The sequence below is a fragment of the Lygodium microphyllum genome, chromosome 2 (assembly GCF_053477565.2).
Source record: "Lygodium microphyllum isolate KBCC chromosome 2, Lygodium_microphyllum_v1.1.10, whole genome shotgun sequence".
Lineage (NCBI taxonomy): Eukaryota > Viridiplantae > Streptophyta > Polypodiopsida > Schizaeales > Lygodiaceae > Lygodium > Lygodium microphyllum.
This window is the reverse complement of record NC_141136.1, coordinates 120602514-120746692: the sequence shown is the minus strand read 5'-3', so window position 1 is coordinate 120746692 and position 144179 is coordinate 120602514. Positions and strand designations below refer to the sequence as shown.

Below are 144179 nucleotides of genomic sequence, written 5' to 3'. Positions count from 1 at the left end.
GCTTTTCCGTTGATACCATGAACTATGCATAGTGCATAACGTGAACGGTTTAGTGCACAAATAGAAGAAAATCAGCATTGTGTACCGTGCGAAACCATTCTTTTCATGATTTCCATGCTAGCATTTATGTGCTGCAAAGAGAAAAGACACCGAGCCTTACGCTTATGCTGCCTTTTCCTTTATTTTAAAACAACGTCCTCAACACATAAACCAAATTTTAGTTTATGTTTTGACGCTCAACCTCCCCTCTCACCCTGTCGTTTAATGTTTTGCATTCGTTGATAGGTGAAAGGGTCGTTTCATGTGTGTTTCCTTACAAAGAAAGTGATAAACATGAACGGAAATATAGAAACGAGGGTAAACTGAGGCCAACCTCATGCTTTACCTTCAGTATACGCTACACAAACACACATGTAATTTTCTGGAATTTTCCTTTTATCCTTTCCTAATTTTCTCCCATTTAAAACCCATTTTTTACCTTTTTTTGGTATTTTTTTCTCTATTTTCCTTAAAAAAAGACTAAAAATTAAGATTGATTGTGGGCTATGGCCCTTAGGTTCCTTGACAGCAAAATTTTAGGTTTTGTAGGCGTTATGTCTCATATTTTCCATTTATTTTGCAAAAATCCCATTTTTACCCCTTAAACGCGTGTTTTTTCGGGTTTTATAACATTAATTTTAGCCATATCGCTTATGATTTTCTGATTTTTAGATTATAAATTGTTGAAACTCATAGAAAACAACATCCTAATGAATATTTAGCCCATGAGAACAAGGTTTCATCAATCAAATGGCATAAAAACTCATTTTTCTTCATAAAAATTGAATTACCGCTTAGGTTTCGTGTTTCGGGATTTCGGTTTTGCTGCGGGACTGTGGGTCAGCCCACATTCAATGTCCAGCATCTTCACAATCAGCACTCTTCATGTCTACATCGACCCGGAAGCAATCCGGTCCCAACCGGACAATCTTTCCTTCACCGTTCTTCATTTCCTCTTGCACGTAGGAACAACCCTTTAGAGGAGAGAGAGGGAGGAGAGAGAAAGACTAGATCTAGTTCTCTTCATTCAGTCCATCATTCCATGAGCGAAGGGCAGCAATAAGACCAGTCAAGAAGGAGAGGATCAGCCCCAAGATCGGTTACATGGGTTACATTCAACTTGCATACTCCCTTCATCAAGATCTTGGTGCAAATTTCGGCGCCATCAGATGTCTTCATCTGCTCCATGATTCCTCGTTTTTGTTTCATGCCTCTTCATAATTTTTTTTTGGGGGGGGTGGTCCAAGGCTCCCAAAAGGCACACCCAATTTTGGCAAACACCTTTTCATATCTTGATCGTTTGTTGGCTCCTTCTGCCGGCATCCGATTCGAGCTCTGAAAAATCCTGGGCGTCCGGCTTGACATCCCACATTGACTGACAACTCTTGACATCCCACAGGGCAGTTGAAAAAATTATCAAAAATCCACAAGTGTCGCTCGGGCACCTTTTAAAAGCCATCTTTCACTTAGTGCTTAAAATCGTCCTAGCTAGAGCCGCCGCCTTCGATATTGAATATTTTTTCCCTAAATTTTGGATTTTTTGGCAAATTTTAGGCACATCTTGGGCTCAAAACTCCGCTCTCATTTAGAGTCGTTATTAATTCTTTAAAACCCACAAAATGTCATTTTTTATGGAAATTAGTGGTTTTTTTGTACTTTGAGTTGGGGGAAAGGAATGGAAATGGGATAAAATCAGAGAAAATGTTAAGTTTCAGTCAAAATAATAAGTCAATACAAATAAATCAGAAAATATCTATTTTTCATAAATAATAAATAGCAAAAATAGTAAAAAATAGAGAAACTTGGGATTTTCGCGCTTTAAAAAAAGTGAAAAAATAAGATTTATGTGTGTGAATATTTGGCAAGGTTAAAGCATGAGGTGAAGCCTCGGTTTGGCCTCGTCATTTGTGTTATAGTATGTGTTTATTGGCTTTTTACATGCAAAAATGACACAAAACAACCATTTACACCTATGCAACGCAGCAATACCTAAACGGTAAGGGGGGGGATACAATTAGTGCAACAATCTAATTGCTGAAAAGATACAAATTCTGATTTTATTTTTTTTGCATAGCATTTATGAATCGTTTGATAATTAAATAAAGGTGACTAGTAGCAGGGAAGTTCCGGTGCTAGTCCCTAAAGCAGCGCAGCATGTAACACTTAGTTAAAATTCATGAAAGGGTTGTTTTTCGCACCTCACCTGGCTGTTTTTTAAAATCATAAAATGGTTGTGCACAATCGTCATACACCTTGCATCAAGCATGCCATGTGGTATCTCCTGGAATGCATTGCACTTGTTTGATAAATTTTGACCAACACTGAGAGGATAGGAAACCCAAGCTGTAGGTTTAGACAGGTGCTTCCATTGGGGAAAGTTTTGTGAGGCAAATCAAAATCTCTTGGAACGCTGAATTATGAAAGAGTGGAGTTTGTGTGAATGTTATATGTGTTAGCGACGCATCTTGGGGCCAATCCTCGAGGTGTAGGAGAGTTGCAGTGGAGCCACAGCCGAGAGGTATTTCCCTATGTGTGTATTACGAGGCATTATGCCTATATGTTATGGGATCTCCCTTTGAGGAGATGGGAAGATGAACGTTGGACTACATATTGGATACAAACGCAAAATTGTCATATGTATTTAGTGCAAAGTGAGTTATAGATGCTCTTGGCCCGCAAGGCCGTGTGGTGGGGTTGTCTATCGTATGCATGAGGTCCGGCTAGTACCATAGCCAGTGCCAACCCATTTTAGGTCCCATCAAGATTGAAGAAAGCATTATATGGGCTGAAGCAAGCACCTAGAGCTTGGAATGCTAAGATAAGTGCATGCTTACAGAAACTTGGTTTCACTATGGGCAAGGCTAATCATAGCCTATTTACAAAGAAGACAAGGGCTGGTTATGTGATATTAGTCATCTATGTGGATGACTTGATCATTATAGGTGATGATATCATAGGAATTGGAGAGATCAAGGAAATGTTACATGTTGAATTTCAAGTTAAAGATTTGGGAGAACTTAAGTATTTCCTTGGGATTGAGGTTGTCTCTACACCTCATGGTACTTGGTTGTTGCAGAAGCAGTATGCACAGGACATGTTAACCAAGTATCGTATGTTGGATTGCAAGGCTTTGAGCACTCCATTGGAGCAAAATGTCAAGCTACTTGGAGATGTTGGACATGAGATTGAGAATGTCACTATGTATAGACAAATGGTGGATAGCTTGATTTACCTTACCATTACTAGACTAGATCTTAGCTATTCAGATGGGCTAATTAGCCAATTCATGCAAAATCCTATGAAGCCACACTTGGATGTAGTAAGGAGGATGTTGAGATATGTGAAGGCTACATCAGATTATGGTCTATTCTATGAGCATGGTAAGTCTTTGGAGCTTATAGGATATACAGATGCTGACTGGGTAGGAAGTGCCTATGACAAGAGATCTACTAGTGGGTATGCATTTTCCCTTGGTAGTAGTATGGTCAGCTGGAGCAGTAAGAAGCAACCTACAGTTGCATTCTCTAATACTGAGGCAGAGTATAGAGGTGCTGCATTAGCTGCATGTGAGGCAGCATGGCTCATGAAGCTTCTTGATGATTTGGGCATGTAGGAGGTCAAGCCTGTCACAGTCTATTGTGACAACATGAGTAATGTGCTCCTAGTAAATAATCCTGTCTATCATGCTAGGACTAAGCACATTGATGTACACTATCACTTTATCAGAGAAAAAGTGATTGCAGGTGACATTGATTTGGTCCATGTGAGGAGGTTAGGCCTGTCACAGTCTATTGTGACAACATGAGTAGTGTGCTCCTAGTGAGTAATCCTGTCTATCATGCTAGGACTAAGCACATTGATGTACACTATCACTTTATCATAGAAAAAGTGATTGCAGGTGACATTGATTTGGTCCATGTGAGGATAGAAGACCAAGTTTTAGATATCTTTACCAAGTGATTGGGTAAAGATAAGTTTGTGCATTTCAGAGAGCTACTTGGAGTGAAGTACCCCGCTTGAGCTTGAGGGGGAGTGTTGAGATTCAGGCTCATTAGTCTTCTATCAGTTGCTTACCTTAGTTGAATAAGGTTAAGTAACATTGACTTAACCATGATTAGATCTAGGTCTGTTGATCTTTTGTATGTGTGGAGTACACAGTTGACTTTGGATAGTGTTAAAGAAATGGAATGATAGGGAGCATGTCTGCTACCCTTAGTGCTTGAGCCTTGTTCATCTCTCTCTCCCATTTCTAATATTAGCCACGGTCATCCCAAAATGAGAGGATATGCCCCAAGTTTTGTAGGCATAACATGGAAATCCAAACATGCTCTTTGGCCTCCAATGTCGATATCCAAGTTCTCAATGATTCCCAAACATTTCACGTTTGAGCTGTTTGCCATTTTAACCTTAAACAATGACTTCCTTGTCATTTTAAGATGCATTTGCAGCATTGCTTTTTCAGTGATTACACAAACTTGCGATCACCATCAACATAACCTTGATCAATTTTCCTTTCGTGTATCCATGCGTCCAAGACAGGTATAATGTCTTTCACACTTGATAGGTATACCACTCCAACATGCTCAGTTCGGTTTCTTCTTTCCTGATGCTAACCAAACCATGCCATTTCCTCCTCAGAGATGAGTTCATCTAAAGCAGCTAACCACATGTAACATCAGCCTTCTTACCTTTTAAATCCTCAAGCAAATTGTAAGGAACTTGATTGAATCCCAAAGCGAAGTCCTCCATTTGAATCCTCCTTCGTTGTCTAGCTTTCTTAATGGTTTTTGGATTGTCTGCAACCTGTTTTCCCTTTTTAATACTTGCTGCCCTTTGAGTTTCACTTTCAGTATCCCTCTCTCTGACTCTCTTGTTAGTGAAAAAAGATCTCAATTTTTCCCATCATCAAACATGCTGGTTTTGATCAAATTCATACCCGATGTGCCTTCATTAGGTCTTCTTTCCAAATGTTGCCTAGTTGGTTCAAGTGGCCTTTGTTCCTGTTGAGGTCTAGCATCTTGCCTAGCATTTCGTTGTGGCATGTGATACATCTCCCCTCCCGTTCTTCTTGGATAAGGGCAATCAGAAGCAATATGACCTCTCTCCTTGCAATTAAAGCATTCAAAAATTTCCCATATATTTCTTGGAGGTCCTTTAAATCTAGGTTGCATTTGAGGCTACCTGGCCTGCAATAGGCTCATATTCAAAATCAGATTTGCACAATGTTCCTACAGTTTATTAATCACATTATCATCAGGTTTCCTATGGCCTTGTTGAGTTCCATTCTACGCTCTTTCAAATGCCCCATGAAGATTCATAGCTTGTTGTCCTGCATTTCCTGCAACAGTGTCAGCCTGATTAGGTCGTAAAATTGCATGCACATCAATACCTCATGATTCATCCGACCTCAACTGTATTTTCCTTTGCTTTTCTTTGGCTTTTTTAACTCCATCTTCATATGTATCAGGGTCTTTGATCGGAATCTTTTCTCTAATTTCAGGCCTGAGCAATGAAACAAACTTGTCCTTTTTCAAGAACATCATCAGAGGTTGCTCCATACTCTGTGGAATTTCTATCCATTTTGCTTCAAATCTTGCAATAAATTTAGACACTTCCTCATTTTTCCCTTGAAACATCCTTTCCAAAGATTTCCATAAACTCTCAGGAGTTTGCTTAGCTGCAAACCTTGTAAGGAACTCATTTTTGGCTTCATTCCAATTTGCCCTTGTCTCTTCATTCAGTGAGTTCGACCATAATCTTGCAAAACCTTTAAGTAGCATGCTGATCATTTGAAGCTTATATGCATCATTGTCCCTTCTATCTTGGTAAGCCATCCACTCCAAACTGATTAGCATCCTCATTTTCAGTACCAAAGAAGGGTTCATATCCAAAGGCTGCCATGCTTGATTTTGTGTATAGGTTGGTTTCCAAACCTTACACTTTCCAACTGATAATATCAACAAAGAGATCTTCAACACGAGAGTTCCTCAACGGGGGCACCAATGTATGGTAGGTGAATTGGGTAGTCGACCTCTAACAACCCCCAAGACAACACCAAGGATAAAGATCGAGGATCTCCCCTCAACAAAACCTAGGAAACAACACCACTGAACACATGATCAAATATTGCTAATCACTCATTCCTCATTGAGACTTAAACTCAATACTTAAGTAGTTCAAACCTTCAAGCTCAGAATTTACGATTTTTAGAGAGAATCTGATGCAGATACAACCATGGCTGAGACTCTAACAACACAAGCTTTCAGATTCACACAACTCCTATTTTTTAGGGATGGTAACCTCATGCAATAAGTGCCCCACAAAGTGTGGTTGCCTCAAGCAGCGCACAACCAATTGTGGATCCTCTCTATTCTTTTTTTCTCAGAGCAAACATAAATACAAACCAAAAACATAGGTTACAAAGCTTTATAAGGCAAATTTTCATGCCAACTCAGCTGTTACAAGCATTTCACTATTGTAGACATCCCATTACTGCAACAAAACAGATTTTACACTGATATAGCAATGGATAATCATGATAACTTTCATAGGAAACCAAGTTGGTAATGCAGATGCTTCTGAAATCACCTGTTTCCTCATAGAGCATAGAAATTGCCTCATAGAGCATTACACAGAACATTCACAAATTTCTAACCAATCTCGGATTGCCAAGCTTTAAAAAGAAAATTTTAGCTCTCTTTCCAATCTAGAACTTTCTAGAACAACTCAGAGCCAAATTCTTTGATCTGCTATCCTGAAATAACTCTGCATAGCCTGTAGTCCTAAATATACTACTACTCTATACAACAAACACATAACTTCTCTGTTCCAAGAAGCCCAAACTTGCAAATGGGAAGACACTTTATTTGATTTCAGATGATCATTTCAGCATACCAGCAGATACATTTCAGCATATCTTGCATTTATGAAGAGTTACGGGAGCTTCGAAATTTATAAGCTTTAATTCATCATTTTCCTAGTTGCAAATTCTTCCAAATATCCACTAACTTAAGTCTGTGCATTCAACATCTGCCCATAATACATATTCTTTGCCACATACCTAGTTTCAAATGTAGAGATCCTTTACTTCCATTCTTCTCTACTAAAGGGAAGCCTCACGCAAACAACTAACATACATCACTCTCAATACGATGAAGAACATCCCTCTGCTGTCTTTCACTAATATCCATACATTAGAACAGATCTGCATACTCTTTGACCTACGCAACGGTAGAAGAAAACAAGACAAAAGGAAGACTCTTATTAGCATCATATGAAAACTGAGAACTCACATCAGCCCATTGGCTTCAACAGCCCTGCCATCATGCTCCATGGCTCCGATAACTTCAGCTTCACGGCCTCTTTCTTCTAAAAACTTATTCTTCTTCTTCTTTTGAGTCTTAGATTTCTCCCTTCTCTTCAAACTGCAAGATTCTTCTCTCTCTCTCTATCTCTCTCACGCTGATTGTCTTGTGTCGAATCCTTCTCCCCTTTTTTATAAAAAAAAATCCTCATGTTTTTTCTTTTTCCCTTACTTTAGCAAGCTGTCCCTTACTTCCCCTTAATTGCTAGATGACAAACATACCCCTTACCACGTAAAATTCCACTCGGGGACTCAAAATTAGAAGCGAGAACACACTTCCTATATGAGGACATCTCTTCCTGCATGAGGCGCATGTCTGAAAATTGAAATATCATAACCACGTGTGAAACATGCATGGTACCACTTGGGATTTCCATCTATAAACTTGACGCCTACTATGGATAAGTGTTAGAAAGACAAAAAAGTGATATTTACATGTGTTACCCCACTTGATTCCACGTATCATCATGTCCTTGATTGCTCATTTTCACCCACCATTGTGTGTTTGATTGAATGGATTTTTAGGGTATCCGAGTCCAAAAATTGGACTGTCTGATTTTGGGAATCAGACCATCCAAGTCCGATTTTTGGAATCAGACTCTAGTAATAGTGTTTGATTCTTGCCTAGGGATGACAAAAATCAACTTGATTCTAATGATTTTGGTTATGAGGGGTCGCACTTCCAAAATTTAAGAATAGACCCTAATGAAGGATTGTATATACATGGAATAGCAAATAAACTCCAAAATACAAATCGGCAAACAAATCAAACCCTCTTGCCCTATTATGACAAAAGAAACCTTAATGAATGTTTTTTTTTTTCTTTGTTTTTTCCTACCCTAATGCATCCAAATCACAAAGTAAACAGTACACTACTCCAACCTACTTTTCCAAATCCAAAAAACCAGAAACTTATTTGCTAAGGAGATCGAATACCTCTTCAAACTCACTCACTTCCTACCTATCTACCTCAAGCATCGGTTTGGGGAAAACCCTATGTCAATGCTCGATTCGGAGTGCACAAGCACTCAAGGCTTGAATCCGTTGGTCCCGGCAATGGAACCAAAATGTAGAGGCGAGCTCAATCAACAGTTGAGACCCGCGGACCACTTATTATTTCAAGTGTTTCAAGCCGACGAGCACTAATGGCTACCTCTCACATAGCTGATGTGCGATCTCTCTCTACGAGTGTAGTGAGCTTACCTCCATGATCGATTGAGTTGCCTCCTCTCTCGAGCACTCCTGTAGCTCCATGATCTAAGTGCAAGCTTCAAGCGAACTTGATCCTCAAGCCCCATGCTCCAAGCTCCATTGTCGCGAATAAGAGTAGAGAAGAGAAGAGGAGAGGAGAAGATGGAGAGCTTCTCCCCCAGGGCCCCCAACTCTCACACACTCACTCCCTCACACTCTCACACTCCCTCTCTCAAGCACACAAGCTCAAGAAAGCAAGAACAAGAAAAAGAAGAAGAAGAGGAGAGCTACCTTTGGCCATACACAAGAATGAGCTCCTCATTCACTTTTCAACTTTATATACAAAATCGTAACCCTAATTCCCTTTGGACGATTGTCCCCTTTTTGTTCTGTGCTTGGCTCATTCCTCCAACCCTTCTCCTCCTCTTCCCTATTGGCATGGTCTCAACCCGTGCCTCTAACCATTTACAATTTGCACGAGTGAGAGCTTGATACTCTTTTACAAAATAAATCATGGTGTGCCTTGCACTCTTTTACAAAAGTATTGACTTCCACTTTTTCTTGTGTGCCTCTCTTCTTGATTTAGGACTTTTTTGCACTTCTTGTGTTTCTAGTTTTTTCTTGACGCACCTTCATCTTCTGTTTCACTTTTGCCTTGGCCTTGTCTTCTGCTTTAGATTTTTCAAATTTTCCACCTTGTTTGTCTGAGGGTTAACAACCTCAAAACCTCGCGGCCAGGAGCATCTGGAGGCTAACCATACTGATCTAACTTAAACATGCATTTGTACTATTTATAGTCCAACAAATCTCTTCCCAACTCTTCACAATGAGCACCTCTCGACTAACTGCTACACCTCAAGGATTGGCCCTAAGATGCATCGTTCAAATATATAATGCATATAACACATAGTCCTCTCTTTATAAAAATCATTCCAAGAGATGAAGTATAATCCTAATTGAATCAATTCCCAAAGAGACGAATCTACTAAACCTATAGCTTGGGACTTCTCACACTCTCAACGTGGGTCAACATTTATCAAAGTACCAAGTGCTATGCAATCCAAGTGAGCTGATACTAATTGATACCATGTATATGGAATGCAAATGCAAAGATGAATGCCCACGAGTGCACAAATAATTTATTAGATCAAATCATCAATGTGGGTGTGCACAACTAGTTCTTTCCATGATTTCAAACTACTAGCATATTTGTAACATTGCATAGGGACATCACTGAGTATATTTGTGCTATTGAACCCTTTAACTTTTAAAATAAACATGTCCTGTATGTAAAATGCATTATAAAAATCAAATTTTAGTCTATATTTAGCACTCATGATCTTTCCCCTCTCTACTGTTTAATGTTATGTTTGTGATGGTAGGTGTAGAGAGTGTTTTCATGTAATTTTCTTATCCGAAAAGTAATAAACCATGCACTTTAACATGAAAATGGGACTAATATGAGGCTAAATCTCATTTCTCAATCTCATTATACATCCACAAACCCATTTATAAATTTTTGTAATTTTTTGCTACATAAAATTTATTTTCTCTATTTGTTTATTAATAATTACTATGATTTTTTTATTTTTTGATTCAAAGTAATTAGGATTACTGAGATTCACTACTATCTTTCTTTTCATTCCATAAGAACATGATTTTCCCACAACTAAAACAAAAAACCCCTTATGTTTCCACTTAAATACAACATTTCGAGTGTAACGTGTCCGCTTGTCCACTTGTGGGACACGTCTTAGCAGCCCATCGGGAGGGGAGTCTAGAAAGCACCACCTGGCACTCACAAGGAATGTCATAGGGTTTGCGATCTAGGTCTTCTCGAGTCTGCCCTGAAGCAGAAGTATCCGACCATTCCCACTTAGGACCGACCTGAAGTCAGGGTTTCTTTCCTATCAGCCAAGTCTCTAGGAAGTAGCTAGCGTCGAGCTCCAAATGAACCACTTTCCGTAGGAACAACAGAGTCGAAGTGGATTTATGCTGCACTTGGTCCATGGAGAATGGGAAACGAGAGGGGTGCGAAGCTCAACCTCTCTGCCCATAAGGCATAGTCCCATTCCGCTCCCCTAAAACAGCATAAATCGAGATTCTAACTCTATTGACTCTAGGTCTTCACAGTTTCGTTATTACATATTTTGAGAAAAGTTCCGAGCTAACCAGGACCACCCTTCCGTAGGACAAACCCAAGTCACGTCCACCACACTTTCCTCGATAGCTTTAGTTGTCTAATTAGGTTCTACCACATTTATGTGCGACATTTAAAATCAGCTTCATTAATTAAGCCTTTTAGGGCACAGAGTTCGTTCACGTAATTTACAACACATACACAAAAACAAAACAAGCAATTCGTTTATCAAATAAGTTCCTTAACTTATCTTTAAGTTAATCTTTGTCTCCTGCCCATATAGGAGAATTATGTATCCCTTCTGTCCAACAGAAGTACCCAGTCCAAATCTCATGGCATCGAAATTTCCATCCTTTATCTAGAATAGGATCTTCCAACGTCCCAGACGTTGGACTCACGGGGATCTTCAACTCCATTCTGGATAGGCAAGGGGTGTCCAGAGCTCCACCTAACCCACAAGTGGTCTAGGAGTGAGATGCTATTTCCGTGGTTGGCCTTTTCACCACTCGACCATCGGCCTGTGAATCGAGCAGTGCCCTCTCGGGATAATCCGCGATGTGATCTTGGAGATGATCCACGCGTGAAAAATATCCTTCCTTGATTAATCCAATTAAAATTCAAGCATAATCAAAGCAATCAGTCCTAATATCATATTCTAGAAAAACATTCCTTTATTCCCATGGCAACTTGTCATTACGGACCCCTGCCATGCATTTGCCATCAACACAAGCCTTGGAATATTTATCCAAATCACAATGCATCAATTCCTTGATTGAAAGAAAAACATTTAGGGTGTTGTTCAATCAACCAACAAAACTAATTGTATTTTTCCCAAACAATACAATAATAGACACGACAATTATTCCATCGCATATTCACTCTCCCCCTTGGGGCCAAAGAGTAGAATTTACTTAATATTCCCTCCTTTAGCCTAAGGCATATGCTAAAGGTTCTAATACTATACATGATGTAAGTCCTATCATTCCAATGCAAATTAATCAATCTAGCAAGAGCATTTATGCCTCTTCTCTAAGTGACAATTATCTTTTAGCATTTTCCTACTATGCAACATTTTTTTTCTTGGCTTTATCTTCCTTTCTCCTAAGGCAAGGAGTCGCATGTCATCGATGTAAAGTTTACATAATCTCTCCTATGTATGTACATTGTATATGCATTTGCGAACTTTAAACAATATTATCCTCGGTAAAGATTAATCAAAGACTCATCGATGCTCAATACTTTAGTGACCCATATGTTGCTTATGCTATGCATGGATTCATCACATAGCAACTAGATGCAATTTAACTCCCTTTGATACAAGCATTTCACAAACTTCATCTTTGAATATTTGAGATGCAATTTATCCTTTTCAATGACCTATTCTAGCACCACAAGGTACGAAGCCTAATGTATCTCTTGTGAGCCTTAAATTGTGTCTTTGTTGGCACTTGTCTGGTATTTAAATTGGTTACTATTTTGCCTTATCAACTCCCTTAAGGATTTTGTTTGATGCTTGGTCTTCAATCCCAATTTCTTGTCATGATGTCATCATAAATGCTCCACTATATAGCCTCAATTTTTCTACATGAACTTCCTTGATCTTAGGCTCCACTAGTCCTACTCTTGGCCACCCATTATGGTACTTTGTAGATATTGTAGCTAACTTTGGTGATAGAGAATAGCTCCTGATGTGATCCTTTGCAACATCTTTAGCCTTTCAGCACATGAAGTCAAAAAGCTATGTTACACCTCGTAATCAAGGATAGTTTAGCAAAGTGGTTGGGAATGGCCCAAATATTATACTTAGAATTATCACTCAAGTTGATCCAAGTGCACTAACCGTCATGTGTGACCTAATGATCGGGGGTTGTATAGGTTGTTTGTTACGATACAATCATCCTATGATGATGATATGCAATGATGTCTACAGCCTTGTGAATGACTAGTTAAGTCTTAAAGAAAGCATTGTTGATACCCAATATAGTATTTGTGGATATGTGCTCATGGAGTAAATGGTTGCTCCACCTTATAGAAGATGTAAGATACCATGTGAGTTAAAAAGCAAGGGTATTATACTTAATAAAATTTGCATGATTGTATTTACAAAAAGGGCTTTTCAATTACAATTTGAAAAAAAACTGTAAGTTTAGTATAGTGAAAGGGGTCATTTTAAGGCCTTATAGCATGTATAGAAAGGGTATTTCTTAATATCCTTTGAACATATGTTATATAGATGATTTCTTATAAGTGAACCCTTTGGGGGGCAAGTGAATGTATCAACTATGTTTGTAATGATGTGAAGTGGGCCATGTGTGTGTGTATGGTATGTGTAATGAAGTGGGATGTGGCATACATGTGAGTGTTACATGTGTGAATGTTGTGGTTCTCAATGCATTATGCCTATATGCACATACTATTGGTGTGTGACACATCTTATAGCAAGAGTACCTTGGGTGGTGTTAGTATCATGCAATTAGGATAGTGCAATGTTGTGTGTGACAAGAATGTGGATATATTTTGTGCATGAGATGTTAGTGCAACACCTATTATAGCTAAAGTTACATGTTCTAACATGCTAAGCATGTTTATAGGCCCATGTGCATATAAGAAATGGTTGCATGCATGTTGTGTTTTGCATGTATGTATGTATTTTTGTGTGTATGTATAAGCATGGTGTATTTGAGATGTAACATGGAGTGTATGCAATGTGGATCTTACAAAAATGTGAGGTCTACAAGTAAATGATGGAAGGGTTGAAAGTGTGCATAGATCCCTAGCTTAGGTGCCTTTGGATTGCCTAGGAAATGTAGCCTAGGATTGGGTTTTTTGAATGTGCATGGGTCTAACAAGACTATGATCAATCTTAGGCGTGTGAAAATGCTTTCAAATAGGCCATGTTAGGGGTTTTAAAGGGTGATCCAAGGGGAATTTTCCAAGACCAAGGATCAAAAGGGTGTGACAAGTTCAAAAGCCTATATGAATACTCGTGATGACCTTGATGAAATAGGATTGATTGACAAGGAAATGCCATGATTGGGCCAAATGATGAGAGATAGGCTAATCAGCTGATTGACAAACACAAAGGCCCTAAATAGCTAGTGTGAGGAGACACAAGACCTACGATAGGAAAAGTGACAAGATGAAGGTCCAAACAAACCAAAAATTCAAGATTAGGCCAATTATGGCTAATTGGAGAAGTCAAGGGCCCAAAATACGGTTGCTCATCAAAACAAAAGTAAAATACCCTGAATTGATGATGATGCTAAGGTGCAAGACATGGCCGATTGACTAGGAAATGGGGAAATATAAGATGATTTTAAAAAAAGTAGAAATAATAATAAACAATGGTAAAAATATGGGCACTTGTTGGCGATGATTTGGCTACTTGAAAATGGTGATTTAGTTGCTTGTTGAAAATTTGGCTGCTACTATGGCCGCTTGCTCAGTGAATTGTGTGCCACTTGTTGAGAATTCAGCTAGCTTATGAATGCTATGATGACTGCATGTTGGTGATTCAACCATTAGTAGCAATTGTGGGCTAGTAGGTGATCGAATCTAATAGTTATGGAGGACTGGTAGGTGATCAAAGCTGGCAGCAGTCCAAGAGTGGGTGTGTAGCTTAACGTAAGCTTCTTATAATATTCAGGATGTGCTCATTGTGTTGATAGTCACTACTAGTTGCATAACCAAGGGACTACACATGGTGTTATTAGTATATTTGATGCATAAGCATTGAAATATGCCAAACCTTCCAAATGTATTCCTTTTAAGACAAATAGAGAATCTCTTTGTCTCAATCTGACATAATATGCATACAAAGAATGTAATCAGCATTCCCCAAGTCCTTCATGTCAAATGTTTCATACAACCTTTTCTATAAAGCATCTAAAACCATAATGGACCTCCAACAACTACCATGTCTTCCAAAGAATCAAGATCATAAAGCTACCATCCCTAGCCTTCCTAATATATAACTATAAGAGATCTCAATTCTAGTGTACTCCTGAGACCATATAAAGGCATCAACCCTAGGAGCCTGTTTCAAACCATAGAAGCTCTTATGCACCTTACACACAAACTGATCCTTTTCTTCCACAACAAACCCCTCAGACTACTATATGTGAATATCCTCATGCAAGAAAGCACTCTTTATATCCATTTGGAACTAGCTCCATATCCTCTTTAACAACCAAAAAAAGGACCATACAAAGGGTGGTCATCTTGAGATTGGTGAGAATATCCTATCAAAGTCAATCCCATTTTCATTCTTGAATTCTTTGGCCACCAATCTTGACTTATACTTAGGCAATGCATCAAATAGAGATACCTTCAACTTGTGGACCCATTTGCATGGTAGTGCATGTTTTCCCTTAAGAAAAGGAACTAACTCCCTAGTAGAATTATTCTCTAAAGGATCAATCTATGACTACATAGCCCTCTTATGACTATCATCCCTAGTCATAGCACCTATATAACAATAAGGATCACCACAACCTGTGACCATGGCATAGTCTAGAGAGGGGACTATATCTATTTGGCCATCTAGAAACCTTGAGAGGGCTATGTAAAACCAGTGCAAAAAGAGACTCTAGATCTCTCACCTATCTATCTTATAAAACATGAGGCTATCCATCATCTTAAGGCACTCACACTTAGCATTAGCAGGTTATCCAAGACCTACATAATCTAGAATAGGTCGTATAATCTGTGCATATGTACTCACTACCCATCTTTTCCATCCTCTTGAAATACTATTCTACGGACCTCAACCATTTTGATAGGCTACTTATGCATATTATTCTTATTAAAGATGACATCATGGTTGTGTACTATCCTTCTTGATTTAGGATCCCACAAGTCATAGCCCATTTTACTTAATTCTCCATATCCATGAAAAATGTATTTCTTGGACTTAGGATCAAGCTTACTATGCTTATCCCTAGGCATATACATAAATATTCCACATCCAATGACATGCAAGTGATCATAACTAGGTCTCCTACCAAATTGTAATTCCTATGGTATCTTGCCATCGAGATTGTTGGTCAAATGCATAGCTGTTTTATAGCTTCAATCCAAAATTGAGACCATCATTAGAGAGCATACTATAGACTCTTTCTTCAATGGTCGTGTATGTTCATCTTCTTATAATTAGGTTCAATCCAAAATTCATTAATGAGACCATCATTAGAGAGTATATAATGAACCCATTCCTAAATGGTCATATTTGTCTTCTCTGTAATCAAGTTCAAATACACTTAACATATATGGAAAGCCACAATACACGAACCTGACAAGAGAGACTCATATTGAAGATACATCACTTCATTGCATGAAAAGAATAGAAATAACTTTGAGAAAAATTAGATTTCAGAACAATATGCTCACGAAATATTACACTTCATTACTATTCTTAGAATACATCATTATCATCATTGTCACACTAGAATACATCAAGATACACGAATAGATTTTTCTCAATTGGTAGATAACAATAGACAACTCCAAAAATGACTTTAGACTCTTCCAGATATGTCTCTTGACTCCTTGGCATTTGGTCCATCCATTGTCCTCCTTGGCATTTGATCCTAGTGCCCAATACATGCCACACATTGATGGAGTCAAACCCACTGGTGATCCTCATAGACACAATTATGTGGGCCAATGATTGTTCCAATCCATGACTTCAAGTTCTTGCCACAATAGCCAATAGTCACCATCCAAATTCAGTCATCATTGATGTCACCTTGATCATTTGGAAATAGGCTCATCCTAATCTACTACTAAGGGAGTCGAAACAAGAACATGTGGACAAGGAGGACAAATTGTTGTAGGACCTAGACTTGGAATTGGAATTGGAGTCATCCGAGGAGGAGGCTAGTGATGGACCCTTGGCTGATCAATAGGTTGATAAGGAGTTGCAATGGATTGTAATTCAGCTAATGTTGTTGCAACCATTGATCAAAATAGTGCCAAAGCAAAGGTTGGGGAACATTGAAGAAAAATAGTTCACCTACTAGAACTTTGAGGTATTGAGCACCTTGCCCAACCTACCACTATAGGCCATTCCATTGAACACAATCCATCACCAAACTCTCATCAAGATAATCCACTCTTTAGAGTTTGTGGATCCACTCATCCTTTAAAGCATAAATATGTAGTATCCTCTTTGATGACAATGCCTCTATCGAAGTAAATTGACCTTGCAACTATACTAGTTGAGGGTTCTTCCTAATAGTTGAAGGAGGGTCCGAGTTAGCACCACAAAAATAGTTCACCTACTAGAATTTTGAGGTATTGAGCACCTTGCCCAACCTACCGTAGTAGGTCATTCCATTGAACACAAGCCATCACCAAACTCTCATCAAGATAATCCACTCTTTAGAGTTTGCAGATCTACTCATCCTCTAAAACATAAATTTGTAGTAGCCTCTTTGATGACAATTCCTTTGCCAAAGTAAACCAACCTTGCAACTGTACTAGTTGAGAGTTCTTCCTAACAGCTAAAGGAGACTTTGACTTAGCACCACTTGATGGTGGCTCTTGTAGTTTGGGCTCATAGACTCTTTGTTTCTTTTCCTAGTTGATCTTGCTGAGAGAGTTGCTACTTTACACTTGACTGATTTGGTTGGGCCGAACCAAAAGCCTTACCAAACTTTTTCCCTACCAATTATTTGGACCCTTCAACATTAGGATTGTGTCAGAAGAAGTTGTAGTAGGAAAAGGCACAATTATATGTTGCATATGGGTCACAGGGACTTCTGCTTCTTAGCTAAAATGCACTTGAGTAGATACTTCTCTTCAAATTCTGCATTGGCCAAGAATTAGATTGCATTAGCTTCAAATACCTACACACGTTCTTGTAGCTCTTACATTTTGCTACTCGAAAACTATGCAATGTTCCATTAACATCTTTGGTTTTCAGGTCAATCAAGATACCATCTATAGGGTGATCAAAGATATTTTGCAAGGAACCCTCCTCATCATCGGTGATGGCAGTGATAGGTTTCTCCAAGATGGGATTTTTGCCTTACCCATAATAGCTATTGAAGTAGCTTGAGCAAGGATCAAATCCATCATATTAGTCCAAACATGGAGAGCCTTGAAACAAATTCTAGAACATGAAGTGGTCTAAACTTGAGCTATAGATCCCATAGATGGAGTGGTACCTAGTGCCAAGGCCGGAGGTGTGATGCTTGTAGAAGCAAGAACTGGTGGAGAAGGACTAGGAAGACCAAGTTGCTGGTTGATGGTGGGATTGCACATTGATATCTAGGTCATCATCATCAACAGGAAGGGGAGGGAATGCCAAACATGGAGTGTGAACATCAGCCCAAAATTGATGCAATGCCTCATCACAGTCCTCCTAAAGCTGCTCCTAGTAAAATTGTTGGAGGCTTCCAAAAATTAGGCTCGATGGGGGCACTGAGTCATCCTTTGCTTTGACACTAGCCACCTACGCATGCAAGATAATGTCCATTTTTACATGTGCAAGCTACTCTCACAAATAGAATTTTCAAAATCAAGTTGAGTAGCTTGAGGGCATTGTCACTACTCTAAGTGTTGTCTTGTTGGTGATGGACTTGCTCCCATAGGGTAGCATTCTCTTCCTGCACTATTGCAAAGTTTGCTTAAAGCACATCCAAACCGTGACATGGGGACCAAGCTCAATGGCAAGGTATGCTAAATAGTGTTGGGGGCCATATTTAAGTCATATTTCATTTAAGGTCACAAAAGGACTAGCACCAGGAGGGGGCCAAGTTATGTCGATGTTTGGATTGTAGCAGTCGTAGCACTAGATGCAATGCCAATAGTATGGGAAATCAATTCCTCTTGAGTCACTTCACTCCACATGTGATATCCAAGGCCAAAGGCTTCCTCAACCCCACTAATAGGAATCACATTTGCGTACCCATTTTTGCCATCACCATGCATCACAAGCCACCATAGTTTGGAATGCTGAATTTTCCAAATGGTTACCTCTATGAAAAAATGGCCACTAGAGTCTCCTTGGTGGGCTTCATCCATGATAGCTTCCTATTCCATTAGTAGAGCCACCCTCTGTAGTACTCCAAATAGAGTCTAATGGTGAAGTCGATCCAAGACGCATTCAAAGCATAGATCGCAAAGTGCCAAACACTTTTGCTAATCCATTGCCAAGTGATTTGGGACTTCACCCACCTTCAGAAAATTAAATATCTCCTCATACCAAGACCAAGGAGGATTCATAGGCCCATTGACCAGATTTTTAGCTCTACCATAGTGGCAAAGTTGAGCAGCACCAAGATAATAAAGCTACCATCACGAGCCTTCTTCGTGTATAAACACGGATACATATTGCTACAAGAATATCCGTGTGAATGCATGAAAGTATCAAACTTATAATGCCATTCTCTAGGTTCTTGCTTAAGCCCATCATTAGGTGTTCCTTGACTTTTTCCAAAAATGCCTTAGGTTGCTACATATAAATATCCTCATGCAAGGCCCCATGTAAAAAATTTGTCTTAACATCCATTTAATAAAGATCCAAATCCAATTGAGTAACCAAGGCCAAGACCAATTATAGGATAGTCATCTTGACCATAGGAGAGAAGATCTCATCAAAGTCAACTCCCTTTTTCCACTTCAAGTTAAGGGCCACACCTAGTGGTCTCATTATAATGCCGATCTTTAGTGACCAACCAAGTGGAGCCATAATCAACTTCTTATATCATACATCATAGAAGGTGATGTACCACTGCAGGTGAGAACTGAACCCATGACCTTAGGTTTATTACACAATTTCACAATCACTTAAGATGGCAGTTCTTGAAGCTGTGTTTATTTTTCTCATTGGTTGGCATCTTCTTAATGGGATCCAATGATTGATTGGGCACATTGGGCTACATACTAGCTCTTCACATAAAATGTATAAAATGGCTAGAATAGAATAGGATACACGTATCTTTAGGTTTTAAATAAAGGGATGCAAGAGAGAGAGAGAGAGGTAGTAAGAGTGTTAATGAGAGAGAGGGGGGAGATAAAGAGAGAGAGAGAGAGAGAGGAGAAAGGCAAGGAAAAGATAAAGAGTGAGAGAGAAGGAGAGAGAGAAGCTCCAAAATGGTCTACAGTAGCACATACCATTTGGGATGTGAAGAATCAAGCTCATCAACTTTTGATAGCTATAGATGAGCTATCAGTCATGTGTGCTTCAATAAGTGAGTCGAGACCTAGGCATGTGGTTAGAAGTTAGAAATCATGGGGTGTAAACGCAATTTTGTGAAAGAAAAGAAAGAACACTTTTATCTCCTTCAATTATTTCCTCTCTGCAAGTGAAGTGAAAATTAAATACACTACTTATGCAAGGGAAGATGAACTTAACTCTTTGCACATGCAATGGAGCAAGACTTTAGTGCTTTTCATGGATGCATTTACTTCTTGCAAAAATGCATGCAAATACTTCTTTATTAACCAAAAAGCTTAGGATCTTGCTTTGCGATCTTAAGACACAATTTCCTAGATGTGAGTCTTCTTCATGATATTTTTGATGTAAAACGTCAATTCCTGACAGTCCGTATCATTTTTCTACACACTCGAGTGCAAACATCTATAAATTCCTTTTATCTCTCATGCCAATGCTAGTGCATAAATTTAATGCTCCCTGAACAAAAGAACCAATACAAAATCCCTAATTTCTATGTGAACCAATGTGAAGTTTATTATGCAAATTTTTACATTCTATAACATGCCTTTAGTGCAATAAAATCCATAATTTTTTGCTAAGGTGAATATAAATACAATCTCCAACATGATTTTCAATGCAACATAATTGGTGACTTGCTATCATGAATTTTAGCATTATGATTTTTCTACTTAATGTAATCTATCTGTGTTTATTATTTCTTTAGGATGATTTCTACTAGAGTAAAATTAATTGAATTCATCGGATTACTAAGTGTTGCAATTCCTTGACCTACAGCTCCATCATTTGATGCATGATTAGCGTTCGCTTGAACCTTCCCTCGGTTTGGAGCCATTGTTTAGTTCGGGTCTTCTTCAACCAAATGCGCGCACAGATTATTATGGAAGCTTGCTCCTTATGAGAGACAGGGCATGGGAATCCCTCTCAAGGGGGGAAATTTGGAAACTTCTAGAAGTTCCCTCCCTCCCCCCCTCTCTCTCTCTCTCTCTCTCTCTCTCTCTCTCTCTCTCTCTCTCTCTCTCTCTCTCTCTCTCTCTCTCTCTCTCTCTCTCTCTCTCTCTCTCTCTCTCTCTCTCTCTCTCTCTTTGCCCAGTCAGGGGGAAGAAAGTATTGATTCATTCCACATGGGGAGGGGTCTTTATAGGGAGGAGGAGGAGTGGTATGGGGCGTGACAGAATCCCTCTCCTCACCCTCCACTTGGGCAGACCAAAACTGCTACTGCCATGCTAGTCCGTCGTTGAGTTAGGGGAGGGATAGTGGGGGGAGGGAGGTGGCACACGTGTGCCCCTCCTCCCCATCATCATCATCTTCTGCTTCCCCTCCCTCCTGCTAGCTAGTGGTGTCGATGGGAGGAAAGTAAAAAAAATTCAAACACGAAAGCGAGGGGTTATTAAGGATTTCCCTAAACTTCTTAGCATACAATGATTGATTCTGTGATTTTGAATCACCGTCAAAATAAGGTATTTGCTTGTGTGCAAAACACTAACCAACTAAGGGTGGATCTCTTAGCCCACCTTTCCAAACAACCTCCATTTGATTCATCTTTTTTTTATGTCTATCATCACAGATCTGTGATGGGACCATCAATGCTTTGTCTGTCTTATTATTAGCAGATGGTGCATAGATATGTAGCCTACCTTTTTGTGTATCAATCTACTCCATATAGATTATTCTACCCCTTCTTTTTCAACCCCAAGATGCTCATCAGATCCCTATTTTCACCCACGGTTCTTTTATTGAGCATCGTGTCTTTTCCCCTCCTTCTTGTCCTTCTCCATCCACAATTGTTCTTTCCACTTTTCTAGCATACTTGTTAACAACCTTTTTACGTGATTCCCCTAAATTAACAGATTATCCTTCTTCAACCCAATCCTCCTTTTATGATTTTTCTTATCCATTCCTTCACCCTTTCTTGCTTGTTTCTCTTTCATTTCCTACCCCTTTTATCTCTCAACCCCCTCAATTGGTTAGTGGTTACACAAGCTTTGATCTCAATATTCTTAGACCTCAAGGATGGAATCAGTAGATTCCCTAATAGGACCTCAAATAAATTGGCCACTGATTCCAAGGAAATGGATAACTACCAACCAAGGTTTTTTAAATTATATGTACTTTGCTCAAAAGTATTCTTGATCTTCATATCCTTCAGTGAGGCTAACTGCTCACTTTGCTTAGTATCTTGCCTACATGCATCGGCATTCACATAATCCCAAAGTTGTGTTTGATTGTGAATGTAGATATTGATCCCCAACAATTGGATATTTTGTACTTTCATACCCTTTGCTTACCTAGCTGGTATCTTGTATTAGTGGAGAGGATGTGTTGCTTGCAAATTTTCTAAAATACTCCCGAGACTTTTTTAGATGAATCTCTATCCATGGATCATTTCCAAAACCACCAAGCTTTTAAGAGGGATCACCTTTATTGATATCCTTGGATATATTTTGATGATTTACAATGTGATATCTCTCTTTTGGAGGTGCCATCTAGATGATTGTTTTGTGTTTAGTGTCTGTATGGTGTGTATTATTTGTATGGTGGGATCATGATTGGATATTCAAATTATTCAAGAAGATACATTTTTGAAGATTCATAGTGATGATAGAAGGATGGATACATATCAAATAAACTCTCATATCCTTTAAGAGTTTGTTTAAATTTTTTTGGTTTGATTAAGTATTGTCTCTTGTTTTGGGAACTTTCCTTGAATAATGGATTAGATACATGTTTTTTTTTCTGGAGATGAAGCTCGAGCCCTTCTTGAATGTTCTGATTGGATATTTAAAGATAAAGTGATGAGCTATTATTTTGAACTTCTATTCTCTTTTTCTAAGGTCACAAGGACACTCCTTGATTAAGTGTGGGGATATGTTGAAGGTTAATATGACTATTTTTTTGCTATTTTTTGTTGGATTTTTGGGTGATTTTTGTATGATTTGAATGATGATTAATTGTTTTGGAAGTGTTTTAGGGAGTTTTGAATAAGGTTGAATAGGTTTGAGAAGCTCACGATGTTTTTCAATGGAGATATAGTGTGTTGAAAGGTTTTTTTTTTAGTGTTTGATAGGTTCTGATTAGTTATATTTAGCTTTTGTTTTGTTCTGATTTATTTATATATGAGAGATTGGAATGATGATTGATGAAGTTTAAGAGTTTTTGGAAGCTTATTGAATGATTCTTGATGATTTTGAATGGTTTTAGTTGAGCTAAATGCTTTCTGATGACCTTTTGTATGGTACTGTAGACCCTCTTTAGTAGAGCTTCTATAGAGCCAATGTCTCTGTTCTATTTTTGTTCTATATACATGTATAAGTGTTTTATGGGATGAATGTGTAGCTTGGGAAAGTTTTCTAATCTTTGGAATAGATTAATACAAGTTCAAAATAGCTCAAAGAAATGAAAGAAGTAGCTGTTAAAGACTCACGTATTGGAGGATTTTGTAGAGGCCTTCATAGGTAGAGCTATTTACTCTCTAGGTGATCTTTATGTAGGATATAACCACTTCTAGTTGGATTTTGAGAGCAAAGATTTGACTATTATGAAGACGCAATTGGGCTTGATCATCAGGATGTGTACTCTACCATAGGAAGCTACAAATTCCATGGTTCACATTATAAATGTGATGAATAAGGTCGATAAAGATTATATTTCTTAGTTAGCGATGCCATTTCTAGATGATGTGCCAATTAAAGGCTATGTAGAGGAAGAGAAGAATGAGACATTGAATAGCTAGGGCTATAGGTTTTTTATTACAGAGTATATAGTAGATTGTGAGAAAATTCTATCTAGATTGGAGGATGTGAACTTGACACTATCATGACAAAAATTAATGTTTGGAGTGAATGAGGTACTCATAGTTGGACATATGTGTGGTCCATCTAGCAAGAGACCTTCCCCTACTAAAGTTGATGCTATAGAGAAATTTGTGGAGAGTTATTCAAAAATATCAAAGGTCACAAGATACCTTGACCTTGGTGCATGTCTCTTGTAAATTATTTGAATTCCACACTTTGCTAATCTTGCAAATGAGTTGTATCAATTTCTTAGGAAAGGGAATAAATTCTTTTGGGATAGAAGACATACGGAGGCTATGAGAAAGCTTAAGAAATTATTACAAGCTACATTGGCACTCAAGAAAGCAAGCTATGCATGTGATAGAAACCACATATTCAAAAATTTAAAATTTTTCATAAATATTGGAAATTCCTAATGTGATTAATATTTGGACACATGGTTAAATCTTATCCCCTTACTTGAAGATGAAATTTTTTCTAGATACTATACAAGCAATCCCCACAAGTCCCGCTCTCAAATATGGGGTTAAGATTTAGCCACTTGGTCAAATCCTTACTCCTTATTTGAAAGTGGAACTTGGGAGATTTCCAAATTCTCTAATATGGTATTTAGACCGATAATAATTATAGTGGACATAAGTCCCATTGGGATTGAATGGGCCATAAGGAAAGATAATGCAAATGGGGACAAGTATCTAGTGAGATTTGGAGCCAAAGTCTTAAATGATAGGCAAAGGTGGTATTTTTAGATTGAGAGAGAGCTATGGGATGTAGTTTTTGTCCTAAAGTGTGATAAAGAGTACCTTATTGGAACTCCTATTGTTGTAGAAATACATTGTTTACCTTTTCTTGGAATGATCACTAGTTGTTCTATTCCCAACATTTCTATGCTTAAATGGATAGCCTACATAAAATCTATGAACCTTGAGTTTAATCATAATGCAGGAAAAGAAAACCCAGTTATAGATATGTTGTCAAGAGAAAGATATGAGGATGAGGAGAGCTTACTTGCAAATGACATGCCATTAGTGAATTTGATAATTTCCCACAAGTTTAGGACTCATGGTTAAAACTTTCTCTTTGCTATAACTCTCACATCATGGATCTAAATTTTGTTTGTAAATGATTAAAACTAGACAAAAGTATGTTGAGAAGACATTGTTTATGATTCATTTTGCCACTAATAGTTAATGCATTTGTATTAGAATGATGAATCTTGGAAGTGTTCCCTTGTATTCTCTATGCTATGTTTACATTGCCCATGCACTCCCTAGATTTTAGTGGAGGGATTGGTTTATGCATACCTTAAATCGTCTTCCCTATATTTGAGCCAATCTTAAACAAATACAATGGATGGAAAACCTAAACATTGTTAATATATTTATTTTTGAGGAATTTAGGCTTGATTCAATTCTTTTCCTACGAGGACAATAGATTTGTCTAAATCGTTACGTTTATGATGAAGTAACTAAAGTGATTATGGATGATAGAGTTGCTATTCTAGGCAACTCTCACCACCAAAATTGTTGTAAAGAAGGTTACCCAAACCTTCATTCCAAATACAAACTCCTAGAAGTTTTTTTCAAACCTTCATACTATCATACTATTGATGTATCTAATTTCCATGGATAAATCTTTATAATAGGATTCTTATCTTGATGTCTCTTGGCTTTTGGAAAATTTTAAATAAAACATGTTCATTTCTCTTCTACGTGTGTAAGGTCAATAACTTTTAAAGATCCTATGTTAAAACATGACAAAGTTTAAATCTCAATAATGCATATTAAACTAGTTCTTTACACATTGTGAGCAAGGACACTCTAAAATCCTATTGAGTTGTAAGAGAAGAAATCCCTTCTCAGACAAATTAAACTTCTCAAGTTTGATGGGAAGGATAGGAATGTAGAGATGGACACTAAAGTCTTGATTGAATCCATGGAGGACTATTTTCAAGCTATAGAGATAAGCACCCCTAATCAAGCCATGTTAGCTAAGTTGAAATTAATAGGAAAAGTGTGTCTCTAGTGGGAGTAGTGGTGTAGAGAGTGTGGAGTCTTGGAGGTTGCTACTACTTGGGAACTCCTAAAGGAAGCCATGCATTGAAAGTATGTTCCGCATTCTTATTGTTCTTTGAAGATTAGTTTTTGTTCGAACTTCGCCAGTTAGAGTTTGCTACAAAATGTAGTTTGAGCAAGAATATGTGAATGAACTATGGTGAAAATAAGAAGAACAAATAGACAATCATGATAAAATGAAAGAGACTTGCTTAATTGATAGTTGTGCAAAGTAAATCATATAGCTTTTACAACTAGGATACACTCTTTCCTCTTTGCTTGTGGGATAAAGTACCTTACATGTGCTTGTAGCACTACCTCTAGCACCATATATTTTAACACCCCCTTGGTGCTAGCTTACCCTCAAATAAATGTACCTAGAAATGTAAGTTCCCCCCTTAATGCATGCAAGGTCTTTTAGCTCATGCAATGTCAAAAGGGCGTTACAACTTTTTAGAAAATTGTTTCATTTTATTGTTTAGATGATGTTGATAATTGTACATAGTTGGCTCTTTAATTCCAACAATCCTTCTCAATGTGTTTGAATTTGTTGCAATTATTACACTTGGGTTTCCCTTTGTTCAAGTGGACTTGTTCCATGTGTTGAACTTTCCCACATGTCCTACAAACAATCTTTGAAGATCCTTTACTATAAATTCCAAATATTATGGGGTTTAGTGAAGTTTGAGTTTTCTTTCTTGCTCATATAGAGTAGCTTCTACTAAGTTGAGTTTTCTATTTGGCACAATTCTTAAGGTTGCTACCACTTGTTCATATCCTTTGTTAGGTTTGTCCACACTATTAAGTAGCACAATAATTTCTTCATCTTCTTCGAAGATAGTTGCACCTTCAAGCTTTTAAATTTGTTTAGAAATGAGGTCAAGGAGTCATAATTGTTTAGATCTAGCCCAAAATTTTTCATTAAAAGATTTATCTTTGGGTTCTTTGCTTGGGAGCTGACTTATCCTAGGCTTCTTTTGCTTTTGTAAATTGTCAGTGTGATGAAGAACATCATCTACATGCTATTATCCCGAGTGCTTTGTTATTTTTTTTCTTTCAAGTTGGATCCTCAAGAGCCTCCAATTCTTTAAAAAATTCCCAAATATGTTTTCTCATTAGATATGGTGCATGCTTTTCATTTTCCAAGTATGAAGACCATTTCCATTGAATTTTAGAGATTTTGACAATGGAGAGGTCTTACCAGTGACTCACCTAGTAGCGTCTAACTCTTTTTATGTTTTTTAAAAAAATACAAAAGGATTTGGCTTTAGAGGACTTTGAGCAATCCGTTGTGTATTTTAAAATAGCCAGGTTGTTTTTTATGAAGGTGTGAATGCAACCCTTTTTGCAAATGATTTTTGAGCCGATTGACTCAAGCATAAGGAGTATAAACAACAACTTACAAAAACCAATTTTAGCAATGTGAATAGAGGCTTATGCCAAACTAGCTTGCTCAAGGGTAGTGTGAACAAGACATAAAGTATTAAGGTTTAAACCTTTAGCAGGGGAAATAAGGGGGGTTGACAAGTTAAAGAAAGAAAGCTCATCGTTTACAACCATCGGCCATTTTGAAATGGTGCTTGTGAGGCCTTCACGATGTCATCATAGTAGTCGATAGGCTCCAAGACGTCTCAAATTAGCAAGGTGACTGATTTTTTAAGCTCCAAATCTCTTAAGCAACAAAATCAAATGAGCTTTAAACTTCTTCTTCTTTCTTCTGTCTAATAGATAAGCACCCCCTAGCTTATATTGAAAGAATAACATGAAAATGACTTACTTAATTGATACTTGTGCTAAGTACATTCTTTTATAGCTTTTGTAGCTAGGACACGCTTTTCCCTCTTTGCTTATGGGATATATTACCTTACATGTGCTTGTAGCATACATTTTAAAAAGGTTGAGCTTGAAAGCATACTACTCTCAGTTTGTGACTTTCAAGAAGTACACCTTGCCTATGGATATTTCTCAACAAGTGGTCAAGCATTAATGAGGCTTAAATCCTCCCTATTGGAAGCTAAGCATCCCACAAATTTTCAGATGCTTTGATAAAAGCTAAACCACTTAGTCTCTAAGAAAAATCAAGGAATGGAAGATATTGGGGTCAAGGATCACCCAACAAAGGACCCCTTGCCTTCATAAAAGGAGCCCAAGGGAAATAAAAATTTGATGCAACGAAGAGGGAGAATGTTGATGCAATCAACACCTTTGTTCCATCAAACCAAAGTAATGGCACTTAAAGGTGTTTCTATTGTAATAAAGCCATCCACTATAAAAGACAGTGTCCCAAGCTAAACCAATCTCCTCGGCAAGGACAATTTTGTAACCAAAATAAAGATGCAACAAGAAGAGGAAGAGGAAGGGCTATTGTGGTGACTCTCATAGGAGAAGAAAAAGAGAGAGAGCCCCCACAATGGAAGCCAAAATGGAAAGAGAAATGGTTCATGCCACTCTTGACAAGAATGGACCAATCCACTAGTTCTTGGTTATTCAAACCATTGCAAACCATCAAGGTAAACCCTTCTAGCTATTGATAGATTATGGAAGTACTCATTCCTTTATTTCTCCAAAGTGTGCACAAAAACTCAACAAAGAGGTTTGCACCGGCATCTAAACTTTTGGTAGAGTTAGCAAATGGAAAGGAAGTTGTAGCATCACATCAAACTAGGAACATGAAGTTTGATCTAGGCAATGAGCCTAGGAGTGTAAGATTTCGTATCATGAACTTGAGCACTTATGAATGCTTGTTAGGAATGGACTAGCCATTATGGAAGAAGCCCAGTCTCATTCCAAAACCTAAAATGAAATCAAATGACTACTCAAGATAAAGCTAGTAAGCCAAAAATCATGATATAAATAGTATAAGGAGTAATAAAACAATTACTTGTGTACTTAATCAAACTCAATAAGATTACTCAAGATAACAAATCTAAAGAAGAACCTTCGTGGATAAAGGAGTATGTGCATGTTTTCTCAAAAGAGTTAACTAAACTTCCACCTCAAAGCTAGTATCAAGAGGCACTTTACTTGCAAAAAGGCCATACCAAATGTTTATCCATGAAGCTATTGAGTTGAAAGAACAACTCAAGCAATTACTAGACTAGGGATACGTTTGAGCCAACAATTCACCATGGGGAGCCCTTATCCTATTTTTAAAAAAAAAAGAAAAATGGAACCCTTTGTCTTTGCATTGACTACCATGTTCTAAACCAATTCATAATTAAGAATAAGTATCCAATCCCTAGGATTGATGATTTACTTGACCAACATTAAGGAGAAAATATATTTTCAAAGATCATCTTGAGATTCGAATACTATCAAATAAGGACAAAAGAAGAAGTTATTTCCAAATTTATATTTAGTACAAGGTATGACCAATATGAGTTCATTGTTGTAACTTTTGAAAAAACTAATGCTTCTACAACCTTCAATAGATTGATGCATGACATCTTATTTTGATTATTTTGTTTGCATCTTCTTTGATTATAGTTTGACCTATTTTAAGAAAGACGAGGAACGTAAGCCACAACTCTGCATTTTTCTTAAAATAATGAGAACGCACAAGCTTTATGCTAAAAAGAAGATGTGTGTTCTTCAAAACATGGATTGAGTACCTAGCGTTTATAGTGTCAAAAGAAAGAATTGAGGTAGGTCCTACCAAGGTCAATGGTGTGCTAGAATGGCCGCCCCCAACAACAATCCAAGAAGTGTCCAATTTCTTAGGATAGATTGGATGGTAGTGAGTATGAGGGACTATGCCTTCATTGCCGCACCCCTCACCAACTTGCTAAAAAAGTAGGCTTACATTGTATGGACTCCAATCGAGCAATCTAGCTTTGAGAAACTCAAGAAAAGTTTAGTGACTGCTCCATTTTGAAGCTTCCTAACATAAACCAAGGATTTGAGGCTATGACATATATAAGCTATTTCGCATAGGGTTGTGTGCTTATATAAGAGGGACATCCAATTACTTATTCCTCAAGGAAGCTAAAGACTCATAAAAGAAACTATGCTACTCACGACTTAAGAGTTATTGGTTGTGATCCATGATCTCAAGTTGTGGAGACATTTCCTACTTGGCAAGAAATTCACATTAGTAATAATAGATCACAAAAGTCTCAAATATATATTTATCCAATTAAATCTAAACACGAAGATGGGTTGAAGTCTTACAAGAGAACAACTTTGACATTAAGTATAGACCACTCAAGGAAAATGTAGCTATAGATGCATTAAGCCATAAGGCATTCCTCAATGCGCATAATAATCCTCAGGGATAGAATCACTAGCTACTATAGTATCAATACCAAGTAACCCCATCATCTAAAATGATGAAAGAAAAAGCTGCAAAGGACCCGAAGTATCAATAGTTAAGAAGGGATGTTTAACTTAAGAAACAAGATATTAACTCACAACTTAAGTATTGAGACTTTTCCATTGAGGAAGAGTTTGTGTACTTCAGGAAAAGATTACACATTCCTTCTAGTCATGAACTGAGAAAGAAGATACTTTGGAAAGTGCACAATTCTCCATTTTTATGGCATCCTTGCTATGCTGAGATGCTCAATGTAGTTAGGAGGAAAATCTATCATTGGGAAAAGCTGAGAGATGATGTACTTAAGTATGTCACTGAATACCTAAGCTACCAAAGGGTGAAAGCCAAGTGTATCACCGAATACCTAAGCTATCAATGGGCGAAAAAGTGTATTTAAATGGTAGGAAAACTTCAACACCTTGATATTCCTCAGATGAAGTGGGAATTCATTAGTATGGATCTTGTGGTAGGGTTGTCTTCAATCCAAGGAAGATACAACTCTATCACGGTGATTGTGGATATGCTAACAAAGGTTGCTAATCTTATTCTTGTCAAGACAAACTACAAGGATTTAGACATTGTAAGGTTATTTGTTAATGAAAATTTTAAGCTTCATGAGTTGCTAAAAAGGTTTCCCTCTGTACTTCTTGATTTTGGAGGAGCTTATTTGAAGCTATTGGTAAATGCTTTAGTACAACATACCACCCACAAATTGATGGCAAAATAGAGCGAGTTAATTGAGCTTATTTGAAGCTATTGGTAAACATCTATGCTTTAGTATAGCATATCACTCACAAATTGACGGAAAAATAGAGGAATTTAATTAAGTCATAGAAGATGTCCTAAGGGCATATGGTGGATAGAGAGCCTATGTGGTGGATGCAACATCTATCCTTAATGGTATTTTCTTATAATGCATGTTACCACCAAAGCACCAAGATGAATCCATTCCAAGCATTGTTTGGACAAGATTATCTCACCCCATTCAATTTCCATAATCAAGAACATGCTAGAGGAAATGGATAAACAAGTTAAGGCCATGAGATAGGATATTCAAGTGGCTAAGAATCGCAAAAAAGCCTATGCCAATCTTGGAAGACAAGAATGGATTTTCAAAGAAAGGGACATGGTGTTTCTTCATGTCCATCCAAAGAAGAAATCACTATCATTGAGTGAATTCAAGAAACTAAGCCCAAGTTATTGTGGACCTTACAAGATCCCCAAGTGCCCAAGGATCAATGCATGCAAGTTGCAACTTTCCAAACACTTAAATATCCCCAATGTTTTTTAGGTTAGTTTATTAAAGGCCTCCTAAAGGCTTATGTACCCAATCTCAATCAAGTATTAGATGATCAATAGATTGTAATGCTGAGCCAAGGAGTCCTTGAGCTCCAACGTGAGAGAATACTTAATGTAAAGGAAAGAGTCCTTAGAAGTAGAACTTACCTTATCAAGTGGAAGGACTATTAGAAGAGGATGCCAATTGGATTAATGAGAAAGCTTTGTATAAACAATATCCGCGATTTCTCTTGAGATGAGGATACCTTGATTTCTGTAAGGGGAAAATAATGTAATAACCTTAACATTCAAAAGCTTAACAAAAGCTTACAAAATTTTGAACAACTACCTATTTAGCAAACTTCCCCTAACCATCAACATCAAATTAAGCAACCTCATCCTTGTCATATGAGCATAATCACCTCTCCCTTGTGCTCATCCACAAAGAAATCACAATCTCACAAAGCTGCTTATGATCATAGAAAGGGAGGGGAGTCAAATTGTAGAGAAGTTTGACTAGCAAAGTGACTTGTGTCCTCAAAGCTTGGGAAAAGGGGGGAGGCAAAGGCTATACAAGCCTTAGCCACCAAGGCTTAACACTACATACACATTAATTTTCTAATTTCTTAGTGGCACTCACAAAGAGAGAGAGAGAGAGAGAGAGAGAGAGAGAGAGAGAGAGAGAGAGAGAGAGAGAGAGAGAGAGAGAGAGAGAGAGAGAGAGAGAGAGAGAGAGAGAGAGAGAGAGAGAGAGAGAGAGAGAGAGAGAGAGAGAGGGGGGGGGTAAGCGAGAGAAGGGTGATACACTACATACACATTAATTTTCTAATTTCTTAGTGGCACTCACAAAGAGAGAGAGAGAGAGAGAGAGAGAGAGAGAGAGAGAGAGAGAGAGAGAGAGAGAGAGAGAGAGAGAGAGAGAGAGAGAGAGAGAGAGAGAGAGAGGGGGGGGGGGGGAGTAAGCGAGAGAAGGGTGATAGAGAGGGAGAGTAAAAAAGAGAGAGTGAGAGATTGAAGGAGAAGAGGATATTGATTCAAAAATTTGAGCATCAAGAAGTTTCATCCTATTTTTCTCCTTCCGAATCACTTTACCCACTAATTACTCCTCACTCTATCCACCTACTCTAAAAGTGGCCCCAACTTCCTATACTAATTGCTCTCCATTCCTTATCATCACTACCTTTACTCTTGTTGCATCTCTTATTCTCTATCTAGAAAATACATCAAAACCCTCCAAGAATCCATTATCTCATCTTGCTACCAAAGCTTACTCCTCATAAACTGACACCTTCTTACTCAACCAAACCCTTGGAACTTATCCTTCTACCTTCAATGATCCATGATTTGAGAAAGCACAAGCCCTACAAAGAATAAAGGAGAAGAAAGGCAAGGAACATGCTAGCAAGATGACCCCAAAGTAAAGGAACATTGGAGCTCAACAAGCAGTAGCATGTACGAGTGATATTCTTGTCATGCCAACTCAAGTCCAAGCATTTCCTTATATTTTGAAAAGTGATCTTAATGAAATAATAATAGAAAAATTAGATAAATAATGTTACAATATAGATCACAACTCCTTGATATCCCAGGATCCTTATAGATACTTGAGAGTCAAGTAGATGGACAAGAAATATAGGTGCTTAGGAGGAAATTTCAATAGGAATGCCCCTTCTATGATGGTACCTAGTCCACACTTAGAACTTCTTAATCAATTGGATGTCTTATATTGTGACGGTAAAATGATTGATTTCGAAACTTCATTGTAAATCAAAGTTAACTTTCACCTTTGAAAGGAAATATTTATGCAATAAAGAGAAAAACTCAATGAAATTAAGATAAATTGAGACGATGGTTAAGTATTATCCTAGTTAAGAGAGACAGATCCCTCTCAAACTAGTAAGGTTCAGGAAAACATTAGCCCTTTTTGCTAGGGAATTGTCTAGCAAGGTGTCTCAATGGAATCAAAATGAAAAGATAATTTACTTATACTCAAACCTTTGACCCTTTTAAAAAGGAAGTTCTCGATGCTCAAAACAAAAGCATCATCTTGTTACCTAGATTGGGAATGGGATAGCTCAATGAAAGGTATCTCATCAGTAAATCCAAGACCCAAGAATAAGAACCATGACTTAAATCAAGTGGAACCTATGCTTGAAATCTTAGGACTTAGATGAGCACTCATGCACAAGTACATTTTCTCATACTACTTGTCACATTGAAAGAAAGGTTCGCAATGTTTTTGGATTCTAAGATATAGTTTACCCAACATAGGTTAATTCTTGGATGTGTGCACTATACCTCCCCTACGGTTAGTTACATTAGCTCTTCACCAAGGAATTAGCATTACACGCAAGAGGTTTCTTTATAGGGATTTGTTGTATGCTAGGAGGCACCAAGAAGCTAAGGAAACTTTGGTTGTAATTCGTTGGGCGTGCTAGGATTAGCTTACCCCCTATGAGCCCAGGTGGATCTCCCGGAAGGCCTCGACACTAGGTGAGGGTGGACTTGGTGGGTTTATTTTGGCCTTTGTGCGGAGTCTTGATATGGATAGGAATTGTTATTGGAATAAGAATAAAGGCAAAAAAATTGAATAAGTATCTTATTTTTCAAAAGGATTATTTTCCCTTGTGTTCATATCTATGCTTAACTTATGTGAAGGAATATTGTTTAATGTGTTAATTAACAAATCTAGTTTTTGCATGTCAAAGTAATTTGTGTTAAGAGAATTAGAAAACTAAAAATACTCATTGAGAGAAGCAGGCGGTTAGATTCCTAACCGATCTTTCCTAAGGCAGGTTGGTCTTTGTTAGCCGAGAACTTCCATCGAAGAATTGAAACGCTAGATTAGGACAAGTTAAGAAGAGTAGAATACTAACTGTCATAATATGTCATCTTAGATCCCAACAAATGTTGTTTTAGGGGCTGAAGTCAAGACTATATCTTATGGGTAGAGGGGTCTACACATATCACTTCCCTAAGTTTCTCACTCTCTTTGAACTAAGTACACCAATGGTTCACTTCAGTTTGAGGGGTGACAGCAAAGGAATCACCTCAAAAGTGATTCTAGATAATGCTAATAGGAGACCATAGTATTTTAGGTCAATCCTTGTGGGGTTTGAGGTGGAGCTTCCCCAATGAGGTAGGCTCGAGCATTTCAAGGTTATAGATATTTGGTCATTGCAAGGGAGTTTTGAGCAATAGTTACCGTAACTTATTAACAAACGGTATAACTTTCATTATTAACAAATAATTGATAATTTTGATTAACTAATGACTATTAATGAAACATAAGGTTGAATTGAAATCATAACTTTAAGAATGAATAATGAAGCATTAAAAAATTATTATGTATTTGATACTAAGAACTTATTGTTTAACCTTTTGTAGCACGGCGGTGGCATAGAGGGGGGGCTTGTTTTGGTAGCAACAAAGTATACCAAGGTAGCAATGTCACACTTAAAACGTTGACTAGTGGGAGTGCAAGCTTGGGGGGACCTAGCTAGAGGTGAGGTAGCACATACACCAAGTTGGAGGAGCAACTGCGGTAGGGAAGAGAAGAAGCCGAGCAAGCAAGCAAAGTTGTGAAATGCTAGCAATGGGTGGGGATGAGCAGGATAAAAATACGCATGTATAGGCAACATGAAGGTGAGTTTGGCAAGTACAGTCCATGTTCATTGAGGGTTGTAGGTGAGATTTTGGGTGCAAATATCTAGCCAAACACATAGGAAGGTGATTTTACAGTCCATGTTCACTGAGGGTTGTAGGTAAGATTTTGGGTGCAGATATCTGGCCAGACACATAGGAAGGTGATTTCACAGAAAAACCATTATTCGTTTATCGAAAGTTGAATTAAAAGAAATTTGTGGGCACTAGTTAAATACTTGCAAAGCCCCTCTCAGGCCCCTTATAGACATGGTGGGCAGGAAGCCGTGAATGAGAAAAAAACATCAAGATGATTACACATATAGAAGATGCATTTATTAATTTTATTTCTATAAATAACAAGAATCACAAATAGACGAGCACATCTAGATAGATTCTCGCCAGTCAAAGAAGATAGATTGGTTCAATACTCGCATGGAGTGGAAGGGTGCACATGTTTTGCTTTGGGTGACCTATTCTCCCTGGATGGCTTGGCACATAATCCTTTTCTATTGGGTGACCTCCACTTCTTAACATGTGTCTTTCGAACATCCTCTTTTGCGGATGTCCGCCAAGTCTGTAAGGGCCCTTAGGTGACATGTTTTAGAATAATCCCGTGGCTTATGTAGGCCTAGTGCTACCACAATACCACACAAGGGCTTAGGCCGATTACACACTGCCTCGGACGGTTGGGGTAGTGTGCAATCCATCCGTCAATTAGATTACACACTAGTTGGTGGCCAAGAATACAACAAGACAAAGGATGGCTCAGTGGTATGAATGCTTGAGGGCACGATGATTGGTGAAGGCTCGATACTTCCCAGCTGCTATTTTTTAAAAAAATGTGAAATTGTTGTTGCTTAGCCCAGTGGCCACGGACGGATTCCAAGACAGGGAAGGTCCCCCGTCTAGGAATGTCTGGTGCCAGTGAATATCACGACCAATGAAAGTGCGACACGTACCTAGTGAACACCTCCCTTTTTGAGAAATGGCCATCCGATGTTCGGTGTGTAACGTGCCTTAGTGTTAGGGGCGTTACATAAACTAGATGCAGCCTGTCCAAAAGCTTCCCGGACACGTAGCTCTCAAACAATGCTACCACGTGGCGCCATGCAACACAAAATAATGAATGTGGCATTTCTCACAGGCTCTGACCATGAAGCCACCCCGCATCAATAACAACAGCAACGACACCAATCCAATTAGGCCTGCCCGCGGAAAGAAAGAAGACAAGACTGGAAATGCTTGCCACTGTTGTCTCCCCTGTTAGAAGAGAAGAAAAACGATCACTTGCTTGACTATCGAGCTCACACTCGGGACGTTCATCAAGCTCATAATCAGTACCGAATTGCCGATGAAAGGAAATGGTAGGTGCTCTTATTGTGCGTGCCACAGAGAGAGAGAGAGAGAGAGAGAGAGAGAGAGAGAGAGAGAGAGATTTACGAAAAAAAGAGAGAGAGAGAGAGAGAGAGAGAGAGAGAGTGTGTGTGTGTGTGTGTGTGTGTTTTCCTTGGATCTTGAGAGAGAGAGAGAGAGAGAGAGAGAGAGAGAGAGAGAGAGTGTGTGTGTGTGTGTGCGTGTGTGTGTTTTCCTTGGATCTTAAGAGAGAGAGAGAGAGAGAGAGAGAGAGAGAGAGAGAGTCCCTGGATCTGTAAATCAGCTTGAACCGTTTTCATGTTAATTTTAGGTCTAATGAAACAGGAGCCTCACTCAAAGGAAAGAAACAAAATGAAAAGAGAGTTTTTGCTCAGCTCTACTTGTGTTCTGTCAATGCATCTGATATTCTTTGTGGTATCGGCCTTCTGGCTGTCATCACTCATCATACCCTAACATAATCAAGAACATTGCCTGGCAGGTGTATCCCCATGGGCCCTCCTGGAGCTGCCCCATACCCGGTTCTCTGGCAGTTTTTCACTTTCTATGTCCCTTAAATTTTCCCTCCTTCCCATTGCCAAGGTTCTCATCATGTGTGGGCTTGGATTTCTCATGTCAACACGACACATTGGTGTACTCTCTAATAGCGGGACTAAGCTCCTCAGTAAGGTAGCCCTTCCTCTGCCATTTCTGCATGTAACGTATTCTAGGGAAACAACATTTGAATGTGTGATACGTTGGACATGTCTCAGCCATTTTCTGCTAATGTTAGGGAAAAGCTTAAATTGATGTTCCTTTTGTAATCTCCGAAACATTTCACCCAGAGAACTGTGTATTTGAGAGATACACGACTGCTGCTAAAATATGAAGTGACTACATGCCTACACTGTGAATCTTATTAGCTCAAGCAGTTCACCCTAAAATTCAGTCGTAGACATGGAAGTAACTGATATTGAATTGTGCTGATTAGTGTGCTTTGTGTTTGTTGCTCTTTTCATAATATCTTTGCATTTCAGCTGATGTTCCTTGTGGCTTTGGTAATTTTGATGCTCTTTGTTTCTAATGTCCTTTTATTCCGTTTCAGCTGGTATTTGCATTGTTCTTACCGTGCCTCATATTCACTGGATTGGGCACTGCAATAACTTTTGAGAAGATGCTCAAATGGTTTCATCCTCACTTCACCGATGAATCTAGCTTTCCTGGTCAAATTTGCAGTCCAATATATGACTTATTATGTGTCTCACAGGTGGTTCATCCCTGTGAATATTGTCCTGGCATATATGATCGACTGTCTGATTGGCCTGTTGGTGGTGCTTATTGTGAGGCCTCCTCATCAATACACTAAGTTTACAATTGCCATGATTGGTGTAGGTAACTTTCAAACAGTTCTGAAAGTGCCAATCTTCAAATGAGCACTATCATGAATTAAACATTCGTTTCGAATGAAGTGCTCGTCATATAATACGGAAGTTTCCCTTTCTAGGAAACATTGGGAACATACCACTTGTAGTAATTGGTGCTGTTTGCGATGCTGATAACAATCCATTTGGTGATTCTGACACTTGCAATGAGCTTGGAGTGGCATACATTGCCTTTGGACAATGGGTAATAACACGGTCCTGTGCATATCATGCTTCTCTGTTGCTTTATATTTCTATATTCATACATCTCATCCTTTTTCAGGTTGGAGCAGTTCTCGTTTACACATTTGTGTATAGTATGCTTGCTCCTGTTAGGGACCTAGATATTGATCATGGTGGAAAGCCCAATGTGGAGTGCCAGACTTCTCTTACGATCCCTTTATGCACAAATGGACAGAGTCATGAGTATGATAGAAGTCCCTTTGCAGGAGATATCTCAACTTGCAAATCAAAGGTCAGTGGTTTGAGGATCACGTTAGTTCCCAATGATGATCAATGGATCGTCAAGTCATATGAGTAAGTCAAGCTTCATGTGAATATGCATAGGGGACCTGCCAATAAGCATACTTTAATGAGAAATTCAGTGTAATAAGCACCTAATTTTTTGTGCATATGCACTTCTGTAGTTGCCCTTTATACAGCCTCCAAATTTACACTTCTTAAATCATTACTTTACTGTTGTAGAGACTGCTGCATGGCACCAGTATTCCTTTTTCTTAGGAAGTACCCTGATCTTAGGATTGACACGGTCCTTTCAAAAATAGCGCTTAGGTTGGCAATACAGGTTAGGAGGATTGGTGGGCAGGAGATGCTGAACCTGGTGATGGGATGGATGGGAGTGTGCATGGATGATGTGAAGGAAGGCCTCTGGTGATTAATGACAGTCATCAGGTACTGTATGGGCTTGAGATGTAGGCCCAGTGCAGCTGCAGCAAGTTATCATTGCCTTTATTTCTTGCAACAGCGATTTAAATTGCTTGTAGTTAGACCTGCAATTTTGCACCTTAGCATCATGCAGACTGAGTCTAAGGTTAAAGTGCATAAGGCGAGGCCAAAGCAAATCCTTGTATTTTCAGGCTTGTGATTGGAAATAATAGAATTGAAACATATCTGCTGAAGCATGCATTTTAAAACCAGATTACAAAGAATTGTGGTTGGAGGCTCTAGTGTGAGATCATGGGCAGGTTGAAAGGAGGAGCAACCCTGGTTTTTTGTTCCTACTATGTTCATGGGCACCTCCCAAAGAATAGGGGTGTGGAATAGTTTGTGTGACTTGTGAAGAGGATATGACTTTTAATAGGGTGGTATTGGTCCAATTTGTTGATAGGTGTGAGATGATGGTTAGACCAACAAGATCAAGTTCTCAGGAATTGATGATGCAAGAATGTTTCGATTCTTCTAGTGGGGAACTTTGAGCCTTTTCTGTGTACCCAAACAAAACGAGATTTCTAGGGAGCATCTTTGGAGGAACTTCAGTCATTTAATTTTGCCTTGACTATTAGTATGCTATCAACTGGTGTGTGCATGCTTTAGAGAATGGGCGTTGCATACATATTTAAATGAGTTTTTGTTCTAGCCAAAATGCCAATGGGATAGAGTCAATCATGACTCGAGTAGAGATCTTTAATGGTGATCGCTTCATAGTTGGCCAATGTTCCATGTTGTTAAATTGGGATTAAGAATGGTGGTTAGCTTGTAGAGATCTTTAAGTATGAAGGATGGTGGTTGGCTTGTAGCAAATGTAGTTTTGAGTATGTTTGAGTACACATTGGATTAAGGAAAGGCATTCCAACATAGGCGGCTAGGGGAGACATTGCTCGTGGAAGTTATAGCATTGGTTGCTAGGGGTGGGGTTGCTTGTGTGGAAGTGCTACAGAAGATGTTACTTCTGCAGATGTAATGGTTTCTTAAGAACTATCATGAGATTTGATTATAATTTTGATATCGTGATTCATATGGGTGAGGAAGTGGCGATTGCAAGGAAAACACTTATGGGGATCATCACTTATTGGTCGTGATATTGAATTATGCATGAACTTTGGGATTGGTTATATTACACGCAATAATGTAGAGTGAGAATTGTACTTCTAACAATGCACATTTGACATGAAGTAGGCCAATTTGCTTTTGCCCTTGGCTTTTGACTTTTTTCAATCCATGGTCTTGGAAGAATTTCGCCATGAGCTATGCCAGGTTTTTCTTGTGCATTCATTTATGACGCCAATTGGAGTGTTGCACGTGCATTGGAAGCATTCATTTTATTAAGTCATAAGGTTATTTAAGATTCATTCAAGTGCTTTGCTTAGGGTATGTATGGATGTGTCCATGCAGGATTGACACTCTAGGTAGATTGTATCTCATAAACATTATCTTGCAATGTTGTATATTTACAAAATGTAAACTAGAAGTTTATGAATTGCATAGTTGTGCATTGGTTGAATCATGTGACCATTCGATGGTGTGACATTGTGCTTTCGTAGAATTAGGTACCACTTTTCATTGTTATATATTGCTACTCAGAAGTCTGGAGTAGTACTTTGACACATGAGTTCGCTCTTTAGATAAATCCTACTGCGTTTTGAACAACCAAGTCCTTCCTCAGTTGTGTTTACTTGGTATCCACTTCCCTCAAGATTTTTCCATGTAGGAGATGTATCAAAAATTGTTTTCATGGCTAGCCAGTCTGAGAGAAAATGTTCAGCTACCAGAACTTGCCTCTAGATTTGGGCATTTTTCAGCTCATTAAGAAGGCCCAAAAGGACACTCTGAAAAGTCTTATGGCATTCTGGATAGTCTTTTGACTCCAAGATGTTCTATAAAAGGGATACAGTATGCACATCACTCCGCATTTGCTGCCGTTAGCGGATTTGGTATGCACAACACACTTTATCCCTCGTGGCCACGTTTGCTGCCATCATCATCTTCCACTTTTGGAGGTGCTACCCTTGCTGCCAGCCTTCACCGTCAGTCTCAGAGGCTGCTGCCTGGCCTGATCAGTTTAGCTGCTCATGGATCTTTTGTGCTTCTATGCTTGTCTCCAGCTACTCTTACCAGCCAAGACCAAAAGCACTAGATCTGAACCAAACTGGCTGAGTTTCCATGGAGGCATGTGAAGACCAACTTGGTTGATAGCAGGTCGTGTCAAAAAAGTCCAATCTGATAAAATGTCAGGATAGATCTCTCCAAAAAGCCTTGAATTTTCACAAAACTGTTAACAACAGTCCCGGATCTTCTTAGAAAGCTGTAGAATAGCTTTGACCGGCTGTAGTTAGCTCCTCCCTTAGGAAAGACAGCCTTTGCCAAGTAGCCAGATGCATTTGACCAGCTGAGAGCAACTCTACCTAGTCCTTCATAGCTCCACCTAGGTTTGGAACAGCTTTGCCTAGCTACATCCTGCTAGAAACAGCTCTGCCCAGGTTAGATTTGACTTCCCCAAGCCCCAATGCTAGGATGATCAGCAGTAGAGTGCCCTTGTGTAGCTTCTAGAGGCCATCATCACTCTAGACAGCCATGCCTTGTCTTTCTGGCCTACCTTGGTAGGAGATAAGCTGTGTTCTTGCCTTTTGCATTTTCCAGCTTTTCCCTATGTTAACAGGAGATTTTGAAAGAATATTATAATTCAAGTATTCAGCCTTTAATTCATTGAATTTAGGTGTCCCAACCGAAGGCCTTGGCTCATGCCTGAACTCCTAACATTATAATTATTTAAGTATTCAGCTTTTAATTGCTTGAATTTAGGTGTTCCAACCCAAAACCCTAGCTCATGTTGAAGTTCTAAATTAGCCGGAGCTTTTACATTAAGGCTCATTTAACTAGAATTAAGTCAACATGCACAAGCACATACACATTAAATTAATTCATACCTCCTTAGAACCTCAAACATTGATGGACTTGCCCATGCCCAACACAACTCATGCAATGGACTTGCTTGAAGAGACAGAGATAAATCGAATCCTCGTGACATACCCCCCTCTTGAAAGCAACTAGCATCCTCGATTGCATCGGAGTGTTTGACCTATGGCAACCCTACTTGGACATGCTTGTGACCCAAACATTCCCACTAGTCATTGCCATTGGAGGCCAGGTTCATGTATTCCAAAAGCTTATTTAGTGGTTTCCTCTAATCCACAAGGCCACTTGAACTTGGGGTCCTTGGCTCGTCATTGTGACTTAACTGACTTGTACAACATGTGCATCTCACATTTGTAGATTTGATTAGTAACTAAATCAAATGCTAACCAAAGCATTAAAATTCATGTCCCTATGATAAACCTTCCGCTTGAAATCCTAGCAATTGGTCAAAAGCATCCATGGCCACTACTTGAAATATGTGCTAGCAACATGGTCAAACAATATGTGCACTAATCGCTTAACCATGCTCATGCCCTCTGCATGTTTAAAATTACAGTCACTTGAATTGATTACAATCCACAGATGAATCATAACCACTATAAAAAACATAAGGGATACCTCCACATGACAAATCCCAACATTGCTCCGACCATAAGGGCAAAGTTGTTGAGATTTAGGCAATCACACCTAGTATAGCCTCTTTGAGGAGCAGTCTGGGTAAAGGATATGCAGGCTATCTAGAATCTCATATGCACAAAGCAAGAAAATACCACCTATCCTCAAGCTATAAAGCATTGTACTTGCCTCTCGTTTTCAAGCAATATGATTGTACTTTTGTCCTTTCAATCAAGTGTCCGAGTCATTATCCAACCACACAAGAGTGTGTTTATGAGTCCAAGTCTCAATCTTGGAACCTAATTCACTTGTGTGATATTTTATCTTCAACTCTATGTCTTCATGAGTTCACTCTGTCTTGAAGCCACCATAGCCATGCTCAGATCCATGCATTCCAACATGGTATTAGAGCCATGGTGAGCATGGCTTAGCTCCTCTCCATCTCTGCTCGGCTCAGTTTGAGTGTTGGACCCCATCTCCAACTTCATTTGCATCTCTACCTTCAATGAAGCTTCCATGGCAGCCATAGTCAACAACACCTTGTTAGCTTGAAGTTTTCATATCTCTCTCCACAGGCCAAACCCCTCTGAACTTCCTTCTAGAGAAGTGTTTCTCTGCTTCCAGAGCTCCTCCCTCTCACCTCAATCATTGACATTGGGCAACTATAGCTTCAGCATTGCCTCTCTTCAAAGTCGTTGCTATAACTGTGTCTGTGGACAGCAGCATCTACCTGACTTGGAGGAGTTGGATCTCCACATATAGGCCATCTCTCTCCAAGCTCTCTTCCAGGGAAACATTCTTGAACTCCTTGTGCTCTTGCCTGGCACATTACAGTGGGACATTGGCCTCCCTGTTGCTCAACATTGTGCGAATTTGAAGATGCTGCTTGATCTGCGCCTGATTCCGTCCATACAATCATTCTCTCTCCACGCAGCGTGATTCCCTTTGAGACCAGAGGGCTTTGGAAGGTCTACACCTAAGCTCTCTCCCACTCAGAGGGTTTTCAAAATGGCTACCTCTGTGAGCTGCAATGAGTGAAAAATCAGGCCCCTGTCCTGAAACCCTAAAGGGCAGCCATAGCCAAGTTTCTTCAAGCTCATAAAACACTTAAATTTCACCTATTGGAGTTCGTGCCACTCTAACCTCAGTTTCTAGCAAACATTTAGGCATCAAACCAGCAAGGAGGGGACTCTAATTACGAGACAAGCATCTAAGAATCATCATCAAGCTTGACATCTAGTTCTTCACAGCTAGTATCTCTTGATACTAACCTAGTGCTTTTTGGCACTTGTGCTTGTTAGCACACTCAAGGTCAACTCTTCTGCTGCTTAAATCTAAGAATTTTGGTGTTGATTTGTTGCTCCAACATGGGAAAAGATTCACCGACATGTCGATTCAAAGGAGTTGGGTTTCACACCTGGCAAACTCGCATCAAACTCATCCTGATGAAGAAGGGCCTATGGGCCATTACCAATGGAGAAGAAAAGAAGCCTTGTGATGCAACTCTTTCAGTTACTTGGCTGAAGAATGATGACAAAGCACAGGCCATCATCAAATTAGAGTTGGATGACAACTACATTCATCACGTAGATGCTTGTGACACGTCTCATGACACTTGGGATAGATTAGATACATTGTTTGGTGCACAGTCCAAGTCCTCAAAGTATGGTTTACTGATTGAATTCTTTTGACTTGATATGAAGCCTAATACATCCTTGGCATCTCATTTGAACTACATGGAAAGTTTCCCAACCCAGCTTGTAGGGATAAATCTCAAAATGGATGAAGATATTTGTATTGGTGTTTTGCTAAAAAGTTTGCCTTCTGATTATGATAATGTTTCATCACCTTAATTAACATGCCAAATCCTAAACTGGTTGACCTTAAGGCCTCTCTATTGGAAGAAGAAAAGAAGGTCAAGAATAAAGAAGAATCAAGTACTTCTAAAGAAGAACAAATGTTGTATGTCAGTAACAAGAAGAAAGGAAGAAAGGACCAACTATCTTGTGACTTTTGCAAAAGGACCGGACACACTGAGAAGTTTTGTCATGCTAGAAAAAGGTCTCAAAAGGCCTATCTTGCAGCTATAAAAAAAGAAGAAGATCATGGAGCAAAGAAAGAAGAAGAAGAAGTAGAAGACAACCAGGAGCAGAAGGATAAGTCTCACCAGTCCTTCTATTCCCAATTTTCTGATAGAATTTTTTGAAGCCTTGTATAACCTTGCCCTAATGCTTCTATCATAATCTTTGTAAACTCCTCATGTAATCAGGCATTACAGCTTCTCTACACTTTGTGAGGCCCCTGTTACAGCCTCTGGATGTCCACCATGTGTTTGGTACCCACACTTAAGTCTTTTTTTGCGTTAGCCTTTGGAGTTTACCATGTTTGTGGTGTGCCTATACTTTACAGGTGGTGACTCACTAAAAGCCTCTGCATACTTTGTGCCTTTCAGGGTGGAGGGGTGTTGAGATTTAGGCAATCACACCCAGTATAGCCTCTTTGAGGAGGGAGTAGTATGGGTAAAGGATATGCAGGCTATCCAGAATCCCATATGCACAAAGCAGGAAAATACCACCTATTCTCAAGCTATAAAGCATTGTACTTGCCTCATTTTCAAGCAATATGATTGTACTTTTGGCCTTTCAATCAAGTGTTCGAGTCATTATCCAACCACACAAGATTGTGTTTATGAGTCCAAGTCTCAATCTTGGAACCTAATTCACTTGTGTGACATTTTATCTTCAACTCTATGTCTTCAAGCCACCATAGCCATGCTCAGATCCATGCATTCCAACAAAAGTAAATGCATAAATCAAGCATGAATGGTACTTCATAGCAATGGTTTACCCCATGATTGTCATGAAAGCATCCATAAAGCTAGAAACCACATGTGATTCATGCAAATGTACTTCTCTTGTATCACTTGCAAATACACATTGCATACCATCCACGTGTCTCATATGTGCCTTGCCAATGTACATCACATCCAAATGTACATCTCATGTACTCCATGTACTCTATACATGTTAGTAGTTTTGTAAATGTATAGTTTGAAAGCCTAGGTGCAAACCATATACACTTGCATCTAACTCACAATGTGACTAGTACACTGAATAGTGATCCCAATGGTAGAAATATTGGTAGCATACAATACCTTGGATGCAAACCAAGTACATTTGAGATCCACAACATAATTGAGCCACCCGTGACCCATCACTAGGGGAATGGAGGTGCAACATTCTTCTTGAGCTCTAGGTAATACTCTACGCCCTCTTGCTTTGTTGAACTTGAAGGAGCCTAATCCAAAGTCGGCTTTAAGCACACATATCAAGGTAAGTGCAGCATTGGGGATGATTTGCGAGGTCACTCTTGCTTTGATATCCTCCTCTTCAAAGGAAAAATTGGGAGGGGGCACCCCTTCCTCAAATGGACCCAAAAACACGAAGCCTATTCAATAATAACTCTCTTAAAAGAGCAGGTTTTGCATACACTGCTAGCATTTGGGCCATGTAGATGAGGAGTGCCATTCTAAGGCCCATGATCTCCACTAAGGATTCACAACAGACCTTGATTGTATGCACAAGCGGTACTCTTCTTGGATTATTAGGGGTCCTCCAACTATTGCACTAATTTCTCTTGCTCCTGGCAAACCACCACCTCAGGGGCGCACTACTAGACATGTAGCATATGGACAGCCCCCTTTATCCTAGCCTTAAAGGGTTCTTGAAGGTTTCAGTGAATGGTCTACTAAGCCCATTGAATTAGGTTTCTCATTATAGGTGTTTCTAGCCACCATTCTAGGGTCTCTTGATGGACCCCCACCTTGGATCACTTCCTCACCTCACCAAGAGTTCCATTGGCAGAGACCTATTGATTGATGTGCACAATGGTGGCCACACACTTAGGCTAGCATTTGCTAGGACCCTTAGTGTACTCTAGGCTAGTCTAGCATTACTTAGTACTCTTAGTTCCTTAGAATGATGAGCTAGGCCCATAGGCTAATTTGTCCTTAGTCTACTTTGTTGTAGGCTCTTTTTTTAAATTTTCTTGCGTTGTATTCACCTTTTATTACTTTATTACTTTCTCATTTTTTTTTCATTACTTTTTTCTTGTAAAGCATTGAAGCATCTTGCCATGAAATATTGGTATGTAGGTACTTGTCTCTTGTGGTGCTTATATGTTGGGTTTTATATTTTAGTCTAGGGTTAACATGCAGGTTTGTACCGGTTCTTCTTGGGTTGGAGACATGGGTTGCTCATTGTTCCTTTGTGATTCCATCTTACTTGGAGACTTATTTTTCTACTCGTATGGAGGCTTCTGGCCCTAGCAGATCTTCAGACATCTCTTGATACTACCACCACAGTTGCTTCCCCTAGCTCTTTGAGTTATGGTGTTTCATCTTCATCCTTTTTCATGGTTCTTAGCACCACATGAAGACTAACATCGGGTTTCTTTTTCTCCTTTGGCGTCAACATCATGGCAGAGAGGGGGTGCTTTCCCTTCACTTAGTACCTACAGGTTTTGGCATTTTTCTTCAACATTGGTCTCCATTCCCTATATACTCACCATTTGCACTATATGATTGTCATTGTCTTTGTTAAAGGGTGCTTGGGCAAGTGAACTATGTCCCCCATGAGGGACATTGTGCAAGTGGTACCTTGTTGCATGCATATTCTCATCACATAGCATTCATCTATGCATCTCATTGTGTAGAGCACCCGCACCCTTGAGCAGATCCTAAGTTGTCTCCATTGGCGGTATATACCTCTTTACCTCTTTCTTTCATCGTTGACACCTTTGTGGGTGGCTAAGTACATATTTCTTGTTTTGTGATTTGTGAGCCAACCATCCCTTTATTTCCCCCCATGGGTACAATTATTTAAAGAGGGGGAAAAAGAAGTTCAAAGTGGTTTTGCATCATTTTTGTAGGTCTTGGTAGGCCATTGCCTTTGTAGTCATGGTAGGTCCTTGGGCAGCTGACATGCACCCATTGTAACTGATGCCTTGGTTGCTTTGGGTTGAGATATTTGGAGTTAGGCACAATTAAAAAACCAATTCATTCAATACATTTCCCCCCCCCCATTCTTATTTTGGTTTCCATTTATAGTCCCAAAAGACTTTATTTGGATAATAAGTTAGCGTCCAGGCACCATCTGAGAGAGTTGGGGTGCCACTCAAGAGACTTCAGTGGGCGGCACTTGAGAATTATCTCTGCCTCCTATAAATATGGCATCGACTTCCTTCATTTGTCACACTTGAACATTCATTCCTTCTAAGACTCTGTCACTCTCTTCTATATTCTTCTCTATCCACCCGTGTTCGTACCCCGCATGGAGGACATTATGATTTGTGATTTCTGCATCCATCTCCACTTCGTGTTTTTTAGCCTACATCATCTGGCGTTAGCCCTCCTCAGTTGGCATCGTCACCAAGCTTACCTTTGCAATAGTTTCAAGCCGTCCACAGGAGATTATGCCCTCTTTATCAGCCCTTCATTAGATACTTGCGTTTGTGTGTTTCCTTTACTCTTGAAGGGCTCCCCAATAGTCGCCTATCTGCAGCCACTTACATGGAGAGACCTTCATTAGATATTCATGCGTTTTCCTTTTCGCTGGCTGCCCAATAGTTGCCTTGATAGCAACCATCATCTTGGGGAGAATTCAGCATATCCTTCATCTCTGACAGCACTTGAGGATTGCATTTTACTCCCTCTACAGATTGGCTTCCTTTTCTTTCATCTTCAACATTTACTTTGGATATCCTACTATTGGTGGATAGCGTTTCGCTCCCTCTAGAGTGCCCTTCAGGTGTTGCCGCTATCAGACAGGATAGTGTAGTCATATTCAAAGCTTCGGCTCCATTGTATTAGCTTGATTCACTTGCATAATTCAATCCAGTTGAAGGATGCTTGCCCGGCATGAACCAGATTGCTCCAAGATCAAGAAGAGGTTGAGAAGAGATATTTAGCACTGAAGATTTGCTACTGGTCGGTTCATTGGCAACCCGGAAAAATAATTCAAAAAACCCGCAACACGCAAGTAAGCAGTATGCGCCATTTTTACAAATGAAATTTGCTTCTTGTTGATATTTGATGGTTGAAATGGAATTCATATGGAACAAAAAATCATTTGGAGCTTTTTTGCATTATAATTGAGGGCTCTTCATAAAGGAAATGTAGATCCATAATAATAAATAGTCGTAATAATTAAATTATAGCCCGAAAAGCATATTTTTAGTGTAAAAATAAAGGTTTTATTGGTTTTGGGTGGGAAAAAGAGATACGCGTGGGTAAATTATGAGACAATGATATTTTTTTGTGTTTTCTTTGAATTTCTTTTTCTCTTTGTGTTTGTTGTACACATTGTGTTTCTCCTCACAAACCCTATTGTCTTTCTAATATGGTATATGTGCATATTGTTCTGTTACACTATTTGATATGGTATCAGAGCTAAGGAGCTTGGAGAGTTAAAGATTTTCTTCATTGGAGAAGGTAAAGACAAGTTGCCGGTTCAGCATTACCTCCACCTTTTCCCCCTATATTCTTTTGTAACATTGGGAGATACCCTTATCTTCTTCTCCCTCCCTCCCTCCCTTACAGGTTTTCCACATTGGTGCTATGGCCTCCCTGCAGATAGAAGGCCCAACCATTGGGTGTTGCTTCTGCAGCGATAACGGTCATATCGAGATTGTTGACATTGACCTTTGCCCCCTACCCCACTAGAGTGTTTGCATCTTCCTCCATGCACTCCTTGTGCCACCTCACCATTCTAGGCCACACAGATCTTTCTTCATTGGCTATCAAATTTTTATGCTCAAGGCAATAAGACACATCCTATAATATATCGAATATTGGAAATTCATGGGAAATTCTTTTTTATTCTTCTCCCGTCAGATGATGGTCGTGCTGGAAGGGGAGAGGGATTTAGAAAGGACAGCAAGCTCCTCGTTGGATCTTGCTTATCCTCAATGCCATGCGCACTGACACGATGGAGAGGGAGGATTCCCCTCCCCTCCCCTCCCCTATTTAAATCAAGGGGGGCTGTTGTCGTCTGAGGATGAGAGAGGGAGAGCTGTCGGGGCTGCTTGTCATCGCCAGAGCCTGGGGAGGAGTACGAGGTGGAGCCTGACGTTGGGAGAAGTCGGGGAGAGGCGCTGTACAAGCTGGTCGCCGCCAGTCCGCCTTGGTGGAGTCATGAGCAGCCACGCTAGCAGCCTCCACCATTCTGCCTCCAATCCGCCTGATTCCGCCGCCTCTGATCCTGCGCCAGCTGGCCACGAGGCCTAGCCACGAGGCTGTCGTCTATGCCTGTTTTATCTCCCCCCATGTGGCTTCCCAGTAAACCTTGGAAACTTCCAAGGGTGTGCTACCTTAGGCCCCCTTCCTGTGGGCTTGGGATTACTATTCCCCCCCGAATGTCCCTTTTGAAGCTCATAAGCCCCCTTCCTATGCATCTTGTAACCCCTTCCCCTCCCCCGTGTTTTACACTTTTTAAGTCCTTATTTTCCCCAAAAGATCTAAGGCGCTCAAAGGTCTTATTACCCCCCGGTGCTAACATCAATAATCTTTTGTCTTGGGCCGAAAAAAAAACACTTGTGTTTCCTTTCAAACCCTTGTGTTGCCTTTCATTCCTTCCCCCCCCCCCCCCCCCCCCAAAACGGTTTTTTTTAAAACTCCTATAAGCTCTTTCCATGGTATTTTGAAAACCCCCCTCCTAGTGTTCTTAATTTTCCTTTAGCCCTTACGTTTGGTTTCGGAATCATTTTCCCTCCCCTGCTTTAACCACCTATAACCTTTTTTTTGGGTCTTTACAAGACCCTTTTCCCCCAAAAGTACTAGGCTTTGAAAAGGTCTTACTACCCCCTCCTCGTGGTTAAACCCCTTAGCCGTTCCTTGCCCTTTCCAAAATACCCTTGGGACTTGGGTTTTTCCCCTACTCGAAAAAGAGAAGAAGAGTATTGAAGTGCAAGGGAGCGACGGTGGAATTCCGAAAAGGAAGTGTAAAGCTGTTTCCACGTTCGAAGGACTACAATTGCGATGCCTTCTAAGAAAGTCCAAGGCGCAGTCGCGGAAGGGTCATCTCCCGGTATCCATGTGGATATCTCACCCCAAACCCAGGTTTTTCCTTCTTAATTTTTATTTTATAACATTGTAATTTAAATCATGCAAGGTTAGTTGTTAGAAATAGGATATATCTTGTCCTAGTCATTCACGACGAAATACATCTAATGGAACATGCAAAATAAATAAAGTATAAACGTATTTTTTTTCAAATAGCTTTATGCATTGAAATGAATTATGAGTAAGATTATTTACCCATTAAAATAGTATACTTCGGTTAAGCCCAAAGGTATAAAATTGCATCTCGCACTATTAACCCCTATTCTTTTTACAACGAATCATCATGGAAAGTGCAAATCATGAAAGGATTCTTACGATGCATAAACACTAGGAAATTATCGTTGCTAACTGTATAACTTAGCAAGAAAAAGGTTGCTTATTTAGCATGAGTTTTGTTCACAAAGAAAAGGGAAGATTAGTTGGAATTAACCTAATCTCAAATCGATAAAGTATAGAAATGAAAAGTCAATTGACATGTAGATAACAAATCATGCGGAAGTAATCTCGAAATTACCTTCTAGAGTTAATCAAATTAATATAAACTTAAAAATACCTATGCTGCGAAATATTCATTGGGAATGAGTTAAATTCCAAGAAACGTCTATACCTTAAATACTTGTCCACATTCCCTAAATATAGGGTCAGTAAATTGTAATCGAAAAAGAAACTAGGGTTTGTCCTTGAGATTCTTACAAAAAATGAAGCTAGGAAACCCTAGGTCTAACAACGTCAGCTTAAAGAACCTGAAACAGATTGATTCGTGATTCCATTATTACATAGTATGATGTGGCACTTGCACAGCAAGTACGGAGTCATATGGTCTTGTGATTGGATCACAAGAAGGAAGGCCAAATTCTCGTAACGAGGATGGCGGATCCTTATGCAAGTTATTTTGCAAGAGGATGTGTACTTTGATATCCTTCTTGGGTAAGGAAGATTAATTGGAGATTAAAAACCAGAAACTGAAGTACCCAATGAACTTTAAGGTTTGACCAAGTTGGGCTAATAGGGTACGCCCTAACCCAGAATATAAGGGATCTTGCCAAGTTGCAAGACACTCCGGTTCGAGTGCTGGATGCATTCAAAAGGAAGGATTCATTTCCTTAGCAGTTTGCCAACAACAAAAACGATCAATGGAAATGTTTGTGCTTGCTAGAGATTTTAGAGCACTGTTTGACTTGTTTGACCAATGAATTACAAAATAAATGAATATCTATACTTCAGGTTGAAGGCCTGAAGGGAGAGGCAGCTTCAGTTACCCCCGATTGCCTGCCTGACCCTAACCAAGGGGGTTGTTGACCGCGCCGGGAACGTGGACCGAACCCGCCGCGAGAGGTCTCTCCGTTGAGCGCTACTTGGAGCAGGAGGACGCTTGGGTGCCAGGGGGGGCTCTGGCCGTAAATCCCTCGCCTTTTGGGTCCTGCACAAGAGGCTAACGTGACTCGAGATTGGATCTCGAGGCCCGCTTACTAGTCTACGGGCGGAAACTTGGAATAGTGATCCCTGTGGATTGCTGGATAGCCTTCGGGTGGATTGTGGATAAGCCTACGAGCAGAACTCTTTGTATTTCAAAGATAAATATGATGACCTGTTAATAAAGAACTTGTCTGATATTGTTTTTCTATGTCAAGTGATAAGATTACGTGAAGGAACCTGTGCTTAACGGGTTAATTAAAGAAGCTGGTTGTTACATGTCCAACTAATGTGTTAGATAATTACATAACTAAAACAACCCGAGGAAAGTACGGAGGATGGGCCATGGGTCTGTCCTACGGATGGGTGGTCCCGGTTGGCCAGGAACTTTTCTCAAATCACGAGGAACAGCGGGATGATCGTCAAAGGACACGAACAACAAAAGTGTTGACCTAGAGTTATGTCTTAACCCGATTTACGCTATTTTAGCGGAACGGAATGGGACTATGCCTATGGCAGAGAGGTTGAGCTTTGCATCCCTCTCGTTTCCCATTCTCCTTGAGGCAAGTGCAGCGTGAATCCGCTTCGGTCCTGGCGTTTCTGTGTAAAGTAGTTCGCTTGGGTTCGACGCTAGTTGTTGTTAGGAAATGACTAATCAGGAAAACCCTAATTTAGGTCGATCCTAAGTGGAAACGGCCGGAATACTTCCTCTACGTGGCAGACGCGGAAAGCCCTAGATCGCAAATCCCGTAAAACTTGGGAGTGCCGTGCGGAGCTTTCTGGACATCCTTTCCGATGGACTGTTAAGACGTGTCCTGGATGATACTAGTGGACACGTTACAGTTGGTATCAGAGCCGATCAACAACGGAATTGTTTTTATGAAATCATAATAAGATAAAGTAAAGCAAATATTGCTGTCCAAACATTTCCTTACCTTCAATGCTGTCTTGCAGAATTACGAAGCGTGGAACAAGTTCTTGGCATTTCGAGTCATGTTTATGATTGCAATGCATTCTCCGCTTTATAGACAAAGGATTGGGATGATGAACATCCTGGAGCAGATCTATAATCCATCACCTTTGTACATGGAACGAAGATGGACGGGTGCTTCAGGAATCTACTATATAGCCGCCCACCGGTTTGCTTATCTACAGACCAACTTAAAGAGGATCAAGTGGTTGGAAGACCTGAAAGTCGTGAAGCTGTTCATTTTTGTGGAAGCTCACGTAAACTCAACTTTACATATTCAAGGTCGGAGGGTTGAGATGAACTCATATGTATATGAGAAAGTAACCCGTGTAATCCCCGCCGACAGGATTAAAGTGTTGGGCCGCCATGAGAAGTATGGATTCCAACGGAAAGGATATCCTGAACTTCCAATGACTTACCGATTCTTGAAGACCCATGACCCGAAACCTTACTATTATACAGTCCCTGTAGATAAATGTAATACAATGTTGTTCTCCCCAAACTAAATGTAACAGTTGGCTTATCATCGCATGAAACGTTGTATTTGAAAGGGCTATGCCCATATAAATACAAATAAAGACTTTTTTTAATGTTTGATTGTGCATAAGAATTGATAAAAAGTTAAGTAGCTACATTGGTTACATGATAGCGGAATTGAAGATGTAATATAAATTAACGACAATTATCGTATAATAACGTTAAGAAAACCTTTATTTAGGCACACCCCCAGGTACAGGTTCCTAATTCGCCTCCTACATCAAGTACTGCTGTGATCCAGGAGAAGAAGTTCCTTCTCAAGCAGATTAAGCCACCCGAGTTTGACAGGAGAGGCAGATTCGTCCAAGCTAATTTGTATTGAATCCATGGAGGATTACTTCGAAGCAGCCGGTACTGCACCCGCCAATCAGGCTATGCTCGCCAAGTTAAAGCTCACCGGCGAAGCCAGACTTTGGTGGAAGCAATGGTGCAGGGATCAAGGGATCGCAGAGGGATCCGTTACCTGGGAGAAGCTGAAGAAAGCCGTGCAGGGAAGATACTTGCCACCTGCATATCGCATGCAGAAAATGAATGAGTTCTACGAGCTAAAATAGCTGGGACTCACTCTTGACGCATACTACTCTAAATTCGTCTCACTTTTAAAGTATGCGCCACAGATGGACATGACACAGCAGGTGTCCAAATTTTGTGCGGGTTTAAATCCATCAGTAAATACCCGTCTCGAATCTATGTGTCCATCAGATCTTCAGGATGCACTCATTCGAGTGGCGCCTATAATTCAGAGGTGCAAGCTAGACCAAGGGGTAACAAAACTTGGTCTTATAATGACCCGAACAGAGGAGCATTCAGACCTCAAGTGAAGAGAGTTCAAGGTCATAATCAGGGACAAAGAAAGAAAGCAAGGACGAATAATGTCAACAACTTTGTTCCTACTCAAAGTAATGGCAGAAACCTCCGTCGTTTCCATTGCAACGAACTCGGTCACTTCAAGAGGCAATGTCCCAAGCTTGGTAGAGGACATCCCCAAGCGCCTTTCCAAGGAACAGGCCGTGGTCAAGGAGCTGCTACCCGAGGAAGAGGAAGAACCGCCTGCATTGCCAATAGGCAAATGTGCGAAGAAGAAGAAGAGGAAGATCCGACCATGGCAGCAGAATTCGAAAGGGCGACAGTCCATGCCGCTATACACAAGAAAGAGCCAAATCGCCAGTTCTCGGTGATTCAGACACCGTCGGACTATCAAGGTAAAGGTTTCAAGATCTTGATTGATTGTGGCAGTACACATTCCTGTATCTCACGAGCATGTGCAAAAAGATTAGGAATAACCACAGTAGAAGCACCTACCCTGCTTTGGAATTGGCAAATGGTCGTGAGGTTACTTGTACCAGGCAAACTGCTAAGGTGGAATTCTTTCTGGGAGGAAAGAAGACTTCGGTCAAATTCAGGCTCATGAATTTAGGTATCCATGAGTGTCTACTCGGAATGGATTGGCTTAAGCCTAACGACGCCCACATTCACTGTGGAAAGGGTCAAGTTTCCTTTCGAAACCCTGAAAGGGAATTAGTCACAACTCAAGGTGAGGTTGGAGTGGCGAGAATCCAATTGGCCAAAGTATCTCGGATCATAAAAGGAGTCAGAAAAGGATTACCTGTTTACTTGATCAAACTCAATAAATTGGATGAGAAGCAAGAGTCTCATGAGGGACCTTCTTGGCTAAAGGAATATGCGGACGTATTCCCTGAAGAGTTGACTGAACTTCCGCCTCAAAGAGAAGTGGATCATGAGATTAGGTTAGTACCAGGAGCTGCGCCAATTGCAAAGAGACCTTATAGAATGTCCATACCAGAAGCAATTGAGCTGAAGGAACAACTCAAGCAACTGTTAGATCAGGGCTACATCCGGCCTAGCAGTTCACCATGGGGAGCTCCAGTACTATTCCAGAAAAAGAAAGATGGGACACTTCGACTATGTATTGATTACGGTGGGTTGAATCAATCAACAGTCAAGAACAAGTATCCTATTCCTAGAATAGATGAGCTTCTTGATCATCTTCAGGGTGCAAAGATCTTCTCCAAGATTGATCTCAGGTCAGGTTACTATCAAATAAGGATCAAGGAAGAAGATATCCCAAAGACGGCCTTCAATACAAGATATGGGCACTTTGAGTTCCTAGTTATGTCATTTGGGCTTACGAATGCATCTGCCACCTTCAATAGGTTAATACAGGATATCTTTAGGCCATATCTTGATGATTTCGTGCTTGTCTTCTTTGATGACACTTTAGTCTATTCTAAACAGGAAGAAGATCATGAACCCCAACTTCGGATTGTCCTTGAGACAATGAGGTCACATAAGCTGTATGCTAAAATGAAGAAGTGTGCATTCTTCAAGCGTCAGATTGAATATCTGGGATTCATAGTATCAGCAGAAGGAATATCAGTGGACCCAGCCAAGGTCAGAGATGTGCTTGAGTGGCCAATACCAGTATCCGTCAAAGAGATACGTAGCTTTCTTGGATTGACAGGATGGTATAGGGTTTTCATAAAAAACTATGCTTTGATTGCAGCACCTCTGACGGACTTACTGAAGAAGCAAACTTCCATTGCGTGGTCAACTCCCGAACAAAATAGCTTCGACAGATTGAAGCAAAGTTTGGTATCAGCACCTATTCTAAAACTTCCAGACCTCAATAAGGAGTTCGAGGTAGTAACTGATGCTAGCATTCTTGCCTTGGGGTGTGTACTTATGCAGGAAGGTCATCCAGTAGCATACTCTTCAAGGAAATTGAAGAGTCATGAAAAAAATTATGCTACGCATGATCTGGAATTACTAGCTGTCATCCATGCTCTAAAGCTTTGGAGACACTACCTGTTGGATAACAAGTTTACTCTAGTAACCATAAGAGTCTCAAATGGATCTTTATCCAGAACGAGCTCAACATGAGGCAACGTTGGTGGATTGAAGTATTGGAGGAATATGACTTTGAAATCAAGTACCGACCAGGGAAAGAGAATGTAGTTGCCGATGCACTTAGTCGCAAGGCATTCCTAAATTCCCTAATCTTGCAGAATCCATCAACAGCCAGATCTCTAGCTACAAAAGTATCTATGCCAAACAACCCTATACTTGAGTTGGCTAGAGAGGAAGCATGCCATGATTTGGCCTACCAAACAATGCTAAAGGAGATCTCTATCAAGGATCAGAACCAAAAGTTGCAGGCTAAGTATCAGGAATTTTCTATTAATAGTGGACTTGTCTACTACAGAACAAGGCTGTGTATACCAGCAAGCCAGTCACTTAAGCAGAAGATATTGTGGGAAGCTCATGATTCTCCTATCGCAGGACATCCTGGCTATGCTAAGACTCTTAATGCAGTTAGGAAGAGCTACCATTGGGAGAGACTCAAAGGTGTCACTGAGTGTTTGTCTTGCCAATGTATCAAAGCCGAACATGCCATGATGCCAGGGAAATTGCAACCGCTTGACATTCCCCAAATGAAATGGGAATTCATCAGTATGGATTTTGTTGTAGGCCTACCCCAAGTCCAGGGAGGATACAACTCTATCATGGTTGTGGTTGACATGCTTACTAAGGTTGCATACCTTATTCCAGTAAAGACAAACTATAAAGCCTCAGACATTGCAAGATTGTTTATCAAGGAGATATTCAAGCTACATGGTTTACCCAGAAGAATAATTAGTGATCGCGATTCTCTTTTCACATCACACTTCTGGAGAGCTATCTTTGAAGCTATTGGGACTCAACTCTATTTTAGCACCGCCTACCATCCCCAAACGGATGGCCAAACAGAGCGAGTAAATCAAGTCATCGAGGATATGCTTAGGGCATACTGCTGTCAAGAGCCGAAGAGGTGGATTCAATACTTGCCTTTGGTAGAATTTGCATACAATGCTTCTTACCAGCAAAGCATTCAGATGATCCCTTTCCAAGCATCGTATGGTCATGACTGTCGAAGTCCCCTAAACTTTTCTGATCCAACCCTAAGGGTTGAAGCTTCAAGACAGATGTTGAAAGAGATGGATGACCAAATAAAGTCAATAAGACAGGACATACAAGTGGCCAAGGATAGACAGAAGGCATACGCAGATTTGAAGCGTCAAGAAAGGGTCTTCGAAGAAGGAGACATGGTCTTCATTCGCGTACGCCCTAAAAATAGTTCTCTATCCTTAGGAAATTGCAAGAAGCTAAGTCCAAGGTATTGTGGGCCATACAAGATCCTCAAAAGCCTAGGACCTAATGCTTATAGATTACAACTCCCTGAGAACCTAAAGGTTCACAATGGATTCCATATCAGCCTATTGAAGAAATATGTACCTAATCCTGACCATGTACTTGATGACCAACAAGTTGTAATGCCTAGTCAAGGAGTCCTTGAACTAAGGCCTGATAAGATCTTAGATGTTAGGGAGAGACAATTAAGATCCAGAACCCTGAGAGAATGCCTCGTCCAGTGGAAAGGTTATCCCGAACAGGATGCCACTTGGATAGATGAAGGCACACTCAACTATCAATATCCCCAGTTTATCTCGAGATGAGGACATCTCGATTCCTCTAAGGGGGAGAGAATGTAATATATCGAATGTTGGAAATTCATGGGAAATTCTTTTTTATTCTTCTCCTGTCAGGTGATGGTCGTGCTGGAAGGGGAGAGGGATTTAGAAAGGATAGCAAGCTCCTTGTTGGAGCTTGCTTATCCTCAATGCCATTCGCACTAACACGATGGAGAGGGAGGATTCCCCTCCCCTCCCCTATTTAAATCAAGGGGGGCCGCTGCCGTCTGAGGATGAGAGAGGGAGAGCTGTCGGGGCTGCTTGTCATTGCCAGAGCCTGGGGAGGAGTACGATGTGGAGCCTGACGTTGGGAGAAGTCGGGGAGAGGCGCTGTACAAGCTGGTCGCCGCCAGTCCGCCCTGGTGGAGTCACGAGCTGCCACGCCAGCAGCTGCCACCATTCCGCCTCCAATCCGCCTGATTCCGCCACCTGATCCTGCGCCAACTGGCCACGAGGCCTAGCTACGAGGCTATCGTCTATGCCTGTTTTATCTCCCCCCACCTGGCTTCCCAGCAAACCTTGGAAACTTCCAAGGGTGTGCTACCTTAGGCCCCCTTCCTGTGGGCTTGGGATTACTATTCCCCCTCGAATGTCCCTTTTGAAGCTCATAAGCCCCCTTCCTATGCATCTTGTAACCCCTTCCCCTCCCCCGTGTTTTACACTTTTTAAGTCCTTATTTTCCCCAAAAGATCTAAGGTCCTCAAAGGTCTTATTACCCCTCGGTGTTAACATCAATAATCTTTTGTCTTGGGCCGAAAAAAAAACCCTTGTGTTTCCTTTCAAATCCTTGTGTTGCCTTTCATTCCTCCCCCCCCTTTCCATGGTATTTTGAAACCCCCCCTCCTAGTGTTCTTAATTTTCCCTTAGCCCTTACGCTTGGTTTCGGAATCATTTTCCCTCCCCTGCTTTAACCACCTATAACCTTTTTTTTGGGCTTTACAAGACCCTTTTCCCCCCAAAAGTACTAGGCTTTGAAAAGGTCTTACTACCCCCCTCCTCGTGGTTAAACCCCTTAGCCGTTCCTTGCCCTTTCCAAAATACCCTTGGGACTTGGGTTTTTTCCCTAGTCGAAAAAGAGAAGAAGAGTATTGAAGTGCAAGGGAGCGACAGTGGAATTCCGAAAAGGAAGTGCAAAGCTGTTTCCACGTCCGAAGGACTACAATTGCGATGCCTTCTAAGAAAGTCCAAGGCGCAGTCGCGGAAGGGTCATCTCCCGGTATCCATGTGGATATCTCACCCCAAACCCAGGTTTTTCCTTCTTAATTTTTATTTTGTAACATTGTAATTTAAATCATGCAAGGTTAGTTGTTAGAAATAGGATATATCTTGTCCTAGTCATTCACGATGAAATACATCTAATGGAACATGCAAAATAAATAAAGTATAAACGTATTTTTTTTCAAATAGCTTTATGCATTGAAATGAATTATGAGTAAGATTATTTACCCATTAAAATAGTATACTTCGGTTAAGTCTAAAGGTATAAAATTGCATCTCGCACTATGAACCCCTATTCTTTTTACAACGAATCATCATGGAAAGTGCAAATCATGAAAGGATTCTTATGATGCATAAACTCTAGGAAATTATCGTTGCTAATTGCATAACTTAGCAAGAAAAAGGTTGCTTATTTAGCATGAGTTTTGTTCACAAAGAAAAGGGAAGATTAGTTGGAATTAACCTAACCTCAAATCGATAAAGTATAGGAATGAAAAGTCAATTGACACGTAGATAACAAATCATGCGGAAGTAATCTTGAAATTACCTTCTAGAGTTAACCAAATTAATATAAACTTAAAAATACCTATGCTGTGAAATATTCATTGGGAATGAGTTAAATTCCAAGAAACGTCTATACCTTAAATACTTGTCCACATTTCCTAAATGTAGGGTCAGTAAATTGTAATCGAAAAAGGAACTAGGGTTTGTCCCTGAGATTCTTACAAAAAATGAAGCTAGGAAACCCTAGGTCTAACAACGTCAGCTTAAAGAACCTGAAACAGATTGATTCGTGATTCCATTATTGCGTAGTACGATGCGACACTTGCACAGCAAGCGGAGTCATATGGTCTTGTGATTGGATCACAAGAAGGAAGGCCGAATTCTCGTAACGAGGATGGCGGATCCTTATGCAAGTTATCTCGCAAGAGGATGTGTACTTTGATATCCTTCTTGGGTAAGGAAGATTAATTGGAGATTAAAAACCAGAAACTGAAGTACCCAATGAACTTTAAGGTTTGACCAAGTTGGGCTAATAGGGTACGCCCTAACCCAGAATATAAGGGATCTTGCCAAGTTGCAAGACACCCTGGTTCGAGTGCTGGATGCATTCGAAAGGAAGGATTCATTTCCTTAGCAGTTTGCCAACAACAAAAACGATCAATGGAAATGTTTGTGCTTGGTAGAGATTTTAGAGCACTATTTGACTTGTTTGACCAATGAATTACAAAATAAATGAATATCTATACTTCAGGTTGAAGGGTTGAAGGGAGAGGCAGCTTCAGTTACCCCCGACTGCCTGCCTGACCCTAACCAAGGGGGTTGTTGACCGCGCCGGGAACGTGGACCAAACTCGCCGCGAGAGGTCTCTCTGTTGAGCGCTACTTGGAGCAGGAGGACGCTTGGGTGCCAGGGGGGGGCTCTGGCCGTAAATCCCTCGCCTTTTGGGTCCTGCACAAGAGGCTAACGTGGCTCGGGATTGGATCTCGAGGCCCGCATACTAGTCTACGGGCGGAAACTTGGAATAGTGATCCCTGTGGATTGCTGGATAGCCTTCGGGCGGATTGTGGATAAGCCTACGGGCAGAACTTATGATGACCTGTTAATAAAGAACTTGTCTGATATTGTTTTTCTATGTCAAGTGATAAGATTACGTGAAGGAACCAGTGCGTAACGGGTTAATTAAAGAAGCTGGTTGTTACATGTCCAACTAATGTGTTAGATAATTACATAACTAAAACAACCCGAGGAAAGTACGGAGGATGGGCCATGGGTCCGTCCTACGGATGGGTGGTCCCGGTTGGCCGGGAACTTTTCTCAAATCACGAGGAACAGCGGGATGATCGTCAAAGGACACGAACAACAAAAGCGTTGACCTAGAGTTATGTCTTAACCCGATTTACACTGTTTTAGCGGAACGGAATGGGACTATGCCTATGGCAGAGAGGTTGAGCTTTGCATCCCTCTCGTTTCCCATTCTCCTTGAGGCAAGTGCAGCGTGAATCGGCTTCGGTCCTGGCGTTTCTGCGTAAAGTAGTTCGCTTGGGTCCGACGCTAGTTGCTGTTAGGAAATGACCAATCAGGAAAACCCTAATTCAGGTCGATCCTAAGTGGGAACGGCCGGACTACTTCCGCTACGTGGCAGACGCGGAAAGCCCTAGATCGGAAATCCCGTAACATTCCATGGGAGTGTCGGGCGGAGCTTTCTAGACATCCTTTCCGATGGACTGCTAAGATGTGTCCTGGATGATACTAGTGGACACGTTACACATCCGATGTGCACTAAGTCCTTACGAGCAAAAGGAGGATCTGAGATCTCATTCGGCACTATGACCTCTTGGAGACCACCGCAATCCACTACGAAGGTCTGTGCCACCCATTTTCAAGTTCAATAGCTTTCCTGGCCATCGGTTTTGTAGCTCACTCCACCAAGAGACAATGGCTGTTGGGTATTGTCTTGTTAGTCCACTTCGTGGATAGAAAGTGGTTGTTCAACTTCTTCTTCTCCTTCGGCTCGGTAGCATGCTTCATTGAGAGAGAGTTGTTGTTGCCCAACCATGGCTCCTCAAGAGCTATCTATTTCCTCACCTCCTTTGTATTACGCCACGGACACTAACTTTGATGTGGGCATTGATGCGATTCTGTGTGACACCCCTCTCTCCACTCCCTTCTCTACTCAAGATCAAGAGGCCACCTTTGGGTGTTGCCTAGCTTTCGTTCCATTAGAGCCCCATATACGTTCTTCGGTACCGTTGATGGCACTTCCTTCGTCATCGGACTCTCCAAAGGCCATGATCCACGAGTTTTTTGATTCTTTATCTCATATCGAGGGGGTCAGAGGGGGATCCCATTTCTTAAGCTTTAGAGAGGGTCCCTACTCATCATGCGGTTCTTCACACACCTTTAACCTTTGTGGGGTGATTGACATCTCCATGCCATACCACCCATTGATTCCCATTCCCATTGATTCCTAGGGTCCAGAGGTTCTTCTTAGTTTGGGGCTTTGGATGCTTCAACCATGACGGTTGCTAGGCCTTTGCCATACTTGCAAGCATGGAGTAACAGAGCTTGTGGCTTCTCTCTTGAGGATGAGCTTTGAGTACTATTAGCTCATCATGTCTACTATTCTTCACTACAGGTCACGTTACATGTGGAATATTGGGATTTCAGCGTTGATCTTCTCTCTCTCACTTCTTTTCCACTCCTGTTTGGGTTTGAGAGGGGGTGTTGAGAAACCAAGTCATTTAATATATTTCCCCTCTTTCATTCCTATTTTGGTTTCCATTTATAGCCCTAAAAAGGCTTTATTTGGATCATTAGTTAGTGTTTGGGTGCCATCCAAGAGACTGCAGTGGGTGCCACTCGAGAGATTGCAATGGGTGCCACTCAAGAGAGTTGGGGTGCTACTTGAGATAGTATGTGCCTATATATACGGCAATGACTTCCTTCATTCATCACTTGAACATTCATTCTTTGTAACACTTTATCACTCTCTTCCATATTCTTCTCTCCTTTCTCCATCCTCCACTGTTGTTCACATTCCACAAGGAGGACGTTACAGTTCGTGGCTTCTACATCCATCTCCACTTGGTGTTTTGCAGCCTACATCATCTAATGTCAACCCTCCTCCCCTAGCGTTGTCACAAGCTTGGGTTTGCAATAGTTTCAGGCTGTCTACAGCTGGTTACACCCTCTTTATCAGCCCTACATCCAATACTTGTGTTTTTGTGTTTTCTTCACTCTTGAAGGGCTCCTGAAAATGCCTTGATAGCAGCCATCAACTCAGAGAGATTTCAACATATCTTTCATCTTTGACAGCTTCTGAGGATTGTGTTTCATTCCCTCTACAATTGGCTGTCCTTTCTTTCGTCTTCAGCATTTACTTTGGATATCTTTCTATCGGTGGACTGTGTTTCACTCCCTCGATAGTGCAGATCCCCTTTAGGTGCTGCTGCTTGATCAGATAGGCTAGTGTAGTCATCTTTAGAGCTTCAACTCCGCTATATCAAATTGATTTGCTTAGTATGATTCAGTGATTCATCATTCATCATCATCTTCTTCTTTTGTGTTTTTTCTAAGTTTCTTTTTCTCTGTGTTTGCTGTACACTGTGTGTGTCTTCCTGCAAACCCTACTATTTTGTGATATGGTATGAGTGCATACCGTTCCCTCACACTATCTTGACAAACACGTGGTGAACTATGCTTGCAGTCCCTTTTTGGTTCGAATTTTGGCCTTGAGAGGGGGTGTTAAGCCAAGGAAGGAGCATCTCTCAGTAAACCTTAATTGGCTCATTACACAGCCTCAAAACTCAAAACTGTCATGCTAAAAGGAGTTTCTGTGACCCATAATCAAAGTTTCCCACTTCGGTTGGTTCCTCATCTGTAAAAAGATTGTGTGCTCCGCCACTTAGCATCCTGGCCATTCCAGCCATCAGCCCACCTCATTGTGCAGCTGCCACCACCACTCCGACTGCTGCCCTGTCTCCTCCAGCCCCTGGCAACCTGCTGTCAGCTGTCATCCAGCCATTTGGAGGCCTGCATACTGCTGCGCTTTCAGCTGCCTGCTGACATCAGCATCTGCCACCTGTTTTGCTTGTGCTTTTCAACCCCCTGCTGCTAGGTGACAGGCTGCTGTACCTTTTCCTCCACTTGGACAGGCTCCATGACAGTCTGCAGCATCAGATCTGCCCTTCCCTGCTGCCACCCTCATCAGATTGGTGCTGGTACACCTGCATTTTTGTCGCATGTCTGTTTATACTGCTGCTGCCCTGCTCTTGGAGGTCTCCATCAGCCCGTCACACACTCTGCCCTCCAGAACTGTCTCTGCTGGACATTATTCTCCAACTTCTCCCTCAGCCTGCTCCCATGAGAGCCATTGGTTGTTGGACAACTCTCCCTTTGAACATCTTGTACAACATTCATTCATTTGCTTTAGAGTTATCTTTCTTCTTTGTTTGCATTTTTTTGATCATTCATTTACAAGATTCTTTCATTTACTTTAGAGTTATCTTTCTTCTTAGTTGTGTCTTTGGTTTTTTTAAAATTCCTTGAGTTAGTGTTTTAGTCGTGCTCATACATTCTGCGTTTTCTCTATGCAAACCCTAGCATATCTTCACATGGAGAGAGGGGTAACAAGAAGAAGGGGAACTTGGAAGTCATGATGGGAGTGTTTGGCAACAAGACAGCTTACTCCTAGTTGGTTTCCATGTGGGGGTCCCCAAATGAGTTATAGCTCCTCTATCTGGAAGTGTTTCTACTTGAATAATTGTGCTCATCATTACATTTTTCTCATGGCAAGTTTCTATCTGATATCCATCCTGAAGCTACGTCTCTTATGAACAGTTCCTGTCTTCTTACAATGTAGCAAACATGAAGTTTTACTTCAAATCTTTGGGGATGAAATGAAGTTCAGTGTACAAGGGAAGATGATTCAGTTGGAAATAAATATTTAAAATGTTAACAATCCAGTAGGATGTAAATAGTATTTGAGATTTATTAGCACTGCATTTTTCTGAGCAATAAAGTCTTCTTGCAAATGCAGGCATCTAAACTTATGCGAGCATTAGAAATGAAGAGGCTGAAGCACATCTTTCAGCCACCAGTGATTGCATCAGTAAGTTTGGAGTTACTGTATTTCTGGTTTTGATATGTGTCTTCAGATCTCCTGCTGTGTCAGATGGATTGCAATGTGCTTAGTACTTCTCCACTTTCTGAGCCCTGGTATGTTTGATGGGGCTGTAGCTTTTGATATGCACTCCACTAGTTTCTCTATGAAAATGGCAGGGTTTTATGAAGATCAGTTAAAGACACTTCTTAGTTTACACAGATTGATGGACCTCATATTTAGCTAAATCTTGTAAATTTTCACAGCATGTTACTCAGGACTGCCTTCAGCGCATTACATATTAGTTTGTATACTTTCATCTTGGTTGGGACTAGTATTGTCTCTAGGAAAAAGCCCATTTTTCAGCAGGTTGTAACCAAACAGCCATAAATATTCCAGTTACCCAGGCAACGAGCCTGGGGTGTATTAGGCTTTTACTTCTATCATTCACTGTACTGTCTTCTGTAACTGATAAATGGGACTTTGTTGGGAAAAAAACACAAGTAAATATGCAGTGCATGCTTTACCTGGAAGGAGTACCAGTTTAGACCAGTCAAATCATCACAATTGTTGTTGACAATGCTCTATACTGAATCGTGTGTATTAAAAACTCAGGCCAACCAGTACTGCTCCAACTATATTACAACCATTAACATTGGACAGCTCTTAGCACAATGCACCGTGCACCCCCAGTGTGATACCATGTTGTTGTAGTTTATTCTTCCAAGTTTTCTCTAGCCAAATGTTTCAAGGATTTGTGCTATCCAGTTTTCCTTTCGCCCTGTAATAATGGGTCCTGGTCCTATATTTGGATGTCTTTCTAATACTTAAAGAAAAATGTTTTGAATTTTTGTGGTATCCATTTTTCCTTCCGTGCTCTAATAAATGGCCTTGGTCCTACATTTGGATGTCTTTATAATATTTTCTTAATCTTTCGAGAAGCTAGAAGTTTCTAATACGGGGCTTAATACTTTACTGAGAAACAATTGCCATCAGAATGGTAGTTCAGAACTTTCTCGTTTCTGTTTCTATATTTAGCCTTCAGTGCCTTTGGTAGCTACGAGTCCCTTAAGTTGTGAGCAATAACGCAATAAGAAACCCTGAAGATTAAGTTTTGGTCAGGTATTAATCACGTCCATCCTGTTGCAGATTCTAGCCCTGGTTGTTGGTGCCACACCAGCCTTGAAGAACTTGCTGTTGGCAGATGATGCTCCTCTATTGTTCATTTCTGATAGTCTCACCATCATGGGGTAATGTGCCTTCTTACTATTTGGTTCTGAAGTTGCACTAAGGTAGAATGTTCATAAATGCACACTGCTTGGGAGGCTTGTTTTAGTCGGAATGTATTATGTTGTCAAAGTTGGCTGCCGCTGGATAATAAAGGTAGCCCCCTCTTTTGTATAGTCTCTCTCTCTGGAGTTGCATGACTTGATTTGTGCATCATATCAGGGAATTCTTTAATGGCTGGTGTCAAAACTGCGAGTTTGTGATTGGTGTGGATTGTTGGATTGTGTACAGCTTTGACAAGTTGTGCACTGATTATGAGTGTTTGTCGCTTCTCTGCACTTGTGTTACTGTGTTGTGTATTACTCCTACTGTGTGTAGCATGTTAGGAGAGGATGTGAGTTCAGGTCTCACATCAAGACTCAAAATGATAAGGTGCTGGCTAGCTCTATATGGATGCATACTTTGTTTGCATGCCACCTGGTTTTGTTATGCTAGTTCAGGTCTCACATTGAGACTTGAAAATGCTAAGGTTCCGACTAGCTCTGTATGGATGCATACTTTGTTTGCAGGTCACCTGGTTTACCTCCGCAGAAAGAAAAGTGGCACTGAGAGAAAGAAGGAAGCGAATGGTGGAGGAGACACGAAAAAATGGAATACCAAGGGAGTAAGGGTGCCCTAGGTAACTATCCCACCAAGCAAGGATGATGACCCAGCAAGTTTTCACACCGATCTTATAATCTGGGAAAGGCAAGAGATGGCCAGGAGCCCCTTCGACCTCAACTTCCGATTCCCCACCACCTTGTGAAGAGTGTTACCCATCAAGGTGGTGGAGGAGGTGATTAACGTCGGTGTAGCAGGCTCAGACAGAGGTGGCTGGAGGAGAGAGAGTAAAACCCCATCTTATGGGCTACCGAAGATACTGAATTTTGGCAAGATAAAGTTTTGAGGTGCCAAGATCTGTGCTCGGCTACAAATGCCAGCCTACATGGAGAAGAAGAATCTGCGACACCCACCTGGACACGTGGGTGGCTTTTTGCAACACTCAACTCTTTGAGAGGAATGACCCAACCTTTATGCCTTACCCTCGAAGGGTCGGAGTAGATTTCGACCCCAGTGTCCACAGCCGCTACAACTTCCCTGTAATCTATAATCCCCATTGTACTACATATGAAAATGCCCTCGGCTTGACATCAGAAAACCTATATGATTCCCTAATTCAATTTACTAACACATTCTCCTTATGCCCTTATCCCGCTTTTATTACCACTTGTAATTACCTTAGATTGCTTAGGATACTTCTTAGGCAAGGCCCCACCCCGCAGGAACGAGGCCTCCCAGCGCTCCATTTTGATCCTAACACTAGAGATAACTGCACGATGGCTCGGCTAATGATGCGTGCCACTCTATTGCCTTTATTTTTCTTAGCTCTGCTGCTAGAGGATATGCATGATAGCCGCTTCACTCGCTGCAATCATCCATTCCTCTCCTCCACCACCCTTCAAGTCCGCCTAAACCTCAAGGGATATCTCTAAAGCCACCAATTTCTTAGTAAATCTATTAAGCCTTCTTCTCCACCTCACTCCAATGACAAAGATTAAACTTTTGTCACAACTAAGTAACTTTGTTGTTATTATTATTAGTAGCCAAAAAAAATAATCACACGTCTCCACCACAAGTTGCACATCCACCACAATCACTGCACCTAGGGGTCCTCAAGTTAGGCGCGCTCGATAGCCCCGATCGATCGGCTCCGTCTCTAACCCCCTAGCCTCATTTTGATCCCCTACTTCCTCCTTAGGGCACATCAAGGGCAAGACACACCTAGGGAGGTAACACTCGCCTGTGGTTAGAGACCTGTCACCTTAAGCTTTATTCCACTAGCATGCACACAATGCACCACAATGGCACACACCCACACAAACTGCACCTTTCTTTTCTTTCTAGGTACAACAGAAGGCCCCACCACCTGCTTCAACGACCCCATCATCCATGCAATGTGCTCCATATCTTGTGAAACATCCTACCAGGCCGACCCACCAAACCAAGAGCCGAACGCAACAGCCATGCTCAAAAAGTGAATGAAGAAGCTCATTTAGAATAGCGCAGGCGAACTCAGTCATGAAGAGTTAAATGACGGATCCATCTAACACCATCTTAAATTTCAAAGAAGGATTTGTCCACAAGCCATCCTCCAAGTGTGGATCCATCTAACACCATTTTGAATTGCAAAGATGGACCCGCCCCTCAACATTCCTCCAAGACAAGGGACCATCTCCAACTCAAGGGCCCTACAGTTTCATAAATCCCTCCAACACGCCCTCCAACATAACTTGTACCCAAACTCAAAAAGCTGCTTGGCCAGTTCAGCAACAGAGTATGACTCATCCCCCAACAAGTGCCATGGGACTGGCACTCATCTAGGAGGGGGGTAATGTTAACCCTCAAACGAATAAGGTGGAAAACCAAAAAATCTAAAGCAAAAGACAAAGCCAGGGCAAAAGCAGAATGAAGAATGAAGGCACGCCAAGCAAAATCGGGAAACACAAGAAGTGTGAAAAAGTCCTAAATCAAGGAGAGATGCTCAAGAAAAAGCACAAGTCAATAATTTTGCAAAATAGCGCAAGGCGCACCGTGTATGGTGTTCACCGGTGCAGCGGTCTAGTAATGCTCTTGGATTCTGACCCTTGACTGACCTGGGTTGTTCTGCTCCTGTAATGGTGGAACCCTATATTTGTCAAACAACGGAAAGTGTGGCATGGAGGATTCTAATGTTGGGAGAGGAGCATGTGCAGGTTAGGTCTCACAGTCAGACTTCAAATGGGAGATGCCTGCCTGATGTGTATATGTAGGAGAGATGGTTTTGGCCTTTAGTATCAGTACTCCAGAAGTGCAGAATGATGTGCATTCTGGACTGAGCAGGTTTCTACCTCAGCATGGATATCTGTGCTGTGCATTACTTGGTTAACTTGTCTAAGAATGCCACATGAGGAATTTATGAGAAGGCACATTGTACAATGATGTTTAGTTACGAGGAGGCTAATAATACCCTTATCTTTTGACCCCTCAATAGTAGGCTTGTCTTTTGGCTCATTTTTGAAATGTCTTGGAATTCTATGGCATATGCAAACAATTGAACATGTGGATTGTATTGGCACTTCTACGGATCCTGAACGAGAGCAGCTCATGTAGGGGTATCAGACTGAGGATAGATTGGCGTTTGGATGTTTAGAGGGAAGACCGGTGCTTTTGCTTTGAGCAGTTCTCTGGGGCAGAAGAGCATGTGGTTGGGGCAGCAAAAGGCTGTGTTTTAATGGTATTATATGGCAGGCTGGAACAGCAGCATGGTCAGCAGAGGTAGTGAATGGAGCAGAAATAGCAAGATGCTCAAAAATTGCACCCAGGCTTTGCATCGCTGAAGGTAGAGTCAGATAATGCTACAAGCACCAAGGTGGATTGTATTATAACTTATATAAAAGTCCAAAACGAGAGCAGCCAACTAACACTTATAGGTAGGGCCCAGGTAGGGCTACTGGACTGAGGATAGGTTTGGTTTGGATGCTGGTCATGTGGGACAATCTGCTCTCTGGATGAGAGCAACTCTCTGGGGCAGCAGAGGTGGTGTTTAGGACAAAAATGCTGAGTATGGCAGGCTGGAACAGCAGCATGGTCAACAGACAGTGAATGGAGCAGAAACGACATGTTTGACAGGTGGCAGCAGCTGTGAGACCTATATCAGCAGTAGTGTGTTGTTGCAGAACTAGGAGGAATAGATTGCTCTGTTTGATCGGCACCATTAGAAAGGTACTGGTTCATTGATTCAAGACCATATGGCATACCTTGCTGTGAAACAAAGATGCCCCAAGATAATGGAGAACCACCATGCATAGAAAGTCAGAGAGACAACTGGGATTAGCCATCTGGTAGATAGTTGTGCCTTGGGCGAGTGGTGATCAGCATTTAGACCATGGGGCTTAGTAAGAAAGGGAGCAGTATCAGGAGTGTACATTGGTGTGTGAACTATGTCCCTTTTTGTCAAGGATAATAGCTCTTTGAATTACGCTGTCGTAGCGTGTAGGGTTGAAGGTCACCATAGGGGTTTGGCAAGAAGACTAGACAAGATAATTGGAGATGTGGCTTCAAGAGATAAGTAGTTTGCAGTGAATGCTTAAAGGTTCAAGAGGTACTTCACGGTCATTCACAGGGTTTTGAAAAAGAAGAATGTTTGGAGTTCAAGAGTTTAGACTCTAGAGATGGTAGAGATAAGAGAAGAGTTGAAGGTTTTAAGCCAAATCCAGGGCTTCCAATTGCGAGTTCTTAGCATAGATCACAAGCGTATTACCTTATAAGCTCTAATTCAAGCCAAGCTTATTTTCTTGCCTGTAAGAGTAATCACGGATTATGAAGTTAAGTACAAGTATAAAAAACAACTCTGCATCCCGTCATTTAAGCATGGACCAACTTGTTGGGGTAAAAGGTCTTTGGGCCTGCCCGTGTACACTGTGACCGCCCATTCTTTATTCATATATAATATGATAGTGCAATAATGCTGTCAGTTCAGTTGGACAATATCTACATTGTGTGTGCTCTTCTCTCTCACATCTTCCTCTTCTCCTTCTCCACTGCCATTGCATTCCCTTTAATTGGTATCCGAGCTTTGGATTAGAGATTGATTGTGGAGCTTGGCCCGGCATTACTTCAGCCTGGATTGAAGACCTAGAGCTTGGAGTTTCAATATCATCCATGGCTTTTTTTCCCTGAGGTAAGATTTCATCTTCCACCTCTCCCCGGCCCTCATAGGCTCTTTGCAAGTATTCCTTGGCTTCATTGTGCACCTTGTATGCCCCCATTTGCCCCCTTATCCTCAGCATAACCAGCAGGCCCCATAGTAGCAGCTCACGTTTTTTTGTGCCTATTTCAAAATCTAGCTCAAAAATCTCATTTTCTCTCATATTTCGGGCATTCGGAACCTGACTTAGGCAAGGTAAGAGTCTAACTTGGGGTTTTGGCACGCTCCGGATGCAATGGTGATGTCAGATCTGCCAAATTCTGATCACAGAATTTTTTGTAACAGATCTGAGTTGATTTATAGCAAGAAAATGCTATGCTCTTAGCTTATATGATGCTCTCGAGGCTTGGTATTTGATGCCCAATGCTTTGGGGATGTTTACCCAATGTTTTGAGATGCTTTGGGACTTGGTTTGAGCTTCCATAGCTCGATTTATGCAGGGATTTACTACTGTACATTGTTTAGGCAGCAAGGTTTTATCATGGATGGCTTATGCATAACACTCTTTGTTGACATTCGGGTGTCTTGTTGGATGTATTGATGCTTGGTCATCATGGTTTATGCCCGGATATGCTATTTGAGAGCTATTGAGTCTTGATTTGGATGCGGACACTTTGTTCTTGGTTGGGATTTATGCTACCTTGGTTGACAAGTTATTTTACCTCCAACTTGGTTATGCTTATGGTCTACGGGTGCTTCCGACTACCGGATGATATAAAAAGGATGATGCCACTTTGATGTTTATGCTCTCGGATGCTTCTTGAGCAAAGAATAGAGCTCAATTCTTGGTTCACAGTCATTTTCTTTGCAGCTGGCATTTCACTTGACAAGGTTTATGTCCCGTACTACCCATTATGGGACTGATGTCTAATGTGGATGCTTTTGGGTTCGACTGCTGTCACCAGGTGGTGATACTTTTTACAGTTGCTTTTCTTATTTACTTATATAAATATTTTATTTTTCTTTTCTTTTGTTGCTGTTGCTTTTTACCCCCAGAGTTCTCTTGGAATAAGCGGGATCTTTGCATGGCCAAAAGAGGCAGTCATTGGGACAAATTGGACTAATGGTTTGTTTGAGCCTTAGGGCCAGTTCCATATTGAATGGGCACTGAAGAATAGAATGCCAGTGGTTTGGGACTGTGTGCTTAGCCACTGGAGATGGTGTAGGACAATGAGCTTAGCCAAGATAGAAGATGCACATGTGAGAATGCTCACAGAATAAAAGCCACCGTAACTGAGCCACATTACACTTTTGATGTGGTCACAATGATAAAAGTTGCATAGAACTTGAGGAATGCAAGGATCACCATCCCTAAAATTTAGGGAGTTACTATTTTTGGACCCCAGAATCTGTTGGCATCATTGTCTTCGTTTTTACACGAGGATTAATTCTTTGGTCTGTGCCGAGATTAAATTTTGCACCGATAATGGAGAATTTTAGACTGGAAGGTTTAAACGGGAAAATTATTACATGTATGCCATGTGGCCCAAATTCCCAAAAGAGAGAGAGAGAGAGTATAAAAAAAAAAACCTAATAGGCACAAGGGGCAGAGGAGAGAATGAAGTTTGGAGAAGCTGAGGGCATATTGCTGCAAGAAAACCAGCCATGGAGAGTACTTCTACGTCTCTGACTTAAGCACGGAGGTAGAGCTTGCTCCCTCTGATCACCTCTCTCTCTATTCTCAAAAGAAATGCTTTGCATGATGGATTGATTCCATCGAAGGTACAATTCTGTGTTTTTTTTTTTCTGCACATGCTGAATCGTAAGGATAGTGAATTCTGTTCATGCTGAATCAGAACAATGAACTCTGCTCATGCTGAATAAGAATAGTGAACTCTGCACATGCTGAATAAGAACAGTGAGCTCTGCTCATGTTGAATAAGAATAGTGAACTTTGCACATGCTGAATCGTAAGAACAGTGAACTTTGCTCATGCTGAATAAGAACAGTGAACTCTGTACATGCTGAACAATAAGAACAGTATGCTGGACAGTAAAAACAGTAAATTCTGCACATGCTGGACAATAAGGGATGTTGATCTGGACATGCTGTACTGTTACTATGCAGCAAGGATTTACTTAGAAGAGATGAAAATCAACTGTTCACAGGTTATGTATTTTGGAACATTACCATTTTTGTAATTTTCTATCTTTTAATTGATAAAGAAATACTGAGAGGGGCGCCGGTCTTTGGGGCCAATCTGGTGTTGAGCGAGGGAGAGAGGTCTCTGTTTATGTGTGTGTATGTAAAGTCCAGGTGTTAATTGAAGGAACTACCGCTTTATGTGAGTCATAGACCGGTTTCATAGAGAAAAGAATTACCGCTTTATGTGAGTCATAGACCGGTTTCATAGAGGTCTCTGTTTATGTGTGTGTATGTAAAGTCCAGGTGTTAATTGAAGGAACTACCGCTTTATGTGAGTCATAGATCGGTTTCATGGTTCCATTGTCGGGATTTGAATTCTTTTCTGTAAGAATTTAAGCTCGGACAGTTTTGGGTGAAAAGGCCATACACACAGGTTTTACAGAGATTACAAGACTAGAGAGATTGCAGACATGGATAAAGGCAAAGGAAAACTCCCCCATGAAGAAGAGAGTTCTTCTTCTGCTCATAGACACCGAAGAGAGAGTATTGGTGCACAGGTGTCAGCACCTTCTAGATTCAAGATTGAACAACATGATGAGGAGCAAGAACAGGAGGACTTGTTTATGGCACAACTCCTCAGTATGGTTGGCTCTTTCCAATAGCTGGTAAAGAATCCTCGGATGCAAAAATTTTTGAAGTCACATAATGAGGATTCTCAGGCTGAGTCATCATATTATACCATGGAGCGCTCAAAAAGGCAAACCTCTAATGTGCGTGAGCATATGGAAAAGACACCAAACATGGAGACAGGTCCAGTGCAACAAGAAGCACAAGCACAGGATCAGGGAGTGAATGGTCAAGGTAGTTATGCACTAGTGGCACAGCAGACTATTCCTCCTCAGTTTGCTACTTATCCTGGTTACTTTGGTGGTGGGTCAGTTTTTCAAGCAATGGTTGGATTACCCACGGGTTATCAGGGATACTTGCTTAGAGGGCCACCAGGAATGATGCCTATTGAGGCAATGAACCCACTTTATGCGAATATTGGTCTACAGCCCGGTTATCAGACTCTGCAGAGTCCTTATTTGATGCTTGGAGTACAAAATGCAGCCACTGGTTTTTCTCAACCTAGTGGGCATAAGGCAGCTAAGACAGGTGAAATGAATGTTGATAATGCACCTAAGGGACTCCCCTTTTTACAGCCACCTGTCTATGACAACCTGACACCAAAAAGTGCAAAGCCTAAAGACTATAAAGAGGGTGGTCAGGCAATAAAGTTTGAAACCTTTAGTGGTATGTAAGATAAGCTGAAAGCTTTGACATTTATACAACAGTTTGATGCAGCCTACACAGGAGGCAAGAAGAATGTAGTTGCAGATGCTTTATCTCGCAAACCACAGGTGTCAGTTGTTTCAATTCCTTATCACCATGAATTGGATGATATAAAAGAGCAGTATGCTGATGATGAAGATTTCTCTGAAATCTATGAACAGTTGATCAATGGCCAACATCATGATCATTATGTGTTCAAAGACGGCTTTATCATGATGCATGGAAGACTATGCGTTACAAAACAGCTAAGCCCAAAAGTTTTATTAGAAAGTCATGCTCCATCGTATGTAGGATATCGTGGTGTTGATGCTACAGTCAAAGCGGTAGAGACTTTCTTCTATTGGCCAGCCTTGAGATCTAATATTGATGCATATGTCAGATCTTGCCTTGTATGTCAAAAGGTCAAATTTGATAGACAGAAGGCACCAGGGTTATTGCAACCACTGCCTATTCCAGAAAGGCCATGGGAAAGTATTGCCATGGATTTCATTTTTGATCTTCCAAGAACTTCTTCAGGGAATGATGGAATCTGGACTATCATTTGCAGATTCAACAAACAGGCACATTTCATTCCTGTAAGGAAAAAGGTTAAGTCAGAACACATGGTAAAGATATTTATGCAAAATATCTTCAAGTACCATGGAATGCCACGGTCAATTGTCAGTGATAGAGACCCAAGAATGACTAGCTTGTTTTGAAAAGCATTGTTTGAAAACACGGGCACTACGCTGAAATTTTCATCTTCTTTCCATCCACAAACTGATGGACAGTCTGAAGAAGCAAATTTGACTGTTTTAGATTTACTAAAGTGTTACATTTCAGATCATAAGACTTCTTGGGAACACTACTTGCCATTGGTTGAGTATGCATACAATAATACAGTGCACTTATCTACTGGCAAAGCACCTTTTGAGATTATGGAAGGTGGAAAGAAATTGCCTCCCATTTTGCAAACAAAAGATAACATCTTTGAAGCAGATCGTTATGTAAAAGATTGGGAAGAAGTATATTAAAAGGTCAAGCATGCCGTAGAAAAGTCACAAGCTAAATAGAAAAGAGCTGATGATAGTCATCGTCGGGAGCTCTTGTTCAAAAAGGATGTTGGGTCTTATTGCGTTCTGAAAAGGCACGTTTGAGAAAACAGAAGGGCAAGGAACGTTTGTTTCCAAAGTTGAGGATGCGTTATTATGGCTCTTTTCAAGTCTCAGAGAAGATCAATGATGTAGCATATAGACTGAAATTGCTAGAGAATTGGAAAATTCATAATGCATTCCATGTGAGCCTATTGAGGCCTTTTATTGGTGAACTGCCAGAAGATTTGGTTCAAGAGGAATAGCTGAAGTAGAGGAATTAGATGAGATTCTAGTTTTTGAGCAGATCTTGGCACATAAGGATAGGAAAGTGAAAGGTAGAGTTATAAGAAGATTTTTGGTGAAGTTCAAGAACTATTCACCAATGGATGCCAAATGGATGGAAGAGGTTGAATTGGCAGATTCGCCTCAGTTATTGCAACTTTATCGAGAAGCTTTCTTACTGGAATCCACAGTGACTTAGAATGCTTTTTGAAGCAATGTACATTCTCTATTGTACAATTGAATATTGTTATCTCATTGAATAAAATCTCAGTGCTTTGAAGTTGTATTTGTTACATTTTAGTTGAATGAATATGCATGTTGTGACACTAATAGTTTGCGCATACGTTCTATCGCCTTGTGTTGCATCTGGAAATATGTATATTAGAAAGGCTCCTGATAATCATAGTTGGATATAGGATGTAATTTTCCATCTATGTGAGACTTGAACTTGCGATGACACAAATGGTAGTGGAAAAACTTCTACCATCGCCCCCTGTCATGTGTTAGCAAGTGATACATGCGATGGCACTAATAACATGGAGAATCTTGTTATCGCTGTGTGTCATCCATTAGCATGTGTGGTATACAATCGAGGTCGCTTGCTTCTTTCAAGAGGGGGGTATGTCACCAGGTGGTGATACTTTTTACAGTTGCTTTTCTTATTTACTTATATAAATATTTTATTTTTCTTTTCTTTTGTTGCTGTTGCTTTTTACCCCTAGAGTTCTCTTGGAATAAGCGGGATCTTTGCATGGCCAGAAGAGGCAGCCATTGGGACAAATTAGACTAATGGTTTGTCTGAGCCTTAGGACCAGTTCCATATTGAATGGGCATTGAAGAATAGAATGCCAGTGGTTTGGGACTGTGTGCTTAGCCACTGGAGATGGTGTAGGACAATGAGCCTGGCCAAGAGAGAAGATGCATATGTGAGAATGCCCACGGAATAAAAGTCACTGTAACTGAGCCACATTACACTTTTGATGTGGTCGCAATGATAAAAGTTGCACAGAACAACTTGAGGAATGCAGGGGTCACCATCCCTAAAATTTAGGGAGTTACTATTTTTGGACCCTAAGAATCTGTTCGCGTCATTGTCTTCGTTTTTACACGAGGATTAATTCTTTGGTCTGTGCCGAGGTCAAATTTTGCACGGATAATGGAGAATTTTAGACCGGAAGGTTTAAACGGGAAAATTGTTACATGTATGCCATGTGGCACAAATTCCCAAAAGAGAGAGAGAGAGAGAGAGAGAGAGAGAGAGAGAGAGAGAGAGAGAGGCCTGCGGTGTGTGTGTGTGTAGAGAGAGAGAGAGAGAGAGAGAGAGAGAGAGAGAGAGAGAGAGAGAGAGAGAGAGAGGCCTGCGGTGTGTGTGTGTGTGTGTGTAGAGAGAGAGAGAGAGAGAGAGAGAGAGAGAGAGAGAGAGAGAGAGAGAGAGAGAGGCCTGCGGTGTGTGTGTGTAGAGAGAGAGAGAGAGAGAGAGAGAGAGAGAGAGAGAGAGAGAGAGAGAGAGAGAGAGAGAGAGAGAGAGAGAGAGAGATGGTTGATGGGGGTCGCCTGCGCGTCGTGCTGCCGCTGTCCTGACCTAACGCGCCACCGTTTTGCCCTCTCGACAGGAACCCTGACGAAGCCCCGTTGTGCGTGATCTGTTGCCGCTGCCTGCGCGACCTGCGACCCGCGCCCCCAGCCGTCGCCCTTACCTGCGCCCCCTCGCCCCGTCTCGCCTGCGCCCTCTCGCCCCGACCTGACTCGTTGCGGCACCGCCCGTCTGACCTGTCCAACCCGTCGCGGGACCTGCACGTCGTCCTGTTCGCTATCAGATCAGCCCTCGCCTGTCAGACGCCATTGCCCGCCAGACCTATCCGCCCTCGCCTGTTAAACGCCGCCATTGCCTGTCAGACGCTGCCTGCTCCTGTCAGTCACCACCCTGTCTACTGCCTGTCCCGCTGAAACGTCTGCAGCCGCCCCGTCTACTTCGCCTGTGCTGCCGTTCGAGGCTCCGCCTGCATGCGTTCCTCCTTTCGTGCAGAGGCGCCCAGCTCCTGTAAAAACCTGAACCTGACCATCGTCAGAGAGGCAGCGTTCGGGATAGCGTGCCCTCGGCTCTGTACACAGAGAGAGAGAGAGGCAGAGGGAGAGAGAGAGAGCGGTCCCGCTCTGCACTGTCGGTCAGCCCGTCTTCGAGATCAGCTTGTCATACACGATGGCTGGTTTGGATCTGGATTTCATAGACCAAACGGTGGCAGCACTTGGCCTGGACTCTGATGCTGAGGAACCGGAGGATATGGTTCCGTGCACTGAAGAATTGCCCCCGGGTCCTGACATCCAGCCTGCGGGTAAACGTACCAAGAATGCACCGGAAGAGATAGGTGTTACTCCGGATCGTTCCTATGCGCAGGTTGCTTCGGATTCTGTGGACTCTCAGGAGATGGACTGGGAGCATCTGTTGGAATTTGCCAACACTCTGCTTGGTGAATATGTTCAACATAATCAGGAAGCCTTCTCTGACTCTGCTCCAGACGATGTTCTGGAAGCAACCGTCGACCCAAAAACTGTCCTACGCTCCTTTTCGGTATTTTATGATCGCGCGGTGATTCTCTTCTTCACTGGTCGAATCCCGCTGCTTTCCTGTATTCGCCAATGGCTGCAGAGTCTGCTACAAGGGGAATGTGTTGAAGAGATTTTTGTTGGATCCCGAGGTTTTTTTGAGGTCCTCTTGAAAACCGAGACGCACCGTACTACTCTCCTGTCTAAACTGCCGTTGTTTTTTGATCGTCGGTTGGTTCATGTGGTTCCATGGCGCCCGATGGCAGATTTCCAGCGCCTCCTGCAACGTGAATGCCCTGTGTGGGTAGAAGTGGAAAATTGTCCGGCTGTTTATTGGCCGCTATTGAAGGATGCTATGGCCGCTGTGGGCACGGTTCTGGTCCCTCCCAGTCTCAGGGCTGTGAATCGCAACCGCTTGTGCATGTTATGGGATACTGCAAGGAAACGGCCTGCTTGGTTACGCCTCAATTGCTCTGGCATGCATCCGCTACACTTTCGTTTGAAATGGGGCAATTTTGTCGGCCATTGCTTTTCCTGTGGACAGTTGGGACACTTTATGGCTGAATGCCCTGAGCAACAACACGTTTCAGATACGGGTCATGTTGCTCCGCCCATGGAAGATATGGTGTGCGATGCTCCGTCGCAGGATACTATCCATCCGCCTCAAGTTCTGGCCAAAGGTAAACAACAGGTTTCGGGTCTGGATTCCCGTGCCACTGATTGGGTTGAAGTACGTGCCAAAAAAGGCACCAGGATTGGTGCTGGCATGGAGAGTACTGTGCCTACTACCTCACAAGATTCCATGCGAACATACATGCGCAGGAAGGAAATGATGTCTTCTGAGCGCTCTGCCCCTGCTATGGTTTCTTCAGCTCCCCGTCATCAACCAGCCAGGAAAATGTATTCGGATCGTCTAAAGGGCCCACCTGCACAGCTGGCTTTTGATACCAGGGGCAACGTCATTACTCCGTGGGATCGTCGTTACCCACGTTCCAACCCCAAGCAAGTAGATATGCCGTCTACTTCCAAATCTGGCCCTCAGAACTCTTTTGCGGTGTTGGCGGATTTCTTGGATGAGGGAGTCCTGGACATTCTCGCCGACAAAGTCAAATCGAGGCAAGCTGTGCCTCGTACGTGATTGTGTTTTGTATACACATGAAAGTGGCCACGTGGAATGTGCGAGGGATTTGTTCTCGCCACAAGGAACATGCCATGTGGACGGCATTGTATGAGAATCAGTGGGATGTCCTGTGCGCTGTTGAGCACAAGAGTCACGGTGACGCCGGTAAAGTTGTGGATTGCCATGGCTTTCGTTTGTTCTATGCAGGAACACAGGCTATGCATTATTCGGGTGTGCTCATGATTGTACATGCCAAATATCAGCCTGTTCTTATTAAAAATGATGTTCATGGCCGCTTCTTGGTGGTTGAAATCCTATTCGAAGGGGAAATCCTATGGTTACTTGGCCTCTATGCTCCGAATGATTCGTTCTCTCGCCGGGAGCTTTGGCAGACTTTGAAGACTTCCTTATCACTTGGCAGACGGGGCTTCTTCATGGGGGATTTCAATATGTGTGTTGATTCTTCCCAGTCTACATCGGAGCACTCGGTCATGGATGCATCGGAAAGTCGCATGTGGCAAGAGTTGGCTCTTGCTGTTCTTAAGCAAGATCTTTGGTCCTGGCTACACCTGTCTTCTCCAAGCTTTACTTTCCATTCGGCCCAGTATGCCACAACATGGTCGCGGCTGGACCGTATATATATCATGAAGAATGACGATTTTCTGCCTGAGATGCTCGAAATAAAAGTGTTGCAGCAATATGTCTTGTCGGACCACTTCCCTCTGCAGTTCGAGTTGCTTGCACAACCCATCTCCCTTTGCGTTTCAACTCGTCCTACTTAAAGCATACAATTTTTCAGGGCTATATGCAACAATTGCTTGACAGATTCTCCTTGGACTTTTCCTCTCAGGGCACTGCGTCATTTGAAAGATTGCTCTCTAATGTGCAGCGGGTTGCTCGGCAATATGGGATCTATCATGCCTCTCTTTGTCGGCGCCGTCGACAGGCAGCGGAGGAACTGCTGGTTTTGGTTCGCTCCCTGCTGGTGGACACTCCGGATGATGCATTTCTGCTTGCACTGGCCATGCGGGTGGCCGATCTTATTAAAGAATTCCAGCTAAAATCGTATCAGCAGGCCAAATTGCAACATCTGACAGAGACTTTGCAAGATAGTGCATGTCAGACCCATAAGTTCTTTCGAGCTCTCCATGCCTCTCCTGCTCGAGAGAATATGACCAGACTCGAGGATGCACAAGGCCATTTTATCCTGGATCCACAGACTATTGTGCATATGTGCAGGAATTATTTCCGTGACCTTCTCGGTTACGCTTCTCCACCTTCAGCCCAAATTACTCAGGCTCGTTCGGTTTTTTATGACCTGGTCCACAATCAGCTTCCGCAGGACATGCAAGCTACTCTGGAGTCAGATATTGGTGAAGCAGAGGTTATGGATGTCTTATTACACTTGCCCAAAGATAAAAGTCCGGGTTGGGATGGTCTCACCAATGAGTTCTTTGAGGCTTTCGCTACCCAACTGGCGAAACCATTACAGGCTTTGTTTCAACAGGTGTAGGAAACGGGAATCATGCCTCCCTCATGGAAACAAGGACTTATTAAACTGCTTCCAAAAGTTCCTTCGCCATCTAAGTTGACTCAGTGGCGCCCCATTTCTTTGATGGGTTCAATGTACAAAATCTTTTCCAAAATAATGGCGAATTGGCTCCATAAGCATCTCCCTGCCCTTGTGCACCCTCTCCAGTATGGTTTCATTAAGGGCCGAAATATTCTACACAATGTTTTGAATGCCCAATTGGCCATTGATTATGCCCGCCATTCTAATCAGGAGGTGGTATTGATTCAACTGGACCTGGAAAAGGCTTTTGACCATCTGGACTGGTCTTTCGTTGCTGACCTTATGTCTGCTATGGGCTTTGGTGCTCGGATGTCTCGTCTGATCTACACCATTAGTGCTGCGGCGTCTTCGCGAGTCATGCTGAACGGAGGTGTTACTGAGCCATTTGTCCTTGCCCGTTCTGTCAGACAGGGGTGCCCTTTGAGCCCTTTATTCTTTGCCCTTGCGACACATCTAGTTCTTTCCATGTTAACACATATGGCCGCCTCTTCCCAGTTGGTTGGACTGTCGCTTCCTACAGGACAACACTTCATTGGCCAATCACTGGCGGATGATACTTTTATGATTTTGCGGGCGGATAAGGATAACCTTCGAAAAGCATTGGATGTTTGGGGTCTCTTTGGTCAGGCGTCAGGCCTTCGTATCAATGCGCTCAAATCAGCCATTCTAAGCTGCACGGAGTCGGATTTGCAGTCCTTGGACTGGCAGGGTCTGGTTGTTCCTCGAGGTTCCATTGTCAGGCATCTTGGATACCCTTTGGGTGTTGATGTTCCCCCAAAACAGCTTCTGCAGTGGATTTCTCAGAAAATGGTGGCCAAGTTTATGTATTGGAAGTCTCAGGCCTGGCCTTTTCATGTTCGCCTCAAAGTAGCCCAGATAATTATGTTGCCAATGCTCACATATTTCTTGCCATTGTTGCCCTGGACTCCCATGACTCTGAATGCTCTCACTCAGTCTATTCGCTTCATGCTATGGAAGAAGGACTCATTGCATGCAGGCATTTCCTGGATCTCGTGGTCGCATGCGTGCACCCCCAAACGCATGGGTGGCGGAGCTATTTTAGATGCCCAAACTCACATGCAGGCACTTCGTTGGTCCCTTTTCCGCGCCATGTGCTCGGATGATCATCATCCGTGGGTCGCTATCGCCCGTTATTTCCTCGAGGGCCATGGGCTTCGGCATGGTAATACCCAACTCCAAAGTTCTTGGTGGCATGTTCTTAATGCGGATTCGCGGTTTTCCAGTTCTTCGTCATCGCTGCTTACTCATTTGGTGTGTTCCTGGAAACACGTCCTTCAAAAGGCTCAGTGCCACCCAACGGAGGATCGCTTGGCTACTAACTCTTTTCAATTGGAAGTACTGGCAGTCTCGCGTTTACTTTCGTGGGAAGGTAAACATGAGCTTAGACCACAATTCAACCGGATGGCACGTTTGGGCTTGTCTTCAGTCGCGGATGCCACCCTTGCCAGTCGCAATGTGCTTATATCGTTTCGTACTGCTAGGAGGCTCTTCCGGATCCCTCGTGGATATAGGCCTATATGGGAACAGCTTTCGACGGTGCTCCAGAGCAGACAACCCTTTCCTGCTCTTGCTTTGGATCATCCCTGGCAGGATTGGGACCTACAAGGCCGGTTGCAGTTGAGCAAAGCTTCTGCTAATCAAGTGTATCATCTTTTGGTTAAAGACAATCAATGGCTAGTTACTAAAGCGAATGCTTTATGGGGATTGCGTAAATCCCGGTCATGGTGGAGGGCAACTGTGATGGAGGGCTGGGTCAACAAGACACCCTTTAAATACAAAGTCTTTCTTTGGAGAGTGATGATTGGGGGTCTTCCGCTTGCTTCGGCTCTTTCCAAGCGACGAATCTCCAATGGCACTTGTTTCTTTTGCACCACTACTATGGAATCCGCCCGCCACAGATTTATTTCTTGCCCCGTCGCTAAGAAAGTCTGGTTGTTTTTGTCGGCCGTTTGGCAAGGGGTGGTTGGTATCACACTGCGCCCCTTTGATTGGGTTTTGGGCCAGCCCAAATACCCTACTCCCGCACAGCCACATATGAAGCTCATGTACCACTTTCTTCGATACTGGGGCTGTTGGCATAACTGGACCATTCGGAATGCTTTTCTGTTTGACTCCGCCCATAATGTTCAGCGGCATATTGTGAGGCTTAAGGGCCTCTTGTATTGGCAGTTAGCTCTTCTCCATCGTTCTGATTTGCTCTCTACGGAGGACTTCCGTCCTTGGCATATGGCAAGTTCCTCCGCATCCTTGCCATGAAATTGTAACTCGTAGTACTTAGCACCTCTTCACATGATGGCCTGGCTTGTCGTCATGTATCTTGTAATCAAGTAATCTTGTATTTTTTTTCGTAATTAATACAATTACCTTTTACGAAAAAAAAAAGAGAGAGTATAAAAAAAACGTAATAGGCATAAGGGGAATGAAGTTTGGAGAAGTTGAGGGTAGATTGCTGCAAGAAAACCAGCCATGGAGAGTACTTCTACGTCTCTGACTCAAGCATGGAGGTAGAGCTTGCTCCCTCTGATCACCTCTCTCTCTATTCTCAGAAGAAATGCTTTGCATGATGGATTGATTCCATCGAAGGTACAATTCTGTGTTTTTTTTTCTGCACATGCTGAATCGTAAGAACAGTGAACTCTGCACATGCTGAATCGTAAGGACAGTGAACTCTGCACATGCTGAATAAGAATAGTGAACTCTTCACATGCTGAATCGTAAGAACAGTGAACTCTGCTCATGCTGAATAAGAACAGTGAACTTTGCACATGCTGAACAGTAAAAACAGTGTGCTGGACAGTAAAATCAGTGAATTTTGCACATGCTGGACAGCAAGGGATGTTGATCTGGACATGCTGTAGTGTTACTATGCAGCTGGGATTTACTTAGAAGAGATGAAAACCAACTGTTCACAGGTTATGTATTTTGGAACATTACCATTTTTGTAATTTTCTATCTTTTAATTGATAAAGAAATACCGAGAGGGGCACCGGTCTTCGGGGCCAATCTGGTGTTGAGCGAGGGAGAGAGGTCTCTGTTTATGTGTGTGTATGTAAAGTCTAGGTGTTAATTGAAGGAACTACCGCTTTATGTGAGTCATTGACCGGTTTCATAGAGGTCTCTGTTTATGTGTGTGTATGTAAAGTCCAAGTGTTAATTGAAGGAACTACTGCTTTATGTGAGTCATAGACCGGTTTCACCTATAGTATGACAGATGTTTGGGCTTGAATCGACTTGCATTTGAGAAATTTGTGGAGCAGTTTGCATTTGGTTGGCTTATCATTTATGCAGCTATGCTATTTGGCCCTTAATGCCCCGATTATGGATCTTGGATTTACTTGGATGCAGATACATGTTTTGAGTAGTGCTTGCTCCATTGTCTTGGCAGTTGGTTATTGAGATTTCATTGCTCATTGATGCTTGGTTCTTTGCGAGTTACTCCTTGATCACTAGACTTCTTGAGAGTGCTTGGGTTTAGCAGTTATGGTTTTGTTGCTTCTGTGTTGCCTAGCTTCTATGCTAGTTGGATTGCTTTTGCCCATACAGGTTAGAGAGCAGTTGCTCTTGATGCTTATCCGGCTATGCACTTTGTCTACTGTCATGTACTTTTCAGAGCCACTTATTTGGATGTTGTACAAATACTTGGGCTTCTCATGGAGCTTGACCATTGCAAGATCTTATGCTACTTACCGGTCTTGCATTGACTTGGATGCTACTATGTGGTCTGATGTACTGCAGAGTCATATTTGCCATTATGGTTATGGGTTGATTTCATGGTTGAATACCATATGCTTTTATGACAGATGTCTTATGCTTTACTGTACTGTGGTTGGTTATGTCATGCAGTTGACTACGACTCTTCTTCATGTGGGAGCTTTTGCATCCTTGGTTGATGCCTTTATGTCCTCCCATCTGTTGAGATTTCATGAGTCTTTGCAGCATGCTTCTACCACTGATGTACTTGCAGATGATTGTCTTTATGAGAAAGTTTCCTTTGTTGGGATAGCCCTCGACTGCTTGAGCTCCGTGGATGCTATGGATATCCCTATTCATGATGACTTGGATTCCTTGTCGTCTTCTACAGGTTCCTCTACTTCAGATGTTGTTTGCTTCCATTGTGGGAAGCTTGGGCATGTTTGAAGAAAATGTTTTAGATGGATTAGAGAGCAGCAAAGATAGAGACGGACTCAACATGAGCAGAGAGTCAGAGATACAGGAGATGCAACGGGTGTTACCACTGTTACTAGTAGTAAGGTACATGTTGTACCCATGATGATGCAGTTGAGCATGTACTTTTGTCATCTAGTTTCTCTACAACTTTCTTGCTTAGTGATACGGCCTACACCTCAGATTGGCTATTGGGTTCTATGACATCTTGTCATGTTACTCCACATAGAGCATGGTTCTCTACTTACAGGGAGTTTGATGGATACATTTTTTGGGCCTTGAGCAAACTTATGTTATTCTTGGTATAGGAGACATACACCTAGCTTTGCCTAATGGGACTTCTCTTATGCTTAGGGATGTTTTACATATTCCCATGCTCAGTAAGAGCTTGATTTCTGTCAGAGAGTTGCATGATGCAGGTTACCTTGTTTCTCTTCAAGATAGGTCATGGAAGATCTGTCATTGTTGCTTGGTTTTGGTCAGAGATTCTCGAGTTGGTTCTCATCACCCAATGCATGTCTCTCATGTGGGAGATTCTATGGTTGCAGTTATCCGGATACCACATGCATTGTTATGGCATTATTGCCTAAGCCATATGCACCACAGAGAGATGGAGATATCATCTCGTTCAGACTCATTGTTGCCTCCTATGTCACTTACAGATCTTGATGCTTGCCTTGATTGTACTCTTAGTCCTTACAGAGCCCCCTTGGCTTATGGCGATCGTACAAGGCATGCTCCTCTAGATCTTGTCCATTGTGCAGTATATAAACCTATGCCTTCCCAGTCACTTGGTGGAGCGTCATATTTTGTGATCTTTGTTAATCATGCTTTTTCCTTGGTGTAGATTGAGGATGCTGCAGTTATGCTTGACAGGTTTATGGATTCTGTTGATAGCGGGTCTAGGTGCTTGTAGATGGATTATGAGAGTCATGCTCTCTCTCCCAGCTTTCAGACCTCTTGTCAGCAATATGGCATTGATTTCTTGTACCCACGGTATTATGGGATTGCTCATGGCTCGTGCCCGACCTTACAGGCAAAGGTTGCTTCTATGCTTACCACAGCTGGGTTGTCTTATGGCTTTTGGATTGAGGCCCTTATGACAGTAGTCTATTTGGTTAATAGGACGCCGTGCTTGACCTTGGATGGTATTACACCCCATAAGGTATGGAGTGGCATGCAGCCCTCCTATGATTACTTGAGAATGTTTTGCTGCCAGACATCTGTACGTATGCTACATGAGCCTATGTCACGTAGATGTATCCTCCTTGGTTATGGAGACGGTGACTTTAAGGCCTACAGATTATGGGATTTGGATACCCAACAGGTCATACGCAGCCGTCATGCTCTCTTCTATGAGACGCAGACATCTCTCAGGCCTCTTGATGAGCGTTCAGTACGCTTTATGGCTGATTTTATAGCAGCTATAGTGCCATTACAGCAAGCTGTTTATGCTGAAAATGAGACACTTATTGGCCCAGACGACATAGCTATGCATAGTAGTAAGGGTCAAGATGTTGGTGGTTAGTTGCTAGACCCCTTGCAGGCTTATGAGAACCGTTTTCTTGTAGTTTTGCAGGCTGGACAGCCAGCCATATGTCAGTCTTCCGCTTCGTTGAGGCCACATATAGTCTTGAGACCCCGTTGGACGAGTGTCCGAGATGTTGGCTCTCTTTCAGTGATTGACTTTTTGGAGGTTTGACTGCTCTCCGCTGTCTTGTATGTGCTACGGTGATGCTATGCGCGACTTTGATGCTTTATAGCCGTGCAGTGATGAGTTGTGCTTGCATCATGAGAAGCATTCTTGGATTGCTCCATTGTATGGAGCTACGGGATCGCTTATCTCCTGGATGTCATGGACTCGGGGATGCTTGACTCTTCTTCTGCAGAGGTTCCCAACACTTCTTGCACAGCTCGCTTTCCGATTGGGCGTTGGGTGAGATGTCATTATTCCTCACCTTGTCTTTTTTTTTCTTTTCTTTGTTTTCACTCCCCAGCCACATTGGCCTTTTAGTGGGAGGTTGTTGGGGTAAAAGGCCTCTGGGCTTGCCCATGTACACTGTGACCGTCCATTCTTTATTCATATATAATATGATAGTGCAATAAGGCTATCAGTTCAGTTGGACAGCACCTACATTGTGTGTGCTCTTCTCTCTCGCATCTTCCTCTTCTCCTTCTCCGTTGCCATTGCATCCCCTTCACAACTTTGCATGATTACATTCAATGTATACTTGTAAGGAACAAAGCTTATGAGTTAATTACAAGGCTTGTAGGACAAAGAATTTTGCTTCGAGAGATCTTTAGATAAAGATCCTGAAAAGGTTAAGATACCATAGCCAAGAAATAAAAGAAAGGACTCCTTCTTAATTCAATTCATAGCATCTATGAATGAACCTCAAATATTGTCCTGTCATAAGGGCACATAATTCTTGCATAATTTGACAAGAAGTCAACCGTAGAGCAAGAAATAAATTAAAAGGCACTGCTGTAGCTAATTCTTTGAATATGGCTGAAGATTTCAGCCCCAAGTCAGCCCATAATACTTCCAGAATTCACCTTTGATGATAGTATAAACTTTCCCTAGCATAGAGAGCTTAGAACAACCAAGTACAAGTTTAAATCATGCCATATGAAGCATTTGAGAAGTAAAAGGAATTGCTGTCTGCAAAAATCACTGTGTGGGCTGCCTATTTCAGCCAATGTACATGGTTTCAACCTTCCAAGAAGACACTTTGATGTAGCACAAAAACAGCCCCTATATTCAAGAGCATGAAACAAGCAATAGGTAGCTTGCAATAGGCATGTAGAAGTAGGAGAGAAGGACTTCTTGTTGCCCTTGTTTGCTTTGTAATTGGCCACCTATTTCAGCCTCAAGCACGTACATAGAGCAATCAAGATGCTCCCTTCACGATGCTTATGCAATATCTACTTGCATCAAGCATAGCAATGCATCAAGCAAGCATATCTACTTACAAGAAGAGAAAAATAAGTGTTGCTGCCCAAAATACTCTGTTTGGGCTGAAATATTCAGCCCACTTTCTTCCCATAAACAAGTCAAGACGGTTTCTTGACACTCCTCTCCCCAAGTTTCCTCTATGGTAGATTGCAATGAGCTTCCAAGAGCATGAATGAGCCCTTTGTGTCAAGATTAATCAATAAAGCAAGTAGATGGACTTCAGCCCTCCAAATTACAGGATAGGAAGATCAATAATAGTCCCTATTCAACTCTTTAAAGACTTAAGAGAGTGGATTTAATGTCTCTCTTGACATGGGAGTTCAATCTCAGTATACACAGGTCAGGCCTAGACCTTCCTCAAGACTCATAATTGAGCTCCAATATGCTTAGGCTGCTGTCCCTTAAATACACAGTTTTGCCTGGTTTTTCTCAGCCAAGAATGGCCTTGTCAAAGCACAGAGAGAGTAACACTTACATGTCAAGTGGAGTTTGCTGCAGATACTTGTGGTTGCATGGCTTGAACTGCCCCTTTATGTGGTAGCTTCGGACACCTCTTCCCCTTCTCCATCCATGGCGCCTGCTTCAGCTCGAAAAATGTAGTGGAAAAAACAAGCTGTTTGCTGCCCTCTTTTCTCTCACTTGACTTGTTCGTTGATATCATAAGTCACAGAAATGATAATGCAAGGCATATACAATGTCCTATGCTCAAAGACATAGTCAACTTCATGAACTTTGGTGATTTTTCTCAATAATAAACTTGTGAGACCTATTTTTGAAGTAATTATATCATTGACACATGTAGTCAGGCTCACAACCAAGCCATTTAAGTGCCCAAAATCACTTATATCATGACATATGGAGCATGACTTACAAGACTTGTAGCAACTTCATGTAAGCAATGCAAGGAAGATTATGAGTAAGTAACCAAATTCAATCATCTTGATAGGGGACCATGGTAAATTTATTGCATTTTAAGGTAGAGAGCCCCCATCTTTGTTTCACCATGCTATATGCTAGTGAACTTAAGTTTTTATGACTTATTGCAGTAGGCAAGTCTTTTGTAGTATGTCTAGATTGCAAGTGACTAAGTAGTATATGTACAGGTTAAAAGTTTTATGTTTAGACCATGGGCAAAGAATCTCATGACAATGGGCTTACTCATTATGAAACAGGCCTTAGATTTAGAAGAGTTACCACAAATATCAACATGTTAACTCTGTGTGCGAGCTCTGCTCCCCATGTTACTGTCAGGAATTTGCTTGGAGGCACATAATCCAATTTTCCTTTGCCTTGATCCGAGCTATGCCCCTAATGAAATTTAATATACTCTTGCATTTTATGTCCCCTAAGACAATGGGAATGAGATGACACTCTTTATTACAAGAAGCTCGAGCAACAGGACTGAAATTGATGAAACTTACGGCCCTTGAAAGTCATTGTGGATAAGAATTGTGACATGAGGTGAAGGCCATTAAGTTTTGCTTTGTCTTAGATATGACCTATCCAATGGTCTTATCAAATGTTTTCAGCTGCCATCTTGGTAGAGAACATGGCTCGACCCATTTAGCAAGTCTAATTAGCTGAAAGTAAGTTTATACCATGCAACAAGGAATACATTGTCTACGTTTGTGAGTTTTGGGCCTTGGTTAGAGTCACAGAGAATTGAACCAATGCTATGAAATTAGGCCATAGAACGATTATTATGTGGGAATCTCCATATTACATGTTTTTGTGAGATAAAGATATCATAGCTTGTGTTAACAATACATGTGTACCCCATTTCTTGGTTGTGAGTCCTGTCATTTAGTCACTAGGGGATATCATGGAGATTTGACACTTTTTGGTCATTTGTGGTTGGTTTGGTCATTTTAGTCCATTGTGGTGAGTTGTGTTGTGGATGAATGCTTTCTGGTTTGCTTGGACATTTTAGTCAGCACTTTGATATGTAGAAGCCTATTGCTCTCATCTTTCTTGCCTTTTGGCCTAGCCACCATGTTGTCATGTGGTTCTACGTCCAATGGTTGAAAACTCTAGAGAAGTCTGACAGTGATAGTATGTGAGCTATGTGCCTATAAGATTGAACTGCCTGTGTTTATGCTGAATACACACTACACTAGGCTGTTCTAATGCATGCCTATGTGGGCTGCATAGGTACTAGGCTGTTCTAATGCATGTCCGGGCTTGTTTTTGAGTGGTAGATACATTGTTTGTTGCTTAATCTCATGTATGGAGAACTCTAATGTATATGGACTTATAATCTGAGCCATAGCTTTAGTTGATGGTCTTTATGCTGATGTACATGCTGTGTAAGGATTGAGCACAAGCTTTTATGCAACAAATCTAGTCTACAGTTAGGTTTTCTCTATCTATCGGATTGTTGTTGCATACCTTCTATTTTTACAAAATTTATTCTCTCTCTCTGCTATGAACTCTTCTTACTCAGAGTCTTAGTGGCTTTTGGCCCCATACGACAAATTTCTTGATATCTTTGGTGAACTCGACGTGAAAAGCCAAAGGAAGAGTTTTGTAGTATGGAAGATGCTACAGGTCCATCTGATAATGTGAGGCAAGTGCTCCAGACTTTTATCATGTATCTGCAGCAATAGCAACAACAACAGTCTTATGCGAAGCATGAGTCAGCCGTGACAAAAAGTATTGCATGTTGTTGAAAGCAAGGTTAAATTGTTTGATGGACGGAATGTATCGCCTTACTTGAAGGTATATGCAGAAAAGTTCTAGAGCTTGCTACTCTGTATTATCCAACCAATCATATTTGCACTTAAACTCACACAAAAGTTCTGTGGTGCCAGCCAGCCCTTTATTGGGTTTTGCAGCCCACTTGATGAATGCTCTTCGAGTAATCAATCCTGCATCTTCGATGAAGTACTCTTCATTCGATGCTTTCTTAAAATCTTCCCATGAGCCCCTTTTGTATATATTTCATTTATGCACAATTTCAGTTCATGAACTGCAAGTCACACAAAGTATTGACTGACCCATCCTATGTCAAAGTGTCAAAACAAGCTGCCTAAGTGGCAAAAGAGGCTGTCACTCGTCAAAATTTTCCATGCAAACTGGGAAAAGACCGTTTGGAGGCTGGGTGAGGGTGATTGCAGCCATTCAGTGCATTGTGGAGGCTGAGAGAGAGAGAGAGGATAGAGTACTGGTAGCGCGGCCACCAGCAGTTTGTGACAGCATCAATAGCTCACAAATCTGCAGGCTGTCCTAAATCAGGGCAGCAGCAGATCTAAATACTTTTGGGGGACAATTGTGAAATCTCTCTCTCCCTCTCTCTCTCCCCAGCTCTCTCTTATCCTTTGACAATCCCTCATCAGTTCTCAGTCATTTCCAGCTCGGGGTGAAGAGCAATTGATGCTAAAACCCTAATTTATAGCAGAAATTGGAGTTTCCACAGCCACCTCAGGATCTATTCCCAATTACTTAAGACCTAGTGCTTGGTGTAGCAATTGGAGGCACGAATTTTGCAGCTGAACCAAGGGATAGCCAATTCTCAAATTATTATTGCCTGCATGTAAGAGATTGAGACCCAAATTGTGCTCAGTTAGTAGTACAATCAATGGGCAAATTTTTGGCAAGAAGTGCTGGTCATTAAGGACAGCCATTATATTGAAGATTGAGGAAGATCAGCCCATATCTCACTGTGCTTCAGCCTTATAGCAATACACAGCTTTGCATTTTCCAGTTAGAGCTTGCATATAATGTGTTCTGTCAATTCATCTATTGATTGGGGACTTTCTTATCCTCTGCCTTGTAGTAAGTTCAGAGGCTAGCTACCTTGTGTTCTACTTAGATGGTTGGTGTACATGTAGGATTCTTGCTTTTAATGTTGGCTAATTTGAAGACTTTCATTTTCAGTTTGTGAGGCCTTTTCAGGGGAACATTATCTTTGACTGAAACATGGTCTACTATTGTGGAGGTTTCATGTTTGAGTGGCAGTTGTATGCTGCGCTGTCAGCAGATACTCTTTCTTGCTGGCTTCAAGTGGTGTTCTTTTCAGGGCTGTAGGTAGGTCTTCAGAGGGATTTAGAGCGGAGTTTTATTAGCCAGATTGATGGATGTCTACTCTACAGGCTTCTGGGGCTATCTTTAGTGATGAGCAATATTATGTGATTATTCCACTTCCTTAAGCTATTTCTCTTATGCCTGACCTATCAGATGCACGTGTTCAGCATGGTTGTCTTCATGCATGGCTGAAGTTTTGTACCTTTCGTTGAGTCATTGGCCAATGGAGGTTCCTATTGGTGGCACTTGCTGAGAGTGGTCTGAGCCTGTTCTGTGGAGAGGATTTTAGCTGTAGAGGGGGATGCATGGATACTGATTCAGAGAGCTTTTCGAGGGTTGGTCTTATGGGTTTGTCCTACACAACTCAAAAACTTTTGAAACTAATTTAAATGGGTCCTTTTTGGGGGCTGTTTTGAAAGGATTATTTTAGCCATTAATTAGCATTTTGTTTGGTCTAATTTAGCCTTGCTCATTTCACATTTGCATAGCTCATTGTGCTTCTAGTTTGTTCTGATTTTCCTACAGAGAAGTCTCACGTATAAAAGATGTTCGTGCAGAGAGGCCATGATTCCCTGTATAATGCTAGCGCTTGGAGGAAATCTTGTGGGAGGTAATACCTTACTGACTCGAAAGTGTTGGCAGCTGTTAACCTTAATGAAAAAATTGAACATCCACCAGTTCTGGCATGACAGGCTACAATAAGACCTAATGTCAGCAGCATATTTTCTTTCTTCCATGTTCTGTTGTGTGTTAGTAGAGCCAAATTATAGATGTACCATATCTGACACAAAACTTTAAGCATTTGTAGGTCCAGGAAGTTCTAAGCTCGGTGTTCGAACAACAATTGCTATTACATTTTCCAGATTGTTCCTAACACCTCCAGCTGGTATTGGGATAGTAGCCATGGCAGATAAGCTGGGCTTTCTTCCAGAAAATGACCAATTATTTCGCTTTGTTCTTCTTTTACAGCATACGATGCCAACATCACTCCTTGCAGGTGCTCATATTACCATTACAGAGGTTTTTGGCATTCATTTTTTACAACACATAGTCAGTGATGAGCTGGGTTTAACGTTTGATCTGAAGCAACACCTCATTCATATTTCTTTGCTGCACAGCCATTCTGTTACTACTTTGTCTATTGTTTATGTCTATTCATATGTAAGTGAAGTGCAAAATGTTGTATTGTCGAAAATTTCAGGAGCTGTTACAGCATTGCAAGGATTTGCAGAAAAAGAGGCCTCATCCATTTTATTCTGGGAGCATATTCTTGCTGCTGTTTCTATAACAGCTTGGCTCATCCTGTATTTAAATATTCTTTTCTGATCCTCACCTTGTTCTAAGTGCTCGCTCGTGTGTCAGGTCCACACATCCTCTTATAGGTCTCAACCAAAAAAACAACATAATTTTGGAGGCACATTAATAATTACTAGTCCCATTCATATAACAAGAAAATGAGATCTCTTCCATTGGAAGACCCCAAAAAGTTGGAAGCTGGTGGGTGAAGGTAGGAAGGACTAGTGGTTTGACGTATTCCTAACAATTGTATTACTAACCAATTGTATGTAACCAAGTATTAATCACAAGGATATGCTAGTATCCGGTGGTGGTAGTTGAGATGCCCCTCCAACAATTTTGTCAGTCTATGAGAACCCTTGAATGGATGCTAATGTGATGAACATCGTACATTTGCTATGTTGGAGATTGTTGATTTTCATTTATTTTGTTTTTTGTTAAATTGACAATGCAAGGGCAAACCATCCCTCAAAAAGTTCTTAGACACTTTCCGCTTACCCCCCACATAATTTTGGTGTGTTGTATGATAAAAAGATGTAGAGGTGTTAGATATCGAATATCTATGAAGAGCTCATGATTGGTTGAAAGAAGACTTGATAAATGATATTCAAATGATTACTTGAACCCTAATTTTTGAGACATTAATAAATTCTTATTCATACAATAAGAAAATGGGATCTCTTCTACTAGAAAGCTCCTTAAGGTTGGAAATTGGTCGGTGAAGGTAGGAAAGATGTGGTTTGACATATTACTAACAATTGTATGTAATTAAGAATTAATCACAAGGATATGTCAGTATTCGATGGAGGTAATTACTAACAATTGTAATTGATGATTAATCACCATTATGTTAAGCACATGGATAGCTATTGGGATAGATTCATAGTGGAATATTTTTTTGATTGATGATAAAGTGAACAAACTTCTCATCCTTCATTGTATGTGGTTGCTTCTTGAACACCACATTATGGCTCACAATGTTCTTCTTTGCCTCTTGATTATACAAATTGTAAGCCTTTTGACCACCAGTATAACCCAATAAGATACATTTGGTGCTTTTTGGTTTTAACTTTTTTCTCTTAATTTGTGAAATATGTATATAACTTTTTTATTCGAAAGTTTTGAAATGTGGGACAAATGCTATTTTTGAAAAAAGTATGAGTGTGTAATCATGATGATAAAAACCCACGTTTTAAGTGATGAATGGTTGTATCATACCCTCTTGAGAGGTGCAATCATGAGGTTGGGTAGTAGTAGAGATATATATGAAGCTTACACTTATGATTTTCTCTTTTAACCATTGTTATGTTCATTTTACTTGTAAACGAAAGCATAGTAAGGTGGTACCAAAATAGGTTGTTTCGAACATGACTAGAAAAATGTTATACTAATTGTAAATAAGTTCATGGTTAGAAAGTTAATGAACAAATCTTTGACACCTTGGCTAGTTTGTTGAGGTGTATGAGGCATCCTCAATTGATGCTTAATCTTGTTCTTTTTGCAAAATTTTTCAAAGCCCTTTTAGTTAAGCTTGCCATTGTCATCTATTTTAAATATCTTTGTATTCTCTTTGTTTTATTTTTAACAAGTTTTAGCCATTCTTTAAAATTACCAAAAGTTTGAGCTTTATCATGAAGAAAGTATACTCTTTACGATAGTTATTGATGATTAAGCTAAACTAACAATATTCTCTCAAGACTCATGTAAGCATTTTACTACATAAGTGAGTATGCATTAACTCTAAAGGAGTTGTTGCTCTATTCTTACTTTCTTTATACAATATTAGTGAGTTTGAAAATCTTTCAATTTTTATTTTTTGAACACAAAAGGTGGCACTTGGATAACATACCCATAAGTTTTTCAAAACCATATGATGTGACTTATCATTGGAAAGCATTTGAAAAATGAAATCTATTGAGTTATAGAGTGCTCGATTTAGAGTTATAGTGTTCAAGGTTTGACAAATCTGAAGATTTGACGATGTGTCTTAAACTTATGGAAAATTTTTATATTTTTTAATATGGTGTTTCTTGTAGAAATACATTTCTTTGTTTCTTGCTCGTTGTCATACAAGCTTTACATGGTTTTTTCATTTCAGTCATTGTATGCAGGTGAGCAATCATACCTTACTTATGCATCTTTATATATGTAATGTGACTAAATCTCTCTTGCCAAAGTTGTGTCCACACTAGTGGTGGTTGTAAGAGTAATTCACTCATATAGGTTATTACTTTTTTTTTCTTTGTCAACATTAGAGAATTTGTGAACTTGTCTTAGTGAATCTTACTCCATGGCTAAGATTGGATATGGAAGCAATTGATAATATGATTCTCTTAATCTTTAGAACATACCATATACTTGAAAGCTTTTTGGTTTTATTATTTGCAACAACAAAGATAATATTACATGTGTCTTCAATATAATATTTTGCATCATTTTATAACTCTCATAGTGATGAATTCTTATAGAGGCTACAGAGAATTGTATAAATCTTTCTTGTTGGTCATGTGATGGGAGGTTCCAATATTCAATACCCATGAGTTAATGGTAGATTTTTCTTGTACTGAGAAATACACTTTCTCAATGATTGTCATGAATAACTTTAGCTCTATTTCAGGTATATTGGCTATCTCCTTATTTTTTACATGTTATTTTTTTCGTCTGGCCTTGATACGACAATTTTTGATTACATGTTCTTTTTTTAATAGTAGAACTTGCGAATATATGTTAGGATTTGTGCTGAGAAAACATAGAATATACGACCACAACCAAAATACAATGACTTAGTAACACAATAAGTAGAAACCCTAAAGGTAAAACTTAAAACTGAAACTTAAAACACAAAATACATACACAAATAGAGAGAGAATAAAACTTTCAAGTGAATGAGTCAATGCATGTATGAATGGAAAAGTGTATAAAATTCTCAAGGGTAGAGGAGTGAATGATGTCGGAGAGCGATGTCCACACCAGGGAGATAAATCTTGAGTATTATAGCGAGTAATCAAAGCTAATGGAGTGCTAAATAATAAAGGGCAGTATACTAATTACTCGAGGTAGAGAACTGTCATGCAATAATAGGAGGTGTGTGTTGATATAGGTGGCCCGTTGGATAGCAAAAACATGTGTTAATAGTAGAATGGTGGGAGAGATGACAATAAGTTGTCGCTTGGTACAAGATGTTGAAAATGTGTGTTGATCAAGTGCTTTGATGACAATATAAATGAAAACCTCTTGATTATAGGGGTGATGGTTGGAAATAAGCTAGTGGATAGATGGTTATGGGTTGCAATTAGTGATGTCTAGATAGAACATGGTAGGTGATTGATGGTTGAAATCTTCATGGTAGTGAGAAACTTGCACAAAAAGGATAGGCTAAATGGTGGGCAAGCTGTCTAGTTATAGATGCAAAAGGATCCTTCCAAATTAGGGTTTTACTTATGGAACATAGAAACTCTGTAGAACCACACATTGCTTAATGAGACGTTTGGTAATTTACTTATTTTGGGATTGTTTTAAAGAGAAATAAGTTTATAGTGTATTTTTGACTTAATAGCCCCTCTCAAGCTCAAAGCTAGAACCAAGAACAGATTAGAAGATAAGCTCAGTCCCATTTTCACCCCAAGGGATCCAATCCAAAAGAAACCAGGGTATCAAACAAAGGGCGCATGTCGATTGCCCAATGGCCTTCAAATACTACAAAGGCGATGGTTATCTTACCAACAAGGGAGTCCAAGTGATCACCTTAGAGAGACTAAGGCATTAGACAAAGGGTGCTTGTCGATTGTCGAGTGGCCTATCAAGACCTGCAAAGGCGGATGGAACTCCATTGCATCCTTTTTTCCTTTTGGAAAAAGATATGTTTTGTGGCTGATTAAGTAGTAGTGTTTCCAAGGGAGAATAAATAAGGGATGGTTAGATCCGATACATCACAAATAGACAAGCTATCCCAACCACTAAAGAGTATTGATCACAAGGGAACGAGGGTGAAGAAGTATAGTGATGTGGTGGGAAAGAATTGTTGTTGGAGACAGCTCATCATCTGCCTAGGTGTGTTATATATGATAAGATGCATAGAGTAGTGTGTTACATGATGAGAATACACATGCAATTCATGCCACTTGGACAATGTACCTTGTGGAAAAATTGTTCAATTGTCTAAGTGCCCTAGTACAAAGTTGATGATGATCATCTAATGCAAAGGGGAGGTACAATAAGGAAGGGAGGCCAATGTTGAAGATGAGATTCAATTCTGTAGAATACCAAGAAAGAATAGAAACCTCGTTCAATCTTGGATGTCGAGGCCAAAGGAGGAAGAGGAGTTTGATGTCAGTCTTCATGTGGTATCGAGAAGCATGATGATAGATGAAGATGAAGATTAAGATGACGCACTTGGATTAAAAGACTAAGGTAGAAGTCACTACCATGATAGCATCAAGAGAGATAATGCATGATCCATCTTGGGAGGGGAAGCCTCCATGCTAGTAGAAGAGCAAATTTCCTAGGAAGATGAAACCATAAAGGAACTATATGCATCCCGTGTCTCTAGCTTATGAAGGACTAATGTAAACATGCATGTCAGCCCTATACTGAAATACAAAACCATGCAAAAGAGAAATCAAAATTTGCAAAATAGAGGCTGAGAGTAGTGAGATGCTCCAAATCAAAACAAAATAGAGAAGTATGTGTGTATGAGTGAATGTAGCGGAAGACAAAATAATGAAAACATAAGAACAAAGTAACCTCTTGGCTCGACACATAAGCACGTCTTCTATTAGTAGGTCTCTACCAATGGAAATCATGACAAGATGGTGATCCTAGATGGGTATGTAGGAAGATACCTTGGAATGGATGCAAAGAGTACCATGGGATAAGGGCTAGTATACTGAGGCTATCCCTGTGTGTAATGTTCTTACGTAATACATTTTTACATATTACATAAGTTATTTTTCTTTTGCATTTAACGGTTGAACAATGACAACATCGGAATGTCAACAATATTATCCTCATCACGGACGTCAGCATCGCATTGCAGACTAGAAGGATAATATAGTCCCCTCCCCCCTCGCAAAACTATAAATTGAGGGCATGGGGATGACCAGGGGGAGGGGCAAGAGTTTTTTTGATGAGGACAAGACGCCGATTGAGAAAGAGGAGACCATTCCATTCAACCCAAGGAGGGGATACATTGAAGGTTTCTCATCCTCTTCTACTCTAATCGGAGAAGAGAAGACATTGAAGAACTCTATCTTATTCTATCAATCCGGTTAGAAGTCATACCCCTACTCTTGTTCCTACTCTATCTACTAGAGAGAGAGAGATCATACTTATTCTCTCGCTCTTGCTCTATACTAGAGAAAGAGCTACTCTTGTTCTTAACCTTACTTGCCAAGGTGAGAAAGAGAGAAGTATTGCTTTTCACGAGGTAAGAAAAACCATCTACGAGGCCTACATCATCGAATCCTGCAATAACCATCATCATCATCAAGAGTCTTACACCTTTGCTAGCCGGTATTACTGCAGTGTTCTTCTCCTTCTATGAATCATATTTCTGTTATGGCCCCGAAGAAAAAGAATTCAAAAGCGGGAATCGCGAGTGACCCTACCAACGTGGAAACAATAGTTGGAGTTGTGAGCATGGGAATCACTAACGGAGTCACGAGTGTGGATAACAACCCTTTACCAGTTGCGATACCATATGTTTTTTAAAAAATTTCTATCCGAATTCAATAGAAATAAGATAAGTCTCTTAAGAAATACCGCGATCTTAGAATATTCACTTGATAAATTATTAGAACATCTTATAGGTTAGAAACTGTTAGGAAAACTACAAAATCCTAGAACTTAAGAGAAATCATGAGAAAATTTTCAAGACGAATTTATTAAAAATAAAACCCTGAAGAAGTTAGTCAATGATAAAGTTTTAATCTAGAAGTTTTGATAGAAGATTTTAAAGATCGGAAATATCTCTAAGTTGAAGAAATTGACTTAAGGACAAGAAACTTGGGTTACAAGAATGTCATCATAAACCTTAAATTGGGAAGTCAAAGACCCCAAAATCTAGATACCCTAGTTAAATTCCAAGGGGAAGAGCTCATTGTGTGAATTTCAAAGGTCGATTGTTACGAGATTAATCATCACTTAAAAGTTGCATGATTTTTTGAAGTCATAATTGCTTGAAGACATCAATCTTGTTTGTGATTTTCTAGATTAGATCTTGATTGAATTAAGTATTGGAACAGATAAAAATTGAGGAGCCCTATACCTCCCCCACGAATACCTGCTGAATCCCCATACCAAGAAGGGATGTTTTTATCGCCGCGGAAGCATGGACCGACTCCGATGGCGAGAGGTCTCCCAACAAGGATCGCATTAAGTATGAGGTGGTTAGGGTGCTAGGGGGGCTATGGCTAGTAAAACCTTTGCACAACTAGGAACTACTTGGTTCCCTGTATGGTCCTTTTGGGACATCTAAAGAAACACTAGCTATAGATGGATTTGGTCTTGGTGACGTGCAGATCCACCGAACGAGGCAACACATAAAATTGCAAATTTTCTCCTGTATGGGTAGGAGAACACACATTATGGAATATAATCAAGCGAAATTGTATTATTCTGATTGTATGTCTGTGAGTAAATTACACAAATGAACAATTGTGCATAAAGGGCTTTAATTAAAGAAGCTGTTTTTATATGTTTCACGTAATATGGTAGGTAATTAGATAACTAAGAAACTTCATAGAGGAAAGTGGGTGGATGGATTCCCGACGAATCCAGTCATATGGTAGGGTGATCTTGGTTGACCGAGAGGTTTCCAAAAAAAAGAAGAAGCTAGGAAGATACTCCAGGAAGGATCGATTCATCGATTTATCTAGGGTTTAGTCTTAGAACCGAATTGTAAATTATCTTAGGGGAAATATACGACGGCTGTGCTAGAGCATTGCTAGGGATTTCATAAATCCTTAGTCTGCTACTAGAAAAAAGCGTTGTACTCCATGAACCAAGGGTAATGGTAGCTACTCCTTCCAGACAAGAAGCCTCTTGAAGGACACCTCCGGATGTGAGTTAGTATGTGATAGGTGACTGTTAGGTCAATTAGGAACCTTCAGGTCAGTTCTCCATGGGTAATGATTGGATGCTTCCCTTGCAGGGTAGACCTAGGGTTAACTAGCCGATCATTCTGGTTAAAGTATAGATGGCGACGGCTGGAAGGTAATCTCTAGGCGACTACTAAAATGTTACTTGTTACGTAATCAAGGCAGGTACATTCCATTGTGCCACATGTCTAGTGACAATATGAAGAAGGATAAAGATGAAGAAACCCAACTTGAGGGCCTAGGGAGAAGTATCCCTCATGGTAGTATCAAGAGATGTTGCAAGATCTGCCTTGGGAGGGAAATTCTCCATGCTAGTAAAAGAGCAAGTCCCCATGATCTTCTTCAACAACTTCCTTTTTCCTCAACAATGATAATTCTTCCGATCTTCATTGGTTCAATATTTCTTGCCTCATCATCAATAAAAGAATTTGTCAAGCAGTATTTTAACTATGTAATAGTCCTATGTAAGCATGTGCATTCACATTATATTTGCACCATAACCTATACATAGTTTTGTGTCCTCAAGTGTGGGATAATACTTCAAGATTGACCCATCTCCCAATGGTAATTGCACATGCACATACTGCACAAGTGAGTTAGACACGCCCCTTAGGGAGCGCATCAATCAGCTTGTAACTTAATTTGAAGGCCCATCTAAATACCCATCAACAGTGGTGGTCCTTACATCCTTATTTCGTGTTCTATGCTTATTTTCTAATGGTGCTATCATTGAGGATCCCAAAAGCTATAACCACTAGTCAAAGGGCTGAGCTTTATGAAAAGTATTTTCACTTCATCCAACACATCATGTCATTGCCTTATTGCTAATCTTCTATGAGTTCAAATGTTAGCTTTTACATTATGCAAGACTACATGATCAGGCCCACAAGAAGTCCTTCCCACAATGGAAACATTTGTTGCATCTGAACTTGATGAGATTCCACAAGTTGTAGCATCATTGACTCCAGTAAACAGGAAGGAGTAGATGGGGTAGTAGTGGGAGACAGCCCCCCATTGGATTATCTAGTAGGAGTGAAGACATCCATAGTGGTCTACTAAGGTTTCTTATGTGAAAGACCTAGGGCCTTGTTATGATACTCCTTATGTACATGGCCCAATTTCTTGCAGTGGGTGCAAAACCTATTCTTTTTAGGGAGTCGTTGCTAAATGGATTCAGTTTCTCTGGGCTTTACATACTTGCCCCTTGCACTCACACTCTCACTCTCTTATCTATCAACCTCTCTCTCTCTCTCTCTCTCTCTCTCTCTCTCTCTCTCTCTCTCTCTCTCTCTCTCTCTCTCTCTCTCTCTCTCTCTCTCTCTCTCTCTCTCTCTCTCTCTCTGTGTGGCAAAAATCAAGATGACAAGAACAAAAGTTAGCACACACATGAATAATTTTTTTCATGAACTTTCATGTTTTTTATATAGAAAATTAGGGTTAGGGTTTCCCCATCCCCCTTGGGTATTCATCCTACTTTTTGGCCTAGTGTGACTAGTCTTTCTCCTCGCAAATAATTTAGACTAGTAGATTGCTAACAAGTTATGCATGCCTAGGTCGTGGTGGCTATCAATCATGGATGCAATGTGCACGGCTCTTGTTAGAACATTCCATACAATGACATTTCCATATATATTCTTGTCAAAAAAAGTGTGGGAGAGTGTTCAATGTCTTTCTTTTCTTCACATCTTCTTCTTCATCTCTTTGTCCATGTCATTTATCTTCACATAACATTTGTCCCTCTGCTAGACAAGTGCCGATTCCATGGCACTCTCCCACATGGTGTAGCCCTAGTAAAAGTGATGCTAGGATCGTTTATGTGGAGGTTTTGATAGGTTCCCAGATGGTGATGAAGGCAAGGCGAAGATGATGGGATTTTATTGGGTGCAACGAGGAGGAGGAGGTTGGCTACTATAGATGGAGGGGTCATGAAAAATGGAAGATGTAGGCCACTGATATTGATGCTTCTCTGTGTGCTCATGTGCCTGTATGTTGTTGTGCTTTCCTTGATGGGTATGTCTACTTGTCATGTGTAATGAGATATGCTTGTGTAGTGCAACTGAGAGATGGGTCGAGTTCCAAGTATACTTGAGATGTTATTCCACACTTGAGGACCCAGTTGGTGAACAATTTAGTGTAGTGCGACACCTAGGATGACAGGTCTATTGAGCATGCTCAAGTTGTTCTACCCTTGATGTGCCTTGAGGTTATGATTTGGGGACATGGGCTAGGGGGTAGACCCCTAGGTGTAGTGAGCATGCTTTTTTTTTTTTGTTTTTTTGAACAAGCATTTACACTACTTAGGACTCGCCTGAGTGTATGCTGTAGGCATCCCTTACTAAGCATATATCCTTTCAATGAACTACATAGTTGTAGATGCAATTCCAAATAGAAAGGATATGTACAAGAAAATCTAATGTCCACCATATCTAATAATAACTCTATACATTAAGGAGGTAGAAGCATTGCCTTGAGATGTAGTCATATCATTGCCACACCCAGTCAATGCGTGCATTTACATCAAAGAAGGGGTGATAGTCTTTCCTCATATGGCGTGACAGCCTATTGGAGTAATGTGATGAGGAGACAGAGGTAGTTATAAGTTGTGATAAATGAAGGATCTGGCAATTACTGAATTGCCTTACAAAATGGTGAAAGATGGGATGAGGTCAAAATCTTGAAACATGTAGATTCTTTTCTTCTCAGTGGCTTTTACATTTGGGATCTTTGGAAAGTTATATCCACCATGTTTTCCTTGTATTCCTTGCTATGCCGATGGGGGTAAAGGAAATGGAGTGGATTTTCCTTTACATTGTCACTCGAGCAAACAAAGGCTTGCCATGTCACCTTGTCATTCTCTAGAATGGGGTATCTCCATTCCGACTATCTTGGCCAAGCTTCGTGCAATTTCATGGTAAGGTATCTACTCTTGTTGCCCATGGATTGACAAGATTCCTTAAAGGCCTTGATGTCAAGTTGCCTTGCCCATTTTTTTGCTATGCTTTTGGCTACTTGGATGAGCACCCATACTGTTTGTGGGGGCAAAGGCTCCTTGAACATGTGTCCTTCATCCACCTTGAAATAAAAATCACCTCATTGCTAGATTCTTCATGTGCTTGATATTTATATACTAACTCAAGAATCACTTGCTCTTCTTCTACTAGAAGTTCAGATGGGAGAGGAAAATCTATTGCCTTTTGTGGTTTTTCCTTTTGTGGTTGTGCCTTTAATTTCTCAATCATAGCTTCATAATCCTCCTTTTGATTTGGGGTTTCCTCTATTAGTTGCTCTACTGATTCTCCAAAGTCAAAATCTAGTAAATTGGGCAGGTCCATGTGTGGTGTCATGATGGCTGATGGTTGATGGCTCATGGCTCAAGGGTAATAGGAGAAGGTAGTTAGGATTGCTTAGGTTGTATCAATCTTATTGCCTTTAGTTCATGTTCTTGATAACCCGTCTATGTTAGTTGCCAAATAATGTCTTCTTGGTTGGGCCCTTCTATCATTAGATTAATTTTTGTTGAATTTTCTCCATACTTACCAAGATATTGGAAAGCAAGCCCAATTGGGCCATGAGTTCTTCTAGGTTCTTTGGCTATGGCATGCATACTATCACTACAACCTCCTTGAACAATTCCTTTTCTTTATCATGACATAGTTTGTAGGCTTCTAGTTGGATTCTATGTTGGCTTTCATTGTATAGAGTTGCTCCTAAGTCATAGGTGAGTTTCATCAAGGTGGTCTCAAAGAGTCTTTGCATGTCATTCTCCACCATGCTCATGGTTCACGCTCTTTTAGTTGGGGTCCAAAGCTTTGCAAGTGCCAAGTCACACTCCTTTAGTTGATTTTGAAGTTCCTGCCCTCGCCTTTCTGGAAATGAGCTAAATGATCACTAGTATTTCCCTCTTTATGAGTAATAACTCATGTCTATGTTGAAACCCCTAATTGGAATAATGTAGAATGTAGTGATTGACTATAGAATCATGCTTTTAAAGGTTGCTTAAATAGAGATCAATCAAGCTCTTGGCAAGTAACCACTTCATTCTCCTTCAACACAAGCTTAAGAATCCATGGCTACAATCCTTACACTCGTGAAGTTTAGCTTACATTCATGAATATCAACAACACCATTTTTAGGGCTCTACAACGTGAAATGTAGGCTAAGAACAACACAATATAGTTATTGCTAGGCTCCTCTTTGCTGAAATGATTTGGGATATGTATGCCTTTGAGGTGATAAAAGCCATGGAAGAGAGAGAGAGAGAGAGAGAGAGTTACAATTTTTCTCCATAGAAACTCAAAGTGAAGCTTGAAAGGGAAAATGAAAACCCAACTTTAGAAAAGCAGAGGAAAAGATAGTATTCACTACGTCCCTTGGATGCTTATTTATCCATAGGTCTTCAAAGAGCCACTCAAAATTGGTCAAAATTTGTCAAAATTTGTCCATAAGCCTAGTCATGATTACATGGAATAATCAAGCTTAGTGACCATAATCTAACTATAGTTACATGTTCTACTTGTGCAACTAAATCCATGGTTGGAAATGATAACAGATAGATCTAACCTACTACTTTGATTCCAATGTAAAGAAGGGAACCTAGCCTAAGTCTAACTTGAAAATTGAAAATGAAAAACAAATGGAAGCTTAAAATGCATTAACCTATGAAAAATGGAAAAGAAACTAAAAAATGGAACTAAATTACCAAGTTTGATTCATTGAAATGACAAAAGACCCCTAGAATAGCACCTTGTTTACTATTTATAGTTCTTCCCCAAGAATAGGTAGCATGGGTTATTTGCAAGGCTTATTATAAGGCTTCTAAGTTCTAAAATTTCCTTTGTTATACTCTTATCTAGGCTAGCTACCTTATAGAAGAAATGTGACTAGGCTATTGACCATCAAGATGACAAGAATGACACCTTAGCACACTTAAGCAAGAAACTTGTAATCGAGGCATTTCACTTAGCAACATCAGTCAATCCCTAGCCCAAGTCCTTATCTCAAATCTATGGAAAATGATATATAAGTGATCCCTATCCCTTTCTCTCAAAACATACAAGCAACAACCAACAAGAGACAAGGTGATAGAGACACATGTTATTGAAGAAAGATCTATGTTGTCGTGCAAAAAACATTTACTGACTACAAATGAATTAACCTACGAAAAAACACTAGCTAACAACCCACAAATTAAAAGCACCCACATCAAGGCTCATTTAGACACACTTGATAGAATTTCTTTGTGGTAGAACCCTCTTCAGAGTTGCTAGAACTAGAGATCCCAGTCATGGAGTTTTCCTTAGATGCCTCCCATTCTATAGTGGGGGGAAAAGCCCTTTCATTCAATGGGAATTTAGTGTAAGCATCTGGAATTTTCCTCTTTAAACCATTGCCAAAGATTAAGAGACCTGTTGGGATATCAACCAAAGAAGTAGAGCGTAAGATCCATGGCTGTCTAAGCAACAAGTAATAGCTTGGCCTCCTAGCAAATCGAGTCATATGAAAATCTAAAAGGTACTCAATATGAGCCATAGTCACATGCACTTGAGATACCATTCATTCTAGTTCTCTTCTTAGACAGTTATTTGCCATTTTTAGAATAGTAGGGACATTATTTTTCTTTTCCTGAAGGATGATTTAGAGTAAATCTCATTGTAGGTAACTCAATCTCCAAGGGCAAGACACATTCTTTTCCATAGACTAACTTAACAGGGTGTGGATTGTTGCTCTTTTGAATGTTATGTTATAGGCCCAAAAAACCATGTATAGCTTCTTATCGTAATCATGCTTGCCCTCTAATACAAGTCTTAGACAAAATCACCACAAGCTATTTATTAGTACTCTCTACTGGTGTCTTTTCTTGGGGGTTATAAGGTGTAGTCTTATTGTGCTTGATCTTTCGAGCTTTAGCCAATGCTTCTATGACCTTATTCAAGAAATATGTCCCACATTTAGACACAAGATCTTTGGATAGACCAAAATGACAAACAATCTACTCTAGAATGAAACTCAACATTTGGTTGGTATTATCCTTCATGGTAGCATGAACTTTAGAATACTTCATAAAGTAGTTTGTCACCACAATAATATAGTGCTTTCATATTGTAGACGAAGGATGCACTGATCCAACAAAATCAATGCCCACTTTTTAAAGGGTAGCATCACAGAATGGGGTTTAGTAATTGCTTAAAATTTTCCCTAGCATTATGCCTTTGATAGACATCACAATGATTTACATAGGCAAAAGCATCTTGGAAAACTATCGACCACCAATATCCCACATGCAAAAACACCATATTAGAGATTTTGAGAATTTTCCAAGTCCCACTTTCAATGAATGTCTTATTTTTGTGAATGAAAGAGAGCACTATGTTCATTTTTGTCTTTAAAAGGCACATTGTATATAGTTACAAATGTGAGATCATACATCTTGAGAGCTTAAGTGATGGAGTGTAAGCTATATGGCTATTAGGAGATAAGGATTTCACTCTATATTTTCTAGAATACTAACAAAATGCAATGTTGTATGGTGGTGGAAACATCAAGGAGTCTTAGCTAGGATATACCTAAGAAATTTCCAAGTTTGATGTAAAAATACAAAGGTTTGAAGTAGTGTAGAGAGAATTTAGAATACAAGAGCCTCAAACATTATATGAAGTTATGTTATCATGGCAAAAATTTATAATGTTATGGATTTGAAGATATTATAATACGAGTTTCTTCTTTTAGATATAGCATCATTTAAAGTGATATGTATAAGTTTCATGAACTAAGACCTTAAAAGAGTCACCACTAACTAGGTATGGTTTAATAACTTGATCTAATACCATATAGTAATAAGTTTGGATAACCTATAATGTGATGGTTTTTTTTTGGTGTAAATCAATAGACACAAGTATGCTAAATAATTGCTAATCCCATTTACATTTTTGATATGTATATGCATGATATATAAATGTCTTTTGTTCAAAAGTTCCATCTATCTTAACAATATATGGGCAAGATGGATATTGGCCTTGGCCAAAATTAAATAGCTTAATACTTTGAATAGCTAAATGAACTTTCATATCATAAAATGAAGATTTATATACCAAGCTAGAAGGTTATGATTTTTCTGACACCAAGATAACTACATAAAACACTTCAAATTTCTAATAAGCATATATTTCATAGCCATGCAAAAGCTCTTATTATAAGGGATATATTGATTATGGGAGTCAAAATCAATCCATATAGAGTCACTGCCTTGTTACATCATGTATATTGATAAAATACAACTTTTTTAGATTTTGTATAAAATATTTAGCTGCACTACTATTTATGAAATGTTTGTGATATCCTAACTGATAAGCAAGTTGCATTGCTTCCATATCTTTCAAAGTAGAGACTAAAGGAGTCTGCTTCAACTTGGATAATTATGAGCTATTCAATGTAAGAGATGAATGATGTGAGGCGTTTGTTGAGGATGTTTGTATAATAGATTGTCTCTTGAAGCAAGAAGTAACTAAAAGTTGAATATATCTTTCGTCTTTATCAATCATGGTGTTGTGCGGTGTTGATGATGAAGATGAAATACCATCATCCTTTTCTCTAGTCCATTAATCAATGATAAGCTTGAATTGTGGATACAATTCATGTCCATATTGAACTGGCTCTTGTCCATATCGATCAAACTTGATGACCTCATGTCTTGCACCATGGTATTTGCTTAAGCAAGTCAAGTATGGTGGAAGTTCTTTGACTAAGATAGAGTCACCATAATCAATATCAAATGTTTTTGGATAAATGCAATTCTCAATAGGATTTGGACATCCTTTGTAAGGACAATCAAATCATATTTGAGAATAGTCTTGGTATGCAGACAAATATCTCCATATTGGTCCCATACATACTTCAAAGGCTTGAACATTGCTTCTACTCTCATATTATTTGGTCTATATATGATTTTGAGTGGATGACTATGACATTGTTCTTGGCCCCAAACCATGAAGAAAGGATACTTCATTTTTGCATGGATCTCCAAGTACTTAATAGCTGCCATGACATTTTTATGAAAAGTTGTTGACCAAATTTCCACTTGGAATCTTGCAAATAAGGCTTCAAGAAACTCCATACATCTTGGTTGAAGAACAAGACATTGCTTTCTCATTTAAAAACTTTGGAACTTTTTAGACTTAGCAAAGCATCGTTGTAAAAGGAGACCATTGAGATCAAGTATTACACATAATTGTGTTACATTTCTTATTAAGGACACATCAATCACATCATCATGCTCTACTATTGTTGAATCTGTTAGATATCTAACCATATATGTCTTAGTTGAAGCTACAAAGAAGAAAAAAAAGCACGTTAGATTCATTTACTTCCTCATCATTCTAAACGTTTGAGCTATAAATTGGCATAGAACACTCAAGCAATTCAACTTCATATTGACAAATCCATGCATAGGTACTAGTTAATAAATGATGTCTTAAGAAAAGAGACATTTGACCATGTGACAAATCTAACCAAGAGTAATATCATGAAGTGATGAAAATATATATGATGATTTCTTTGAGGTAAAATCTATTCTAATAAAGTCATTTTTTCATACCTACTTTTTATTGCTAATTATAAGTATACTTCGGCTACTAACAATAGATAATTGTAATTAGTTACAAAAATTGTCTTATCATTATAATATTAAACATACTCAAATTCTAAAAGGCCTTCAAAATGGCATATACAAAGAATGCATTTATTAGTCCTAATTATTAAAAGAACATTTAGACATGATACATTTGACCATGTGATCAAAACTACTATCATGTATAAGTGACACATGAAAATTTAAGTAAGATAATGTATACTCTATTTGGATAAAGTTTTCATAATTTCTTCTTAAGGGCTAACCATTCTATTATTGAACTAGTTATATCCCATAGATATTTAAAGTTATGAATTGTAACAAGCATTCTATCTTAATATTCCATATACACATCTCATTAGATACATTGGAGGTGAAATCTTTGTTGTAATATTTTCTAATGAGGTAAAACTCCTTTAGAAGGTGCAGTGAAACTTTTTCGGGATATGCAATATATTGTTGGCTCTCTTATCCTAAGGTACATGCATAGACATACACTAGTGATGTAGTAAAATATATTATAAGAGATAAGAGATTTGACCATGCCGACAAATCTAACTAGAACTAACATTACAAGATCATTACATAACACATATGAGAGTTTAATTGAAATAAGATCTAAAATAAACTTAAATAAATTTTACATAGGTAGATGAAACTTTTCATTATGATAAGTATTCTTACACACTAGATTATAATATCACCTTTAAATAGTTATCCTTACAAAAAGGATGATAGATTTTAATGAGCTCTTTAATACTATTTTAGAAAAAGGTTTACTTAAATAGATTTTTAAAACAAAACATGCTTGGTACCTTTTGGAAAAAAGTAAAAAAATTAAAGACAGCTTCTTTAAGCAATATCACCAATAAAGAAAGAAAATATTACACATGCTAATGGAGGTTTCTTTTCAAGAAAAAAATAAAATTACATCAATGTGTCTTCCTTGATGAAAGGAGAAGGAATGAAGTTTAAACACTTGAAGTAGCATTTAATTTCTCTTTCATAATTAGGCTTGTTATATCTTGGCTTGAGTCTTTCATGCCCTTGGGTGGTACTTCAAAAACTTGAACTTCAGTAAGAGGAACCTCTTGGGAATTTCAATTTTGTTTGGCACTCTCATAGACTCTCCACAATTTTGCTTCAACCTCTCTTTGCTCTTGAGTGCTGCAAACCATTGCAATAGTCTTTATATGATTTACCAATGCCACCTTAGATGCAAGTCCACTTGCATATACATCAAATACAATCTCATGAGCATCATTGAATGCTTTGATTATAGTCCCCATAACTTTCCTTTTCTTTCTCAAAACAGCCTTTGCAATCCTCTGGTCTTCTTCAAGGTCTTCATCATTGCACTCCTTGTCCAAGCCTTCAAAGTTCAAAATGAAAGGCTTGTTGACATTATTTATATATTTCTCAAAATTGATGAATCTTTTTTCCATGGTCACTAATGTCAAAACCACAAAGGAATATATAGATCCAAAAGCAAAGGTTCTATCCATTGGTAGGAAGTCAACACTACCAACTAGCATGTGATACTTGCAAGAAATGCTTTCAAGAGTATTTTTTAAAGCTACCATTTTCTTTTGATCAAGAAATGATAACAACATGAATTGTTTAGGTTCACATGTCATTTGTAGTAGAGTGGATACAACCTTTCCAAACTTTATAGAGTCCCATTTCATTCCCTCAACTCCATGTGTTACATTTAGAAAAATAACCCCAATGGTAATTGGATCTCTGTAAACATTATGTACAAGATCAAAGGTTTCTAGATTGCATCTGAGAACATATACATGCCAAGGAAAACTAGTGGAGGATTGAAGAGGATTTTACTTTTTTCCAATTAGGAAGTTTAGAATGTCTTTTGCTCTACTCTTCTTCATCGTCGCTATGAGGGATTCACAATAGATGATTAGCCAGGACATGAGAGCGACTGTGTTTGGCAACCACTTTAAGGCCAAACTCTTGAAACAGAAGGAGCCATCTCATCATTCCTCCCTTCACATCAGCCTTGTTCATTCAGGAAGGATAGGGCTTCATGGTGCACATAGAATTTAAAGTGCATTGACAATAGGTAGTGTCGGAACTTCTCCAAGGCAAACACCATTGCTAGGCACTCAAGCTTCATCACTATGTAGTTTCGTTCTCTATCGGTTACTTTCTAGCTTGCATAATAGATAGGTCGATCTAACTTTGAGGGGACTTTTTGGTATAAGATTGAACCTAGGCCTTCAACAACTGATGAATTAGTGTATACATGGAATTCTTTTGTCTAATTAAGAGGCTACAGGATGGGTGCCTCAATCAGGCGCACTATTTTAGGGTGTTGAATGTCTCATCACAATCAGTGGTCCATGTAACTCTACATATTTTCTTAGGAGCTTATGAAAGGGCGTTGCCTTTGTTGCAAAGTGTACAACGAACCTTCTCTAATAGCCTACATGGCCAAGGAATCCCCTCAAATTTTTAAGGTTGGTTGGCACTATTAAGGTTGCAATCTTCTCAATCTTTGCAGGATCTGTTGCTATCCCTTCTTGTGTAGAGACAATGTGGCCTAAAAGAACTCCTAATGAGATGCCAAAGATGCATTTTTTGGGGTTGAGAGAAATTCCATACTCTCGATATCTATTAAAGCACTGCTCTAGGTGTCGCCAATGCTTATGGATTAGGCTATAAACATAGAAGTCATCTAGGTACACCGCACTAAAGTTATGCAGATGGTTTTGGAATGCGGACATCATCACTCATTGGAAGGTAGCAGGAGCGTTACAGAGCCCAAATGGCATCACTCTGTAAGCATAGGTTCCCCATTCTATTGTGAAGGTTGTTTTGGATTGATCTTATTCTATGATCTGGACTTAGTTATATCTACTGAATCCATCCAAGAGGGAATAGAGCTCACAGGATGCCACTACGCAATAGTTGGTATGTGAAACAAAATTTAGATTTCAGAAGTCCATACATATTCATAACTTTTCATTCTTCTTGGGTACTACCACAATGGGAAAAACCCATTCACTATTGGCCACTGAATAGATAAACTTAGCTTCAAGGAGCTTCAATAATTTGGCCTTCACTAAGGTAGAGTATTGGATTCATATGCCTCTGTCTTTGCCTCATGGACTTGGCATTAGGCTCTAGATTGATGTGATGTTGACATATTGTGAGATCAATCCCCTTCAGATCTTTGTACAACCATGCAAACACATCCAAGTTCTCTTTTAGGAGATCATGTAGGACCAATAGTTCTTCTTTTGGAACATTTATACCCACCTTCAGGTGATGTTCAGTACCCTCAACATCCACAAACATTAATTTCTTTTCCCCTTCCACTTTGTGGATGAATGTCCCATGGATTGCTTTTGGGTAGAGATTTGGATCCTTCAAGGGAGTAGTCTCCTCTTCTAATGATTCATTGGAACTAATGTCCTCTTTTGGTTACGATTTAGTGCACTCCTTAGGGAGCAAAAAGCGTATTAGAGCACTTTTGGGTTTGGTTTGGGGATGAGTTACTTCTTGTCTTGAGGACTCGTCTTTTGAGGATGCATCCAAGAACATCACATAACAGGAACCTTCTGTGTTTTGCTTAAGCTGCAGGGCTAGGGGTTATTGGCACGGTGCATCGTCATCATCTTCTTATGAAAGGGGTGGATTAGGGCAGTAAGAGCCACTATTGAAGGAAGGCATATTCTTCTTGATCCATTTCATATAGAGGTTTTGTATATAACATGATCCACTAGAAAATCCAAAGGGTACCAAAGTCATTTTGTCAAACAACAAGGGATCTTCGGCTTCTAAGGGTTCTAGAACTTCGTCCTCATCTCTGCCTTCTATGAGTAGGATAGACTCTTCTAGCTCGCTTTCATAGTCTTCTTCTGCACTGTCATCATAGTCCTCTTTAGATTCTATTTTTTCCTTTGTGGGGGGTTCTGTAAGAGAAGAATAGACTCTTTGTTATTTCCTCTGCTTCTACTTCTGCGTCTACCTCTACTTCTATCTCTGTTCTTGTCTTTGTCTCTACATCGACGTAACAGGGAGAATAGTACATCCATGCTTCTATCTCACTATTAGAAGTGATTTTTGAAGTCAATTCATGTTCAAGAAAGAGGTATTCACCCATTGATAAAGACTTTTCTTCTTTCGATAGTTGGCTTATAGTGCCCACTATCAGGGACTGTGCCTTTGTTTTCTTGAGAAAGATCTATTTGATAGCCTCTTTGTCTCCTAATGTACTATTTGTTACTTCATTGGAGCCGTCTGTTAAGACTTCAATGGACGTGGATCCATTGCCTTTTTGTGATCCATACAACTTCAATGCCACTTTTTTGGGTCCTTTACCTAGGGTTAGGGTTCCTTTGAATCAATCCGTCCTTGATCTTGCTTCAAAGAGCCAAGATCTTCCTAGCAATAGAGGGTATGAGGTCTTGTAGGAATTTGGTTTGACCACCAGATATGTCAGCCAATAATCCCTTCCTGCGAGGATTGTCTTTACGTATGGGAGAATTTCCAAAGGTTTGATTCTGCTTTGGTTTGCATGTGTGACAAGCCACTCCACAGCTATAAAATATCCTTCAATCCATATGCTAATCTCTGGGGTTCCAAGATCCAGGAAGATGTTAGCTACATCCAATTCCTTCATAGGGTCTAAGGCTCTGTTGGACTTGGTTGCTGTAGAGGGAGAAATCCGTAAGCCTCCTCTTCTTGTCAGTATGCTTTTGAATTTCTTTCGATAACTAGGAGACAACATCAGCAATTGTTTGAATGTTAGGTTAGGTTTAAAAGTGTCTAGGTTTTTGACCAAGTCATATTCTTTGATAGGATCCATAGGCTTCTCCAATCAGCTAGGGAATGGGGCCATGCCCACTTTTATCTTCCCTTTTTCTTCTAGGAGCCACAATATCTGCGCTTCTTCTCCTTGAGGAGAAAATTCAACATCCTCTATCTCCTGGACCTTTGGTCCTATCTTTGCAATGGTCTCTATATCTCTTTGTGGCTCTGTAGTACTCTATACTACATTATTCTATGTTGCACTATTCTATTTCTCCCTAGGAAGGTTGAACTTCATTGTCTTGGTAGAGGGAATGTTCTCTTTTGGAACTATGGGTTCTCCTTTCTTTGCATGCATTATTGTGGTAACTTCAAATTCCACCAAATTAAAAGTATGTCCTTGGGTCTTCTATTGGGTATTAGGGGTAGCTTTCACAGGAACTGGACTTGGACTCTTTTGTAGTGTGGCCTACTGAGGGCCTTCTCCCGACTACACTCGGGGGGAGGGGGGTCACCTTATAGAATAGGTAATATACCATGTGAGCTCAAAAGAAAGGGTATTTTTATTATGTTGACTTACAATTTTTTAAAAATACAATGGGTTTATAAATGCCCCTCATGTAGGATTCACATTAGGGATCTTTTTATTCAAAAACCTACAAGAAAACTCTCCTTCTCACCAAGAATCCATGCTCTCCAAACACACAAGAGAGAGGCACACAAGAAATTAGGAAATAATTCCATCCTCACCCTCTTCCTCTTCCTCACTCTCCATGAGATTAGGAAATGAAGCACAAGAGAGAAAGAAACAAGAATGAGAGAGCAAGTGTTGTGCCAAATGACGGAGAGAGAAAAATGAACCGTGACAAGAGAAGATAAAGGAAGAGATAGGTTGTAACCACCTCAACCTCCCACCTCCCTAAATCACCCGACAAGCCTCCTCCTTTTCTTTTCTTGATATTATAAAATTTAGGTTGCATACATTTTGGCTAAGCTCTAAAGACCCTTTATTTTTGGAATGGGACAAAATGTATTTGACCTTTACTTTCCTTTCTACATTTTTAAATTGTGAGCCTTTTGGACTACACATTTTACATTGCTTCATATTTGATTTTTTTACAAGAGAGTACAAAAGCAAAGTGTCAATTTGCAAAGGATGTTTCCATGTTGAGCACATTTTGGTGCCTTTATTTGCACATATTTTCCAGTTATCATTGCTTGTCACACTATTTGAGCCTTGGGAGACCTTCTATGAGCCTTTTGTATTGCTATGTGTGCCAATCCCTGTGAAGATGGCTTTAAATGCTCTAATGTTGAGGGAACCTTGCTTATAGAAGAAGTGAATATGAAGAACTTTGATGCAACATGTACTTCTTATGCACTTACAGTTAGAGGTAGACATGGTGGTATAGCGAATAATGACCATAGTCTTAGAGATTCATATCCCAATAGGAGTAAGTCTAAGTCTCATGGATAGTCAAATAATATATATTTGGTCCTAAATCCTCTTTTACTTGGCATTATTGTGGGCAAGATGGCCACACTACCATAAAATATGCAATGATAGTGTGAAAAAGGCAAAGAAAAAGTGTGAAATAATACAAAGTCTTCTAATGATCACATTATTCTTAAGTCCACTGTTACGATTGAAGAGATAAATACATTGGAATAAAGTTTAGATGATTACACACTTGTTTCTTCTTCTCACTTGATGCTACTCAGTTGATTGATATTTTCTCCTATTACTCTCAATATTGATTTAGGGGGTTTCTTTCATGTGACTCGGCATTGTCATTGATTCTATACCTAGCACAATGTTGCAGGTTCAATTAGACTAGATGATGATTATGTCTGTGATATTGTTGGCATAGGTGATGTGAGACTACAATTTAATATTGGCACTACATTTGTTCTCATTAGGAGAAATATGGACTGTCTTTTTTGCCCCTTAAGGGGTTTCTCTAAACTCTCTCTCTGTAAAAAGAGATTCCAAAATAATATTAGAATAAGAGATCTTCTACAATCAACAAATCTCATATTTGTATTTTCAATAGATTTCACCTATTATTTTATTCTATTCTCAAATTGTAGGATAAGGTCACTTTTTCTCAAAATCCTCATAACTAAAAAATACAATTCTATTTTCTGTAAAAATGGAGCCAATCATTAATATACGACTCTTTAATGCCCTCATGACTTTTCAACATGAATGTATATTAGAATCATTGTCATTCTTGCTTCTTAAAAGGGTGGAAGTTAAAAAACGATATAAAATGATGTACACATAATATTTTAAGATTATTTTTTACCCAGAGATACCTTTTTGACTCGAGAGTTTCCTTGTAAATTTTTATCGTTTTTGGGCAAGTATATGCCTATTTCTGGGCATTTCTTCATTCCCTCTCAAAGCTCTAGTTCTGTCTGAAATTTTGTTTACTCTTCTCCTTCCCTCTAGAATATGGTTTCTTGCATATGAATTCTTCTGAAGCAACACTCAGTACTATCGACAATACTCTCTACCGTGCTACAAGCAATCTCAGGAGTGGTTTTGATAGCATTTGATGAAATCAAATAATCTCTATCTACAACACTCCCTACCTTGCTACAAGAAATGTCCCTCTCCAGTACTGTGCTATAAGATATCTTCCTCTTCAACACTCTATACTACAAGCAATCAAGTGATAATGGAGATAGGAAAGAGGGAGAAGAGAGGGGGAAGAGAGAGGACTGTGTGAGATGAACCAAGAAAATAAGTGATAGAGTGAAAGAGAGTAAATTAGGGTAGAATATAAGATGATGTTATTGTTCTCCACTAGCCAAGCTTCTGTATAAATGTGTTTAAATATCTTTGATCAATTCTTCTTGAGAGAGAGAGAGAGAGAGAGAGAGAGAGAGAGAGAGAGAGAGAGAGAGAGAGAGAGAGAGAGAGAGAGAGAGAGAGAGAGAGAGAGAGAGAGAGAGAGAGAGAGAGAGAGAGAATTTTGGATAGAACAGAAGATAAGATTGAATGTGATTAGAGGTAGATTAAAAGCTAAGATTACAAGGGCAGATTAGGGGTTGATTAGGGTCTATCATGACTGAAATCAAGAGAAAGAGACAAGATTCAATTGGATAAAAAAGAACACATATATAATGAATCAAAGGGGTGTAATTGTATGATTTGAGCCAGTCCAGAATTAGCTACATGTTGTTGGATTGATGCTGAGGTGCAAGACATTCCAAGAGAAAGAGAGATATTCAATTTCAATTGGAGGATGAATATGCACCAATGTTCAAAAGAACTGTAGAAAGGGATGATGCAATAAGATATAGGATGCAACAAGAAAGAAAGGCAATGAAAAAAATTGTGGACCTTTGGGTTGATGGGTGCATTTATCCACCCGATCCAGTCACTCAAAGGCCACCACAATTTGAAGGGTTGAAATCATTTGTAAAGTTCATTTGTGAAGGCAATGAAGGATTGTATGGATACACATGTAGACTTGTCACATAAGGATTAGCAGGGGTTCATCAAGCCTTGACAAATATGCAGACAAGATTACAAGGGAATATGCAAACATAATATTGGAGAATATGGAAATTTTTTGTAAGTTTGGAACACGTGGTCAAATCTTTTGATTTGTCATAACTTGAACATTATAACTCCAGATCGAGTGCTCTATAGCTCAATAGATCCCATTTTTCAAGTGCTTTCCGATGATAGGTCACATCATATGGTTTTGAGAAACTTATGGGCATGTTATTTGGGTGCCACCTTTTTAGTATTCAAAAAATGGGAATTGGGAGATTCCCAAACTCACTAATGTTGTGTTTGTAGTCTTTGATGGAAAAGGATAGATTATTAGCTGAGAAGGATAGGGAGAACTAGAGCCTACAACAAGCAATGTCTGTCATTGAAGATGCTATGCACGCTACACACATGCAAAATATGGAGTTACAGTCTAAAGTTATGGACTTGGAGAAGGAGAATCGAAACATAAAGAAAAAGGTCACAAAATCTTTGGAGATTGTGCCCACTTTAAAAACCAAAGAAGCACGTTAGCGCATCTGATTAGTTAAACCAATTCACCAATTAACCAAAGGAAGTTGACAATATAATAGACAGATATATGCTCAATTAGCTACAATGAGAAATATGGTCCCTCATGCAGAGAATGATACTATTGGTTGAACACATTGAAGAAAGGGAAGATGTCTATCAATGAGTATGCACTGAAGGTAAGGAGCATTGCAGATGCCTTGGTAGCGATTGATGCAATGCCCAATGATGATGATTTAGTGTCGATAACCTTGGGTGGAATTAATAATGAAAAGGCTTGGAAGTCTTTTGTAACTTCTGTATATGTCAGAAAGCCATTTTCAGATTTCGATGAGTTGGTCTCCCTTATGATCACTGAAGAGATCAACATGCAGAGTGAGACATCTGAAAAAAGTGGTGAACAGGTCCAAGCTTTCTACTCCAATTCAGGAAGGGGACATGGCAGGTCCTCTTCAAGAGGCCGTGGTACAAGACGTGATAGTGACAACCAGCAAAACAGATTGAATCAGCAATTTAGCGATATACAGGTTTCAGGAGGTCTTGGTAACTTTAGAGGCAGGGGGAGCTTTAGAGGAAGAGGTGGATGGCAGAATAGAGGTTCTAACAACTCTGGTATTGTGTGTCACTACTGTGGCAAAACATGTCATATTGCAGCCCAATGTTATGCTAAGAAAGATGACATTCGCAGTGGTAAGTTGTAGCAAGGAAACTATGCATCGTCTTCACGACAGAATGAAGAAAAAAATGAACGTCTGTTTGTTATGCAACATATGCTGAATGCTGTTATAGGGAAGGGAACACATGATGATGTTTGGTATGTTGATTCAGGTGCATCCAATCATATGACCAGCCATGTAGAATGGTTTGGAGAGATGCAGGATTTGCAAAATGCAGGTTATGTGCAGACGGGTGATGATTCATGCCACCCAATTTCACACATTGAAAAAGTTCCCTTGTCCTTGCATGATGGTAAGACAAAGAGTCTTTCAGATGTATTACATGTGCCATCTATTACAAAGAACTTTGTGTCAGTCAGTCAGATGGTAGAGCAAGGGCTACAAGTCAGATTTAATGCAAAGGGCTACTTTGTAGAAGACTTCAATAACAAGTGTAGGTTGGTTGCAAAGGGAAGTAGAGTTGGATGTATATTTACTCTAGATGTTGGAATTCCTACTATGAATGCTGCTATGTATGCTAAAGGAAAAGGTGTTGTTGCAGATATTGAAATTTGGCATAAACGCATTGGACATGCAAATGTACAAAGACTGAAATTAATGCAGTCCAAAGGGTTGGTTATAGGTTTGCCTACATTTAGAGTTGTAGAATTTCATAAGGTATGCGAAGCATGTCAGTTTGGTAAGCATGCAAGACAACCCTTTTCACATGACAGAGATGTAAGAAGAAATATCCTTGATGTTGTGCATACAGATATTTGGGGGCCTACACAAAATGTATCTCTTGGAGGCAGTTCATACTTTATCACATTCATTGATGATTGTTCTAGAAAGCTGTGGGTATATTTTATGAAGGAAAAGAGTGAAGCGTTTGAGCACTTTAGAACTTTCAAGGCTGCAATTGAAAGAGAAACATGCTTGAAAGTAAAGTACTTGAGGCCAGATGGAGGGGGAGAGTACCTCTCGAATGAGTTCAGTGATTTTCTGAGGTCTCATGGGATAAAGAGACAGTTCACATGCAGGTATACCCCCCAACAAAATGGTATTGCAGAAAGAAAAAACAGGCATATTGCAAAAGTTGCACGGGCATTAATGGTTGAAAAGAATATGCCCAAACATTTTTGGTCTGAGGCTGTCCATATTGCTGTCTACATTATGAATAGAGCTCTCACAGCTGCAATTCATGGGATGACTCCTGAAGAATGCTTTACTGGCAAGAAGCTTGATGTATTGCACTTGAAAGTATTTGGATGTGTTGCATATGTTCATATGCCAGATGAGCTACGGAAGAAGCTTGATCCAAAGGCAGAAAAATGTATCTTTATTGGATACTCTTTAGAGCATAAAGGGTATCGCTATTATAACCCTGTCACATGTAAGTTCAGAGTGAGCAGGGATGTCATCTTTGATGAAATGAGCAGTTGGTATGCATCTAGTGGTGATGCATTGGATGATGATGATGATCATGACACTCATGTGCAGGCTGAAAAGCAAGAATCACAGACTCTTAGTGGACCAGAGACATCATCTGGTAGTCCTTGGTCTGGGAGACTAAGGAGTAGCTCTACATCTTCAGGTGCATCTAGTAGCACTACAAGTAAAGACAAAGGAAAGAATAAAGTGTCAGATGGCATTGATGCAATTCTTGATGGAGACTCCAGTGGCTCAGAGAGCTTGGATGATGAGCTTGGCATTCCTTTAGTGAGGACTCCAGGTGTGCAGAGAGCACGCGCCAATGCAAAGACTCCATTGAGTGATCCAGTGGTATGCAGGTCTAGCAAGGTGAGATACCTTGTTAATAGATTTGGTTTTGAAGGTTATGCAGCTCACCATTATGCTTATATGGTGAAAGTGATTGAGGATGTTGAGCCCATATGTTTTGAGGAGGCTGTTGGTCATGCTCATTGGGATGCAGTAATGGATGAGGAGATGGCTGCATTAGAGGCCAATAAGACTTGGGATCTAGTATCACCAAAGGGCAAGAAAGCTATTGGATGTGAGTGGGTTTATAAGATTAAGCACAATGCAGATGGTTCTATTAGTAGGCACAAATCTAGGCTGGTTGCAAAAGGCTATGCCTAGACATATGGCATAGATTATGAAGAAACCTTTAGTCCAGTTGCTAGGATGACAACTGTCAGATGTGTGATTGCTTTGGGAGCAACCAAAGGTTGGAGGTTGCAGCAAATGGATGTGAAGAATGCCTTCGTGCATGGTGATTTGTAGGAAGAAGTGTATATGAATCAACGAGCATGTTATGAAGATTTAGAGCATGTGAGTGGGTTTATAAGATTAAGCACAATGCAGATGGTTCTATTAGTAGGTACAAATCTAGGCTGGTTGCAAAAGGCTATGCCTAGACATATGGCATAGATTATGAAGAAACCTTTAGTCCAGTTGCTAGGATGACAACTATCAGATGTGTGATTGCTTTGGCAGCAACCAAAGGTTGGAGGTTGCAGCAAATGGATGTGAAGAATGCCTTCGTGCATGGTGATTTGTAGGAAGAAGTGTATATAAATTAGCGAGCATGTTATGAAGATTTAGAGCATCCCACGTATGTGTGTAGGTTGAAGAAGGTGCTCTATGGACTCAAGCAAGCACCTGGAGCATCCCACGTATGTGTGCAGATTGAAGAAGGTGCTCTATGGACTCAAGCAAGCACCTGGAGCATCCCACGTATGTGTGCAGGTTGAAGAAGGTGCTCTATGGACTCAAGCAAGCACGTAGAGCATGGTCTGACAAGATCAGAGAGTATCTTGTCAATATTGGCTTTTATGTTTCTGATGCTCATCACTCACTTTATGTGAGAAAGGGAGATGCAGGTTTGGTCATCATAGTCATCTATGTGGATGACTTGATTATTACAGGTGATAGTGATAGTGGGATTGCTGAAGTCAAGGACTTTTTGAAGAAGAAGTTTGAGATGAAGGATTTAGGTGAGCTAAGGTACTTCCTTGGCATTGAGATGATCAGATGTGATGATGGTATATGGTTGTCCCAAAGACAATATGGCTTGGATATGTTGTCCAAGTATGGTATGACAGCATGAAAACCACTTTCAGTCCCATTGGAGCAAAATGTAAAGTTGAGTGCTGATGTTGGGGATGAGATAGAAGACCCTACTATGTTCAGGAGGATAGTGGGGAGTTTGATCTACATGACCATTACAAGGCCAGACTTGAGCTATGCTGTTGGTCTTGTGAGTCAGTTTATTCAAGTACCTAGAAAGCCATATTTGGATGCAGTCAGACGCATATTGAGATATGTGAAGTCCACATTACATTATGGACTTTTCTATGAGGCAGGTACAGATGTACAGGTGTTTGGATACACAGATGTAGATTGGGCTGGTAGTATGTTTGATAGAAGATCTACTAGCGGATACATGCTCTCTCTTGGTAGTGCAGCAGTTACTTGGAGCAGCAAAAAGCAATCTATAGTTTCTTTCTCGAGTACAGAGGCTGAGTATAGAGGTGTTGTTGTTGCAGCATGTGAGGTAGTATGGTTGCAAAGTTATTGGCTGATTTAGATGTGTAGGTGGAAGGTCGAGTTGTCATTTATTGTGACAACATGAGCGGTATACAGTTGGCTAGGAAGCTTGTGTTCCATGCCAGGACAAAACATATTAAGGTACACTACCACTTTGGAGAGAGAAGGTACTAGCATGTGAGATTGACTTGGTGTATGTCAGCATACAGGATTAGATAGCTGCCATCTTCACGAAGGCATTGGGTACAGAGAAGCTTCAAAATTTTCGAAGCTTACTTGGAGTTGCAGAGATGCAGTTGAGCTTGAGGGGGAGTGTTGAGATGACAAGCTCAACACATGCGGGCATTCATGATGGACTGCCTGGTTAGATGGGTCCACATATCTACACTTAGCATGCTGGTGGTCATTATGACTCTCACATGGCCACTGACTCATTACTAATTATATTCAGGTTGTTACACCTATTTACAGTTGGCATAGTTATAGTGTCAGTCGACTAGTGTAGTCAGCTATGCATTGTTTTACTTAGTAGGCCACTTTCCTTTATGTTGTATCTTATCTATACTTTGTGTACATTGAAAAGTGTGTGGAAGAAGAAGAAGAAACTAGCAAGAAAACGTTTTGGCCTCCATCTCTCTTCTTGTCTCTTGAGTGAGCTTCTCCTTGTGCATTCTGTGTGTGTTCGGCGCAGCATCTTGAGCAAGTCCCCCCAGCACACGCCATTCTTGACAGGCGCCTGCAAGAGATCTCAACACTCTTCCAAATCTAGTGAGCATACTATGAGTGACAAAGGTCACTTGGTGGCCAACAATGGTGGCCCTACTACAACTAATAATGGTGGTGATACTATGTCCAACAATGGTGGCCCTAGTGTGGTCAATAATGATGGTTCACCATTGCCCAAAATGGTGCACAGATCGGTCGCAGTATGCTCACGTAGTGAATCCCGGAAGGTCCCCAAGAACAATAAACTCTACCTTTTTGCACAAATTACAATGTAAAAAGCATGAACGACAAGAGCAAGAGACCAATTGGGTTCAATCTCCCCCCGTGCCTTGTGTGAGCGCTTCAAAAGCATGTATTTTATGTATATTTCCATCTTCATGCTCAATAATAGCCCAATTTACAAAAATATGACAAGCTTTTAGCTTTTGAGTTTGCTTTTACAAAAATAGGAGATAAAGCTAATGGACGGTGCCCAAAGAGTCTGGCACGCCCAACACAATGTCCAAATAGAAATAACATATCCGTGCGCATAGGCACATACAAAATAATAATAAATAATCGATGCCTCAATAGACATAACAAAATATAGGCGTGGCGCCTATCAAAATATAATCTATAGGTCGAATACTCGCTAGACTCCAATGCTTTCCTTCGCCACTGCTGCTATCTCTACACATCAACTGAAGCATTCACAATCGTTAGTAAAATAATACAATTAAACCGACAAAAGTGAATACCTAGCAGTCTTCAGCTACATAAATAAATCAACTGGTTAGAAATAAATCATAACCTTAATTTATTACGAGTGCACACTCTAAACTCATAAACGTTTATTAATTTAATATGCATTTTGCGGAATCACCCGCTATGGAATCACCCATGTACACACTAAATTAATGAAACGCCCGAAAAGGACAAGCGTCCCCATCAACTTCTCGCACAAAGAATCCACTTTGTGTATGAGCCCCGGTCATCAAAGTTTACGGAATCCACCGTAAAACCTCACGGAATCCACCGTGACACGGAATCCACTGTGAAATATGCCTCCTGGCATCACAAAATTGGTGATCCACATGCTCTAGTTGCTCCACCTCCCACTACTGCTCCAGCTGGTAATACATGTCCTCCAACACATAAGAAGTGAAGATGGAGACCAAGCACAGCTACGCTACGTGAGATAAGGATATTCTAGAAGAGTACCAACTTGATTATTCATAAGGCACCATTCTCTAGGTTGGTGCAAGAAATACTGCAAGATTTGTAGTTAGGGCATCATCACAAGTTCTTTTCTAGGAACCAAGCAAGGAATGTGGGGCGATGGTCAAGCTAAGCCTTGCTTGCTCTCCAAGAAGCAGCTGAAAGTTACTTGATTGATCTAATGGGTGATTCTCAAGTTTTAGCCATTCATGCCCGACATATCACTATTAAGCCCATAGATATGTTTCTTGTTTGTAGGATCCGCAACAACAAGGATGCATTTAATCTTAATGTCAACAGTATGCTTTAAGAAGCTACCTTGTAATTGGATCTATGTTTTTAGCTTAGGTTTGGTTGTAGATTGTAATGAGCTTAGTTTTGGTTTATCTTTCTACTAGAACTTTAAGTATTTGATAGTAATGGTCTACAAAATGGAGCTAAATTTTTCCTAGCTCTAGTTGTACTTGGTGCAATGCACTATCTATCGTGTATTTCATGGCTTCATAACGCCAAATTTGATATTTGATATTCTATTTTGCCATGATTTGCATTGTGCGTATTTTCAAGTTTCTAATTTTGAAAGTAGTTTTGTTAATCATAAATTCAATGTGCAATCACACACACATAAGTGATGGACCGATGCACTATATCTTTACTGCATTTAGTGATTTGGCAACACTATATCCGATATGCGATACTCCATTAGATACATGACTTATTTTTTGTGAAATTTTAAGTTTTTAATATTTCACGTAGTTTTGTTGACAAGATATTTAATATGTAGTTGCGCACACTTGATGCGGTGGTGAGTTTTTCTGTTATATTAGTGAAGTATAATCTAGTTAATGCATTTTCAAAAAATGATTGAATCATCAATTTTATAAATTGAAATCTAGTGAAACTTCACCCACATGCTGGGCATCATAAAAACTCATGTATATTAAGAAATTGGCCCCATCAGAAGTCTCTGGGACACTTGTCCAGAGACTCGTGTCTGGGGTCCTGAATCTGGGCCCCAATAGACGCTAGCCTCCGGATAGGTGTCCTAGAGACTTTTGATGAGGCCAAAAGTTTTTTGGGTAGTTGATGTACCCTTAAGGAGTCCACAGGTATCAATCGATTTCGGTCATATTTTTCCAAAGCCTAGAGGAGTCCACAGGTAAAATTTCATGTCAATCTATCATTGGTTATATTTTTCCAAAGCCTGGATACATTAAATCATGTTTAAGGGTTTTTTGAAAGTTTTGCTATAAGTTTAAAGTTTCACCTCATTTTACACATTTCACTTTTGAGTTTTGAGTTTTCTCTCCTAGAAAGTATGGCGCGCACCAAGCAAGCAGCCTGGAGACACCCCCCAAGAAATCCTATGCAGAGGCCACCTCCCCCAGCTCCACCACCACCACTATCACCACCATGCCAGCATCACAAGCGTTGATGGAAGCCAGGAATAGTGGCTCTTCGTGAGATCCGCCATTACCAAAAGACTACACACCTCCTAATACCAAATTCTCCATTCAAGAAGCTAGTGTGTGAGATTATGGATGATACACTCATTAAGAATAGCAAGAGGAATTTCCTAGATGGAACACGCTTGCAACAACCCAATCGCTGGATTGCCCAAGCCCTCCTTGCACTACAGGAAGTTGCCGAAGCTTACGTCATTGACTTGTTTGGAGACTTAGTCTATGCAGTAGTACATGCAAGGAAAGTCACCGTCTCACTGATAAGGATTTGAAGATAATGAAGCTCTTCCGGTGATGGAAGGATAGTCCTCACGGATATCAACAATGATAGGGGTGTACTACCAAAACATATACATAATGTAGCTTTTAAAGAGATTTTGTAAAACCTTGGTTGTAATGGATCCCATGTAAATGTTATGAATATGAATACAAATTATTTGGTGTGTCTTATTTTTGTTTATTCACTTGTTATTTGTTTTATTTATGTCTTTGAGTTATCATTACATGTGTTCAAATGAATACATATTGTGTACGAACTCGATAAAGCACTATGTATTAAATTTAGGGTATGAATCGTGTTGCGTATAAAGCCGATAAATAAACGTAATATTCAAGTAAAAAACAATAATAAACAACACGTATGACAAACTACATTGCATGGAAGTCCAACAATATCAGTTTTCATTACTTCAAGAGAAGATTACAAATTACATTACATTGGTGATGTGATATCATTTGGCACTAAGTACATCTACTCTCTCCTAGGCTTCTTTGAGCTAGACTCCCCATGGTCAGAGCTATTCTTGATCATAGGCAGCAACACATTTTTCCCTAGTAGTTCCTGCCTAATGACATTGGGGTCTTTAACACCAGTAACCATGCCACAAGCCACCATGGAAAAAAGTGGCCCAGACCTAGTACTAGAGAATAAGTAGAGGAGCTTCAAACGTTGAAGCAACACTACTTTCTCCAAGCTAAAGTTTGTTGGGATGGTCTTGAAGGGCCTAGCCTTTGTTAGTGCCCTCAACTTCAAGAAGTTCTCAGAAAAAGCCTGAGAGTATGTCTTCTGGAATACAAAAATGTTGCTCACAAGCTAGCCAATATACTCCTTCAATGTCGAGTCTTGCAACCTTCCTTGGCTACCAGATTGATCACCTTGTCTAGATGAAAATTCATATATATAGACAATGCCATGCATTACATAAGTTCAGTGTCAAACTCACTGTGTCAAACTCACTATGCATGGAGTGTGGTAAAGATATATACATCGAATTCATGTCAAAATTTACCAATAGGGCCTTTAGGGCATCGGGAGTATGCACATCAAAATTTTCCAGGATCGGGTCCCCATAGCTACCTTGGCCAAAGACTCGCACCTGGGGGACCTGAATCTGCATCGGGAGTGTGCACATTAAATTTTTTCGGGATCGGGTCCCTAAAGCTGCCCTAGCTCGAGGCTTGTGTCTAGGGGACCTACATTCACGCCCCTAGATGCAAGCCTCCGGACGGCATCTTTGGGGGCCTGGATTTGGGCAAAAATTGATGTGCAGGCCCCCAGACGCGAGCTTCCAGCCAGGATGGCTCTAGGGGCCCACGGATCTCGGCAAAATTTGATGTGCACACTCCTAATGCCCGAGAGGCCTTATTAGTAAATTTTGATGCAAATTCGATAACATTACCTTCTCTACATCATCTATCTGCTGTTGTAATGGAGCATGCAGATCTGCTCTTGCAACTAGGCCACCCTCGTCTCTCTCTTGGGAAGGTACTGCGTAGTTGGCTCGAAAAATGCTTTCTTGCAACCGCTCGAACTCCTCATTTGAGATCTCTTACTGTGGCGCCGCATTCTGAATCTGCTCTTGGATACTCACAATGGCAGAGATGTCATCGACACTCGTGCCATAATATCAAGCCACCTCATCAACATGTGATGGTGCATCTTGTATATCAAAATCTATAAAATCATCAGGTGCATCACGTACCATGATACAATATAGCTCTTATTCCCTTAGCTCCAAAATTTCTAGTACATCCTGTATAAGTAAATATTCCACCCCCCGATGATAATAGCATGGAGAGAAGTGAGGGGTGGCTCATCGCTTGTCTGCATCTCAACAAGGCAAGGAGGTGGGTGCATAATGGCTAAGCTTTGTGCTATCTCTACTCTTGAATCGAGTGTGATCTCTTCAGGCTCTCTCTTGAGAAAGCGAGCTCTCTAGACTCAAGATCATGCAAAACCTAGGGTATATTTGGTCTCCTATTATGTGGGCATAGCATGTGGAGCTAATCCATGCGGCAAAGGCGGGAGTGGTAGCCATGGAACACAAAGAGAGAAGGAAGGAGAGCACAAGTGTAGGGAAGTAAATAATGAAAGTGAAAATGAGTTTGGAGTTATAGCTTTTATGTATCTAGGGTTTTAAATAAAGGTTCTTTTTTAACCTTAAAGTTTCAAATTAAAACTCTTACCTTAGTTTCTTTATTTCAATACTTTAAAGTAATCATTAAAATTACTCATATAGACACATGCTTCGTTCTACATTATTATATCCTCAAATATGGTTGGATCGTTGAGTATATTCAAGTCCAACTACAAAAAATATAGAAATTTTTTAAGAAAAGAAATCTGAAAGACCTTCAAAATCCCTTGGATCCAATTTAATATTTAATTTTAAGAACTAAGTAGAAGAGATGAGCTACAATATATAATTATGCAAAGACAATATTGCATAGATTATAGAACTCGAGCTTGTAATTTAATTCTGATTTTAACTAGCACGATTGACTAATTATAGTATGTATTATCGCACACTTGGAGCATAGTAAACTAAGATTATCTAAATTGAAAGTACTCAAAAGTTTTAAAAAATTTTATATTCTTTCTTTATAATTTTTTTTTACAAGGATTCTACTATCTCAAGGATATGTGAAGAAGCACATTGTTTACATGTCATGGATTACTCACTACGAATCCTGACTTTTCTATTATTATCTAACTTGAAATAGAAGTTACAGAGGGGATCATTGGACATTAATTGGATTTCTTGTCTTAGAAAAGAAATGGGCCAATGGCTCTTTGCGCTGACCATAAAAGGATTATGACCATTCCACAAGATAACCACATCTATGAGAGCTGTATGTGTCTCATCTCGGGTATCTTGATCCAAGCTGATCCACTCTCCTCGCAAAATTCGCCATCTTCTATATGAAAAGAGAATGCATAGAGTTTGTCTAGCAATGAAATACCTGTAAGAAAAACAAAAATAATGGTAAGTAAATGCGAATAACATAATAATTCTTTTAAGCAAGACGTATGTCAATTAAATCAAGACATTCAAAGTAGTAAAAAAGAATTACCTAAATGTGAGATCAAATTGGTTGACTTTGCATTCAATCGTCTCCTCAAAATGTGTTCTTTTGACTTTCCAAGACTCACCCAATATCTGACTCATCCATTCCTTGGATGGACACTTGCTTTGATAAGTAATCTTTGTTTTCTTCAAAACATCACATGAATGTGAGATCAAATTGGTTGACTTTGCATTCAATCGTCTCATCAAAATGTGTTCTTTTGACTTGCCAAGACTCACCGAATATCTGACTCATCCATTCCTTGGATGGACACTTGCATTGATAAGTAATCTTTGTTTTCTTCAAAACATCACATGAACGAAACAAATGTGCAAACGATGAGAATGGAATAAACCAACTAAGATGTACATCTTTGGAGCCTGTGGTGGGTTTCATAGTACTATTGATGTCAGATTTTATCTTGGACTTACATGCTCATGACAACTCCAAGCTACCAATCAACCATTCATCATTAGATAGTGGTGGTAATGGGACATGCTGCAATCTCAGGCTTTCTACTACATACAATGAATGATAAAAAAAGATATTTTGAGTTGCAAGTTGACTTACAGATTTATTATCATAGATCAAAGAACCTATGTCTTCATGCCAAACATGTATCTTGTCGCTTAAACATTCCACATTCTGCCATTCATGCAAAGTTGATGGATATAGAGCTGTCAGTAAAACAAGATTGAATTAGAACACTACAAAGATTAAGAAAAAAAAACTTTGATGCAAAAGAATAAACAATGATAAAATTTAAAAATTTACTATTTTGTTTATAATTTGCAATGTAGTTCTTATCATGTATAGAGATTTGTTTGTACATATAAACACGTTGGATCAACACTTCTGTTACTGTACTTATTCCATTAAACACTTTTCTAAACTCTAAAATTCTACCTTTCCAATGTTTTTTAGGGCTTGCAACATCCCTACGCCTGACCTTGAAACTCCCTCAAGTACTTGGGTGCATCAAAATCCAATCTAACTTACAGTACTTATCACAAATCCAATCACCGCCACTATCTTTCCTATTGAAGACCTCCACTGCAAGTATATTACTGATGTTTTTCCTCCATGAAGACATCTACGATAACCAAATAGAAAAGTTACCTATCAGCATGTGTATAATTTCAAATGTTCTCTCCAAATGAAATAAAATTTAAATGGAGCAATTAAAAAAAAACATTGTACTTGTAATTCTTTTCACAAAGAAGCCTAGAGATGTTGAACAAGAAGTTGACTTATAACAAGACCATTGTTCCTTCATTGACAAATTCCTAGAGTACAAAAACAAAAGAAATATCGAGTCAAAACATACATATAACTTACATAGGCTTTGTCCAAATGAGTTGAAACTTAACCATGGAGCAAGAAAAAAAAGTGGCAATATACCTATGGCTCTCTTTACAAAGAAGCCCAAAGATATTGAAGAAGTTGAGTTTTTTAAAAATCATTGTTCTCCACCCTCGAAGACTCTAGGAGTAAAAGAAACAAAGGAAAACTCAGTATGCATATAGCTTGCATGCATTTTGTCCAAATGAGATAAAATTTAACCATGGAGTAGCAAAAAAACAAGACATCATACTTGTAAATTTGTTTAAAAAGAAACCATAAGATGTTGAAGAAGAAGTTGAGTATTCAAAAGATCATTGTTCTTGACTGTAAGAGACTCCTATAGTACCAAAACAAAAGAAATTACATGTCAGAGAATGCACATAACTTGCACAAGTTTTGTCCAAACGAGATAAAACTTTACCATAGAACATCCAAGGAAGAGAACAATATACCTATAAAGTTTTGTGACGAAAACCTTAGGGCTTTGGTAGAACAAGCTTTTCTTTCATAAAACATGTGAAACTCACTTTGTGTTTGTGTAGAGGAAATGAAATTTCACAGGGTTACAAATAGGGCAAGCAACAATGAGGCTATAAGATTTTGTCAGGAAAGAAGAAGCAAGGAAAGAGATATGATAAATTTGAGTTCCGCCTAAGAAAGAGGGGAACACTGAAAAGGGGAGAAATAAAAAGCCAAACATTAAAAAAAATAAGAAAATGAAAATTTGAGTCACAAACTTCCAAGAAGTGTCAGCATTGTATTCCCCACATATTCCCTTATTTTATTGCTGAGGGAAGATTTGGGCCAAGATATGGGTAGAAGATTCATAATACATGAATCTGGAATCCCAGCTCTCTCATTGGTTAGGCCTATATTTCTTTATTCACTCCTTAAGGGGAAAAAAAGAGAGTCCATATTTCTCCTAATGACATCATGTCTATCTGTTTTGCCTTTGACCAAAAGCCTAATCTCAGCTAGATAGTTGGATGAAAACAGGCGTTACAAATCTTTTGGTGATTTTACATGGAAGATTACACATGGCAATCTCATTTTTGCTAGGGGTGCCAAGATTGGTGTTCTATATCTCTTACTTATATCTAGATCTATTGATTATATTTTGGTTGCATGATTGATCTTCCATATGTATCTCTTTGGCATCACTATCTTGAGCATACATCACTTAAAGGAATGAAAGTCTTGACTTTTTGGCAGTATTTACCACCTTTTACTACTCATGTTTTGGTTCATGGAATCATTGTTTATATATGGCAAAAAAACTTGTGATCACATAAAAAGTCTTGTTCTACATGAATGGATGAGGTTTAGAGATCCAATTTCTATTGTGAGATAGTTTAAAGATGGATTCACCATGTCTAAAAGAAACTTTTTAAAACTCTATTCTTAACTCATGGTCCATGCAACCACCTTGAGCCATACATAAGGATAGTTCATTAGATTGCCTTGGGCCTCAAACTTAAGATTGACTTCCACACAAAAGCTTGTGTCATCTTAGACCTTAGAGAGAGAAAATCACTTCTCTCCTCACTTCCAAAGGGTCATGTCTCTTGTCTTTCTTAGTGAGAGAATTACCTCTCTCGTCTTTCTTAGTGAAAGAATTACTTCTCTCCTTAATTCATTAAGATAGAAAAGACCTTAAACCTTGACTTGTAAGGGAGAGGATGATCCCAAATGAATGCGATGCTCATTACACCAAGTAAATGTTCCTAGGCATCCTCAAATGCACACATAAATACATACACACAATGCTAATGCACTTCCTCTTCTTAGAACTCAATCCATCTTCATTTATGTGTAACTCCTTGGTTCTTGTGTACACTCTTACACTTGGCAAACACTTCCTTCCCCCTTCATAACTTGTACTGCCTGTACCAGATATCCCTGCCACAGTGCTCTGATCACCCCATTAAGTGATGCACTAGGAATACTGGTCTCTAAATGGTCTCATGGCCACGCTAGATCATCATCAACACTGAAAGAAAATTGAGTCATTAATTTATTGACATAAATTTACTAAATACAAAATGCATAATAAGCAATCAATTTAGTAACAATACACATGAGGTTTTGGAAGATTCCATAAAGCAGAACTAGGATGTTACATTGATTGATGATTATTCGCGTAAGGTCTATGCATATCCCATAAAGTAGAAGTCAGATGTTTTGCTTATGTTTCAGTGCTTTTTTGCCATGGTTGAGAACACTCTAGGCATAGGCTAAAATGCCTATGATGTGACAATAGAAGTAAATTTGTCTTTAAGGCATTTAAGAAGTCTTGTGATGATAGGGATATTAAGCTTTAGTTGATATTCCCTTTGACTAGCCAAAGGCTAAGCCACTTTTAGCTTGGTTTTCAAGCCAAATCCTAAGAATCATTGAACTAGATAGGTGGGATTTAGCACTAATACCAATCACTCTAACCAACCTTCCAAGCTTTTGTTATCAATTGCTATAGTAGTCCAACCAACATTATATAATTTTTGTGAACTAAGTAAATCTACTTAGTTTTATTTACGTTACTTTTCACCATAATTCCTAGTTGGGTCTCTAGATAAGTACTAGAATTTTAGACCTAAGCTAACTATAGCTTCTCTTAAATTCCATCTTGTCACTTTATAATAGTTTATTCAAGATTTTTATTTGTTTGACTTTTGAAAAATGTGTTTCACTAGACTTTTTTGATTTATAAGTTCACAATTTAAGTTCATTTTTAAATATCTATGTCTCCTCTTATAAATTAAATTTTTTCATTTAATTAAAAGCAAGCATTCAAAGAAAATTAAGCTAATATTTATAAAAACCAAAATCTTAATACCTTTTGAAAATGCTACCTCACTTCATAAATGATAATTCATCATTACACTTTAAATACTTAACTGATTAACATATTTTAAATTTTGATGGAAACATCCTTTCTCCACATATAACTAGATGGCAAACATAATAAAACAATCTCTTTCCTTACACTCACACTTGTATAAAGAAAGTTCATTCTTAAAATCCAGATTTCCTCTTAAGTTAAAACTTAATCTACTGGCCCTTCTCTCTTCATCTTACTTAAACAACAAAGTGATGCTGATATAAATAAATAAATTATAATTTTTTAATGTTGATGCTGAGACTTATTCTTATGCCACCACATTGGTTAAAGATAAGATCAAGTTTTGTTTATAAAATATTTCGTTTAATTTTTAAGTATAAATGTTTCTATCTTATTCTTTTTGCTTAGAAAACAAACAAAGTTATGTTAATAATAATACCAATAAAGGATTTTTAGATCGCTCCCCATATTTAGGTATCACAAATTGTAATAATGAATATATTTTTATTCAACACATTGTTAAAATTACAAAAGTTTTCAATAAATATTTCTTTTGAAACATAATATTATTAGTTTCTCTTTGGAAAATATAAAAAACATTAATAGAATTCAAACAAGATATGCTTTATATCTTTGTGAAATACCATGCTTTTTTATTATGAAAATATAAATTTTCATGGGTAAAAATAAGTATTTTAAACTAAAATAAAATATTTTTAATTTTTATGTATAATTAATATTTTATAAAAATATCCAAAAAATAGTAGGCCTTTTATGATACAAAATTGATTAGAAAAATATTATTCACAATAGGTATATATTTCACATTTTTAGAAAAAATTTCAAAAGAAAATTTAGGGTAGCTTTTAAGTGTTTTTGATATTTTGTACTTTTAAAAATTCAATAAAAATGAATAAGTGCTGAAAATTAATTTAAGTGAAAAAACCTTTGGTGTATTATGAAAAAATTGTAAATTTAGAAAATTGAATCAGTGTGTCATCCATATTCAATAAGCATGGTCAAATGTTTACTTGAAATTTCACAGGTCGTAATTGCATCTTTGAAGTCAGTGTCTTCTATAGTCCAGCAAAGGTATATTGATCTATCAACATTGTCACTTAGGAAACACTCCAATTTCCCCTCTATTACAAGTCTAATCCTCATTAGAATCTCACATATGAAATTTTCCCTTTTAACTCTTTTAATTAAGTATTTAATTGAAAGCTTAGTTAAAGATGAATGCTATGGCTTTTCCTCTTCTTTTTGTCGATGATAATGAGCTCAAAATGAGGATTTGAGAGCATCTCCATCTATGCACAGATTGAGGGAAGAAAGATGGGGATGGAGAGCGAAAAAATTATGTTTTGAAGTGGTGATGTCAAATATGATGGGTATTTAGAGGTAAGAAATGGTAATTTGAGAGACCATGGCGATGAAGAAGAGGATAAACATCAAAGATGGCCTGATGAAGATGATTCTCTATAATGCTCTCTCTTTCATCAAGAAAATAGTTCCCCCTTTGTGTGCATCATCAAGAAGATTTCTCTCTCTCCCTCTAACTAGCCTTCTTGATGGCACCCCCTCTTCAATGACATGACATGATCCATAATTTACTAGATATAAACTATATATTTTTTGATCTCTCTCTCTCTCTCTCTCTCTCTCTCTCTCTCCTCCCCAAAAAATGCACCTCTTCTTATCTCAAAATTTCCAATGGCCGGTTTTCCTTCAAAATGGCTTCATTACCTTGGACCTACAAGAAAATACTTTGACTCCAAATCATCATCTAAGGGAACCTAAATGTCATTCCTAATATTTTTTCTCTATTATTTCTTTGCCCAAACTTTAAATCTTGTAGTAATATACTCATCCTACCCATGTTCTTTCCTTGTTAGAATGCAGAAACACATTCTACAAAGGCAACAACTACAACCACATCTGCCTAAATTAATCTAAAAGTTTGGTAACTATGTGTTAGACATATACAAATTTGTTGAAAATTTATGTGATACTTGACATGTTTTTTATGGTTTGTCACTCTCCCCCACTTAGATGCGAAGTGTCTCGATGACGAGCACATCTATAACATGAACATCTTGAACATTCAACATCACAAAAGAGGCTATCTCAAGAACTGCCACATGTCTTCAAAAAGAAAAATATACTCTCCCCCACTTAATTGTGAAGCGTCCTCACAAGCACCTTGACTAGACCTACACAGGAACACAATGAATCCTAGTAGACATTGAAAAGATAGAAAAAATCTTACTAGTATCTTATCATAAAGTAAGCAAGCAAGCTAAATACAACATTTAAAGAGGTTAAAATGTGTGCACCCTAGCCTTCCCCTTACTCACTTGCCCCACTATAGTGCACAATATAGCTTCATCCAATGCATTGAGTATACGAACGAGGAAGTATTCTAGAGCTGCTAAGTAATAATAATCTCTTTAGGTAAGAATTGTCACACTACTTTTTAACTAGAAATATTACTTTTGAAAAAACATCACTGATAAGTACAATCCCTATCAAAGAATCCATACAAGGCAATCTAATACTATAATACCAAATAAGACTCCTATGGTTTAACTGCTAACCCTCCATGTCCTACTATAAAAAATAGTAAATGGTTCCTAACTCTGATCCTTCCATTGTCTTTTTTTAAACTAGGTTATAAGAAAAAAAGTCATTTGGAGTGAAAAGAGTACATATATTTATTCTCCTTCCCAAAAGGTCCCACCCCAAAGAGATTTAAGGCATTAGACATATGACACCTGTCAAAAAATCCCTACAGCTTGCCAAGATCTCAAAGGTGATGGCTATTTTCTTTTGGTGTTCTTTTCCCTTTCCTTCCCTTTATTCTTTAGGGTATTTTTTTTTCTTTTGAAAGAATAAATAGATATACTCTTCCAACTTTAATTTATTTTTATTTAGTTTTGGGTCTCTTCACTTATAGAATGACTAGAAGGCTAGGAATTCATCACTAACATGATATTGTAATCCAGCAATTACAGATTTCACATTGAGATGTAACTTTAAAGCAGTTACTTTTCTTTGATTAGCCACATGTAAAACTATGTGAGTAGGCTCTAGATTTTTCAACCCTAGTTCTTACATAATTTGTTTTGTCATCAAAATTACTACTGATCCACCATCTAATTGTACTTCATTCAACAAATGGCCATTGATGGTAGTATCTATTACTGTCACTCTTGGATTCACGAATGGATCTACTATTTTGACCTCAATTGTTTTCTTTTGGATACATTTACACTTACTTTAGAGGAATTAGTGTTAATTATTGTTCTTTTACATCAAACCAATTTATGATAAATTTGTCTTTGGCATGTAGGTGCCATTTTAAGAAGTTACTGGAGGCTAATTGTTAATTGTACTTCCTCCAATGCTTCCCAAAGATCATAGGCTTTAGCCAATGTTTCCACTTGCTCTTTACTTTCCCCCTTTGGAGGTATCAACTTTTCAGGGAATGAGCTACCCCTACCTAAATTTTAGGATTTGCTAAGGGCACATGCATTAATGGACGATTAGAAAAATATTGAGGAGAATCCAATTTAGGTAACTTCTCATTAGGATCTACACCCTTAGATTTTTCTCTTGTAGCTCCTTTTGGTTGTTGCATACTCTTTTCCTCTATATCTTGCTCCTTTTGTTGCTGCTTTTGTGCTCTAGTGATGACACCAATCATGGGGCGGATGGCCTTAAAAGTCATCCTACAAGGTAGGGATTTTGACTTAGCTTTGTATTCTTTTTCTTTTGTTTCTACCTTGAGTAAATTTGCAGATGAAGCTAAGGGGTCATTAGAGACTTGTTTACACTTATCACTAATCTTGCTATTATTCTTCTTGGAACAATTTTCTTCATAATAAGGCTTTGCCGCTACACTTCATGCAAAGAGGCATATAGTCTTAATTCTTGCATATGCATTTGAACAGTACATAGCTATGTGACCTTGTTGTTGGCATCAATAAAATTTTTTTGGTTCTCTAAGTCATTTCTATCCATTCTTCCCCATTGTATTATAGAAGTTTTTATTATTTCTCCTAAAAGAATAATTTATTTTGTGATTCCAATCACTATTATGATTGTTTTGGGGTACAGGAGGTCTTTCTTGTGTAGGCAATCCTCGTGACCTAAATGATTGGTTAGGTGGTCTAATCTTGTAAGTAGTATTATTCCTTTTGATTTAATTGTAATTTTTTTGCACTACCTGTGCTTGTTGCTACTCTTGACCCATCTTATGCTAATAATTTTCATGCATTTGGACAATATCTAGATATGTGACCTCCTTGTTGGCATTGATAACAAATTACTGGTCCTCTAGGCCATTGCTATCCATTCTACCTCATTATGTTATGGATGTTTTCATTATTTCTCGTAAAAGAAGAATTGATTTTGCAATTTTAATCACAATTATAATTGTTTCGGGATACTGGAGATCTTCCTTGCATAGGCAAGCCTCATAGAGTAAACGGTTGATTAGGTGATCCAATCTTGCAAGTAGTATTATTCCTATCCATATAATTGTAATTTTTTTGCATTGCCCATTCTTGTTGTTTCTCTTGACCTATCTTATGCGAATAATTTGTATCCAAATGCCCTATCTTTAGGCAAAAGGTTTAGAATGGTGGATGGTCTAGCATTATCCTCAAGGGCATTGAACATTCACTAGCCACATGACCATACACATGACACTTATGACACCAAATGTTTGATCGAGATGGATTGGTAGTCAAACTATATGAAGGATATGTGTATTAGTAGCTTGCATTGTTCTTGAATAAATTTCTTTTAATGGTGCTTGAATCATACCCATTATTTCCTCTTTTACTTTTCCTAGAGACTTTGTGATTATGTCCACTACTTTATAAGCTTTTTCTAGTATAGACTGAGTTTGAGGTGTAGATGGCATGCTCGTCTGCATCATGTAGATTGGAATTGAAGCATATGAATTCAATAGTACACTTGATACATTCGGGGAATTGTCACATATGGCACATTCTTAGGTAGCCCACTTGAAGTACTTGAATATTCCATCCAAGGTTTCTTGAATATATCCTTTCATTGTTGTTGGTTGAATTGCACCTCTTCCCACCATCTTGTATGTGTTTTTAGCATCTCCTAGTATAGCTAGCCTTTGCAGGCTAACATAATCTATCTTGGAAACCTTGCCACCAATTTTTTTCTAAGAATGTTCCTAATATGGTACCATAAGTCCCTTTATGTTGAGCATCTAGGTTAGCGTACCACCTCACTACTTCATCTTTTAACATTGCAAGAAAAATGTGAATCTTTTGATTGTCATCGAGTATCTCATTTGCGATGCAAGTTGCTTCAAATCTTTATATGTGTGCATTAGGATCTTCATCCCATATTCCCCCAAATTGGGTAAAATTGGCTAGCCTTACACGATTGCAAGCCACCATTGCTTCCCTAAATAGTATCCCTAGCCCAAAATATTGAGTTAAGTTAAACCATGCAATTTTCTTGGGATCCTTAAATAAGGATCTTAATATTAGATCAAGTATGTCTTGCAATGAGTCTCATTGGTGGAAAATTCTAAACAAGGACAGCAATCATAGATTTGACACTTACTCTATCCATAAGGCCTCCATTGGCTCTTTAAACAATTGTTTGAAACCAAAGTTAGAGACTCTAAATCCCAATTAATGGATGGTTCATCACTTTTCACTATAGCCTTAGTCTTACTTTCTAAGCTTTTGCTTTGTCTACTTGTTTCCCTAGTAGTGGGACTATTGGTACTTGAGACATTTTACTGGTACTTGTGTATATGCTTTTTAACTAATTTCCTTTTTGCATTATCATGCTTTACCTAACCCCATTTATTGATTATGCTAACATTGTTTTCTAACTTTCAGATTACTATTGATGATTCAGAGATAAGAATGACCCAAGGTATGATAGATGAGGAGCTATAGAGATCCTTATATGTATTTTTCCAGATCAGATATCACATTTTTTAGATATGGAAGACTAGGAGTTGTCTCGATCATTGTGTGGGTATTCTACATACCCTCTATCAATATACTCTGATACATAGATCTCCAGTAGACGAAGTCAATGCTCTAGACTAGGTGCGAAGGAAGGCTCAGGGATACCTCACTTGACTAGCGTAGAGGGTGGTTGGAGTGGATGCCTAAGAGAGCCACAGAATTCCTCTCCTTGTCATTCCTAGGGGTGATTCTGGGGGGATTCTATAGAGATACATATGTTGTGATACCATAGCCGATTATTACTCCTCACTCTCATACCAGTTCTTGAGAGGGTGGCTGAGGTGGATGTTGTGGAGACACCAATATATTGTCTCCATCTTGCTGATCAAGTAGACACTTACCACCTCCAAGGTTTGGTACACTTGTAAGAACGTCTACTCCCTTGACTCCAGGTTTCACTTAGTCGTCTAGCAGGTGATATCCCTATGGATACTACTCCAAGAGATATAATCCCTATAGGTATACCATATGGACAAGGGTCTCCTCGGTATACCTAGGAGCATAGTCGTACGTGGGAGAGGGCACACCTTAGACATACCCCACCATGGTACATATACCTAGTGGATAAGAAAACTAGTATCATGCTCATAAATGCTGAGAGGAGGAGAGTGATGGTATGCATGAGAGTTGTACCAACAAGTATCTAGGCACAACGTTATAGACTACTAGAAAAATATATTGAAGGGAAGTAAGGACTATGTGGTAGTATCCTTGCACAAGGAGATTCTGGTACCTATAACGGCAGACTCCTTATCCATAGGATGGATAATGGATTGTATGCGTACATATATATCACATAGATAATTAAATGCACGTAAGAAAATCAATAGTGGCACTCCAAATCTTAAGTGGTTAGATAGAGAGGATTAGCAGAGAATTAGGGAGGAGGCAACAAACTATGTAGGACAATGGCGATAACAAGGAGAGGCAATAAGGGCATGACTGGAGATAGAGACTGTGCATCATTTGGGGAGTGGTGGACATAGAACTTATTTGGAGAATTTTGTAAGTTTTCTTTTGGTTATGTTCACTTTCCTATTTGATATACTACTTGTACTAAGTAACTTTATTTCTAACAATGCCACTTTATTTTTCTTGTAGTACTTGATCAAAAACCACGATCCTACAAGTTTGGAGACTTGGTATATAGAGAGACACGGTCTCACTACACTCATTGATAGATTATTATGTGCACGGTGGCCCAGTAAGTCATATCTCTTTCCTATTTTTGGTTATTAGTTTTTTATTTCTATTTGTTTATATTGCAGAATCTATTTGATGCTCCATTACATTAGGACAAGTGCTTAGACATTGAGGAGTTGTAGCACTCAATTGGATTCATAGACTTGGGTAAGTTACTGATGCCAAGAGGCATATTCCACGGTGGATTCCATGATGTTTTGCGGTGGATTCCATAAAATTATATTTAGTTGTAGGGGCTCGTACACAAGGTGGATTCCTTGTGCAAAAAGTTGATGGGGACGCTTGTCCTTTTCGGGCATCACGTTAATTTAATGTGCAAGTGGGTGATTCCATAGCGGGTGATTCCGTGAAATACATATTTAAATTAATGGACGTTTATGAGTTTAGAGTGCACACTCGTATTAAATTAAGGTTAGGACAGAGTTCCAATCTATTTATTTATTTTGTAGTTGAAGACTGCTAGGTATTCACTTTTGTCGATTTAATTTTATTATTTTCTAACAATTGTGAATGCTTCAGTTGATGTGTAGAGCAAGCGGCGGTGGGACTGGGAAGCACTGAGCGATAGCGTGTATTCAAGTTATTTAGAAGAAATTATCATTTTTAATAGGTGCATGTCTTAGACATGGGGCTAATATTATTTTGACGCGCTTATTTATTGAAGCGCTTGACATATATTTATTATTTTGTATGCGCATTGTCACGAATCGCGTGGTGGGGGGACTTGCTCAAGATGCTGTGCCGAACATACAGAGAATGCACAAGGAGAAGCTCACTCAAGAGAAAAGAGGAGAGATGGAGGCCAAAACGTTTTCTTGCTGGTTTCTTCTTCTTCTTCCACACACTTTACAATGTTCACAAAGTATAGATAAGATACAACATAAAGAAAAGTGGCCTACTAAGTCAAACAATGTATAACCGACTACACTAGTCGACTGGCGCTATAATTATGCCAGTTGTAAATAGGTGTAACAACCTGAATATAATAAGTAATGAGTTAGTGGCCATGTGAGAGTCATAATGATCACCGACGTGCTAAGTGTAGATGTGTAGACCCATCTAACCAGGCGGTCCATCATTAATGTCCGCATGTGTTGAGCTTATCATCTCAACATGCATGGGTGTACGATTTAAATATTCATTAATAGTCATTGTATTTGGGCACAACTCGACTCTTGGGGCACACAATCGATTTATTCTTTATTTGGACAAAAGCAAACACAAAGGCTAAAGCATGCTAATTGTAAATTTAGGCTATTTTTGAGCTTGGAGATAAATAAAATATTAAATACATGCTTTGTGGAGTGCTCACACAAGGCATGGGGGGAGATTGTACCCAATTGGTCTTCTTGCTTCATGTTGTGCAAGTCTATTCTCTTGGATTTTGAGCAAAAAGTAAAGTTCTTTGTTCCTCGGGACCTTCCGGTGCTCGCTATGTACGCATACGACATGTGATTTGTGCACAAGTATCTCATGAATATATGTGTACATCACGTGGGTTCAAAATAAGGTATTTTAAAAATACTATTTTTGTACTTTTTTAACATAGAAAAGGATGTAATATTAAGGGTGTATTTACATATTGAATAGAAAAGAGTTATGTTTTATTCAGGAAAAATTTACAGATAATGATATTTATAAATAGGCCTTGAATGCACGTGATGTAGAGGATATACATATAGTAACTTCCTCGAGTTCATAGAGCACATATCATTTCCTTTTTTGGCCCTATGATCCATAGCTTCTTTCTATGTAGCTTTCCTTGGATATATTTCTTATCTTTTGTATGGATTTGCATTTTGTGATATTTATGGATACATTTCTCTATTTGTTTTGGACTCTCCTCCCTATCATTCCATGTAGTTCTATGAGATATCATTATTGATATTGTATTTATTTGAATATTGGATCAACCACTCTTATTTCCCATCATCTCATGATATATATGTTTCGATGACAATTATTTACTCAAGTTACAAAAGCTTTAAGGAACAATGTTTAGTACACGTGGATAGAAGCATGGCAAGGTAGCATGCCTTGCCATCTTTTTTTTTCTTTGCAATCGTCCTCGCTATGGGCGTCATAAATATACTACAAACATCACTTTTTACATTGTTAAATGTGTAAAAAATCATTGCTATTTGCCTTGCTATGTGTGTTGCAATTTGCATCACAAAAGTGATGCATATAATGACATAGATAGTGACTGAAGTAGCAACATATTTGTAGAGACGTATATACTAACGATTTTAGCTATGATGGGGGTAATTTTTTTTAATGAATATTTTTTTCATTTAGACATCTATATATGGCCTATATCTTGTAGTATTTCATAGTTGTGTGTAACTATCCTATGTCCCTTGGATCATATCCACTAAAATGAGAGATTGTGAGAGAAAACTATGAAGACAATGAAGATGAATAATATGTGATTTTATTTTCCATTCAAAGTGGTGTTTCTCTTGTGCTCTCTTTGTTGGTTGATGAATTATATGAAGAATATGAAGAGAATGATGAATTTTGTTAAGTTAAAGCCGTGGGAATGCTGCGTGAAGATTTTTTGCTCGTGGTGTTCTTTTCATTGTTATGGTTCTCTAAATAATGAAACAAAAGCTTGTTGATGTTACAATATAGATTATCTTGCAATAGAAACCCTATTTTGTTGGTGTTCCTTTTGGAGCTCCAGACAACTTATAAATCGTTGAATATATCTCTAGAGTGAGCCACCTTGCAATTATAATCACTAAAGTGTCAAAAATTTAATGTTTTACAAACTGTAGATCAATGTAGAGTTAAAATATACTTATAGTACTTACTCAAGTCAAGTACTATTTAGACAAAGTCAAACTTGGTATATATTATGCTAATCATAGAATTTTAGTCCTATTGGCTTGTCATCTTTAGAAAATGCAAATATGAGAGAATGTATCATACCCATTGATGTGCGGATAGACCTAATAATTTGCTTCACCATGTAGATACATTGTTTTGCATAGAATTGGCTATCTCTAACTCTCTCTCTCTCTCTCTCTCTCTTTCAATCAATAGTACATCATCTCCTCATGACAATAATCAATAACCACTCATAATAATCCTTCTTTAGTTGTGGATGCCCCTTCGAAAAGGTGTGCCTGATATGAAAGGTTACTAGAGCCACTATAGTGACTCCTCATAGCTCATTACTCTCACTTCACTCCAGTCTTCTCTTGAGTCTTCAGCAGCTGCTTCTTTCACTTCCTTGAGCTCTTTTGAACTTAAATTCACCTCTTTCCAAGGCTAGAAAAATTTCCCAAAGTCACACATACATTCTATAGAACACTTACAGAGACATATAGAACAGAACATGAATAGGAATAGAATAGGAATAGAGGCTCTACAGAAGCTCAACAAAAGGTTAATAGAAAGTATCAGAACCACATAAATCATACTGAAACCATTCCAAACTATCAAAAACCATTGAATGAGATTTCAAAAAACCTCAACTTCCATCAATCATTAATCCATGCTTCATACAAAAGAAAAACAGGACAAAATAGAAGCTAAACAGAACCAATCAGAACCTCAACAGAACCTATCAGAACATCACAGAGTCTCATATCTATACTGAAAATCATCATGAGATTCCAAAACATAATCAATCTCATTCAAAACTCTCAAACACTTTCAAAATAATCAATCATCACTCAAAATCCATCAAAAACCAACCATTTAGGCCTTAGAATTAACAAAAATCAACCAAAAAATCTAGTCATTTCAGCATTCAATATATCCCCACACTTAATAAGGAAGCGTCCTTGTGACCTAAGAAAAAGGGAATACAAGTTCATGAAAGAGATCAATTCGATCTTCCTTATTATCTTCAATAAACCACCCAACCACGTCCCCAACTTATAACCTATATCTAATAAAGAATACAATGAAAGGAAAACACCTTTATCCATTAACAGATCTTATAAACAATAAAAAATTATAACAAATTCGTAGAGGATATAAAAGTTTGATTCCATCCATCAATCAGATAGAATCACAAACCATCATCCATCATCTTCTCAATTAGGTCCATCTTCATCTTCAACTCCACATAAGAGGATAATATACCACACCACATACATCATAGAATATACACAAAACTCACACAGACACAATACTAGGTAGTTTGAATGGCACATGCCCCCAAAAAATGGAGAGAAAAGAAAAAGT

The 144179-nt window shown here is 39.6% G+C and overlaps 1 protein-coding gene and 2 pseudogenes across 1 annotated transcript; 2 read left to right on the top strand and 1 right to left on the bottom strand.

Annotated features, from left to right (window-relative positions):
- Positions 1 to 36091: 36091 nt before the first annotated feature.
- Positions 36092 to 93534, top strand: LOC148040249 (protein PIN-LIKES 6-like). The gene is made up of 11 exons (XM_087697999.1): positions 36092 to 36361; positions 36850 to 37037; positions 37453 to 37532; positions 37615 to 37739; positions 37852 to 37973; positions 38052 to 38243; positions 64585 to 64656; positions 65797 to 65897; positions 92391 to 92443; positions 92642 to 92830; positions 93035 to 93534. Exons 1-11 carry the CDS (start codon positions 36349 to 36351, stop codon positions 93157 to 93159), a joined length of 1260 nt encoding a protein of 419 aa, XP_087554125.1. The 5' UTR covers positions 36092 to 36348; the 3' UTR covers positions 93160 to 93534.
- LOC148040250 (uncharacterized) lies at positions 72074 to 75739 on the top strand (annotated as a pseudogene).
- Positions 93535 to 109820: 16286 nt separating the features above from the next.
- Positions 109821 to 110537, bottom strand: LOC148040248 (uncharacterized; annotated as a pseudogene).
- Between the last annotated feature and the right edge of the window lie 33642 nt (positions 110538 to 144179).

What these genes read in the sequence shown, in the direction of transcription:
- LOC148040249 (XM_087697999.1), top strand. An exon ending in AATTGCCATGATTGGTGTAG is followed by an intron (nt 37,740 to 37,851) that starts GTAACTTTCAAA and finishes TTCCCTTTCTAG; the next exon opens with GAAACATTGGGAACATACCA. An exon ending in AGCCACCAGTGATTGCATCA is followed by an intron (nt 64,657 to 65,796) that starts GTAAGTTTGGAG and finishes ATCCTGTTGCAG; the next exon opens with ATTCTAGCCCTGGTTGTTGG.